At 40.2% G+C, this 118,126-nt stretch overlaps 5 protein-coding genes across 9 annotated transcripts; 2 read left to right on the forward strand and 3 right to left on the reverse strand.

Annotated features, from left to right (window-relative positions):
• Positions 1-21,445: 21,445 nt before the first annotated feature.
• pof1b (POF1B actin binding protein) lies at positions 21,446-56,931 on the reverse strand. Of its 2 annotated transcripts, none has more exons than XM_026181793.1 (13): positions 56,184-56,931; positions 51,479-51,559; positions 37,906-38,174; positions 34,191-34,224; positions 33,404-33,484; positions 32,723-32,815; positions 31,693-31,806; positions 28,813-28,965; positions 28,573-28,692; positions 27,598-27,729; positions 25,688-25,758; positions 24,938-25,052; positions 21,446-23,974 (listed from the first exon to the last, which is right to left on the reverse strand). In XM_026181793.1, exons 1-13 carry the CDS (start codon positions 56,565-56,567, stop codon positions 23,954-23,956), a joined length of 1,668 nt encoding a protein of 555 aa, XP_026037578.1. In that variant the 5' UTR covers positions 56,568-56,931; the 3' UTR covers positions 21,446-23,953. The 2 variants fall into 2 exon arrangements, with proteins under 2 accessions (XP_026037578.1, XP_026037579.1); XM_026181794.1 differs by having other exon boundaries at positions 21,446-23,929; positions 56,184-56,929.
• Positions 56,932-61,577: 4,646 nt separating this feature from the next.
• Positions 61,578-73,993, forward strand: LOC113030702 (putative monooxygenase p33MONOX). Of its 3 annotated transcripts, none has more exons than XM_026182367.1 (9): positions 61,578-61,748; positions 62,937-63,060; positions 63,175-63,241; positions 67,711-67,886; positions 67,960-68,071; positions 68,371-68,498; positions 70,068-70,171; positions 70,287-70,474; positions 71,507-73,993. In XM_026182367.1, the coding sequence occupies exons 3-9, from the start codon at positions 63,217-63,219 to the stop codon at positions 71,713-71,715; spliced, it is 942 nt and encodes a 313-aa protein (XP_026038152.1). In that variant the 5' UTR covers positions 61,578-61,748; positions 62,937-63,060; positions 63,175-63,216; the 3' UTR covers positions 71,716-73,993. The 3 variants fall into 3 exon arrangements, with proteins under 3 accessions (XP_026038152.1, XP_026038150.1, XP_026038151.1); XM_026182365.1 differs by having other exon boundaries at positions 61,579-61,748; positions 71,504-73,993; XM_026182366.1 differs by lacking the exon at positions 61,578-61,748 and adding an exon at positions 62,608-62,691 and having other exon boundaries at positions 71,504-73,993.
• Positions 73,994-74,655: 662 nt separating this feature from the next.
• Positions 74,656-84,287, reverse strand: LOC113031268 (rho GTPase-activating protein 22-like). The gene is made up of 9 exons (XM_026183305.1): positions 84,124-84,287; positions 81,847-81,960; positions 81,292-81,499; positions 81,084-81,216; positions 80,876-80,949; positions 80,639-80,760; positions 78,467-78,701; positions 76,153-77,100; positions 74,656-75,896 (listed from the first exon to the last, which is right to left on the reverse strand). Exons 1-9 carry the CDS (start codon positions 84,173-84,175, stop codon positions 75,656-75,658), a joined length of 2,127 nt encoding a protein of 708 aa, XP_026039090.1. The 5' UTR covers positions 84,176-84,287; the 3' UTR covers positions 74,656-75,655.
• A 4,778-nt stretch (positions 84,288-89,065) lies between these two features.
• On the forward strand, positions 89,066-105,663 carry LOC113031077 (dual specificity protein kinase CLK4-like). Of its 2 annotated transcripts, none has more exons than XM_026182959.1 (14): positions 89,066-89,096; positions 96,623-96,978; positions 100,672-100,765; positions 100,892-100,986; positions 101,572-101,695; positions 102,188-102,254; positions 102,402-102,515; positions 102,705-102,871; positions 103,223-103,317; positions 103,437-103,566; positions 103,645-103,727; positions 103,816-103,895; positions 104,909-104,984; positions 105,071-105,663. In XM_026182959.1, the coding sequence occupies exons 3-14, from the start codon at positions 100,729-100,731 to the stop codon at positions 105,206-105,208; spliced, it is 1,206 nt and encodes a 401-aa protein (XP_026038744.1). In that variant the 5' UTR covers positions 89,066-89,096; positions 96,623-96,978; positions 100,672-100,728; the 3' UTR covers positions 105,209-105,663. The 2 variants fall into 2 exon arrangements, with proteins under 2 accessions (XP_026038744.1, XP_026038745.1); XM_026182960.1 differs by having other exon boundaries at positions 89,092-89,125.
• A 3,906-nt stretch (positions 105,664-109,569) lies between these two features.
• gpr119 (G protein-coupled receptor 119) lies at positions 109,570-114,848 on the reverse strand. The gene is made up of 2 exons (XM_026182708.1): positions 114,410-114,848; positions 109,570-110,502 (listed from the first exon to the last, which is right to left on the reverse strand). Exons 1-2 carry the CDS (start codon positions 114,846-114,848, stop codon positions 109,817-109,819), a joined length of 1,125 nt encoding a protein of 374 aa, XP_026038493.1. The 3' UTR covers positions 109,570-109,816.
• Positions 114,849-118,126: the final 3,278 nt, after the last annotated feature.

Consider the following 118,126-nt stretch of genomic DNA (forward strand, 5'->3'; position numbering starts at 1 on the left):
GAAAATGAGTTGCAAAGAGAAACGATGTGATGCAAGTCAAGGAAGGGAGAAGAGGGTGTGTGTGTCTGTGAGAGACAAACAGACATTGATGGATGGATTAGGAGATGGGAAGATAAAATTAAGTGAGACAAACCAGAGCTGAGACATTAAAAGATCAAGAGAGAAAAAGGAGATAGGGAGGGGGTTTTCTATAGGCTCCCAACCTACCGTATCACTTACAGTGTTACTCAATTATGTCGCAGCACATTGCAGGTCACGGAGTCCACCTTTCATTCCACTAACAATCAGACTGACACAGAAATATCACTCATAATGTGAACCTCAAATATGTATAAAATAGAATCAAATGCCTCTGCAATGTTGCGTGGAGATCAGGGGCAGTACCTGTGGACTGGCAGACCGGGGTGGTGGTCCCCATCTTTAAGAAGGGGGACCGGAGGGTGTGTTCCAACTACAGAATCAGAATCAGAAACTTTATTGTCATTGTCATGAGAACAACGAAATTAAGAATGGTCCCCGATCATTGCATCATCCCTAGCAATATCAAAATATAAATAAAACAATAAAATTCAATAAATAAAATAGATAGAATACTTAAAATACTAATAAGATATAACAGTAAAACATTCACATACATTCCCACACACATGCTTCAGACCGTGCATAGATTAACACAAGAGTGGCGTGATGGACATTTTTTTGTAGTATTCAGATGTGTTATTGCAGTTGGATAACAGCTGTGTTTGAGTCTATTAGTCCTTGCTCTGATTGCCCTGTACCGTCTGCCTGAGGGCAACAGTTCGAACAGGGAGTGGCCAGGATGTGAGGTGTCTTTTATGATGTTTTGGGCCTTTTTAAAAAAGTGGGCGTTGTGTAGAACTTCCAGTGTGGGGAGAGGGCAGCCAGTGATCTTTTGGGCGGTGTTAATGATCCCTTGGAGTGCTTTCCTCTGAGCCCCTGTGCAGCTAGTGTACCAGATGCATATGCAGTAAGTTAGAACACTCTCAATGGTGGCTCTGTAGAAGGACACCAGCAGTCTCTGTGTGATGTTATTCCTCCTGAGAATTCTCAGGAAGTACAGTCTCTGTTGGGCCTTTTTCAGCAGCTCGGAGGTGTTCACACTCCAGGAAAGGTTCTTGACTCCCAGGAAGCGGAAGCTTGCCACCCTTTCTACACAGTCCCCATTTATGAATAGTGGTTGGATCTCTGCCTTTTTCCTTCTGAAGTCTATTATGAGTTCTTTGGTTTTTGAAGTGTTGAGGAGGAGGTTATTGGCCTTACACCATGATGTCAGCTGCTCCACCTCGTCTCTGTACGTAGACTCGTCTCCCTTGGAAATGAGCCCCACCACTGTGGTGTCATCTGCAAATTTCACAAAGATGTTGCTGTGGTGGCGAGGAGTGCAGTCGTGTGTGTAGAGAGAGTAGAGCAGTGGACTGAGCACACAGCCCTGGGGTGAGCCAGTGCTGAGACTCAGGGCTGAGGATGTGTGATGGCCAACTCTGACTCTCTGTCTACGGCCCGAGAGGAAGCTATTGATCCACATGCAGGTGCTGTATGGAAGCCCCAGGTCTTGTAGCTTGGCCACCAGTTTGTGTGGAAGGATGGTGTTAAAAGCTGAGCAGTAATCCACGAAGAGCATCCGCACATAGCTACCATGCTCTTCCAGGTGAGTTAATGCAGCATGGAGTGCTGTGGCTACAGCGTCTTCCGTGGATCGGTTTGCTCTGTAGGCAAACTGGTGTGGATCCAGGCTGCGGGGCAGGGCTGCTGTGATGTGTCTGCGGACCAGCTTCTCAAAGCATTTCATTACCACTGGGGTGAGTGCCACCGGTCTGTAGTCATTCAGGCCGGTGATGTGGGGCTTCTTAGGCAAGGGGACTATGGTGGAGGATTTCAGGCAGAGTGGGACAGTCGCCTGTGCGAGGGATTTGTTGAAAATCCTGGTGAAGATCCCAGCCAGCTGTCCTGCACAATCCCTCAATATTCGACCTGGCACACCATCAGGACCCGCCGCCTTCCTCGGGTTAACAGCCTGCAGCATGCGCCTCACCTCGTGCTCTTCCAGGGTGAGGGTGGTGCTGCTATGGGTGGCGTGTTGCTGCTGTGGCTGCAATACCTCCGGTACCCTGGTCTCAAAGCGGGCAAAGAAGATATTCAGCTCCTCTGCCAGCTCCAGGTCACCGTCCGCAGCTCCGAGATTGATCTTATAGTTGGTTAGGTGCTGGATGCCTTGCCACACCTGCCGGCTGGTATTACTCTACAGGGGGATCACACTCCTCAGCCTCCCTGGGAAAGTCTATGCCAGGGTGCTGGAAAGGAGAGTTCGTCCGCTAGTCGAACCTCGGATACAGGAGGAACAATGCGGTTTTCGTCCTGGTCGCGGAACACTGGACCAGCTCTTTATCGTCTCGAGGATACTTGAGGGTGCATGGGAGTTTGCCCAACCAGTCTACATGTGTTTTGTGGACTTGGAGAAGGCATTCGACCGTGTCCCTCGGGGTGTCCTGTGGGAGGTGTTGCGGGAGTATGGGGTGTCTGGCCCATTGCTACGGGCCATTCGATCCCTATACAACCGTTGCAAGAGCTTGGTTCGCATTGCCGGCAATAAGTCAGACTCGTTCCCGGTGGGTGATGGGCTCCACCAGGGCTGCCCTTTGTCTCCGGTTCTGTTCATAATTTTTATGGACAGGATTTCTAGGCGCAGCCAAGTGGCGGAGGGCTTTCGCTTTGGTGGCCTCAGAATCTCATCTCTGATTTTTGCGGATGATGTGGTTCTGTTGGCTTCATCGGGTGAGGGCCTCCAGCTCGCACTGGAACGGTTCGCAGCCGAGTGTGAAGCAGCGGGAATGAGGATCAGCACCTCCAAATCGGAGGCCATGGTTCTCAGCTGGAAAAGGGTGGAGTGCCCACTCCGGGTCGGGGATGAGTTCCTGCCCCAAGTGGAGGAGTTCAAGTATCTCGGGGTCTTGTTCGCGAGTGATGGGAGAAGGGAGCCGGAGATCGACAGACGGATTGGGGCTGCAGCTGCAGTAATGCAGACGCTGCACCGGTCCGTCGTGGTGAAGAGGGAGCTGAGTGTAAAAGCGAAGCTCTCAATTTACCGGTCGATCTACGTCCCTACCCTCACCTATGGCCACGAGCTGTGGGTAGTGACCGAAAGAACGAGATCGCGGATACAAGCGGCAGAAATGAGCTTCCTCCGAAGGGTGGCTGGCCTCTCCCTTAGAGATAGGGAGAGAAGTTCGGCCATCCGGGAGGGGCTCAGAGTAGCATCGAAAGGAGCCAGCTGAGGTGGTTCGGGCATCTGACAAGGATGCCCCCTGGGCACCTCCTGGGTGAGGTGTTCCAGGCATGTCCCACCGGGAGGAGGCCCCGGGGCAGACCCAGGACACGCTGGAGAGATTATATCTCTCGGCTGGCCTGGGAACGCCCTGGTGTTCCCCCGGATAAGCTGGAGGAGGTGGCTGGGGAGAGGGAGGTCTGGGCCTCTTTGCTTAGGCTGCTGCCTCCGCGACCCAGCCTCGGATAAAGCGGATGAAGATGGATGGATGGATGGATAGAATCAAATGATTTGTCATTATTCTTAATAAGCGTTCAGTAGGCTAGTTTTGCCACCTTGAATGTCCAGTAGAGTCAATCAAAACTTTATTTTAAAATTTCTAGTAATTGCAGTTGTTGGGGATGGAATAAGAAGTTTGTCCCAAGTGATAAATATTAATGAAATAATTTGGCCATGATGGTGGGATGATTGAAATGGAAGTTTTGGTGTGCTTGTCCACTACTTTAATCAAAATCGCAGACTGCATTTAAAAGATAAGTGAAACCATTGTGATGTCAATCGTTGTATGTGCACTGGTATTTTATCCTTTGCCATTTTCTTCTGAAACCCTTTGTGACCAGTGTTGGGGTCGTTTCTCAGAAAAAAGTAATGTATTAAGTTATTGAATTACTCACTGGCGAAAGTAGATTGTAGTACATGTTACTTTTGCATCAAAAAATATTTTCACATAATTACCACCTAACAATTTAAATGTCAGGCTACAGTTCCACACACAATGATTCTAATGAGGACCCACACAATTAGTTTTTATGTATGAACACAAAGCAAAGTTGGCAACCAGCAGAAAGCTTTAGCTGGCTTCAAAGCTACTGACACAATGATTCTTATGTGAGAAACATGAACAGGTAGGTGGACAGGTCATCACTGTCTTTGTTACCTGTTGAAGCTCAGGGTCTGGCTGCTGAGCTGAGCCAGCATTCATTCAGCTTTAGCATCATTCTGTGTTCTTGCCTAGCTTTGCTTTAGCATGTCAGCCATGCAGATGTTTGCAAAGATCACAAGCTGTGTTAGCAGTATAATGTAGTTCTTATTGTCCTGGACACAGTTTGCATTTCACCATTGTGCTCTCGTCACTCTTGAGGAGTGTTGATATGGACATTACATTTATTTTTACTAAATAAAAGTAATGTCCATGGACATTTTCATTTTTTTTAACTTTTAATACTGTCCATATTAGCACACCATAAAAGGTGTACAGTGTTCCCTCGTTTATTGCGGGGGTTACGCTCTAAAAATAAATCCGCGAAGAAGCCAGCTTTATTTTTTACAATTATTATAGATGTTTTAAAGCTGTAAAACCCCTCACTACACACTTTATACACTTTTCTCAGACAGGCATGAACATTTTCACACTTTTCTCTCTTGTTTAAACACCCTCAAAGTTCAAACCTTTGTAGAAAAAAAAGTCCAGTATTATAGAATGAAACCCGCAGGTGCCTTTGACGGTGCAAAACATTTCATCGACATTGTTGTTTGTTGGGGAGAAAACTTACAAACACACATTACAGAATTTCAGAGTCACACTACTAGCAATCAAAGATTTATGTAAATTTCACAAGCTGAATGCATTCTGTACTGTACAGGAGACACAGCACGAGATTGGCTGTTAATCAATCAGGACGCAGAACACAATGCGCTGTTTAAAAAAAAATATGCAAAATTGCACAAAAAAAAATCCCCGAAACAGCAAAGCTGCGAAACGTTATAGCGAGGGACCACTGTAGACCACTATCATTTTACTCCTCAATGTACATGAACATGTACGTACTGAGTTCAGCACAGTTTTGCGTTACAACATTACTTTGGAACACGTTATTTAACACCTGTTATTTGGAGAAGAGCTGGAAGTTATATGAAACAAGGACCTAACCATCATGCATTGGTTTGTGGGTGATCTTAAGCTTCAAGCTCATTTTGATTGTTGCCATTATTGCCATTTTAAAAATGGGAGGTGACAAGCAAAGTCTGAAACGACTCATCACAGGGTTGGCCTGCCCTATAGCATACTCTGCTTTATCATAGATCTTTTTCTAAATAGGGTAACAATTTACAAAATAAACACTATGTTGTAAAAACAATATATATTGTTTTTTCAATAAGACTAGAGATTGAGACCACAAACTAATCCAAAAAGAGTTTACTGTGGTTATAAACAGAGGTGTGGACTCGAGTCACATGACTTGGACTCGAGTCAGACTCGAGTCATTAATTTTATGACTTTAGACTTGACTTGAAAAAATGTTGTAAGACTTGTGACTTGACTTGGACTTTTACACCAATGACTTGGGACTTGAATTGGACTTGAACCGGTTTACTTGAAAAGACTTGATATTTTACCCCAAATATAAAATTTAACATGCATATTATATAGAGATTGAAAATGTGACGTCATTCACGGGTAGAACCGCAAAGGATTCTGGGAACTCGTGGCAAGCGGTACTAGCGCACGCAGGCTTTCAATTAAAATCAGTTATACAGCGATAAAAAGAAACACAAAAATGTCAAGAAGCTGTTGTATTATTAACTGCAATAACCGGTCACATGACAGCCACGGGAAGCCGACGGGTAAAGAGATCGGTTGTTATCGGATTACGTCGTTGAAGAGAAATTGTTCAAACCATGTTTCCGAAGTAACAAAGAGGCGACTGGATTGCAGCCATTCAAAGATCAAATATAACGTCCCAGAACACTCCAGCTCACAGGTTAGTCTGCTCCAAGCATTTACACGAAGGTCAGTGTTTTTTAGTAGTTAATACGTCATTTTCATAACATAATTGGTGATATAGGTTACAAGCAAGTCTGGCGCTGAACAGAAATTGTCGCGCTATGCTCCTTTATTTATTGTGCATAAATAGTGAATTGTCCTGACACAATATTGCGTTTCGCTTCTGTTATTATGGTACATTGACAAAAACATATACTTTTATTCACAGGATAAAACAGGTTTTTTTGTATCACTAATTGCCCAGTATGATTACAGCATACAGTATTGTTGTCACTGCTACATTTCTGTGATGAACCAGAAATTATTTCCACTACTAATTAATTACCGTTGAGCTCAAAGGTCCTATTAATAAACGGTTAAGGAATGTGTATTTATGACGACGATTTGTGAGATTGGTAAACTTATGATACGTACGATGGTCTTTCGTTCTACACGGTGCATTTCAAGGTCCTGCACCCATCCGTCGGTAAACTGTACCTGGACTTGTTGCAGTGACCGGAAGTTACTAAACTTCATGAGTGTATGCACTCACTCCAAGAACCGTATGATTATAAATATGCATATAAATAAAGAAGCTATTTTGTGCAAAGATGTCAACTGTAAGAATGCTGTGCATAAACATTTACTCTGCTCCATGTATGATGATATAGTGACTGCTCTGTATAAAAGTGGCACACTGCTTGATAAACAATATAAGCATAAGAAACCTAACATCAGACCTGGCTGGAAAGAACATGTATCCATGTACCATGATGAAGCTCGCATAGCTTATAAATGTTGGGCCATGGCTGGAAGACCTAAACAAGGCCCAGAATTTGAACAGAAAAAATGTGCCAGATATAAGTACGCTGTTCGCTTTATAACTAAAAATGAGCAAATGCTAAGAGCAGATTCTTTGGCCAGGAAAATGCTGTGTAATAATACGGCAGATTTTTGGAAAGAGGTGAAAGCTCTTAATAACTGTAAACCATCTCTACCATCAACTGTTGAAGGTGTTTCTGGGGCAGATAACATTGCAGCATTATGGAGACAGCATTACAGTGCGTTGTTTAACTGTATAAAAAGTGAACCATATGAGGACAATCTTGACATGAGTAATGATACAATAAGTGTAAGGACACATGAAGTATATGAAGCCATTCATAGGTTGTCTGATAATAAATCCTCTGGTTTGGATCACATCACTGCAGAACATTTAAAACATGCTAGTGTAAGGCTAGCTCCTCTTCTAGCACTCTGTTTCACTGGGTTTATGATTCATGGCATATTACCAGACTCAATGCTGTGTATTTTACTGGTACCAGTTATGAAGGACAAAGCTGCAAAAGTGAGCTGTTTGGATAATTTAGGCCAATTGCACTAGCCAGTATTTTATCTAAGGTGTTAGAAAGAATCTTGTTTGACAGAGTTAGTGTGTTCATCTCTTCTCTGGATAATCAGTTTGGCTTCAAAGCACGGCACTGACATGTGCATATATGCACTCAAGGAAATAGTCAGTTTGTACAGGGCTAAAAATTCATCTGTCCTCATGTCTTTCATTGATGCCTCTAAGGCTTTTGATCGAGTGAACCACAGAAAACTTTTTGATAAAATGAAGAGATGGGGAGTTCCTCAGTACATCGTGAGGATTCTCTCTTACTAGTACGCTCATCAGAACATGCAGGTTAAATGGGGAAGCAGTATTTCTGCCCCCTTTGGTGTCAGCAATGGTGTCAGACAGGGTGGGATTTTGTCTCCAATTTTATTTAATTTGTATGTTGATGATTTGTCCATACAACTGAGAGCCTGTAACACTGGGTGTATATTAGGTAAAGCACTGATAAATCATCTTATGTATGCAGATGACCTGGTTGTTTTTAGTCCAAGCAGTGCTGGGTTACAGGATCTTCTTAATGTCTGTACTGAATATGGTGTGCAATATGACATTGAGTACAATGCTGCTAAAAGTGCTGTTTTGATATGTAGAACCAAGCAGGATAAACAGCTAAATTTCCCTTTGTTTAAACTGGCACAAAAAACTCTTGAAGTTCATAAAAAGGTGAAATACCTCGGTCACTTTATTACTGAGCAAATGAATGATGATGATGACATATACAGACAACGATGTAAGCTCTATGTGCAGGCAAATACTATTGCACGCAAATTCAGCTTTTGTTCACTTCCAGTTAAAGTGGCTTTGTTTAAAGCGTATTGCACACCGCTATATACTGCCCCCTTGTGGTCATCCTACAAACAATGTAGCATGCAGAAGCTGCATGTTGCATATAATGATGCGATGAGAATCCTTTGCAGGATACCTAGAAGTGGTAGTGCCAGCCAGATGTTTGTAGCTGTGGGTGTTTGGACTTTTAAAGCACTTTTAAGGAAGCTAATGTTCAATTTTAGAGAACGACTGGATGGTTCGAGTAACAGTATAATTTTAGCACTCACAGATCCGACAGTGAGTGGTTCCCGTTACTCATCCAGTCTCAGAAAGCACTGGTTAAAGTGTTTGTGTATTTATTGATTTATTTTAAGTAATTGTGTTTTATGTATATTATGGTTTTATGTTTTTACAAATGTTTTAGATACTTATTTATATACATATATATATTTAATGGTGTATACCTTGTGTTGGGGGGGGGGGGGGGGGGGGAGTGTTGTGTGTGTGTGGTTTTTTTTTTTTTTTGTCTTGTTTTTATGGACATGAAGTCTGCCAATTAAGATTGAATTGAATTATAAAGATCCATTAGAGTGTTCATCATATCGTCCTATATCACTCTTAAATGTAGATTTAAAAATACTGTCAAAAACACTTGCTCTCAGGCTAGAGCAACATCTACCATTGTTAATTTCTCCAGATCAGACAGGTTTCGTGAAGGGTAGGCATGGTTCTTTCAACCTGCGCAGGTTTTTGAACATATTACACACCAAGTCAACTACAACCCCTGAAATTGCCTTATTACTCGATGCTGAGAAGGCATTTGACCGGGTGGAGTGGGATTATCTGTTTTATACTCTGCATAAATTTGGATTTGGCCCTAATTTCATTTCATGGATTCAGTTACTTTACTCCTCACCTATGGCACGTGTTAGAACAAATTCGTTATTCTCTTCTTATTTCCCACTTCTCCGTGGTACGAGACAAGGTTGTCCCTTATCCCCTCTTCTTTTTGCATTATCAATTGAACCACTGGCGATTAAACTGCGAGCTGACAGTTGCATTAAGGGCATCTTCAGAGGTGACCAGGAGCACAAAATATCCTTATATGCTGACGACCTCCTGCTGTATATGTCAGAGCCTTTATGCTCTCTTCCCCGTGCTCTCGCCATTTTTGAATGTTTTGGTAATATTTCAGGTTACAAGTTAAATCTGCATAAAAGTGAACTTCTCTGTGTCAACTCTATAGCCAGAAAGATTTCATTTTCAGGTTTTCAATTTAGCGTTAAATCAGGGTATGTGACCTATCTGGGGGTTAAGGTTACCCACTCATACAAAGATCTTTATGAAAGAAACTTTGTCCCGCTGCTTAAAAATACTGAGACAGATCTTCAGAGGTGGAACAATTTACCACTGTCATTAATTGGCCGCGTCAATTCTATCAAAATGAACATACTTCCCAAGTTCCTTTACTTATTTCAATGTATCCCATGCTACTTACCCAATAAGTATTTTATAACACTGAATAAGCATATCTCTGCATTTATTTGGAATGGCAAAAGTCCACGAATTCGTAAAGATTTCATGTAGAGGACTAGGCCAATGGGTGGATTAGCCTTGCCAAACTTTCAGTCTTATTATTGGGCAGCAAATATTCGTAATATGCTGTACTGGATGAGTAATGTTACTACAGAGACTCCAGCTTGGCTCCAAATTGAGTCATCCAATTGTGGCAAAATTTGCCTATCAGCTTTGTTGAGTTCAGCTCTCCCATTAGAACTATACACCTATAAATGTAACCCTTTGTTGTATGACTCGCTCAGAATCTGGGTGCAATGTAGGAAAAGGTTGGGGTTACACTTAATGTCAATTAAAGCACCTATCTGCTCAAACCATATGTTCCCATCCTCCATGATGGACTCTGCCTTTAAAATATGGGAAAGTAATGGCCTTAGAAATATCAAAGACCTTTTTGTAGATGGGATTTTTGCCTCATTCACGCAGCTCCTGAAGCAGTTTAATGTTCCTCGGCAACATTTTTTCCGCTATTTACAAATTCGTCACTTTGTAACGAGTCGATTTCCTTCATTTCCGGAACTACCTGAGGAAACTTCTTTGGATAAAATTATTAATATAAACGTTCATAAGAGAGGGGCGATTAAAGAAATCTATGCTATACTATTAGATCTTCAATCTCCTTCTCTCTTCATCCTTAAAGCACAGTGGGAGAAAGACCTTGGGATGACTATAACAGATGAGCTCTGGCAATCTTTTCTCCAGAGGGTACACTCTTCTTTGATATGTGCCAGGCATGGGCTCCTTCAATTTAAGGTCCTACACCGATTACATATCTCCAAGGAAAAGTTAGCCAAGTTCTATCCCGGAGCTGAGCCTCTGTGTAACAGATGTAAAGCAGAAACAGGTTCGCTCCTTCATACCTTTTGGACATGCCCCAATCTTCATACCTATTGGGTGTCTATATTTAACACTCTGTCAGAGATGTATAACGTTAAATATGAGCCTTCTGCTCTAACGGCTATCTTTGGGGTGATACCTCAAGACATCACTTTGCCAAAATGCTATTCGAATTCTATTGCCTTTGCTTCACTTATCGCAAGGCGCCTTATACTTTTAAGATGGAAGCAGGAAGCTCCTCCCACACATGAACAGTGGCTTGCGGAGCTCATGAGGTTTTTACATTTAGAAAAGATGAGATATACACTGGCAGGTTCAACCACCAAATTTCTTAGGGCATGGCAGCCATTCTTGATGTACATGGAAACATTTAAAATGACCACCTTATCATGACCAGATACCATATCTCTATATCGCTATCATAGCTAACTGTACGCTGAATGTCCCTTATACATTTTATTTTTCTATTTGTTTGTTTGTTTTTTGTTGTTTTGTAGGGGTTTCTTTGGTTTGTTTGTTTGTTTTTTCCTTCTCTATTTCTGTTATCTTTTGGGGTATTGTAAATACTGAACAGCAAACTACTGTATGTTCAATGTTTTGTTGTTAACATGCTGCTGTGACTGAAAATAAAATTTATAAAAATAAAAAAAAGGATTGAATTGAATTGAATTGAAATAAATATGCTAAGATGAGATAGCTGACTTCATCTAACTAGCAAATGTTGTCCAGGCTACGTTGGTGATGCAGTTTTTTTTTAATATGTATGATATTTTTGTCATGCGATTTTAAAGCCGGTCCTACAACCGCATCCAAGAATAACATGCAGCTTATCTCAGAACTGTCGGTGAAAATTATTCTTGGAGCTAGGTTTAATTGAGCTGCATTTTAAAGAGGTGCAATTTCACAATTTGTGTATATTTTCTAAGTTCACTATTTTGTCATGTGTTGAGAAAAACACAGATTTTAAAATTACATGGTCTAATATTTACATTTAGCATAACTGCAACATTATTTTTTCGTTTTTTTTTTTAAAGACTCGAAAGGACTTGAAATTCAAAGTTTCAGACTTGTGACTTGACTCGGACTTTTACACCAGTGACTTGAGACTCGACTCTGACTTGCCTGACATTACTTGAGACTTGACTTGAGACTTGAGGATAAAGACTTGAGACTTACTTGAGACTTGCAAGACAATGACTTGGTCCCACCTCTGGTTATAAATCATAATAGCATTATAGCTCCTTTTCCTATGGACTTCAATACAACCTGACTTCTTGTTATTAATTATTAAGAATTCAGCTTTTTACATCCAGAATTTGAATCTTTTACATTGTTTATGCGAATTTGCTGTAGGAATCTGTAGGTTTGTGTAATATTAAATGGGACAAAAGATTTTGGCTTTTAAACAAAATGCTCTTTGACTGGAAAATTAACTTCTCAGGGGAAGACCAACTGAGCTTTGAACAAGACAAAACTGCCTTCATTTGTCATTCAGAGTACCCAGTCCCCTAATTAAAAATAACTTTAAGCCTTAATACAATTTTAACATGTGTTGTCTTCTTCTTCTTTGGCCTGCTTCCTTTATGGGGATTACAATTGGTCATCTAAGTCCATCTCACCCTATCTCTAGCATCTCCTTCTGTCACACCAGCAGTCTGCATGTTTCCCTTCACTACATCCATTAACCTCCTCTGTGGTCTTCCTCTTTTCCTCCATCTGGCAGCTCCATATCCATCATCCTTTGTCTGATATATCCACTATCCTTCCTCTGCAGGTGTCCAAACCATCACAGCCTTGCCGCTGTAACTTTGACTCCAAACTGCTCAACTGTCCCTCTGATGTATTGATTTCTTATGCTGTTTATCCCCGTCACTTCCAATGAAAATCGTAGTACCTTCAGCTTTTTTGTTGGTACCACCACCTTCAAACCATGCATCACAGCAGGTCTCACTACCATTTTATAAACCTTCCCCAAAGCATATGTCCAAAAATAAAATTACTACCTGTACATCTGTGATGAAGGTGGGAAATTGGCATTATAAACCCAAGTTATTTTTGGAACTAGAAGGCTTTATATTTCAAACATGAAAGTTTCTGTTGGTTAAAACAAAAATATTTAAAGTGGTATTTAACAGGTGACAATTAAGCTTTATGTTCAAGATTTGAAACTGACTTTTCTAGCAGGTTTTCTATGCTTACAGCCTCTTTTGGCTTAATAATGACTTGTAATAAAACTTGTTACACATATTCACAGTGGATGCAAGAATGAGTCACAAATAAGATGCAAATATTTCTTTTATCTCAAAAACAGGAAAACAAAAGATCAGTCTTTCAGGATATTTTTTATAAGGCAATTTAGGAACCATAACTTTACCTAAGTTTATGTTGGGAAGCTGAGAACTGTGTGAGAACACTATGTGGCCTTTTATCCCACCATAAAATGTGAATGGAGAGCTTCAAATGTGGATTGAGAAGCATAATTACATCAAATGGATGAAAGATGAGAGCTGTCAACACTTTCCTGGCAGGGTGGAGAGACAAAGGAAGAGCGTGAGGCAGGGAGAGTGGTGACTGCCATGACTTGGGGAAAACTGAAAATATCCAGGCTGACACACAACCTGGAGATCCACCCAGACTACTCAGTAGTGTTGAATGAGTGAGAAAAATTATTTCATATATATACTATATGACTAGAGTTCCTGAGTGATGTTAACCCTGTAAAAGTAGGAATCTCTTGTTTATTCTGAAAACAGATCAAATATATAAATAAAGCCATGTTAGGTCCGAGCATTTAAAACGAAATTATTAAACTGTAGGAACAGAACAATGGAAATATAATAGCTAAAATTTACAAGGCAGATCAATCTGTGCTTTTCAGTGCAGTGCAGTGTGATTTGCATCATTGTGAGCTACAGCCTTTTCCCCTACTTAAATGCCTGGCTGTGACCCAGTGTGGAAGCAGGGGGTTGGCGATCATGTGTTATTTTACTGTGTACCCACCACACACTTGCACGCACTTCCCGACCCCACAGCCAAGCAGGGGGCTTCAGTAGGTCATTGACCCCAGGCATGATGCCTGGTTAGTCAAAGAGAGGGGTCGATAGGCCTGGTTGTATGAAGTAAAGAGGTCTATATGGATAAACGACAAAAAAAGTGAATATTATGGCTTGTTTGTTTGTTTGTTTGTTTGTTTTTTTAAAATTTGCTTTATTCTTGAATTCTCATATTATTAGTTATATAATTACAATTATTGTTATCATCATATAATTGTTTAACAATTATCTATTTATGATGTGTTCTCAATATTCAGAACAACTTCTTCTATTATTTTTGTGACAATGGCTGCTATCCTATCTGGTAAATAAATCCTTTATTTGAATTGGGTGGGCGAAAACAGATATCTAGTTTAACTAACTAACACTTAAATCATACATGAATCCAAGACCACTGTAATATTCTTGTTTAGAGGCAGTAGATCAAGAATTTCTTCTCTAGCGTTGTTTAATGATACAGTTAAAGCAGGGAAAACAGCAATTGGAGACCAGCATGTCCATAATTTTTGCAATGGCGTGCAGTGAACTTGACTTTCAAAATGATTGCTTTGAAGACGAGGTCTGCAACCACTTGCAGGCAGTTGCTGTCTTGAAAGTGACTTTCTGCATCGAGACGGTGATGAAACGGCAATAAGATAGAGTTGCATGCAATTAGTTTGGGATAACACAGTGATTATCTCTGATAAATAGACAAAAATTGCAAATCTGCTGCCATCTGTTTTCAATTTGTTTGTTGTTTCTGTATGCAGAAACATTAAACAATTCAAGTTCAACTTATATTCAGATTCCAGTCAGAAAGTCAATGATTTAAAACGATTTGAAACAGAAATGTCTTCACAAATGGCCTTGCTTTTATACACAAATACAACCGCATGGCAATTATCCTATTGCAAAAAGATGCATTGCAGACGAGTTGCAGACGAGTTGCACTTATTGTGGTGTAGACTGACTCAGGTTGATTGCAACGTGTTGGCAATATGTATACATTTACAAATTAGAAAGCAGTTATTGGCAAAGCTTAGCCAATCTAAGAGTGATTGACGACAATTATTAAGAATCACAATCCAACCCACTGCCTCCCACTCAATGTCCTCTGCAGTGGCCTTGCAATCAAAAACGGTCCCTCAGAGGTTGAGAGTGCTGCACATGCAACCTCTGCTCAATCAGTTGTTTTTTCGCAATTATTTGCAAATCATCGCAGAACCACAATTTTTTCCTTTTCTAGTTTCGATGAGATTACTGTTCTGTTTTTACTCTTTAATTTATATTTTATATATTTATATTATATTATATTTTATATATATATTTATAATTTATATAATTTAATTTAATAGTTTAATTTATTAAACTATAGTTTAATTAATTCTTACCTATGGTATCGACAAACAGTTGTAAACTGATATATTTCTGATCCAAGAAAAACTGAATTTCCTGTATTGCCCACTTGAGGCCGTCTTTAAAAAAGTGAGGACTTTGCCATAGACATAGATGTTTCATGTTTAATGTTAAATTTATAACACCATGTTACTACAATAGTCTCCTCTAGGCACCTTGTATTGTGAGGTAAACACCTCACCACCGGTTTGGGGAGATGGGAATGAGAAGAGAAAATAGGCTCGCTGTGTGGCACAGACTATCCAAACAGACTGTGCTTCAGTTATGGCGATTAGTTAGTTATTGTATTTGTTTTTGGGTAATGCACCAATATGAAGCTTACTAACGTTAGGTGATAACCTACTACTACTGTCTAAATATAGCATATTTGGACATAAAAATGCAAATCCTCAGGCAAATGGGTGACATTAGGATACCCACATCATCTTTTATTCTGTTTGTGGAACTATGCTCTCATTTCTGGGAACCTAAATATGATCATTCTTTTTGGGCAACCACTTTTGGTGGACCAGTGTCTGCTGATGCCAAAGAACACCTTACTTGTGACTATTAAGGCGCTAATGGATTCTGACACATACAACTATGTCTTATGTGATCAAGCTGGATCAGTGGGCCTCCCCTTGATGATAAGCAAAGAAGTGACTGAAGAAAGGATCTTTTGCTTATATGTCTCCTGGAGGGTGATTGTAGTAAAATGGTTTGACAACAAATGTTTCAACTATCACAGCAATGGAAGTGGAACTGTGCCTCTTTCAACCATCAAACTATGGAATAATAAGGTGCTACACAAAGATTGCCAAGCCATAGCCATTTACATATACTGGCCAATAATCAGCCACTGACCCTTCTGACACGGGTAGTGTACTGAAACCTAGCTGAATCAAAGCTGTTCAAATTCCTGGCTGGTCTGCAAGAGGAACTGTGGCCCACTGAAAAACCACTGCTCTCAAAGGTTTTGCTTAACAGTCAACCAATTTGAAGCGAGTCAACAAAGTTGGTTGACCGTCATACCCCTCTCGACCACAGATGTTGTCTCAGAAGAAACGTTACACCCCAAGACCCTCAGAGTATGTGGTATTTATACTTCGCAGCCAAAAGTACAACTTACAAAAGAGTCCCAAATTACTTTCAAACATTTATCATCCTCCTCCTGTATATTGGCAACTTGCTGATTAATTCACCATTATTTGCCAATATTCATAAGGTACATCCATTCATGCCAATAAAGCATATTGATCTGATTAGAGAGAGATAGAGAGAGGGAGAGAGAGTGAACGAGAAAGGATGACTGGAGTGCGTAATGGGAAAACATTGATTATGGCTGATAACTGGCTCTTTGATGTGGATAATGCAGTCACTCTCTTCCTGTCTCTCCACTGCCTTTACACTCTGAAACCCCCGGGCCTCAGAGGATATTGGGTTTACAGAGAGGGAGGGAGAGAGAGAGAGAGAGAGAGAGAGAGAGAGAGAGAGAGAGAGAGAGAGAGAGAGAGAGAGAGAGAGAGAGAGAGAGAGAGAGAGAGAGAGAGAGAGAGTGTGTTTGTACATGATGCATAAGCTTGAATTTGATAGAGATGTGGCATGAGATTATATTTTCATAGAAAAAAAAATAATTGTGCAAATGCAAGGGGGTGAACAGTGTTTATGTTACGACAAAAGCCAACATTGAGAAAAGAGAAGCAGAAATTGCCTTTTTAGGACTAGTGGAGGTCAGGGAGGATGGATGGGTCAGTACAACGTTGAAACAGGAGTTTTGATTAAATTTTCTGTTAGTCTTAATTTTTACTATCTAATGTTTACATAACTTTAAATCTACTACAAGAAATTCCCTATATACTCATATTACAACCCACATGAGTCATCGACAACATTAAAAGCTACAGTCGGTGACTAACATTTATGATCTTGTAACAAACTGATGTTCTGCTTGGTCCAGGCATCCTGACGCCACTACTCCCACCCTCCCACACCACATGGCTACAGCATTCCCCACCAGTAAGGACCTCCCCCAGTAGGACAATGTGCCCTGACATTGTGAAAAATGCTCAGGAATGACTAAGGTAACCCGATGAAGTGTCCAAGACATTGACCCAGCCTCCGAACTCCCCACATCTCTGGATGTACTAAAACAAGCCTCAAGGCCCACCCTCCAATCCACATTAGGCCAAAGGATCCATTCAGTTCCAAACACCACTGGGGTTTGCAGCACAAGGGAGATTTACATGATATTAGACATGTGGTTTTGATGTTGTGGCAGATCAACATCTATTTAAAATACAACAAAGAACATTTCAGTTTACAACAAACTGACACTGTTGTGATTCATTCTTACCAACCGTCTTTCCTCCAGAATTAATAAACACCTGTTTTCAGCAACATTGTTCCAATGAGGTTTGCAAATCGCTGGTGGAAACTGGAAAATTTACTAGCTCTGAATCAGCTGGATGTTTAAATGGCTAGCTGTTTAAGTTTGCATTGATAAATGAGAATTTACTAAATTCATTTAAATGTATTATAATAAATAATCAACGAGCAGGTGAATGTTTTGCCAAGTCATACTATGAACCAAGTATGAAAACAAGCGTGTGTAACTGTTAACAACAACTCAGTTTTGTAAGAGCTACAGTCTTTGTTTAGCATTAACTTTTATTGTCCTGCTGACATCAGAGAAAGGAAAGGTAAATGCAGTTTCATGCACTTTATGGCCATAAAGTTTAAATTGTATTTAAGCTTATGATTTGCATGAATTCACATTTAAATCCCCTGGTTTATTAACATTATTAATACTAATTATTAATGAATATTTAATACAAAAAACGCTAATTTGTAGCTGATTATTCATTTGTTAGTTGTGTTAGTGCATATAATCAAACCTCTAAACCGGTGACGTTTGTTTTAGCAAAATTAAAGTTTCTGTTCCTCGGTCTTTTCTTCTGTGGTGCAGCACACTGAAAAATTATTTTAAAGAAAATGGAACTTGTTGTGACTGAACCCAGGTTTGGATAACATCTTTGTTTCTCTTTTTCCATATATTTCCTCATATTTAATTCATAATGCCCACACGGAAAGAGCTGCATAATCGAGTCAAGAAATGTGTCAGTGAGCAAAGAGGAAACACGGAGAGCCACATCATGAAACTAGCATGGTTATCAGTCAGAACAAATAATATTCAGCCCATGCTGCAGCGAATAGAATTCCATGCTTGGAGATTAGCTAAGAAAAAGAAAGATAAATAGACAGGATAAAGTGCTTTACAAACAGTAATATTAAAACGGGAAACCAAAGTCTTAAAAAAGTTTCTTTAATCTGCGCAAACAAAATCCTAAATAAATGTCCTGCCCATTAAGTAACATGTTTTCAGAGTCTAAAATCAGATGATAATAATAAACAATTTAGAAAATCCGATTATTTGTAGTCTGATCGCTTTAATCCTGTTTGCATGTAATCTTTTACTTCCCAGTAATGACTGTTCTCTGAGATGGTTTCTGCTTTCTGCGACCATGTGGGCTTTGAGAACACTGACTGAAGTCAAAATGGTTGACTAGCAGCCAAGTGAGCCAAGCCCTACAGAGCTGCCATGACCTCATTCTCTGTCTCTCTGCTCCATCAGCTCCACTCATTGACCCCAAGTGGAGAGAGAGCTGCTCAGGGGAGCTGGCTCCCCCTGCTGACCATTCTTGGACCAGCAGCCTCATGAGACTTGAAGATGAGAGTACTAATACAGTTGTTTTGACATTCTTATACCCTTTAAGGAGGGAAAGGAGCACAAATGTGCTTTTCTATTGTGAAGACAGTAAAAAAAAAGAAACAACTTTAAGGGCTTAAAGTAAAAAGAGCTGCTTTTATCCTTGTCATTGTAGACTTTAAACCAGTTTAAGTGACTTGTATTCTGTTTCTTAACCCAGTATGTGGAGCTTCAGGTTTGGATAATTTGTTACAGGGAGTCTGAATAGATTTTTAAAAAGTCCAGATACATACAAGTGAAAGCCAGCAGTGTGGACAGAGGGAAGTCAGACACCTGTGCTTTCATTTGGGTGAACTGACCCTTTAGTAAGACCATAATCTGATAAATGCTTCGTTCAGGCTGTATCTTAATTTAAGTACAAACACAAGTGCACTTCTTCAAAGATATATTACTCATTTTAATTGCAATCCACCTCAGCTGAAACAGGACTGAGGCAAATTCTCTCGGAATGAAAAAATAAAGAAAACAGTTTGCATATGAAAATATATTTAGACATTTAGATCTTTTTGCATATTAGCTACAACCAATTAATTTAGCTCAACACACAGATGATCCTTTGCTGGAAAAGAAAGGCAGGGTTTAATCAGGATAGCAAGCAAATGAAGGCACCTCGTTTGGCGATCAGAGAGCCGTTACCACAAAGTTTAAAATGATCCGTGTAGCTAACATGGTAAACACATTAAGGCACTTCAGGTTCCACAAAGTCAAAAATCGTTTTACAGGCTTCCTGCAGAAATGCAGCTGAGTGTCCACTGGGCGACTCTTCTGTCTTTAGAGTCAATCAGATGTTTAGTGCAAGGAGTGTTTTTGCAGTGTGGTTGACACTGTGTGAGGCTTTGCGTTTTTTTCAGTAGGCTATAAATCAGAGCTGCAGCCTGTAAAACCAGTTATAGTACCCGAATGTGTTGCACACACTAAAATAGTTAGGAATTCAGTTCAGTGTGAAACTCATTGAGACCACATCACAGCAAAAAAAAAAAATCTGTACATGTTTTTGACACGATAAACTGCAGAAATATACAATCAAGGAGACAGAAAGAGAGGAATATGTAATATGTAATAGTCAGAGACTGTAGTACAGTTTATACGCTGCAAGTCCTGTACACACTAGAGCAGAGGTGGGGAACTCCAGGCCTCAAGAGTTCGAGGCACCTCTGCACTAGAGGGACAGCAAAACAGGTGATCAGTAAAATTACTTAGCAGCAAACCACAAGAGGAGCCGTACTTAATTTGGGTTAGTACTACTTCAGAACTTCTTTAAAGTTTGGACTCAGAAATGGAGATGTTTTCAATTTATAGATAAATTGGTCTGATATATCAATATAATCATTATTAATTTGTGACATTTAATAGAATATACAGGTATGCAGGAGCTCATTTATTCACTGTGGTGTTCCAGTGGGACATATCACTCCCTGTTTTAAGTTCACTTTGTTAAAAGCCTTACTGATCAGTACAAAACCTGCTTTGCATTGCATTTTACCACAACGAAAACTGGTGCGCTCGATACATAAGCACCAAATACAGCTAGGAGCATTTGGGGGTTGATGATTCCCTCAAAATATTGAAAATACACAAACTAAATCTCATCAGTTATTCCTTGCAGTAAAATACTCCAATATGTGTGTGCTGGACTTTCATAGAAGAGCACAAACCAGCTCCAACCAGAACAGAACAGATATGAGAACCTCAGTACCCAAATGAGCAAGAAGTCAAGTATCAGAATTAAGGAAACGTGTGTCTCACAGCTCCTCAGCTTGCCTTCATCATATTCAAGAAATGTTTTATTGAATGGCACCCGTAAAACATGCGTCTCGACTTGTCAAAGCGGTGACTTCAGTTTTCAGCACAGTAGATTGTAAAGTAGAAGTCATATTTGAGACTGGCCAAAGAACAAAGATCAAAGAGAAGAAAATGCTTTTATTTCTACAGCTCTGCATAAAGCCACTTTTCACTGCTGATGGTCAAGACTGCTGTTTTGCTTGTACCACTGAAAGGAAATCAGGGGTGTCCAACTCCAGTCCTGGAGAGCTACTGTCCTGCAGCTTTTAGATGCATCCTTGTTCCGACACACCTGAATCAAATGAATGGCTTGTTACCAGGCCTTTGCCAAACTTGATGGCATGCTGAAGAGATAATCCAATCATTTGATTCAGCTGTGTTGGGGTAAAAAAAAGGAAAAGTAGCTCTCGAGCACTGGAGTTGATTTAAATGCATTTAAATAAAGCTGCCAGTCGAGGCGTCACCATCACTTTTACCTCTCACGTCTTTCTATTCGGGTTGTAGCCAGTTTGTGCTGTTCTTTAAAGGAAGAACTACACATTGTTTTACAAAGATCTTGTAATATTACTTCACTGTTGTCTATATCACTTACAAACAATCATTAACTGTATTTTATACCCCATCATCAGCATCAGTATACTACAATACAAATCAACGACAACATAAGCAGGTTTAGTAGACAATCACGGATTGGTGGTTGTTTTTTAAAAAGAGGATGAAAACAATAACTGGACCTTCTCTATGCTTTCATCATTTTGGGTCAGATTATGTTGAAAATTAACTTTGTATGGAAGTTGTTTTTTTTCATTAGAACTGTCTTACAATAAATTCAAAACAGAAAAACAAATCTAATCCAAAAACTGTTTAATTACTTTAAAATCATACATTTAAAATTCTGAATTTTCTTTTGAGTTCTGCAAATACATTTGCCCTTAATATAATTTATTACCATCCAACCCTGACATTCGGTTATTAGCAGATTTTTTTTTAAGCTTGTGGCGCAGTAACAAATACACAGCCTCAGTTTAAAGTCAGTAGTTTCAGTGTTCTATTTCATGTAAACCACAAGCTGCTGATGAGCCAGTAAAGCAGGCTACAGTGCCTTCAATACCTCTTTAACACCATCTGATACTGGTGCCAGTAATAGTGTTGAGCCAGTTCTGTCTTCAGCACCACAATGCAACAGGTTTTAGGACCGACTATGTAGTGTCAGGGAGTTGAGGTAAGTTCTATTTTAAGAAAATCATGGCAGCCAGAAACTGTGGGCTGTACCTACCAATCATTCTTCACTTTCTTGTGGTAGCCCCTCCCACACCACTGATGTCAGTGATCCCAACTCTCGGCCGGGAAATTTTGTGGTGCCGTTCTGATGCCAGGTTTTTTGGCATGGGCACTGGTCTTTCCTTGGTAGAAACACACGGAACTGGCTATCAACTGGGCACCTGCATCGGTGGAAAAGGGGTATGAGTGCTACCCAGTAGACACAAAGCCTTCTGCTTGTATGTAAGAAGAGTAGAAAAAAGAAGCTGAAACAGAAACAGACTCGGGCATAAAGTTTATATGATATTGTGCTTTAAATCTTCTTGCACCATCTTAACACCCCCCCTTCCCAAAATCATGCTTCAGTTCCAGCTATATTCCCCTCCCACCCTCCCGCCCAATGTGATGCTTCGCACCCGGAGGCATCCAATCAAGCCTGAATTTTCTCACACGAATGTGAGGCATCACACACCCCGAACCCGAGATCGCACATGAAAGCTACATGTGAACCCATTCACCTCTGAGTCATAGAAAACTTACAAATAAAGTAAAATGCACTGAACAAAAAAAACAGTCACTTAGCACTAAACAGAAGTAAACTACCCGTTAAGAACGTTTGTTAAATGATCATGAGAACCGCAGTGCAGAGGGGGATTATTCCACACGCGCACTGGAGAGATCATACACTAAGCACGCCCAGCTTACAAATATACACAAATATTTACATGCAGAGTAGCAGTCATAGAAATGCATCCACTTCCTCGTCCCCTGGGCAAGAATGGCTGTGGTGGCTTTGAGGAGGATTGCATGCTACATGCTACATGGTACCAGTCTTGGCAAAACACACATCGGTGACAACTGGAGGCTGACACTTTGGTACTTAGCATTTGGTTCCACAGCGGTGCATTGTTTTCCTTCGGTTAGCTGCAGACTTCTTGTCTCGTTGATCCAATCTTTTGACATTTAGTGATTTCAAAGGTAATTAAGCAGATTTGACAGTTTCTTTTACAACTTCTCGTGTTTAGACAGAAGCATAGATTTGCAAACCTCTGTCAGGAGAGCTTTTCTAGAAAAGCTTATTCATAGTGTTCACAGTTAAGAATACTGAAGTCACTTTATTAGGTATATCTGTCTAGTGCAGCCAGTTCAAAGAATGAACAAAAACGGACACGTTGTACTATGATGCATGAGGATGCATAGGTAGGCTTAATAAACTGAACAGAGAGCATATAAAGTATATATATTTCAAACAATCTCCTTCCTCTAGAAAGAAAATGGGAAATAAATAAGAATATTACTTCCTTAGAAACAAAACTTAAACTATTTCCATCCAAGAATTTTACAGCATGGGAAGACAAACATCCACGTGGAACCAAATCCAAACTTATCTTGCCCCAGCTGGGTAGAGATGGGACAGATAATCATCAACAGAGCAATATATCACAATACAATCTCCTGTGAATATTCTTGTATATCAGACTAAGCCTGAAAGATTTTAAATTTCAGGTCATAGTGTACAATCTTTCCCATTTCTTCTTTAAATACCAACTTTGTGAGGTATCACAGATGACTGTATTGCAGTATATTGCAGAATCACTTGTTTAGTGATTCCATTGAGTGCTTTGTATTAATGTGCTAAAGTGCAGAGTCAAACCAAATAAGACTGAATGTTAAATTTAGTGAAACCAGCAGAATGAGGTTATAAAGGTGAGAAAAGAGAGGAAGCATCCATCCACGTCGGACAGTTCAACTCTAATCTCAGCGTGTTCCCAGTTGTCGTGACTCTTTTTACCCGTGCCTCAATCCATAACTGGCTGTAGCATCATCTGATCAGATTTGGCCTGTGATTAGTAGATTATTAATTCCCTTTTTATTAGTTACAAGGAAAAAAAATGAACATTTTGATAAAATTGTCACCCCAAACAATTTGGTCAAAGCAAAGATCCCAAATTTAGGGGCAAAGAAGGGGATTTCAACCACCACCATCCCTGGGAGCCCTGAGGGGAGGGGGAGGAGCATGCAGGGGAATAGGGGGTGACATCTGGATCTTCTGGTTGGTCATAGTTCATTCCTGTCGGAGAGAAGCAGTGTGTCTTTAAGGGGTTGTAATGATTTCCTGTTTCAAAATAAAAAAAACAGGTAGAGCTGTTATAATTCAGTTTAAATATGCAAACGCTTCACTTGTTTAATGGAGAAGATGCAAAGAAAACACAGTTTCCACAATTTGAACAGCCTCGGTCTTACGGATTCTCAGAGTCCCGACTATCACATTCCTTCACAGTAGATTACTCCTTTACTGCTTCATTGCAAAATACTTTAATGTTACAATTCATGATCAGAAAAATAAAAACAATCTCAGATATGAGCAGGAGGTTTGACAAGTCGAAAACTGGCACATGCAGACACAGACAGTATAATCAGGGCTTTGCTGTTTAGCTGAAAACTTCAAACAGTGTAGGTCAATAATAAAATAAGATATCTTGCTTTCACAGCACGCAAAAAGTGCAGTTTTTATATTTATTATTTCTGAATAATGAACACTGATTTACTTGAACTCTTTTAAGATTTGACATTATGCATGAAATAAACTCCAAGTTTGAAGTTTGAATTTCCCCTTTTTAACATTCTATTTGTCACTTAAGAGCCGATAATGATGATAGACTTTGTTGCACATGTAATGAAGCTGCTTGACAATCAATTGATATAAAATCTAGCCGTGTGCCCACATGTGGATTGTTTTATTCGTTTATTTTCACCTTTGTCAGTTTTTTTTGTTTGCATCAGGTTGTAAATCTGCAAAATTAACTTAAAGTCCCACAAAAGTCTTTACATTTTGTGCAGTTTGTCAGTTTTTCTGTCAGAATCTCAGTTCAAATCACGTCGAATTATAAACACATACATGTAAATTCAAGAACATATGAACTTTTGGTAATTTCTTTTTCAACAAACCTAATATTTTTTAATGCAGCTGTATGTACAGGTGCACTGCTGTCGCTCATTAAATCAGTGTGGAATGTAGAGCAGCTCAGTGAAAGTGACCTGCTCACTCTCACCCTTCACTCTCGCCTCCTGTTTTTACCTGTTTGATCATCTGTCCACTTCTCTCGATGACGATGGTCTTGTCTTCTTTGACAGGTGAGGTGACCTGGTAATCATCACTGAGCAGACCAAGGATCGGGTACTGGTTCCTGTACCTGCAAACGCACATTTAGTTGTTATTCTCAGATTGTGAGTCACGTGGATGGTTAGAATTTGTCTGTATATACTGCATTCAAGTGATTCAACTGTCACTTATCTTTTTGAAAGTGTAATAGGTGGCAGTTTAAAAAAACAGATCTCCCCAAAACACAATAGATTAAATAATTTTGTTCTATTGTGTTTTTCTCCTTTTTCTCTCTTCGGCCAAACAACACGTTCCATAATCGCATTAATTAAGAAGAGCCACACCGGCAAGCTGTACAAGTACTCCTGTGAAATTTGTGATTAAAAATCAAGAATAAAGGCTATTAAAGGTTTGGTTTTCATGTCATTCCACTTAAGATAAATCCCACTCTTTTACTGTGTGTCCAAATGGGTGTCTTTCAGTGCCACATTTAATGACCTGCCTTATGTAAAAGATACCCACCGTTCAAAGACCTGAGAAGATAACGTCAGGCTTTGACTGTGGTTGCTGGGTTAGTCCTACACGTCACGTTGCTTCAAAGCATTTTCAGCATGAGCTAGCAAGAACTCAGTCAGTAGAATCAGCAGAGTTAAGGGTCACTTAACTTTATATCAAGTTAACTTATGTTATCTTGTCTGGCAGCAATCTGTCATAGTTATTTCGTACCTTTTGGTGATGATGGTCTTAGTGACATTCTTGGAGCTGCTGTTCCTGTCCTGCATCAGCCTTCTGATCTCCTGAGGACCACAAGAAGCCGTCAGTTAAACGGCACATTGTGCTCCACACAGATAGCTCACACTCATTCCAGTCACTTTGCATTCATTTAGGCAATTTTTTAAATGTGTCAGAGTAAAATGGAACTCGAGTACCAACACATGGTATGGAATTTATAGTCTTTTTTACTGTTAACTTCACAGCAAATGAATGTCGAGCAAAACTATTTCCTGCAGTTTGTGCAGTTTTAATTGCGCTGGTATGTGATGTGAGCCACCTGAGGTAATCAAACGCGCCTGAGGTTAAACAACAGATTTTGAATGAAAACAATGGAATTAGAATGAAAAGAACAGAATTAGAATGAGAAGAATCATATTTGAATGAAAACAACGGAATGTGAATGAAAAGAACAGATTTTGAATGAAAACAAAAGAATTAGAATGAAAGCACGGGAATTAAAATGAAAAGAAAATAATTTGAATGAAAAGAACAGTATTTGAATTAAAGCAACGCAATTTGAATGAAAACAAAAGCATTAGAATGAAAACAACGGGAATTTGAATAAAAAGAGTAGAATTAGAATGAGAAGAACAGCATTTGAATGAAAACAACAGATTTTGAATGAAAACAAAAGCATTTGAATGAAAGCACGGGAATTTGAATGAAAACAACGGAATTAAAATGAAAAGAAAAGAATTAGAATGAGAAGAATCGAATTTGAATAAAAACAACAGAATTTGAATGAAAACAAAAAAATAGAATGAAAGCACCGGAATTTGAATGAAAAGAAAAGAATTAGAATGAAAAGAACAGAATTTGAATGAAAGCAACAGATTTTGAAATTAAATTAACTATCATCTTTCAGTCAGAGGAATGTAGTTGGACCTGAAAGGTGCTGGCTTTGTTTTCTTCATTTACAAACTTCATTTTTAGCATTCAGTTTGTTTCTGCATGACTAAAGACAAATCTGTTGATCATCCAAAATGTAGTAAGTCTGATGGTGATAAAGGAAAATTGTGGTTTACTAAAATTGCTTTTGCAGTTTGCACATAATTGAATCCAGACTGGTTTTAACTGGAAACACAGCAGGATCAGTGAACAGAATGAGTCGGACGATCTCACAGGAGCTTCACAAGTTACCCTTTTTTTCGGATGTGAAAAATGGCAGACGGTAAAATCATTACCTTCACTATCAGTTTATATTCTACATATAAAAAGCCTATTTCTACCTAGAAACATCTAATCAGACTGCTTCCGCATATGCAGATCTCAGTATTAAACTTTGTGACTATATTGATATTGAAGCTGATATTGTGTGGAAAAATAACCCCACTTTAGTTAAATTCAAACTGAATGGCTTTGCAGTACCTCAAATGGCCACGTGAGGCTGCTAACTGACTCCATCTCCATTCCCAAATGGCTTTTAGTGTCAAAATACCAAACTTTTACAGCAGCAACAGGCAGGGTCAGAGCCTGTAGAAAAAAGTTATTTCTATAGGTTTTCCCTCTTCTTAACAACTGTGAGAGGGTGGAAATTAGAGGTGGGGCTATTTGAACTCAAAGTTGAACACAGGCAGCTGTACCCACTCATCTTTGTTTTAGTCCATCATTACAAACCTGTTGGTCTGCTTTTCATCACAGCCAGGTCTCCAGATATAATTAATACTTGATCTGTATTTAAGGTTTAACAGATTCTTTATAAAACGAACTGAAAAACAGCTATTTTATATAATATCCAGCTGATTCTATTTAGTCTCTTGATTCTGAGAGCGCCGGTTTGTCTCGACTGATCCTTTTGATAGTCTTCCATCTTTGACTGGCACAAAATTAAACACAGTGTTGATGTGTTGTGTGTTGCAGACCTCCTCTTGTTTGGAGATGGTGGTCTTCTGCTGCTCCAACATGGTGAGAAGCTCTGTGATCTTCAGTTGAAGACTCTTCTCTGAGGACGACCTGTCAGTGGTGACCTCTGTCTGAATCCTTGTTATCTGGGTCTGGAGAGATTAGAGCAAGAGACGGAGAGCAAACCAGGAAAAAAAATGAGTTTAGGTAAGACTACGACTGGGAGCATGTTAGAAGATATATTTTTATGTTTCTGGCCTATAACATGCAACTGAAACTGCCAACAACGTGCAAGCGAAAAACAATGCCTTCCTTAAATACAAGCACCGGGATGCACCGTCATCTAACATTAATCATTATTTCATGGTTTCTGGTACCAGCACTCACTATGGGAAGCAGGCAAACAGGAAGCATTGTGACACTGTGGGCAATGTTGTGCTGTTAAACCTTGGGTCCTGCTATCCATGTGGATGTTATTTTGACACATACTACATACGTAAGCACTGTTGCAGACCACGTACATCCTTTCATGGAAACAATGTTCCCTGATGGCTGTGACCTCTTGCAGCAGGATAATGTGGCCTCCCACAGAGTGAAAATGGTTCAGGAACGGTTTGAGGAGCACAACGACAAGCCTCCAAATTCCCCAGATCTCAATCCAATCGAGCATCTGTGCGATGTGCTGGAAAAACACATCTGATCCGTAGAGGCCCCACCTCGCAACTTACAGGACTTACAAGGCTCTGTTGCTAACATCTTTGTGCCAGATACCACAGCACACCTTCAAGGGTCTAGTGGAGTCCATGCCTCGATGAGTCAGGGCTGTTTTGGCAGCCGAACAGGGACCGATGCAATATTAGGCAGGCAGATCTTTGGCGACAAATCAACTTTTGTGCAGCTTCTGTAGCTCGCCACTTACCTATCTGAAAACCAAACTTCTGTGGTTTCTTTTTTTTTTTTTCATTTTGATGAGAATCTAGTTCTTCCTGTCTTACCCTCAGCCTCTCGATCTCCCGATCTTTCTCTCGAGTCAAGGTGCTGAGCTGCTCATTGTACTGACGGGATAATTCGTCTGTTTTGATCTGAAAGGTGGAGCTGCTACCTTGTCCAGCCAGCTGATAGGAGGGACAGACAAGACAAAAAGACAAAAGATTTCAAAAACACATTTTGCTAAATAACTGCATAACTTTCTTTATTTAAAGAGATGTAGGGGAAAAAAGCATATCCAGCTTTACCTTCTGTCGGAGCATCTTGTTCTCATTCTCCATTGCTTTCATTCTTGCTTCCATCTCTTTCAGCTTGAAGTCACGATTCGAGTCGCTACTTTGTTTGCTCATGATCTGGCTCTCCAGTGAACGGTGGGCGGCCTGGGATTCCTTCACAGACAGCTGCAGAAAGACAACACACATAGACGCTATGTAGACGCCCGAATCCAACACAGTCAGAAACTGCAGTACCTGACTGTGTCAAAGAGTATTATTTGTTAAACTGAAGGTCAAATTCTTGCCTCAACGTCGACCTGCTATTTGTGTATATGCAGTAATCCATACTCTGAGGAATCACTACAAACATCTTGCGTGTCCTCATTCCAAATAAAGAATTGCCTTTTTAGATGAACTGACAAGCAAAAGTAGCAAAGCTACTTACATTTCTCCTTCTCTGATACATGAACCCATGCAGATAGATTCACAGAAGCAGCACACATTTTCAAAGATTAAAAAAAATAGCTGGGTTGTTCAGGTTTTCCTCATTTTGATCCTTAAGTGAAACATCTCCACTATTTGCACAGTAACGCTGGCCAGTGACTGCAATGAAACACTTTCTATGAAGAGTGCAACTGAGTCCTGCCCATGCTTGAAGGCAAAACAGGTCATAGCTCTCTGTTGTCTTTGCAAACATGCCTCCAGAAAACTCTGGATTTCTGGAATTCTGTTTTCATAGTCGGCACGCGTGAAAGAATGGAATCGCCTTTTTTTCTGGCAATTTTCATAGTGTTGTGATAATACGTAAAGTTCGTTTTTTGATTTTTTTACACACAGCCTTCAACTGTAGTAAAATACTTCTCTGTGACTATTAGTGGAAATGACAGCCGTCACTCTTAACAACCGCAATGTATCCTTTAACATTTCTCTCCTTAACACCATAGCTACCCAGGACCTCCTCTGCTCCCTGCTCCCTTCACCTACATGTCCATTGAAGTCCGCTCCAATCACCACTCTCTCCTCAATGAAGACTCTCTTCTAACACTTAGTCCAGAAATCCTCTCTTTCAACTGACTTCCAACCTGTGGGGCACACACTTTAAAACTCAGGAGAGTTTTCTCCAAGCATGACATCCCGGTGCATTTCAGACCCAGCAACACGCTCAGACAAAAACTGGTTCACCCGAAAGACAAAACGCCAAAACACAGACTTAACAATGTGGTGTATGCTGTACAGTGCAGCGAGGAATGCTCAGACCTCTACATTGGAGAGACCAAACAGCCACTTCACAAGCGCATGGCACAACACAGAAGAGCCACCTCCACAGGACAAGACTCAGCAGTCCATCTGCATCTTAAGGACAAAGGACACTCTTTCGAGGATGCCAATGTTCACATTTTGGACAGAGAGGACAGATGGTTTGAAAGAGGAGTGAAAGAAGCCATCTATGTCCACTGTGAGCGACCATCTTTGAACAGAGGCGGGGGTTTACGACACCAACTCTCTGCCATCTATAATCCAGTTTTGAGATCCCTTCCCAGACGCCTTAACGCCCACTCACATCCTGGGCCATCTGACCTCAGGAATTCTTATGATAAGGTGGGGCCAGGTTTCACAATGAACACACCCGAAACTCTGGCTGATTGGGACCCACACCCAATTTCACACCTTGGCTCAGGCGATTAGAGGATCATCAGGGGGTCCTTTTCTCCCTCTGTGGGGGGAAACTCCCACTAGGTTTATATCTGGGACTCTCCACCATTTGACCTTAGAACTGAAGAAGCTTCTCGGATGAGAGGTGAAACGTCTTCAAGCAACTTAAAGAAGTCCAGACGCTTTTCTTTGCAAGCTCCTTGACACACTTTAAACATTCATCATATTTTCTTATTATTTCCAGCATGAAACTCTAGACCCTGTCTGGCGCTCTCTCTACCTCAACACTATTCACATAGTCTTGGTTCAAGATCGCAACTACTCCATTTTTCTTCCTATCTACACCATCGTAGAACAGTTTGAATCCACCTCCCTTCCACCCTTGTCTCCTGAATACACAACATATCTATGTTTCATCTCGCCATCATATCAACCAGCTCTCTCCCTTTACTACTCACAGGCCCTACATTTAGTGTCCCTAATCTCACATTTACACACCTGCCTTTCCTCCTCTGTCTTCACCCAACAGTAGCACATTTTCTCCCATTTCCAGTATCTCATTCTTGATGATCAGCACATTTGATTTAACGCAAACGTTTAACCCTCTCCATTTATGCAGGGAACAGGCACTAGGAGCACACTGGCTTGTGATCCCCCGTCACTGGATGCCAACACTATGGTGGTGAATTTTTAATTTTACATCTGTATATTGGACTCATGGGCACTTTGACTGACAGCTGGCTTTGCAAGCACTTTGGTAAACTACAGTAGCTTGTTCTGGTGTAGAGACCTAAAGATAAAGGCAACAAAAAATTTAATATTTTTTAGCCTTGGGTAACCAAGTTCTACCTGCTAAGCAGAGAGAGGCCACTAAAAGAAACCTCTGACACTGAAAATCTTAATAATTTTGGCTGTTTAAAGTAATTTTGTAGCCTCTCATTGGTCCATTTCATACTGTAGTACCAGCCTCTCCCTCAGCCTGGTTTTGCCTGCAGGTCTCCTCTTCCAAAACCCTGCCATGCTTGCTCATGATTGTCTGATAGTTCGGGTTCTGTCTCTGTATGTAGACACTGACATTAAAAGAAACTGTACTGGAATTAAACTGGCTCTTTTCCCCTCCAGTGTTTTTGTGGTATTATGAAACAAACCAAATACAAGTTACTCATCAAAACGGTGGTTTCTCCAAGCACAATTTGGAGAAACAAATTTTGTTCATGAATATTTGGCACACACACTAACAGACAGACACACGTGGAGTACCTGGAGCTGTCTGTTGTTTTCTCGGACGGTCGCCAGGAGGGAGTCATACTGCCGAGCCTGGTCTGTTTTGAAACTCAGATCTCTCTCCAAAGAGTCCTTCTCACTCTCCAGACGCTGTAATATCAGACAGACATATCACATCTTTAACAGTAATAATCATATACTTCATGATCGCTGACATGCCTTCTTCTTTGCTTCTGGATTCAGATTAGTCATTACGCTGGGCTTGTTGTTGGAATCAGAGAAAACACACATTTGCATTTTTGATTCCTTGTCAGTTTAAAACGTTAATTGTTAATGTGACTCACCACACCTCATTAATAGTTTGATACTATCTTTCTGGTGTCCTGTACGTGCCTGTCTAATTGAAACTATTTAAGTAACTCGCACCCCTGTGAAAAAGCTCATATACGATGCGTGAAGCCTTTGGGCGCATACTGTTCTACCCTGACAGACGCTGCTGTACAGATCTGAATGTTACTTATGTAACCACACCCTCTGTCATGTTCTTCCCTCAGTGCTGATGTTACACTGAAGTCGTTATCAACCAAATAGGTTCAAGTGGACATGGCAGAACCATGAGGTGTTGATGTTACGGTCACATTTACACTCCTGACTTAAACCCATTAATACCGAAATTTGAATGTTTAATATAGAAGCATATTGAATGTACCACTATATTTATTCCCCTACAATATTATAAAGTGTTAGCATTTTTTCTTTGACTTTCTTTCTTAGGAGATGTTTGCTTGTTTGTTGTCATGTACTGGAGTTTTCTCAGTTGCTTAAAGATGATCTGACAGCTTTGATTTATACTCCTGTTTGTGTTTGTTACCACAGTTTTTTATTTTCTTTTGCTGTCGCCGCAGAGTCAAACTAGCGGTTCCAGTTTCTCTCCAAGATTCCAAGAAGACACAAAGCCGATCCACCCTACTTTTTATCCAGATACCAAGCACTGTGCTGCAGAGGACAGTGTCTGAGTTATGGTGACTGAGCTGGGACTTGTCTGAAGTGTTTTTCTCCTTCTTACCCGCAGGTCCTCCGACATGTGCATGAGCTCCTCTCTCAAACTGTTGAAGGTGGACAGCAGCAGACGCATGCTCTTATCTGCAGTGAGACGAGTCTGACACACAAACACAGAGAAGGTAACACCAGAGAGGGGACAGAAAAAACAAAGGTGTGAAGCTCAATGCTTTGCAGTCGTAAATATTATTTAAAAAGCACATATTCTGCTGTTTTAGGCGGCCCAACACAGATGCTACTGGTACAGACAGAATTTCAAACGGTAACTAGTTTGACCTTATTAATGATCTTGTCTGGATATGCTTATGAGGTCCAATACACAGTATTGAGCGCTTTACTAAGGTCTAACAGGATAAACACAGAGCTGAATCCACTGTCAGAGGCCATAAGAAGATCAAGCTAACCTTCACTAGTCCTGTTTCTTTCAAGAACCTTTTAAATAAGAGGAAGGCTGGAATTCAGCCTATAATTAACTAAGACATGTGGTTAGCTAAGACAGCTGGAGGAATCCCAGCTCCCATCTATCCAAGTACTAACCGGGCCTGACGCTGCTTTGCTTCTCAGATAAGACGAGACCAGGCATCGTCAGGTGACAGGCTTGAATTTGTGGGATTATATTCTCATTGATAGCAAAATGTGTTATTAATTAAACTTGTGTATTATTGGAATCTTTCTGTCTGTCACTTACCTGTAGCAGGTAGCGCATTTGTTGCTTGGTCAGTTCAGTAGCTCCTTTTGGAATCAAAGCCTCCACCTCCTCTTTATCCACCTGAAGTTAAAGAATGACAAAAACACTTTTACTTATTCATCACCTGGCACGTTTTTGCACATGTTTTGGGACTGTCCTGTTGTATCCAATTTTTGGGTCTTTGTGAACTCTGTGTTATCTGAGGTACTGGAAGTTTTTTATGTTCCCAATCCTGGTCTTTGTCTCCTTAATGATACCTCTGAAATCTCCTTAAAACAAATACAATGCAAAATGTTGTTCGCTGGATTCACATCCGCAAAGAAGACTATTACGAGGCAATGGTTCAGTCCTGACATTTGTATGGAATCATTCTGGAGACGATGTCTTATCCGTGTTATTGGTTTTGACTCATCCAGAGTTATCTCCTGGAAGAGGCAATAATTGGTTTTAACTTTGTGTTTTTGTGTTTTTTCTTTGCTGTCCCTATGCCTTGTGACTAATGTTTGCTTTGCTACTGCAGTTTACAGTTGTGCTGTATATGTCTGTACCCCCCCCCCAACCCCGTTTTAAATCAATAAAATGTTGATCACAAAAAAAAACACTTTTACTTTAGTTTTTGTTTCCGAGGACTTTAGTCAAAATCTCTCATATTCTGCAGAAAATGTCTGAAATCTGATTAGTTTCAAGGTTGTGACTCATTTTGACCGCAGCTAATGTTGTTGTGTCTCTCTGAGATCTCCTCAGATTCACTTATCAGTTACTTGTGTGATGGAAGATTGTTTCTCACCATGGAATCTTTTCCCAAATCCATCTGGTGTTTCCTGGAACACAAAGCAAGGAAAACAATGAGTAAAACAGCGTGACTGGAAAGAGCTCCAGTAGGCGTGTTTTGTTCTATCTGAACAAAAACCTGTTCATCTCTGATGAAGCATCAACGATTTGGGCTCCTTTTGGTGCACAAACTTATTTTATGGTTGAAAATTTTAATTTAGGACCATACTGAGATTAGGCACCATACTTAAGGTCACATGAAATCTTAGGATCATTTCCTGGTGCTGTGCTTTTCTATGTGTGGATAAGTTCGTGTGTTTTCCTGTGTGCCCAGAGGAGCGCCTGTTGGTGCCACTCTGACTAGCTCCTCTGTCCCATCCATATTCATCAAGGTGTGCGATCTGGCTAATGACAGCTGCAGCATTTTAAAGAGGTTTTCAGCTTTTCATGGAAACATTTCTTGCTTATATGAAAACACCCTGAATCTCATCAGACTTGTCAGCGTGATATTTATTTCAGCCTAATTGCTTAGTCTGGACTGTGAGTCAGCGCACGTACAATAGTGTGGAACAAGTAAGTACATCTGTGCTCGGTGATTTAGAGACATGTAGGTGGTTGGCAGGAAGGTGAAAAGTTATGGCTACCCTCTCACTCACCCACACCTCATGAATCAACTGGGTGTTAACTTATTGGAGCTCCATTTCACTCCCTTTGGCCTTTTTAGCAAACCTGACCTACAGTTCATCCTTTTTTCTTACCTTGGTTTCCTGTACTAACATGCAGAGTGATGTGAAAATTAAGCAGAAACTGATGACGGTGAACATGTGCAAAATCAGCATGGATGATTTAAAATACACGTGCTGTACCAGGTTACGTTTTCAGGTGTACATACTGTGCAGGCACTCCTTATGATTCACAGACAACATGTGTACAGCTATATACACAATTAAAAAAATACAAATCAAAAACTGCAGAATCCACTGTCAGCAATCCCAAAAGCACAAGAAAATTCCAAAACACGTGATCCAGAATGCTATTATCACTCTTGCACAGCTCAAACACAGCACGAAGAATCTTTTGATCAAGTTTTCAATCTGATTTGAAAATGCTTTCCTGTTTCTTTAATGTAAACCATCTCCAACAAAACTCCAACTTGTCACACTCGTGTCCAAAGCACCGAATCTCTCCCAAATGACAGAGCAATCACACAGTTTGCAGGTGACACTGATCACCACAGTTCTGTTGTCTCCCACAGCAGCTGCAAACAGTGCTCACACACTGTATAGATCCAGTGCTGTGGTTCATCTCCATCTTTAGTATATTGATTATAAAATGGGGAGCGACATGCTGGGTGTGTGGATATCTGAATGGGCTTCACCAGAGGTACTGCATGACCTCACCTGGGAATTTGAAGGGGAACTGCGAGGTACTGTAAGGAGATCAGAGACGGGAAACTGCGGGAGTTACGAGCGAGAGAAGCCAACCCGAAACTCGCCTTCAACCTGTTTGAGCATGTTGCACATGAAACTAATCCAAGCTGCCAAACCCAGTGTCTGTCTCCATGACAATCTCACACAGCTTATCTAAATGGTGTACAACAGTCCAATTCAAAACGATGTATGCGTATAACATCTCACCTTTCCGTGGACAAACAGAAAGGTGTGATGTTAAAGAAACATCCAACATAAAATTACACATCATCATTCGTTGTTCTGATCTCTCAAAGTTCACTTGAGGAATGAAAACAATTCTTCCGTTAGATGATTGGTGCTTGACGATGGGGTTGCAGATCGTGCAGGTGTCAGTAAAAGATCTCCCACAGGTTTTTTAGTTTTTCATGTCTGTGTGGACTGGAGTCATCATGGAGGCCCCTCCCCTCATGATAGAAAGGTTTCATCATAACGTGGAGGTGAACAACTCCGTAATGGTTTGAAAGACAACTCTCTCTAATGCAGTGGAGCATGACGCATTGGGTAATTTAACCAAAGCATGACACAGATGTTTCTCAGTTGTGCTAAACTCCAAAATCTGGTAGAAATGGAAGATTTCTTTGCGAAAGGCTATTTGTCTGGTAATAAGGACCGGGGTTTCCTTTTGTCCCCTGGTACTTTACTTATTCCAGAGTAAGATATTTGAAATTTCCTCTTCAAAATAAATCCATACTTCTCAGTTAAAACTTTTCTTTTTTTAAAAGCATATCACACAAAATAAAAGCTTTGTGTTTTGACTAGGTCATGGCCAGCTTTGCATTCTGCACTAAAAGTGTTGCAGAGCATGTCTGAGAACCAGACAATAGATGTCTTCATTTCACATCACTGCTTAAATAGCAGTGCAAGAAGTTGAAACAGGGAGCAAGAACGCTGTGTGAGTTTTTTTCATAAACTCATTCTTTTCAAGTAGTTCTTGCATCTGCTTTATATAAGAATAGAGGTTAAAATGCTAAAATTAAATAAAAATCAAATGTAAGCTTGGATTTAACCTCAAATTATGAAGACTCTTCCCTTAGGCTATTTTATTACAAAACACTGCATATAGTTTAACTGCTATGCAAATGATACCCAGTTATATTCACGCCAAAAATATTCCTAAAATGAGAAACATCCTGTCACATCCTGTGATACTAAGAAACTAGTCCACACATCTGGAACAATTGGAATTCCTTATTATCAGGCTTTTTTTTTTTTAAAAAAAACACAGTCTAGAAGGAGAGACTATAGTAGGCTCCAGAACTGAATTTAAAATCCTTCATCTCACCTACAAAGTCTTGAATAATCAGGCTCCATTATATCTTAAAGGATTAGTACCATATCTTACTATCATACCTGAAATCTGTCTGTGTTTGTTCCTTTTTCCAATGCAGGAACTCCTGCAACACTTAAGGGAAGAGGAAAAATTTTGCTGTGATTTGTTCCTTCACCAACTCTTCCTACACAATCAGAAGTTGAGCAATCCAAATTTGCAACAAAGAACAAGATATGTCAACAGGCTAAAACTACCAAACTTTACTTTGCTATAAAAGGATTGCATCGTTTTCATTTCACAACCACCAGCACGAACAGGCCATTTGCTACTTGTTTATTCAGTGGTTCTTAAAGTTTTAGAATGGGAGGCGGAGCCTCTCCTCTGAAAACAGCTTCAAGTTTGAATTCAGACGACAGACATCTTATCTACTTTTATGATTATACAGTAAAAAAAAAAATATTAAAAAGTATATTGTTTTGTTTTGTTTTTTAAATGAACTGAATGAAGCATATCATTAATGCTGGATCAGATGACCCAGAAACATCCATTAGTTATGGCTCAGGCTGCTGGCGGTCTTCCCATGATGCATTGAAGGTTTCTTCTGTGCTCACGTCATTCACTCCCCATGTGTTTTATTACTGTCTTCTCTCTTATAGTGGCTTTTGTCCCCTCTCCCTATGCTCTCTTTTCTTTTCCTTCACTCCCATCGACTAGTTGAGGCGCAAAGCTGCCGTTCTCTAAGCCGAGTTCTGCCAGAGGTTACTTCCTGTTAAGAGGAAGTACTTCCTCCCTATTGTTGCCAAGTGCTTGTTCATAGGGGATGTATTGATTGTTGAGATTTTCCCTCTAATTTTGTGGGGTGTGTAACTTACAATATAAAGCATCTTGAGGTAGCTGTTTTTGTAAATTAGCACCAAATAGATAAAGTAATTTTAATCTTGTGTGTACACTGATGTAGATGTGAACTTAAATGCCTAAAGTTTACTTACTGTCCACGGATCTTGGACACATGCTCAGAGATGTAGGAGTGGATGTCGCAGTTCTTCCTGTAGACATCAGCCAGCAGCTCGCCGAAGTAACGTGTGTCCAGCTTTGTTGGCTCTGGTATCTCCTTCAACTCAGTCCTCACCTCCCTCCTTGAGATCTTCTCTATCACTGGAGGTGGTTTCGACTGTATGACATTAACAATCTCCACCTCCTCCACTTCTACAGCATCCCCCTCCTCCTCTTCCTCCTCCTCTTCTACCTCCAATTCAACCTAGAAGTACCAGGACAGAAACAGATCCATAAGCACTGTGTTTTATCCGAATGACATGATTAAGTCCTTTTTCAGTCTTTTTTCATGGTTAGTTAGCCAAAGGCTCTCGGAAACAGACACTGAATCGTATTCAAGAGAAAGCAGACATTTCTGCAAATCTGGACAGCACACATCAAATCAATCAATGAGTAAATAACGTTCAGATCACAAGTAAAGTAAATAAGTCTGTTAGGTAACCTGTTGGTTCTTGCTCCAGAAAGGTATTTTAAACATTTTCAAAGAAAATCACCAGAAGTGATTTAACACAAATGTAAAGACAGCAGGAAATAAGCCACACAAAGCAATTCAGGACGAGTCAGTATGATGACATGAATCTGTCATCTTTTGTCTGTTTCTCAGCCGATAACTGTAAGGAATGCAATTTTGTGCTTTAAGTAAATTTTCTTCTCAGCTACATGCTGAACACCTGCCAACAGGGATCACGCTTGAAAAGAAAAGAAATCCTTAGCAGACCGAATCACAGCTGCACTAAACGACATCTTAAACCTTTTTAAAGGTTAAATAAACACATTAAAAATTGCAGCTTATTAAACTGCTGCTTCAAAGACCCCACTATTCTTGAGAGGACTTTCTAGGAAGGGTTAAAAGCCAACTACCAGGAGGCTGCACTCTTTTATTTACATAAGGATTACTTAAATATGTGGGGAGACAAGGCTTGGCTGGCAGTTTGCATTCCAGTTCATGTCTGAAGCTGATGGGGTTAAGGTCAAGACTGTGCAGGACACTTAAATACTTCTGCAGAATTGTCTTTATGGCTTTATGCGAAGAAGAACCATTGTGTTGAAATGCTGAAGGGGCTTCCCTGACCTGCTGGCCTTCACCATGCTGCACTTCCAAACTACACTCAATCAAAGCCAAACACATCTGTCAGCTGCAGCTATGTGCATGTAACAGCAGAGAATTGCAAAATGCTGGCTGTTAAAAAGCACTTATTCACAACTCAACCCTCCAGACCTTCAGTGACATCTTACAACAAGACAATCTCATCTCTGAATCTTTTGAGCTGAGGGAAAGTCCCAAGTAGTGGCTATAATTATTTACAGAGGAACAGAGAGACAGAGAGTGACTGAGAGGAAAAAAACACTAAATGGTTTTTCAGGCATGTTTGTGTTTTGCCCATAATTCGAGACATTAATATTTCATTCAAGTTTACACACGAGGAGAAAAAAACTAAGATGAACCAAATGAGTCGATACTGTCATATTAAATCTTTAAACATGTTATTGCTCAAGAGCTATTATGTACATGGACAACCAGTCATTAACATAATAACTGCACTTTGATTTTATATCTAATTTCACTTTCTGTCCACTACAGGAGAGATATGTTTCACTAATACAATATTTGGCAGGCATTTTCACAGGGATACAGATTTTACAGGAATAGTCAAGCTGTAGTTTTTTAACTTTTTCACAATTTTAAAATTCCATCCATCCATCCATCTTCATCCGCTTTATCCGAGGCCGGGTCGCGGGGGCAGCAGCCCAAGCAGAGAAGCCCAGACCTCCCTCTCCCCAGCCACCTCCTCCAGCTTATCCGGGGGAATACCAAGGTGTTCCCAGGCCAGCCGAGAGATATAATCTCTCCAGCGTGTCCTGGGTCTGCCCCGGGGCCTCCTCCCGGGGGACATGCCTGGAACACCTCACCCAGGAGGTGCCCAGGAGGCATCCTTGTCAGATACCCGAACCACCTCAGCTGGCTCCTTTCGATGTGGAGGAGCAGCGGCTCTACTCTGAGCCCCTCCCGGATGGCCGAACTTCTCACCCTATCTCTAAGGGAGAGGCCAGCCACCCTTCGGAGGAAGCTCATTTCTGCCTCTTGTATCCGCGATCTCGTTCTTTCGGTCACTACCAACAGCTCGTGGCCATAGGTGAGGGTAGGGACGTAGATCGACCGGTAAATTGAGAGCTTCGCTTTTACACTCAGCTCCCTCTTCGCCACAACGGAAGAGGGTGAATTTTAAAATTGCTTAGTAAAAAGTAACGTACAGCTGGGGCTCTTTGTTTACAGTTTCAAAGAGCAAACAGGGAGGTGATGTTCCCGTTATTTAAGTTTTGACTTAAAAAATACGAAAACTTAAAACTGTGACGAGTTTTACGTTTTAAAGTTTTAACTTTTTTTCATGCATTAAAATGTAAAACTAAAACTAGACTGAACTGTCTGACATGTTTTTAATGTTATAAATCACTAGTTGCACCCTTTCCACCACTGCTTAAAGGCTCAGTATTAACAATTAAATTAATAACACCTTATAAATAACAGTAATAAAACTAATAAAGACTCATCAACAGGCACATACTGTTCAGTTTTTTTCTTTTTTTTTTACAGTTCACAGGTATAATTCATCCTGACTTTTATGTGAAAAAAGAACCCTACACAGGTTTTTACTGTCAGTGTGATCATGTTATTGCCTGACTCTGAGCACAGTATGTACTAGCAGGTTTTTTTAAGGCCTACCTGTGACTTGGGTGCACAGAAGTTGCAATGAGTGTGATGTCATGGTTTTGCAATGTACATCTGTGAGAATGCCAGCATCAACATAAAGAGTCTGGCACCACAGCTAAAACAATTCCTATTCCTGCTTATGCATTCTGTTAGTACAGAACGAGTACTTTTTACTTTTGGTACTTTAAAGTACATTCCACTACTAACGCTCCAGTTCTTACTTAAAAAGTATTTTTACGTGTTGAATTCTACTTATGGCACTTTTAAACTCAGGTATTTAAACACAGCAGTTTGGCCTATTTGACGACCAACACTGGTCCTAACACTGAAAATCATGGCATTAAAGCTGCAAAAACAGCTACTTTATTATGTTCTAGGACTTTTTTAAAGATTTCTCTGCATTTATTTATTTAAAAGCACCTGCGTGAATGATCTTTCCGGAATGGTAAACTCAGAAATTTCTTTTTAAAACTAAATACGTTGGACTAAACAAAGATAAGGATAAGATAAGATATTTCTTCCTACACATCCAAACCGTGGCTGAGCAAAGTGGTTCAGCCAGATTCCACACAAGCTCGAGGGAAGATCACAAGCTGGAATTTCCCACCAAGTGAAGTTCAAAGCATTGTGCCATTGGAGAGTCAGCAGGTCCTGCACAGAGCACTACAGGTGCAGCTTCTTTCACCACTGTCAGAGAGGTGTTTATTCACTAATACTGTGTTGCACAGTGCTAAAGAGAAAGGTGTTTTAAAATGTTTTGCTCATAAAAGAGACATACACAAGACTACAAACAAAAGAACTCTGCAGGATTTTTCTATAATTCATGCAAAAAATAGTTTTTTCCCTCCACACGATTAAACACTGCACACATACACAAAGACATTACTGCAAGGTTGTGTCAACAGATTACATCATAATTTACAGCTTTTACTGATGAACTAGTATTTCAGCATATACGGTACATAAACACTACCAGTGGGAACCTTGGTTGTAATGCGGCAGGTTTCCTTTATGCATGGCTCATATAATAAACTGCTGTGTAAGTCCTATCAGGAAACAGTGGCACAGGAGGTGGGTGTTACTATTGTTAAAATAAGGGTCAAGGAAATTCCAGAGAAGGGAAGAAAAACACATGTAGTGAAACTGTTTAAATGCCTGAAAGACAGCAACAAGCTCAGGTAACTTCTCACAAGCTCTGGGAAGCCAGAAATGCAAGACAATCGCTTACCTGTGTGAGACAAGCCTGACTAAACCAAAAAAACTGCTGAAGTTTCAAAACTTTAATCCCTCAACAGAAAGAAAGGCTTATCTCAATGTTATCTTTAATTTTTGCAAAGTGAAAATATAAACATCCCTCTAATCCTGAAAAAACCCACAGTAAGTTTCATGCGCATGATCTGTGTTACGTACTAAGTTAAGTCTCCCACCTGTTAGTATATTTTATTTGTACCTATTTTATTTTATTATTTTATTTACTTGTATTTATTTGGTTTCTGTGAAGCACTTTGGCCTACATCTGGTTTTTAAATGTGCTATATAAATAAAATTGTATTGTATTATGAGATGTGAGGCACAACAGACAATGAAAGCAGCACAAAAGCATGATAAACAGTAAGTAAAATGCACGTTTTTATATAATAAATCACACAAAGAGCGATTTTGTTTATTAAAACAGGTCCAGCTCTCACGGAGGAAGAAAAAACAAGCGACTCAGATGACGCACAACTCTGGTATTCGACAGGCTGTAAATCCTATCTAGACACTGTGAAACCTCGAGGTTGGTTAATGATCCCACACAGAGCTCAAAGGTCACAGCAGTGCCAAAGACTGGCACTACTTTCTCCTGTTTCTAATTCTTAAACAGTAAGAGAAAAATGGGAAACAAAAGGAATGAGGCGGCTACACAAAAACTATAACAGCGTGGAGGTGGGAGTGTCTGCAGAGAAAAGGAGTGTAGAAATGACTGACGGGCAGATCACTCTGGACACAAACACGACTCTAAAACAAGCCGCTTGCTATCAGCAGACATGCTGGTAATGGCGTGTAATCTATATAATATTATTAGTTTTCACAGGTTAGTGTCAAAAGTGTAAATATCCTCCTTTTTTTAATAAACTATATTCCACAGCTACACTCACCAGTCCCATTTAAAGTGACTTAAATGAGTTGATCTGTGATCTCTTTTGTCTGTAAACATGCACCTACAGCTTGGTAGCAATGTGGGTAGTTCCAATGAATAAAATCTCTCACAATGCACGACAGACAACTGGTATGAATGTCACAGTGGATCCACACACTAATTCAACAGTCTTTTAAAGCCACTTCCCACATGTCTTAGATTAAAAAAACCAAAAAAACAAACGGATATCAAAAAGATATAAAACTGCAACAAAATCTTCAAATTGCATACATTTATATATCAGGTCAATAAGTTTAAGGCTCTTTGAGCAAAAATCCAGTTTTTTGCTCAAAGAGCCTGAAATTAAACTTGACCCCTGAGCTCAATGCTCAGTGTTTGTTACAATGTTCACTTTTTTTGTGCTATTTTAAAGCCTAAAAATGTGTTAGCTACTCAAAAATAATACCAGTCAGTATGTCACTACAGGTTAATGCAAATAATCATTAGTTACAGCCTTTCAGCAGTATGAGGGTAATCGCGTTTCATGTTTACCATCTCAAATGGTTGAGGTGCTCCAGGTTGATTTTCTTCTTCTTAACTGGAGATAAGATTGTTTTTACCTGTGATAAGAAATCAGGTATTTTAAGTAAACGTGGTTAAAAAAAAAGTTGAAAAGGCAGCAGCTTCCTGTTTTGAATGCAAACAAAACTTTTTCAGCCTTCAGTAGCTGACTGTCACGGGCTATGAATGGAGCTTCCACAAAGAGCAGTAACTCAATACATCATCACCTCACTTCTTCACCATGGCAGGCCTTCTGGTCAATGTGTGTGTGCGTCCGTGTGTGTGTGTGTGTGCAGGTCAGTGCATGAGCCACACAGGCTCTCAGAAGCCTGAGTGACTGAGAAACACTAGAGATTGTTACTGGAGAGAGAAGAGTCACGTTACCACACAAGCCTCTTTGTGTGAGTCTCTGTGAGTGCCTTTGTGTGTGCATACTGAAGAAAAAATCCTTATCATGCATGACTCAGTCTGTCTTTTTAAGACTTTTTAAATTATTTAATAAATTTTAATAATTTTAAATTATTATGAGTTATTGAGCCAGGAAGTCAGAAGCCGCATTAAAATGTGGAACTGAGGTGAAGGTGGGTTGCAAAGCTGCTTGCACATAGCCATCTACTGTTGGCGGACTGAAACAGCCTAAACTGAACTTCCTATTGAGACTCATATATAAGTTTCTGCTGAGCAATCGGCCATCATGTGAACGGCAGAGACACCTGCTGATCTGTCGACATCTTGGCAAGCCTGAACAAACATTAAATTAAATTTTTAAAGACATCAGACGTGTAAAATCCTTCATTCACAAAAGTGAGACAAGAGACATTTTAATCTTATTAAAAATAAACATTAAAATGGGATATTATTACAATAGAGTTTAATGCTGTTTTAAGCCAGACCTTTAGTTCACAGTTTTGTCCACAGTTTTCCCTCAGTAGGAAATAAATAACTCCTACACTGGAAGCCACCGAGTAAAACTAAAACAGGAACTCAACAGGATGCATTGAACAGGTGGGATATTTGTTAGCTGGCAACACTGCATGTGTTGGGTTTCCAATTATAGTGCAGGGGCTTCTGTGATTATGACTATTAAGTTTGACCTTTAACAGGTACAGACTGTGTTACCTTAATGATTAGATGCTTGGATGAACCACAGTTTTGTAGCTCAGCAACAGCACTGACATGTAGTGCATGCTCGTGAAGATGGATTCAGTCACTGAAAACAAAAAAGGCCAGCCAAACCACAGTTTGTCTTGAAGGCAAGACGGATTCACATGTGATAGTGATATCCTACAAGAATCCAGCTACACCAGAAAGTATTATTTACACAACGTGTACATCAAATAATGACTATAATTACAAAAACATCTCTGGGCTTTTGGATATGAAGAGGGCAAAAGCTGGGGCTCACTCTGAACAGATCACCAGTCTGTATTTCTCTCATTTATGTGCCTTCAATAAATTGTGAGAAAAAAAGACAACAAGCATGAATGAGATCAACATAGCTGTGCCGGCTTTTTGAACTACAATTGATAAATGACTTTTAATCTGCTAATTTAATGGCAGTTCAACTTTCACAACCCCAAACCAAAACAAAATGTATAAACCATTAGCTTCAAAGAAAAAATAAAACATGACACTGACAACGAAAAAATTTGAAAACTTGAACTTGACTATGAAGTCAACTCAACTGAAAACCTCACTGAAGCCAAAGTGATTGCAGCATAAGGTTATAACTCTGTGTCTGTGGGTGTTTATCAGCAGAGAAGACTGAGGAGCAGATGGTATACTCATGATAAAAAACATGATGCATTTCAGCTCTTTGAAACTTGCTGATGTTTGAAAGGAGTTGACACTGCAGAAAATATGACAGGAAACTCACGTCAGACAGGCTGGATCTGTGTGGATCACCTGTTTGATCAGCTGTTGATCTTTTTAACAAGATAAAAAAGTGGACAGTGATAATTCCTAAGAGATTCCTTAAATTTAAACATTTAAAACATGATATCATCATTCTTGCTTCACCTCAATGTGACTCCCTTCTTCACCATCCTATAATTAGGCTTGAAAACCTCACATACCACACAGCTGTGAGAAAAACCCTCTAAGGAAGCATCGGCGCATAAACCTTCAGAAACCTTCAGCTCAAACACAGCTAATCACATTCACAGAAGATAGTCGCAAAGACTGCATCCTCCACACCAAACATGTCTGTCAACAACCATCCTGCTTAATTACCCATGAACCTGTAGTTTTTCATTTGGCAGAGAATTTTTGTCAGAGCACGAAATACTTCAGGGAATCCTTGAAATCTGATTCTTTACACGGCATCAGAGATGTAGAAGTTTCCATCCATTGTAAAAGACAGAAAAAATGCTGAATGTTGCTTCCACATCAGATATCTTCCTAAGAGAAACTATAAAGCCACACATTAATGCGTTGACCTTTACTATGTGAGAATTTACTATGTGCTTGCTGAATCATAAGTCATTAAATCAGACAGATCTCCTCTTCGGGGTCGTCTCTGTGCACCTCTGCACCCGTTCTAGCCCTGCTGCTATTTTTAAATCACTCCATGCAAGCACATGAAAAATTCACAGGAAGGCAAATCCACAGCCAAATGTTGTCCCTGAGGACTCCACAGTACCGTTCCTTATTAACGGTCTGGTCCTGTGGGACACATGTAAAAACCCTCCTCGTCCTTCTACTGACACATAAAGGTTGAGACAGTTTGACAAATATGTTAAATTTGAGGTTCAAAGTTAAAACAATTACGACATTCCTTCCCAACATTCATCCAAGTCAGAACAGGAGTTCCTTGGAGCTAATCTGCCCTAAGATGACCTTTGAGATGGAGTCTCCAAACCTTAAGATCCCTCCCCTGTTATTCTAAGCTCATATCTGTTTATTTTGGACAACTGTTTTTCTTCTTCATTTTTTCTTTATTTTGTTAAAAAACTGATTGCAACATCTTCTGTCATAAGCATTAATTCATGAAGAAAAAATCAGAGTAATTATGAAAACATTCTTTAGCTGCACCCCTGTTCTCGTTCGTCAGAGAACCGTGTTATGCTCTAAAACTTGCTCCGTGCAGGTAATCCAAGTGCTTTCGCACAAAAGTGGGAAAACATGAACCTGGCAGGGTGAATGAACAGGCCAAAACTACTGCCACACAGACAAAAGCCCTTCTGTTTAATAAAAATGAATCCTATCCTCAAGCAACAAGATTTCGCTTCACATAAAGCAAGAAACACATGTGCAGACATGCTTTTTACTATACCTTGCAAAAGCTGGGGCCTTCATGTAACACATGAATCTGCTACCATGTGAAATTTGCGTTTCATTGCACCAGATGTCACAGTCAAACCCGCTCCCAGGTCATAAATATGCTAATATATAGAATTTTAACTTCAGCCTGTACAGACCTGCAACTGTAAACTTTCATTTGCATGCAAAGCAGTGGAGCGGTGTAGAGTGTCCTACGGTCACTGCACGCTGATTGGCTCTGTGACAGCAGCATTTTAGGTAGTGATGCATTTTAGAGAAGCGTCCCTTGCGTGTCTGTGGAAGTCTGTTTATGTTGTGTGTGTGTGTGTGTGTGAGAGAGAATAGGTTAAATGTTTTTTTTCACTGTGGGTAACATTTTCAAAACTGGTCCGGCAACTTTTTTCTCCTTTGATCTTCCCGTGTTTATCGCTAGAATTTAAGCCGAGACTTGGCTGGTGACAAACATGATGTAGGTCACAGCGGTAATGGTTACCTGGTCAGTGCAAAGGAAGCGCTATATTCATTTTCTTCTCTGTAGGCGCCTGATACAAGTCAGATCTACAAAACAGAGTTTGATCTTGAGAAGATTCAGTTATGCCACACCTTCCATTCAGGGTTAACTGATACTCTTTGTTAATCAGTCGCGTCGTGTTGCTTTTGGAAACATTTTATCTGCTGCTGTCACACACTGTACAGCCTATGAAACATGACTTCATTCAAACCAAAACAAAAATGTGAACAGCCTCCAAAAAGAGTAGCTGGGACTCTCTATCAGTTCATTTAGAACTGAAGAAGCCTTTTGGATGAGAGGTGAAACACACAAGTCCAGTTCTCTTCATTTCAAGCGCTCAACGATTACCTGGATGATGTAGAACCTACACAGATGTGAGGCAGTTACCTCACATCTGTTAGAATCTAACAGATGTGAGGTAACCGCCTGTGCATCTAACAGTCAGATCATAGTATTTAAATGTATATATGTTACCTTACCCTAAAGTAAAAGCCCTTTACAGCTCTTTGTATCGTGCTTTAAGTGTGCATATTTCTATTGTATAGATGGGCATTTTAACAAGATTGATGTGCCTTTGGAGTCAGCCTGCAGAACTGCAGTTTCTAGCAGGTATGCATTGGCTTCACTTTTCAGGCCTGGAGGTTGCAGCTCATGGGTGAATTTCCCTTTACGCTTCAGATTCTACCTCTTATCCACACTGTGCAGCCTCATTGCGCTATGGCTGATGATGAATATGGAAAAAGGTGAGAGGTAAATGACCAGTCTGCCAATTAGCATCTGCATTTGCATCTAATAACCAATCCCCACCACTCTCAAGTGCTCAGGGAATGTCTTTCAGTCCTCAGATAACAAAGGTCAAAAGGCCTCCGTGACATTCAACAGCACTCCAGCCGTCTCTGCACACTACAAGAATCCATCATGTTTTGGGTTTTGTTTTCTGAACTTGTTCCCCTCCCACGGAGATGGACAATTTTAGCCCTCCAATCTTTCCGGCCTCACCGGTGGGTCCGTGTTCATTACAAACACGCTGTGTGTTGAGAAATGTTTTAGTCAAATTTCCAAGAATGTGTCACACAGTAAGAGTGGCGTTTGTGCTCAAAGTGGCTTCAAATGACTTCAAAAAATGTTAAAAATGAAAACCATCATTAAAGTCAGGAGCAGACTGACAGACATTTCTTTTTCTGAGAAAAAAAAAAGTCAGGTCAACCACAATTTGCTTCATGTCACTTTATCCTCACTAAAAATGAAATCATCAAGAAAGAATTCTTCAAGCAGGTCAAGAAAAGCTGATTAGTAATAAGTTGTCACTGACGAGCTGACGGGAAAGAACGCTGCGAGCAAGTTGGAGCGAAAGCAGATTAGAGGCAGGGGTAACTCCAGGACACTCTGCAGATGGTTGATGTACGAGCAAAGACTGTGATTACGAAGTTTTACCTTTTCATATCAAACCATTTTATTCTAAGATTAAGTGAAAAGAAATGAAGAAAAAGACAAAAATACCAAAGAAGACATAGAAAAAGATGAAAAAGTCATAAAAGCAAAGAAAGAACACAGGAAGTGAATGAGTTTGACCAGACGGGCTTCACCGATGCTGATAAAAAGTGGCTTGTGATATTTTCATCAGACTATCAAAACATGCAAATGACAATGCTGTAAGCTTATAAGGCAATGTAGCTACCTATAATCAGGCTGGTACAATATTTGTTGAATTGCAAAGTTTTACAGCATTGGAATAGTTAACTAGGGTTTCATTTACACAAGCCATTTCTTTTTTATCAAGTGGTCAAAAGCAGCTTTACCTTCACAATAAACAAGTCAAAGGTCATAAAAGTGGAAATATGTCAGTGATAAAGTATTACATAACTGTGGACTGGCTGATTAATTTGTTAGTGGACTTAACAGACTTAACAGTGTGTTTAGCTACACAGGATTTTCTTCGGCTGTGCCAAGAAAAAATGCCACACCAGCTCGATAAATCAAAGATCCTCCCTCCTGTAACAACAGCCATATACATGACACTGCAGGTTCAAATCAAAAGAATGCATCCACCTACAGCAAAGGCCTCTGGGAAGTGGCCAGACACACCTCAATTTTCACACCCACCCAGCATGGTTTGTCAATGTTGTGACCGTTTCTGGTCCTGTGATTACGAACAAAGTGCTGTGGTAACAGTGTGACTGTAAAGCAGGGCGTTGCTGCCTGCACAGAAAGCATGCATGTGCAATGAGTTGCCCCTGGCTGAATTCATTTTAAAACAAAACCAGATAAAAAACAGAAAACACTTGCTATGCTACTGTACTTTGATGAACTAGTGTTCCCATGTTGAGACTGATGGGTGTGTCCCTGCCTAACTGACAGACGAACTCCACACCCCTTCTGCATTTTTCCGTCTTTTTCAATTTTCATGTTGAAGAAACAGCTTTGACTTCAAAGTGTCTGTAACTACAGACAGAAACCAACAATTGTTGTATCAAAAATATTGGACTATGATCAGATTTTTCTGTGTTCAGATTATCAAATTCATAATTTGATTCATAACAAGTTGAAGTCTTGTCTTTTGGGTTTAAATTTTGATTATTTTTTTGTTGCATCAGTGCTGATGCTCAGGTACAAGCAAACAGTCTTTCGGTGATTAGACATCAATGTGCAGCATGTTTCTAACCACACAACTAATGTACATGTTTAAATATTCGCTGAAATGCGGCAGAAACAAAAGATAGATTTAAACGTTTTAACTGTCCAGTCACTCTCTGCCTCACAACTTCACATTTATGTTGAATTACTGTTGATTTAATTTGTATATAACTGTAATGCAGTCCATCCTTTGCGTTTACATGTCAAACACAGTTTGGGGGTTTCCTTGCTCTTGAATGCTTGCAGCATGAACCTGTTGAACTAGACTGTGGTGTGGTGCAAAACCTCTTCTCTCTAAGTTTTTCTTTTTAATCTTGAAATGACACTGTCAGACAATGGACCCACCTCTGACTTGTTATAACAAGCTACAGTCTCATTTGCCTAATGATGTGTTCATCACTGACATGAAATGTCTGTTGGTGGAGTTTCGACCTGTATTCCTATTGCTGCTGACTTTTTTCAAATATTATTCTTATCATTATTTGCACTTTTCGTTCATCTTAACACCATGAAACAAACTAAATATACTTTAAATAGATTTGAAGCTTGTGCTCTTGTAGCTTTAAAATCAGTGATGAGTAGGGATGGGTATCGAAAACTGGTTCTTGTTGAGAACCGGTTCCCACTGTTCCAATTCCTTGGAATTGTTTGCCATTTTTGCAAACGATTCCCTTATTGATTCCAGTCGCCCCGAATGACGTCACCACGTTGCGGAGCGTCATTTACCTGGCAGGAAACATGTCGCTAAGCGGCTCAAAGGCTCAAAAGTTTGGTTATACTTTACGAGAACGGATGACAACAGGGCAACTTGCAATACTTGCAAAGTAGATATTTCATTTAAGGGAGGAAACACTACGAATATGCAAAAGTATTTGTTCACAAAACACATGATGACCTTAAATGAATGTCATGTTTTTAATTCGCTCCAGACTCGTGAAATCCAACCCAGCAGCAGCGGTAACGTTTGCACGTCCTCTCCTGTTAATGCGGCAGGTAAATAATCAACTAACAGTGCATATTATGTTAGTGCGATCTGCCTTATTACAAAACCTGCCATTACTGTGCATTTGGGTGACTATGATGAGAGAGACAGACAGAGTCTGGCTGGCTCAGATGCTGGCAGTTCTCGCTGCAGTCTACCGGTAGCGTCTCCTTTCAGGCCAGGACAGACGAATGTCACCGAGCAGTGTCTAAGTTTGTGGTCAAAGGTTGCCACAGCAGATGCCCTCGATTTTCGGTAAGTGAATGTGTTTAATTGTAGGCAGGGACATTACTGGATATTCTTGTGTAATTGCTACAGAATAATTTATGTTATACTTTGTTATTGCTACAGAAGAATATTTATTTTATTATTTTACATTTACAATTTTTTTCCTGGGGACCCTGTGACACCCATTGAAGAGCCGTAGGCTGTGGATCTCTTAAGATCTCACTGCTGGGTTTGTAAGGCCATGTTACCTCTAAATTTCTATCTTGTTCAAAGAGAAGATATAAAACAAAGTTCTAAGCTAATCGACCTGTGTGTTCTCCTTTTTAAAAAAAGAATCGATAAAGAATCGAATCGTTAAACAGAATCGAAAATGGAATCGGAATCGTGAAAAACCCATCCCTGGTGATGAGCTAATGCTTAGGCAGTACAGAGACTTCTGCTTTATAGAGCATTTTGTACCCAGTAAGGAGGCTTTTGTGACTGGGTGAATGTGAGGTCCTTACCTCCTCCTCAACACTTGTCGCAGGGCTCTTGATAGGACTGGTTGAATGGCTGAACACAGATGAAGACTTCCTGCTGGTGCTCTGAAACAGTTGGCAAAAGAGGGAGAGAAGAAAGAAGAGACTGTCAGACATAAAGAGAACTACAAGAGACCTCAGTCCTTGGGACACCCATAAAACCCATTGAACCCCATCAAAATAATCATCATTTATCTTATACTGGGCTTTGAGAAGCCCTGTTTGAAACAAGCTGCACCACTCTGTGATGCAATATGAATCCACTAGTAGAAAAAACTGAATCTGAAACTGAGCCATCAGAGCAGTCAGAAGCTGAGGCCCGTTAGTAACATGAATCTTGCTCTGCTAGACCCAAACATGGCCTCACTGTCCTACAACACTCAACCCCATTTTACTTATTCGTTTCCCAGGTTCTTCCTTGTACTCTTCAAATAAATAATTACATGGTATACAAACTCTATGTCCAACATACAGTGTGTTTAAATAAATCTGAATTTGTGATTTTGTATCATGACCTTCAGGATATCCAGTTCAGAGCACTAATAAATAACAGTGCAAAATAAATGGAGCTCATTGGGAAGTTAAGTGCAACTTGGAAAAATTAGAAAGCTTATTATTTCCCATTTGAGGGCGTCTACCCAGCAACAACATGCCAGAAATTTGAATACAGCTGCTTTAGCCTTCTATGCTTTAGAAATATTAAAAAAGGGCTTCCTGACATTGTGAGAATTGTTGACACTTGTTTTTTTTTTTCACTCTGAAGGCATTAACAAAACCAAAAATTGAATCCGAGCCAGTAAAAATCAAAATACATTCCAATGAGGCAAACAAGCTGTGAATTAGACAAAAAGCGGTCCATGGGTCATGAGGTTTGCAGCTAAGACACAGTAGAAATCTGAAATGCTCAACTATTTTTCCCCATGAATCTATTGATAATAAAAGTATACACGGATGCACACGCCAATTAAAAGTTTTGCAATGCTTTAAAAATCAGAAAACAAATCGGTACACCAATACACCAGCGCCAGATGTTGTATTTTAAATGAAACATGCTTTACCCATGAGAATCCCTACTTTGTGGCTCTTATTTTTTCCTTTCTTGCCCACTGAGGCATTGAATTGTGATATGTTGTGTGCAATTCTCCAGGATGCTCTTGTAAGTTACTCGAATTCCCATTCCTAATCAGTCAGTCCTATTAAAGTGAGACGTCTGGACAACGAACTGTTTCAAAAATGATGTTTAACCCTTTATCTACCATGGGCCTGCTAGCAAGCCCATTTTACAAGTCCTCTTTAAATGACTGCAACTTCATTACCGTTTCCAACAGAGATAAAATTAAACAGTTTAAGAAAGAAGGCTGTATGGGAATAATCAGTGTATAATGACAGCGCAAGACATTCAGAAGGTATTGTTGTCTGAACACAGACAGAACGAATCCCCTCTGCCTAGATTTACTATGTCTGCTTCTATTCCCTTACTTTCCTGAATGATGAGATTTTAATCTTTTTACAATTTTATAGCCAAGATAAAAAAATAGGTATTTGAGGCCTTTATGAATCTTGGTCAATAAAGGGTTAACAAACACCTTTGATGATTACTTGAACTATAAACAATGCAAACGAGTGCCAAGAGTAACATAAAAATGATAAACGGTCAAATACAGCATGTAGTACTACTACATTACTATACTACATGCACAGCCTCCAGTCATTAAGAGCTAACTATAGAGCATGGCAGCTTTTTCTAAAGTGAAAGTCCTGTAAGTTACTGGCACAACAAATCAGCTTCAGCTCCTTCAATAATTAAAAAAACGAAAGACGAAGTTAAACACTCGATCACCAGAGTCTACTTGAGCAGATGTAGATCCCATCAGGTGGAACAATAAATGAGTCTTCAAAAGTCAGGGCGTGCCGCCTCAGCAGTCAGACGGGGTGTGGCAGCACTTCTTTATCACACACGGTGTGAGCACTTAGCTTTCAATGCAGTGGCTTAAGCAGCAGAATGAGCCTGAAATTGTAAGTAGCCAAAGTAAAAAAAGACGTAGAGGAAGTTTTTCAATTCTGCTGCACTTGACGCTAGATATATGAAATAAAATCATCATTAAAGAGGCAGATAAAAATGTAGAAAGCTGATATAATTCAAATGTTTTCAGCCTGCAGCAGAAACCTTGTGTAAACCATTGCAGGCACAGAGGCCAACATATTCAGGAAGCAATTACTGGAGCAGGGAAATGTTCGCTGGCAAGACTTTGGGAATTGGAGGACCACACCGGTGTCTCGTAAATCAACAAATGATCAAGGAAGATTAAGATTCAGAGAAATCGGAGCTCAGGCTGAGTGTACTCAGGTGGCAAAACTCAAGAGACCTAGAGCACACTTGGTAGTGATCATGAGGACGTACTGCTAATGATGCCATATCGTATTTTGCCAGCGACCGAGCTCTAGGCTGTTTGTTTTACTGGCAATGGGCCGAGCTGGCAAAAGTTCCTTAATCCTTGAATAAATGTGGGGAGATAATGCAAGACATTTAAAGCACTTTATTCTTACCTCTACTATAGTAGCTTTGTATACTTCACCATTAAAGTTATTCATCAGTTAGCCCGTGGCTTCTTCTAATTGGCTTCACCTTACAAACTGATGATTTTAACTACAAGTGGATGGTGCTGCTGTTCTCACAGCCAGAGTCATGTGCCTGAGATGACTATTTTCCTTTCTAACTGACCTCATAAAGAGCTAAGAGCAGAAAAAAGTGCCTTTACCTGAGCATTAATAGGAGCCTGAAGCCTGAACATCTGGGTCATACATTATCTGCCTTTTCAGCACAGCAATAATTTACTGGGTAATCAGTTAAGGAAACTAAATACTGTAATCAGAGTATCTAAATCTAAAGAAAAGACCCCCACCTCAACTACTAACAGTTATTCAACAAGTCTACTAGCCCCCTTCTAGAAGATGTTTTGCAGACACGGTACGACGACCTCCATGTGTAGCTTCAATGTGAGCGATTGGTTGTGCTCTCTGTGTTTGTATATAATTAACAGAAGTTCTTGCTGTAATACAAGTAAGTATTTATGTACTCATGCATTTCTTTAAAGACATAAAATAATGTTAAAGAATTTTCAACTAAATGATTTCTGGCTTTATTCTGGATATTTACTTTACTCTGCATATTGTTTTTAATCTAATGAAGCGATACACATGACATATTTTCACTCTGCTAAACCCCACTTAAAAAAAATAGCATATGCAGTAGTGATGTGTCGGTCGCGAACGAAACGGCCCTTAGAGCCGGCTCTTTTTAGTGAGCCAAGCCGAAAGAGCCAGAATTCCCATCACTAATATGCAGTATAATGGATTGCATTTATATAGCGCTTTTCAGGGCCCTCGAGGCGCTTTACAATTCCACTATTCATTCACTCACACACTGGTGGAGGCAAGCTACAGTTGTAGCCACAGCTGCCCTGGGGCAGACTGACAGAGGCTGCCATATCGCCCCATCGACCCCTCTGGCCATCACCAGTAGGTGATAGGTGACCGAGACTGTCCGAGCCGGGGCTCGAACCCGCAACCTTCCGGTTACAAGACAAACTGCCAACTCTTTGAGCCACGATCGTCCGTATTAAATGGGAAAGGCTCAATTTTATATTTACATAGTAAAAATATAAATTCCTCCTTCATGCCAGCAAATCAGAAAAAGTGTCTTCAACTGCACAAACATCACCTCAGCCTTGAGAAAATTTACAGCACAGTGAGAGAAATGAGAAGCTGATGCCATATTAGGAACATGCTTACATGGCTAATGCTTTCCTGATGGCTGACCCATACTATCTGCACACAGCAGCCTCCCTGCTCTGATAGCTGACTGCAACTTAAACCAATCACCCATCTAAAGATGCTTAACAGCCATGTGTGAGCAGAAACTGATTTATACCAACACAAGATCTAGTAGATTGCATCAAAACCACCAAATCTGTACTGATACTCATATTTAGCATTTTATGCTTGTGTTTTTATCTCTAATGGGTAAAACGCTTAGTTTTAGTGAGTGAAATCAGTCAGTACGTAGCCCACTGTACTGTGTTAAATAAATTATTTTGGGGGAAATGCAAACATATAACAGTATAACAGTATGAAAAATGTCTAGTTTATTTATATCTAATGTAAATAACAGAAGATAACCGAATGTGCTTTAGAGACACATTTACATTCCAGGCGTCCAAAGAAAATACATTTCAAAATACATGAAAAGTTGAAAGGTGTGTTTTGTTGTGTTAACCAATAATGAGTTATTTAGTGATCATTAAAATGTCAGATGATTAATTTCAAACACACATGGAAAACAAACACAAGTAATATAAAAGCAGTGGTGGAAAAAAGTAATTTTTATATTAAAAAGAAATCCCTGAAAGTGCTGCCTGAAGATATCTGATTTCTAATGAAGCTTCTGCAAGGATCTCATGTTTTGGAAACTCTCTGTGGTGTTTTGCATCACACCAACAAAGAAGAGTTTAATGTGGGTGATTATTGTGGGTATTGCAAATAACATATCTTAAGAAATCTTCATTCTTAGTTGCTGTCAGTAAACCATATTCCTTTTTTGGTTTGACTCCCAGTATTTCTTAGACTTTTGAACTGACTAAATAATAAGAGTTGTGGGGGGAATACTGATTGAATGCGCGCATGACCTCACCTCTGTCATGCTGAGATCCTGGTACATGTAGTCGTTTTGGTTGCTGATGCTCAGCTGTTGCATATTCTGCAGGTACATCGGGGACACCACCTGCTGCATCACAGGCTGCTGCATCATAGGCTGCTGCATCAGGACGAAGGACTGCTGCTGCTGCTGCTGCTGCACAGGGACCAGGTACCGCAACGTCCCATAGCTTGCGCCGTTTACCGCGTACGGCACCGCGGACACCTGAGACACCTGAGACATCGGTGTCACCGACGACACGGAGCTCCCGGAGAACACAGGGCTGGGGGAGACAAGCCTTGTAACCATCGGCTCCGGAGAGGCCTGTAGATTCCTGAAGCTGGTCGTCGTCGTGATCGTTTTCTTGTTCATCTGAGACATCTTGATGGATCGGCCCAGAACGTCACAAAACCGACGGAGCGACAGCTGAAGTGGGGAAAACGCACAGCGGGATAAAACAGAGCAGGTCTGTCAGCGCTGGCTGGGCGGAGGAGTCGATCCACCCGAGTTTAACTTCCACCTCTGCCGAGCAAAGTCTGGTCAGAAACGTACTGCTTGGAAAGGAAAACCAAACTCTTGAGGGAGGCGGGCGCTCTACTCCTCTGTATGCAAATCCTGGTGTGCGCGCCACAAAGTGGGAGGGCGCAGGGCGAAAACGCTGCTCACGACCTACAAAGTTCAAACTGACTGCGCTTCGTCTCAATGGCCACATAGTTTGTAACCTGTAATAAACGAGTTACCACCACGCCCTGATCTTGGCTGTGCGGGGAATGTGTGCTGCATGCTCCTCCAACACCGCCAAACACTTTACCTGTACACCTGTGCTAAATGCTGAAGAGGTGTTCTCCCTTCATTAATGTGTTGTATGTCAGGTTGGACTTTATATAGGCTGTACCTGAAGAAAATGCAGGTAGCCAGTGAAGTTAGACATTAAAATGATGCAAGTCAGCCGCTAGGCGGAGACAAACACTCACTTATGTTACAGACAAACACTGAACAACTAAAACAATTACACATAATGTAAGTTCAAATGTAAGCACAGGTTTTAGTAAATCAGTGAGTATATATAAACTCATGACAATAAGATGTTGCTTAGTTTTTGTTTATGTGAAATTGGTTGCATAAAATGTTCAGCATGGCTGTAAAATTATATTTGACCAAAGGCAGAGTGTAGAAGTGTTTGCAGTATTATTAGTTTTGTAACAATTTTTTACTCATTAGCTGTGTTTTTATTAACATTTACATCAGGGGTCACCAACACGGTGCCCGCGGGCACCAGGTCGCCCGCAAGGACCACATGAGTCGCCCGCGGGCCTGTTCTAAAAATAGCTCACCATAACAACTTACCAGTAAGCTGCATCTATTTTTATTTTTTCTTGCTATTTTTTTTATCACAATTGCATTGGCATTAATTTGTTAGAGATAATATATATTAAAAAAAAGTTTATTATTAAATATTAGATCATGATCTAATATTTAGTGCTAGCTGGTCTCCACGGAAACAGTTGCCGTGAAGACCAGCAAAGGCAAAGGTGAGGAGATGAGGAAAACATGGCGGAAAAAAGGAAGAAAACATATAATTTTCACAGTGAATGGGAGGAAGAGTTCTTTTTTACCTCTGTGAAAGATTCATGCGTGTGTCTCATTTGCGGGGCAACTGTGGCAACGGCAAAGCGGCACAACGTGTAGAGACATTTCCGAACGTGTCACACAAGCTACCATGCTAACTACCCAAAGGGCAGCACACTGCGAGCGGAAAAGGCCCGCGAATTAAAGGCAGGTTTGAGCAAACAGCAGTCTTTTTTCACGAGACCGGTGAAAAACTCTCAAAAAGCAACCGAAGCCTCATTTAGAGCTACACATTTCATGATTAAGAAAAAGAAGTCATTTTTAGACGGGGAGTATTTCAAAGAAGCAATGATGATAATTGCAAAAACTGTGCTTAAAGACGAGAAATATGGAAACGATGTAATCTCCACTCTCTCTGATGTCCAGCTGGGGGCAACTACAATTGTTAGAAGAGTGTCGGCTATGTCCGGGAACTTGGCCGATCAGTTGGATCAGGATCTGGCAAAGTGCAGTTGGTTTAGCATCCAGTGTGACGAGTCCGTCGACAGCAGCAGTACAGCACAGCTGATGGTCTTTATCCGGATGGTATTTGATGGTTTCTCCACAAAAGAAGAACTTCTGACACTACTGCCGCTAAAGACAACAACGAAGGGAGTTGACATCTATAACGCGGTGAAGGAGTTTTTCGCGAAGAAAAAGGTACCGTTGGAAAAGCTGGTATCAGTGACTACCGACGGGGCTCCTGCTATGATCGGCCGACATACGGGATTCATCGCTCACTGTAAAGGTGACACAGAGTTCCCAAACTTCATGCATTACCACTGCATCATTCACCAGCAGGCGTTATGCGCAAAGGTGATCGGCTTCGAGCACGTCATGACTCCCGTCGTGAAGATCATAAACAGCATCCGCTCCAGAGCTAAACAGCACAGAACATTCAAGGTGCTATTGGAGGAGCTGTCAGCTGAATATGGTGACCTGCTACTACATACGGAAATCCGATGGCTCAGCAGGGGACGGATTTTGCTTCGTTTTTTGTCACTTTTGGGTGAAATCAAGGAGTTCATGCAATCCAAAGGGGAAGACACATCTCTGCTGGAGGACACTGAGTGGACACTTGACCTTGTGTTTTTAACAGACATTACTGGGAAACTGAACCATTTGAACTGTGAGCTGCAAGGCAAAGGTAAGACTGTTGCTGACATGATAAGTGCTTTAAATGGATTTAAAGCCCAGATGAACATTTTCTCTGTGCATTTACAGAGAAAAAAGGTGCTGCACTTTCCCTCTGTGCAGATGGTGCTGAAAGACAATGCTTCTGCATCTGAGACTTTTGACAAAGTTGCAGAAAAGTACACTCAAGTCATAAACCGACTTGGTCAAGAGTTTGAGAACAGGTTTTGTGACCTTGATCAGCTTGAGCCATGTGTCTCATTTGTTTCCAATCCTTTCATGAATGTGGACACAACATGCATTGCTGAGCAACTAAGTTCAATGTTCAGCTTGGATGCTGGACAGGTGGAAATCGAAATTGTAACATTGCAAAATGACGTCCACCTCAAAGCCTATCTGGGTGCACCAAACTTTTGGTGCCTTGTTGACACAGAAAAGTACAGTGGTGTGTGCACAGCAGCTATGAAGGTTGCCAGCCTGTTTGGTTCAACCTATCTTTGTGAATCAGCCTTTTCTGACATGAACTTCATCAAGAACAAACACAGAACACGCCTCTCCGATGCACATCTGCAAGACTCACTCAGAGTTGCAGTGTCAAGTTATACCCCAGATTACAACACACTGGTGAACAGCATGCAATGCCAGGTTTCCCACTAACAGACAAAGAAAGCCATATTAGATGTTCTCAGTGGCAACATTACAGTGTCATGTCAAAGTTGAATTTAATTATTGAAAAACAAATGTGTTTGTTAAGTGTAACATGTGACAATTTGCTTTAAAATGCTGCCAATTTGGTGAAAAGTTCTGTAAAATTTGAAAGTTGATTTTTTGTATGTTACATACATACAAAAATAATGTATATAACAGTGCACGATTTGTTAAAATTTGTTAGTGGTAAGTGAAAATGTTGTAGAAGTGATCACTTCAAAATGTAAATACTTGCAGAGATATATAGAAATAAAGCGTTGCATATTGATATTTATGTTTCCTACCTTGTTTCCTAATTGCATTCTTTATAATTATGGTGAAAAATAATTAACATAATTAGTGTCCGTACATAGATGAATATCATTAATTATTAATGATAACACATAATTAAGTTAAACTGAGGAAATTTGTTATTTGAGAAGTGTGTGTCAAACTGGTAGCCCTTCACATTAATCGGTACCCAAGAAGTAGCTCTCACTTTCAAAAAGGTTGGTGACCCCTGATTTACATAATCACATATTTGAAAAGTGTAACTTTACTTTCTTTTTAAATTTATACAAAAGGAGACTTGATAAAATAAAAATAATAATAACTCTGCAAATTAATCTTTGTAGCATTATTTTTCTTGCCTTTACTCAAAATAACAGATATTTCTTTGCTTCTAGCATTTAAATGCTGGTTAAACAATTTAATAATATAACTCTTTAATAAGATGCATTATCTTGAACCATGCTGTTGCACTCTTTCCTGTAATACTGGGTTGCCACAGCTGATCATCAGGTTATCCCGCCCTATCCCTAGCATCCTCCTGTGCCACACCAACCTTCTGCGTGTCCTCCTTCAGCATCCTACATCCAGTGTTTCCTCTGTTCCACCTCTGCACATGTCCAAACCAGCTCAGGCTTGCCTCTCTATCTTTTGTCACCAAACTGCTCTACCTGGGCTGTCCCTCTGATGTATCCACCTTCCCCCTTCAGGTTACTTCCAATGAAAATTCTAACATCTTTACCGCTGCAACCTCCAGCTCGACTTCCTGTCTTCTTCAAAGTGTAAAAACCATTTCCAAACCATCCATCATAGCAATTCTCACTACCATGTTGTAAACCTTTCTTTTCACTGTTGCTGCTGTCTGTCACAAATCATCACTCTCCACACACTCTCTTCTTCACTTCCTCTCCTCTTGTCTCCTTTCTGTTTAACAATACTATTTATTTCATAATGTTTGCCCTTATTTTATTTTTGTTTTTGCTGGCTTACTGAATTAAGACAGTAGCCAATCATCTCCACTTTGGTCTGGTCACACAAGTCTTGTGGTTTGCTCACATGTAACTTTGGAAACCTAAGTTGTGCTGCCATGTTGTTGTTGTTGTTTTTGTTGTAGTTTGAGAGAAAGAAGAGGATTTCTCCTTGAAACCTTCCCAAACAAACCATACTTGTTTAGTATTTTTCTAATTCCCCTCTCATTAACATTTAGCATGCTAACTGAAACCTGTAGAGTCTGAGATGTAGCTTTTGGACTTTTTTTTTTTTTTTTTTGGTGTAATATATCCTGTAAGTTATATTTACTGTGCAACTTCAAGATATTTATTTGAATAAATGTTGTTATTATTATTATTATTATTATTATTATTATTATTATTATTATTGTTGTTGTTGTTGTTGTTGTTGTTGTATGTATAAATTCCCTTTATGGGAGAGGTGGGCAGGCAACACTTTTCTGAGATAATTATTATTATTAGGATTTTTATTGCATATTTAATCTCCAAAATATAAGAGGTTATTTTAATAAAACATAACAAAGAAAAAAAAAGATTTTTGAAGTAGAAATTGTTTTTATTTGTAGTTACCGGTACTGTTACAGGTACTGCGTTACACCCAATGACTGTGACAGTGTCCTCTCAAGTACGGAAAGGCACACGTGTGATGGCCAATTCTCGCGATGAGATGAGAATGCGCGAGAACAAGCAAAGGGAACCGTCAAGGAAGCGGCTGTTATTTATCGAACCCAATAATGGCTGCTACCCAACAAGTCTGTTGTTCTCTTCGCGCGCTGGTCGACATTGGAGGGTCATCCATATTTCAATCGTCACTTTGAAGCCGTCATTACCTCCGGTAAGAAAAGGCAAACAAAGCAATGCTAACTTTGCTGATAAAACCGTTTTAAAATACCGTCAGTCGTCAGCTGTTTTGTGTCTTTTTGTCCAGCTCAGACTGGTTCCGCTATCTCGTTCCGCCAGACTCCACTCAGAAAATAAATAACTGAACTATGCGGCAGGTTTTGGTTTGTTTTGTAAACGTGAAAAACTCAGTGCTAGGCTTTTTGTGAATATGTAACAACCACTCTCAAATTCGGGAAGGTTTAAAACGTGCCAAACTGCACCAGTTTTAGTGAAGCTGTGCTAAATTGTTATAGACCTATCTATTCTCTTTGACCTGCACATTATCGGCGTGCAGGAATCTCATGGCATGCTATTGGCTCATTAGCTTCTGAATTTAAAATCATGATAATATGTTATCCCAAAAGCAATTGTACAGGCATGGGGCGGTTACCTTTATAACATTAGACTATAAAATACGAATTTCCTCAGTGGAGTTCTGCGTGTGCAGGGGCAGTGGCCTTTATTACGGCTAACCCTGTGACGATTTCTCCATATATCTGCTTTAAGCTTCTTTTAATTCACCCTGTGATTGAAATTCTTAGACAGATAAATTTCTGCATGATAGTTTGAGAAATTGTCCCGGAAGAGGTCGCAGTTTGTTTATTTCCAAGATCACCAGTCAGTCACCTCTGCATCCTCCCAGCCGTCGTGTTTACAGTGTTGGAGGGTATGGCGTGCATGTTTTTGTTCCATGTGGTAGGAAATATGTGTTTAAGGAAACCTTCAGCGTGTGCCTGATTGAAATCTAAGCTTTTATTTTGAAGTGGTCATTACCGGTGTTGCATGCACCTTGCTGCTGCAGCAGGGATTATGTAATGCAGCCTGTCTGCAATCATCCTCTGGAATAATCCTGCAGGCAAGCGGTGGCTATGTCAGTGTTACAGAACAGGATAATGGTCTGTGCTCATTCATTTCACTATCTTTCTCGGTAGCACTAGATGTTTCTCTTTCACTTTGAGATTATAGTTGGTTTTGCGCTCTTTCATGCCTTAAAATACATTTTTTACAACATTACAGTTTCATAAAGTATTGTTGTCGTATTCGACGAAGGATGTTCAACCTCTCAATTTAGTGTAACAAGGGTTTGCCTTCAAACTGAAATTTCTCACAGCTGACCTTTTGAACTCTGGTGTCTCTGTAGTTGCTCTGCTGGCCTTGCTGCTCTCCCACAATGCATTGCCAGAGGCGTTTCTGTGTGTCTCACCAACCATCATAACAAAACCCACCAAACCACCTAGTTTACACCAGTGCAGCAAAACGGGAAGGTAGGAGCCTGTCAACCACTGTTCTACTCTTTGTTTATGAGTTGCTGTTTTAATCAGAGGGGGGTAAATATTTATGGAAAAAACACATGTTGAATCTCCTTTCTTCTTTTTTAGGTCCTATTCTGGTCTAACTTGTTCCTCATCTTTACTCCAACCATGTCTGGTTCTGGAGATTTACCAGGTGAGTAATTCCTATGACAGGAGTATTCAAATTTCAGTCAGGACTAGTTTTCCATTGTTAGATTTGGGCCATTCTGTTCATGTATGCAGAAAGAATAGTGCGCTTGCAGCTATGTAGAAGCATCTGAATAAGGCTTTTATTTCGTTGTATTGTTGCCTGTTTGGGAAGAGTGTAAGCCTTGTTTTAATACTTCTAGCTACAAGTATATTTCCTCTAGATGTGTAACATGCAGGCAATCATGAAGTTGCTGTTTTGATAAGAGGACACCTGCAGTTGTTGGCTACATGAATCATTTTTTTCCTGCTTGAAAGGTGGTTGAACAAGCTTTGTCCAAGCAACATGAATGAAGCCATTTGTCAGTTAGACAAAGTTAAAAGTTAGACTCTTTTTTTTTTTTTTTTTGGACTTACCCTTAGCCTTACATTTAGGTTTACGGTTTAGTTCTCATGGTGCCAGTATGACATACTGGATTTCCCCATGTTTGTGTTGTTCCTGCAACTGGATGATTAATATTGTTCCAGGATCAGCGCTACATATCATACCAGCCACATAGTTGAGATGTCATAACCTTAAAAACGTTAAAACTAGTGTCGCAAGTGGTAATTGTGGGTGTGTAATGCAATATTTTGTGTCCACAGATGACACAACCCTTTTATTTATTTATTTTTTTAACATGTTACCGATGATTATCTTCGAGGCTTTTTACCAAAAGGAAAACTTGAAAAAGCTTTCTAACACATGGTTGATGTTTGTGGGGTGGGGGGCGTTCTTCTGAAGTTTTGCCTTCAGAAGTCAGGTGAGCTGATATAAAGAGAAGCAGTGTAAGGAGCAGGCTGCGGTGGATGAATGGACCCTTTTTAACACGGGAGACTGTCATTTGGGTCCGGGTCAAAACAAAAAGTCAGTGCTGGCTTAATATTTTTAGACTTTATATATTTTAAATTATGCTTTTAAATTTAATTTTCAGTTGTTGCTTAAGTGCAAAAGTGTCAGGTGGATTTACAGTGGGGCAAAAAAGTATTTAGTCAGCCACCGATTTTGCAAGTTCCCCCACCTAAAATGATGACAGAGGTCAGTAATTTGCACCAGAGGTACACTTCAACTGTGAGAGACAGAATGTGAAAAAAAAATCCATGAATCCACATGGTAGGATTTGTAAAGAATTTATTCATAAATCAGGGTGGAAAATAAGTATTTGGTCAATAACAAAAATACAACTCAATACTTTGTAACATAACCTTTGTTGGCAATAACAGAGGTCAAACGTTTACTATAGGTCTTTACCAGGTTTGCACACACAGTAGCTGGTATTTTGGCCCATTCCTCCATGCAGATCTTCTCGAGAGCAGTGATGTTTTGGGGCTGTCGCCGAGCAACACGGACTTTCAACTCCCGCCACAGATTTTCTATGGGGTTGAGGTCTGGAGACTGGCTAGGCCACTCCAGGACTTTCAAATGCTTCTTACGGAGCCACTCCTTTGTTGCCCGGGCGGTGTGTTTTGGATCATTGTCATGTTGGAAGACCCAGCCTCGTTTCATCTTCAAAGTTCTCACTGATGGAAGGAGGTTTTGGCTCAAAATCTCACGATACATGGCCCCATTCATTCTGTCCTTAACACGGATCAGTCGTCCTGTCCCCTTGGCAGAAAAACAGCCCCATAGCATGATGTTTCCACCCCCATGCTTCACAGTAGGTATGGTGTTCTTGGGATGCAACTCAGTATTCTTCTTCCTCCAAACACGACGAGTTGAGTTTATACCAAAAAGTTCTACTTTGGTTTCATCTGACCACATGACATTCTCCCAATCCTCTGCTGTATCATCCATGTGCTCTCTGGCAAACTTCAGACGGGCCTGGACATGCACTGGCTTCAGCAGCGGAACACGTCTGGCACTGCGGGATTTGATTCCCTGCCGTTGTAGTGTGTTACTGATGGTGACCTTTGTTACTTTGGTCCCAGCTCTCTGCAGGTCATTCACCAGGTCCCCCCGTGTGGTTCTGGGATCTTTGCTCACCGTTCTCATGATCATTTTGACCCCACGGGATGAGATCTTGCGTGGAGCCCCAGATCGAGGGAGATTATCAGTGGTCTTGTATGTCTTCCATTTTCTGATGATTGCTCCCACAGTTGATGTTTTCACACCAAGCTGCTTGCCTATTGTAGATTCACTCTTCCCAGTCTGGTGCAGGTCTACAATACTTTTCCTGGTGTCCTTCGAAAGCTCTTTGGTCTTGGCCATGGCGGAGTTTGGAGTCTGACTGTTTGAGGCTGTGGACAGGTGTCTTTTATACAGATGATGAGTTCAAACAGGTGCCATTCATACAGGTAACGAGTGGGGGACAGAAAAGCTTCTTACAGAAGACGTTACAGGTCTGTGAGAGCCAGAGATTTTCCTTGTTTGAGGTGACCAAATACTTATTTTCCACCCTGATTTGCGAATAAATTCTTTACAAATCCTACCATGTGAATTCATGGATTTTTTTTTTTTCACATTCTGTCTCTCACAGTTGAAGTGTACCTCTGGTGCAAATTACTGACCTCTGTCATCATTTTAAGTGGGGGAACTTGCACAATCGGTGGCTGACTAAATACTTTTTTGCCCCACTGTAATTCAACAAGGTCAGGTTTAAGAGAGGACATGGATTTGAGTTTATACCTTTTTTACCTTTTCTTTGCAAACATTAACTATGTTTACGAAAGTGTTTTGTTTTTGTTTGTTTTTTTCGTTTTTTTTAAGGTGTGAAAATTGCTGCGGGTAATGACGGGCTTTCTGACGTCATTGCTCCTGAAAGTTACATTTTAACAACCCGTTCGTAACTTTCTCCTCTTTATACAGTTTTTGAGCTTTGTTTCATTATTTTATTTTTTGCATATGTTCAAGTTTTCCTCCCAATGCAAATTGTTGGCATGTGACTGTTGCCAGTCATGGTTTCTTAGTTGTGGTTAAGAGATCAGGAGTTGTTTTTGTTTTTCTACAGAGTTTAGTTTAAAGCATGATATTTTTTATAAATGAGTCATGCAGAATAAATGAAACTTGGGGAGAAATGTGGCATATTTTAAGCTTCGATTTGTAGCAGCAAACCATACTTCACAGATGCTTAATTGAATAAAATGAAGTTGAATATCTAATCAGCACGCTTGTCTTTGCAGCATATTGCTGAGAAAAATTGCATAATTTTGGCATCTCTCATCCTTACAGGGAGAGAATTAAAAAATGATCAAATAATTTGCCTTTGTTTCACTTCCATGTTTTCCACTTCATTGTCCATATGAAGGCACTCACAGTGGCTTCACGCCCACCCTACAGTTTGGGAGTCAATGCCCTGCACACAGAGTGGTGCATTGAGCAGTTGCTCTCCAGATATCTCTGGTAACAGAACAGCTTACAGCAGCTCATCCAAACAACCATTCTCAGCCCCCCTCGGCAACCACATTCTCTATCTGAAGCTGATAAGCTAAATGATTGTCGAAGTAGGCAAAGAACAGACACATATACAAATATACTGAGATACTGATTTATTAGTAAATTGATGTAATAGACTGTAACTTCTGTAGGTCCAAAATAGTTTCCCCACTCATTTCACATCACTGGGATGAAGTGAATAGGGTAACTGCCAGGATGCTGTATGATTAATTCTCAGTTGCATGTTAATGTGCAAAAAGTTCAGCATTTTCCTGTTCACATATAAAAGGATTGCACACATTGTTTTGTCTTCCCCACCAAACGCAGCTGAGCAGATTTCAAGTTAACACATTTATAGTGAGTCCCACGCTGAATCACACACGTTCATCAACTATTAATATCTGTATGTACTATGGTTTATTATTGTTCCTGACACGAACATTAACAAAACAGATGCTTATCACAACATTTGCCTGAAACTGGAACTTCCAGCAGTAGCAGATATTTCTCAACAGTCAATCAATATGATGTAAACATTAGAAAACCTATAAATACGCACTGTTCTAAGGTTTATATACCAAACATGTTTTTTGGGTTTGTTTTTTGTTTGGTTTTTTTTTTGGGGGGGGGGGGATTGGGAGAATTGGGTCAGGGTGTATCCACAGGTGTCTTTTCTCACACAGCAGGATTTTCTGCCTTAGCAATATTTATAGTATTTTAAATAATCCATGTGTTTTAGGCATGGTGGAGAGGGCAGAAGGCAGGGTACATGATAGATAATTAGCTGTGGCGTTTCCACAACTGCACAGTCTAACACGACGTGTTCTGAGCAGGTAAAAGGTCAGCTTATGTCTGAACTGACCATGTAGGGGACATGCATTGTCATGAACCTGTAGGTAAGCTTCAGGGCTACAGTCTGACACAATATGAAGATTGAACCACAATCTCAAGCAGTGAATGTGGGAAATCCTGCTAAAACGCATCTCAGAATGATTTTGGAGACTGCACTAGACGAGGGAGAGCTGGTGTTTAGTCCCCATTGGGATTATTTTTTGTGTTTGCAGCCATCGAGGGATCTGGGATGGGTGGGATGAAGCTTCCTGTCGGAATGACCCGGCGTGCCATCAGCTATGACGATAATCTGGAGGCCCCCATGTCCACACCGCCTCATGACATCAGTATCAACAACCTGTGGAAACGACCAATCATACCCGAAAGGAAGTTCACACACCTGGCTGAGGTGACACACGCTGCTTTACTATTAAACTGCCCATATTTTCAGTGCGTGGGTGCTGATGATGTTTTCTCACCAGGAGGATGAGAGTGATGCGAGTCAGTCTGCAGCGCAGGACACTGGAGCCTCTAGACCACAAGCTGTGGTGAAAACCAAGGCTTCTTCCATCATCATGAATTCTCTCATCAACAGTATGTTACTCCTGTTAATGATGATATTCTGTATTAAGGGTGCATTTATCTGAGTGAGTGTTCTTGACAAGTTTGATCAAATACTATAGCAGAAATAATTTTACATCATGGACTGGACGAAGTGGTACAGACAATGTAATTTAATTAAATACTTTAGGATTAATTTGGAAGAAGAAAATGTGCAAACTTACAGAAAAAGTTCTGGTACAAAGTAGCTTGTTTACTCATTGTTTGAATTTATAATAATTGTGCATGAAAATGCATTCACATTAGAATCAAACTGCTTTTCTCTGTTTCAGAGCAAACTCAGGATAGCGTATATAAGTTTGAGCAGACGGCAGGGCTCTCTGACACCGGCTACACACCCCACAAAGGCCTCACTGCTGAGGAAACGAGACATCACCATCGCGTGCCCGAAACAATCCAGGTCAGACACACGTGTATTCCGTGTGCACCCAAAATGCAGCTGATTATTTTTCATGGTTGCTAAATCAGCCTTGAATTGAATTTTTACTTTATGCCACCAACCTGGTTGATGGCTAACGAGATTGCTCGCATAACTGTTTCCACCAATTAAATGTGCAATGTGGAACAGAATCCATAAATTCCCACTGAGAAAAGACCAGTGCCAGTCATCAGCAAATATGCATTAAACCAAAAAAAAATCATTTATGGCCGTATCCAATGCTCCATTCGTGATCATCAGAAGTAAGCTGCTGCACCTGTTGTTACTGGTTTTAGGCTGTATCATTTAATTCTTGTTTGGCTCACCAGTTCTACTGTTTTAGTGGGAGTTTATTATCAAAGGGCTCCAGCTGTTTTTAGAATGATATTACAATAGACTGCACATAGATGATACCCAGCAGGGAACCGAAAACTAACAAAGGAAGCCAATGCGCATGCACACGTGCAGGAGACCATAATATTTGGAAGAAAATAACAATAAAACTTCTATTTAATTTTTTTTATATAATGCCACATTAAAACAACAGTCACCTCAAGGTGCTTTATATTGTTACAATAACAGAGAGGACAACCTCAACAATCAGACAACCCACTATGAGCAAGCAGTTGGCAACAGTGGGAAGGAAAAACTCCCTTTTAACAGGAAAAAAACTCCTGCAGAACCAAGCTCGGAGAGTGGCAGCAATCTGCCACGACCAGTTGGGAATGATGGGAGGAAGACGGGACAAAAGTGACACTGTAGGAGTGAAGTGGAAATTAATAATCACTAATCATTAAATGCAGAGAGGTGTATAAACACTTAGTGAGTGAAAGAGGCGAGTGAAGTGCATCATGGGAAACCTCTTTCAGCCTAGACCTATTGCAGCGTCACTAAGACAGGATTCAGGGTCACTGGATCCAGCCCCAACTATATGCTTTAACAAAAGCCTTATCTTAAAAGTAGAGAAGGTGTTTGTTTCCCAAATTAAACTGGGAGCCGTTTCCTCAGAATAGAAGGCCTAATAGCTGAAGGCTCTGCCTCCCATTCTACTTTTAAACACTGTAGAGAAGTGCTCTGTTGGAGTGATGCTGTACTACAAGGTCTTTAAGATAAGATGGGGAAGGATTATTCAAGTACTTATATGTGAGGAGGAGGATTTTAAATATTGATTCTGGATTTAGCAAGGATCCAATGATGACCTGACGTTGCCTTTGGAGGAACTGCTGTTTCAAACACTTCCTCTTTCTCTTCAATTTCCCGTGCTTCAGGGTGTTCTGCCTTAGTTGCTTGTTATTACAAATCCTTAAAAAGCCTAACCAGGGTCATAGTCTGCAAATTAGCTGTGGCTAGAAGTCCTACATATACTGTGTCGGTTGCATTTTTGTTTAAATGCAGTGTTATTTATGTGTTGTCCCTGGTATAAAAATAAATACAATACAAATAAAAGCATTTGCCCTGCAAGCAGCATGTTTGTTTCAAAGTGAGTAAAGTAACTGTTACATTTTCACAGAGGTCAAAGGTTTACAGTGTGTTTTGTTATTTCTATTGTAGAAACTCCAGATCCAGAGCATGGAGGCCAAGGAAGAGCGCCAGAGCTCCTCCGCCCACTCCACTCCATCCAACACACCACACAGCTCCCCTAAATCACAGCGCAGGTACAACCACACACTTACACTCAGTGTCCTCAGGTTATCAGCCTGCCCATCTAAACCCAACAATGTGATAAATGCTAAAAACCTAACCGTGTTTACACTTTGTGTGTTTGTGAAGAGGCTGGTTCGGCAGTTCGAGTTCAGAGCTCAGTATTGCCTCCTCCTCCAACAGCAGTTTGGACATGGCTGGAGTAGACGTCGGGGGAGGAGGAGGAGGAGGTGTAGTGGAACGATGGGGTGTCTTCGGACCGCGACCACCTGTCCATAAGTCGACCTCTGACCTGGGATCAGACTCCACAACTGCAGGTAACAGCACAGCCTCAGTTTGAAGCCTGTGGAAATGACTTGACTGTTTGCTTGTCTTGTGTAAACAAAACTCGAAAAAGGTTCTCCTCAGAATTCCCATGAGACGTGTTCAATTCAATAAACAAAATAAAGAGTACAAACATGAAGCGCTGCGGTAAGAAACTAAAATAACCCCTCACTATGGAAGAACAAAGGCCCATATGACCAGTTCAGTCCAGGAGTGGGGTTAATGGGTGATTGAATGAACTTCAGACTGACAGTAAACACTGAACAACATTCAGGGCTGACAACCCTGAGAGACTGATCAGTCATTGACTTTTAACAATGGCGAGCTGAGATTTCTTCATCGCATTGATATAAAACTACAGCTCACCGATGACTTTTGAGAAACTGCGTTTAGGTCTTTACATGTGGGATGTTCAGTTTGAATCAGAGACTTTTAAAATCTTCTTCCCAGGATGACTTTCGGTAGGTAACCCGAGAAAAGTAATGTTTGCAGGGACCTGAGTGAATGAGATTTTTTACAGCTTAAAGAATTTTTTTTCTTTCAAAAGACGTTTCTTTCAGAATTTCACAACTTTTATAGAGTTTGTTAAAAAAAACAAAAAAACAGACAGCTGCTTTATATTTATAGTGTGGTGGGAGAATCAGATTCTTTATTATTATTATTATTACTACTATTGTTATTTTTTGTTTTTTTTGGGGGGGGGGGGGTAAGAGATTAAATTAGGCTGAGGGGGTTTTCTTGAAGATGGAGAAGTAGTTTTGGGTGTGTTTGTTTTATTTTGGGGGTTTTGGTGGTGTGGGTTGTGTGTCTGTGTTATAATGGGAATTATTTATTTTTATTAATTGGCTCTGACAATGAATTCAAAGAGATAATAATTTAAAAAGAAACCGTTATTTATGGACACATGTTGTAAAATGTTTAAAATGTATTGATTTTTATTTTTTAATTTTTAAAATATTGTCACTTTATATCAACCACCTTCTGAGCCTCTTGCAAGTTGTATTATCATCTTTTTTTCCCAGCAGGCTTTGCTCTGCAGGCGTACCGTGGCGCTCAGAAGCCGACCCCGATGGAGGTGATGAAGACGCAGGCTCGACTGGCCGACAGCGCTTCCATTCAGAAGGTGTCTCCACCAACAATGGAGATTCCCACGGTGGAGGGTCGGCGGCATGGAACCCGAACACACAAGCTCAAACCGAGAGATATGAACATCCTGACGCCCTCCGGCTTCTGAGAACGCAAGCTGCCTGACGCACAGACACCACAGGTCCCATGAAATGATGACGTCCTCGTGCTTAGTTCAGTGTATTCCAGTTCTCCTTGTTTTCTTTTTTTAAGTCCAAATCTTTTCAAATGTTACCGTATTTAGGTTATTAACGAGGTCCGGTTACTCTTCCAAATATAAATCCAACAGATTTTGCACTGCCTAAACAGTCCTGTATAAATTTCTGTCGTTAAGCCATAATTTAACCCACCAAGTACCTGCCTTGGATCTGCAAGTGCAACACTATTTGCCACACAGGAGTTTGATGGAGAACGTTGTAAACAAACCTCCACTTAGTCTAATTTAGGTGGCAGGGTGGCTGAGCTGTAAGCTAAGCACCCAAACTGACGGTCAAACATCACAATTTACAGACAGACCTCCTAATCACGTTTGACCTTTAATTACTGTAATAATCTGGTTTTTGGTCAGTTAATCCAAGCTTGTGGTTTTGCCTCAAAATAAAAGTGAACCAGTAAATCTGACTAACTGACTGATTATCATCTGACCTGCCAGAGAAGAACTCTTGCAATCATGTTTCAATTTAGATCCCCCCCCCCCCCCCCATCCCCCCCCACCCCCCGTTATCCAAAGGCTTAAACGTCTCTGACCTGAAATTATGCTGGTAATGACTTTTCCCATTCCTCCATAGATTTGGGGGTGAGCAGCTTTATGTAAATATTTTTGAAATATCAACTGTGGAACTTAAACTATTTCATGGGACCTTTTAAAAGCAGCTCTAACCACTTAAGATAACCACTGTGCTGTCCACCATCTTTCCCATTTAAAAACAAACATGGTATATACATTTGAAAAACAAAAAAGAAAACCGTGATGCATATTCAGTGTTTCTTGGATGTAAAATCAAACGCATTGACCAACCAGGTCAGCATGAATCACCCCACAATGAAGTGAGGAGCTTATGTTGGTGAAGCTGAAGCTGAAACTGAAGATGGTTGCGATCCAAGTTTATAAGTATCATATACTAACGCACTTTATCCTCATCATAACTTCTAACTCAACCCCAGACCCTCTACTGTCACGCAGCCCTCCAGGGTAACGATGCTAAAGCTTCCTCTGATATGTTCTGCCTGTCACTAAAATATTTTTCTTCCATTTTGGGATGAATAAATAATAAATTTCTCGGGTGCAGTTCAGTATCAGACAAAATAAACAGACAACGATTCTCTAATTATATTGTAACAAGTTTTGTCTCAGGAAAATTGTCAGGCTCCTCAAACGTTCCAGTTATTTCTTTTGCAGAAAATGGTTTTTGTTTTGTTTTGTGGGATATTTAATGTATAGATTGAAGTTTGCTTGTTTTTTTTCCACTTCCTCTTTTGCAAAAGATTTTATTCCCTTTTTGGGTATGAGAAAAAACTATCTTAGTAAATTTAGGAAGAAAAGCTAAACGATGGGAAGAATTCCTGTTTGTAGTTAGTGCTTATTAGCTGATGTGTGCCCAGTGAGCATCCTGCAGAAACCTTCACCGATGCTCTTTCTGCTTTTGGCAGTTTTTTTTGTTGGGGGGGGTGTTCTCCCCAGTTGCAACAGTGTGCAAACAAATGTTCTTCATCTCTAAAAGGCCTTAATATACAAGGAAGTAAATGTAATGCAAGGTTTTATTTTACTTCTCTTAGTGGTCCTACAATGCTAGCTTACTGGTAATTATCGATGTTATATGCAAAGTCTCTGCAGGATGATGCATGCTATGCTTCTTAGAAAATACTGGGCGCTGTAGTTCCACCGCTAAATGAAAAGGTAGATCCTGGTTGGAGTTACTGATGATGCACTCTTGTTATGAAGTGGAAACGGTCCCTTTGTTGGGAATAGATTTGGCGTGTTTTGTAACACAGCAGTGGACGATTTCATGAAGTGGAAAGTTCAAAGTCCATGTCATCTGCCACCTGTAACTCTGCTGTGGTGTTTAGTCACATGTTGTTTCCTTTTGGTCCTGTGTGAACAACCCTGGACACAAAAGCAAACGCCACACTGTTGTTAGATGTGTAACTATTTTTTTGTTTTTTTGCTGTTATTTTTATGTTCACAAGTGCTTTGTGTTTAAAGTGTGACCCTTTGAATCTTCCTCCAGACCGAAGCATCAGAACCGAACCTCCTCTGTATGTACGTGTGACTCTGTAGTAGTGACTGAAGTAATGTTTGTTTGGTTTTTTGTTTTGTTTTTTACCAATTAATGGTTCAAAGAAGTTTTCCTGAATTTCCTGAATAAATGTTAAACTCTCATCAGCCACACAGGAGTCAAGTGTTCATTGTGTGTGTTTAAAATCTGTTTCGTCAAACATTTTAAACGGACCCTCCTGCCAGAACAGTTACATTTATCTGTTCATTTTATATCTAAAATAAAAACAGTTATATACGCACAGTGACATCACTTAATAGTTGTTTATCTCCCACATTCTGCTTTATCGTGCTTTTAAGCTCTAAATGTTACCATAATTTCTAAAATGAACATTTTGCAGACTTTAAACTCCTGATTGAGACGATACACTCAACAGCAGTGTTTATTGCAATTATAGATCCATTTACAGTTATAGTGGTCTCCTGTTTTATAACTATGAATTTAATTTAGCTTAATTTTTATAGATCCAGAAACAACTACGGTCTTTTATATACAGCTGTTGTTGGTGCTTTTTGTTAGCTGGTGGATGTTAGGATGCCAACTTGTAACCCATCTAAGGTTTGGGTTTAGGTTCAGTTAACATCCACTCTGTTTCAGTTGACATCTTTAAAGTTCTGAAGAAGTGCTACATCTTCCTTTTATAGAAAGTCTGTGGCTGACTGACGGGCAACAAAGAAAAAAAAATCAAGTTTTTATTTTAACAAGTTTTTTTTTGTTTTTTTTATTGTTATTTGGAAATGCATCATCATGCAGTCTTCAAGTTATTTGGCACACTACACTGTAGAAAGAAAAACATTTCCCCTCTGCTTCTGTTGCAGTGCATCTCGAGCCTCAGAGATTTCCTGCAGCGTGTGTCAGTCTAGTTCCCTAAAAAACAGAAGTCATGTTTAACCACATCCAGTCCGTACATGACGTAAAACAGTCTGTCAGCCAGTGTTGGTCCACCTGACTCAGAGATCTTTACAAAGTAACCCAGACTGCTCTGATGATTTGACCTGTGAAACAAATGTTATTTCAAACCAGTCTTTCCATTTAGGACAACAAAGTTGATACCGGCTCACTTTGATGAAAGACATTTTGGGGAAAGGTTTTTTAATTTTGTAGGATGAAAAATATGAAAGTGCATGTGAGCTTGTTCAAAAAGATCTATGTGGTTTATGGATGCATGCCAACAACAACCTAGAGATGATCACTGAAAAACCACTTTAGCTTCTCTTTATGGTTACTGTTTACTCAGCAGGAAACGCTGGGAAAGTCAAATCAATATCAAAATTTTAGATTATGCGTCCCACATTGTTCCACACAAACAGTCTTTGTCCTACATTTGTTTGTTGGGATCTGGTCACCTGAGTTCTGTCTTTCTGAATATCCTGACATATTCCTCATATGTCAGGTCATAATCCACGTCAGGAAGCTCGTGTTAGAATATCTCTGAGGTGTATCTGTGACTCTGCAGCAGCCTGAAAATCCAAGAAGAAAGTCGAGTAACTGGGCAGCGATAGATCGAGCAGTCCACCTAAGCATAGTTTTAGAGAAGACCAGCATTAGTGTTCCCTCTACTACATGGACACAAAAAGTGAACAAAGCTGGAATTCTCTGACATGTGGTCATAACACATCGTAATCCAAGCATCTCAGATGTGTGGGTCATCTGTGACGTTTTCAACTTGGAGAAGGTCGACGTCCATGCTGAGAGCGTCTTTCTCCCCCTCCTCCTTTCACACTGTTTAGTGCCCTCCATTGCAGGCTTATCCAGATCTGTCAATACACATCTTCAGATACTCCCTCCTACTCTCCCTTTTTTGTCTTCTTCACTTCTCCTGATATCTCCATACATCTGGAAAAACAGCTCCATGTCTCTCTGCAGTTTGGTGTTTCGGCGGTCGGCGTCTGCTTTGGCTCGCTCCATCTTGCGAATCTTGATTTCAGCAACACTTTGGCTGCGCTTCTGCTGCTCCAGGCTGGCCCGCAGGACTGCAACCTGCCTCTCAAGGACGTCATTGCAGCGCTCCAACCTGCAGAGACACCATAAAACATGGTGAAGGCTTTAAGCAAACACTGGTGGCACGCCACACATTATATAGGATCATTTATGCTGATTCTGTTACAAGGGAGTTTTTCCTTGCCACTGTCGACGAGTGCTTTCTCATAGGTGGTTGTCTGATTGTTGTGATTTCCATTATTGTTGGCTCTTCATCTTAAAGTGCTTTCAGGCAACATGATTTGGCACTATATAGATAAACTGAATTGAATACACTGAAGGTGTCTCACCTCTGTATCCTGGTCTGGTACTCAGACTTCTGCTGGGCCATCCTTTGCCGCAGCTCATCCAGGAGTGAGTGGGTGTCCCTGGGTTGTAGATGATCTTCAGCCCCCTGGAGATCAGGAGAACCTGAGGGAAGGAAGACATCTGAGCTGCCTGTACTAAGAGGGCTGCCACTGCGTACTGAACCCGAGGCTGGAGAGTTTGGGTGGTGGGTGTGGTCGTCATGGTCGTTATCACTGTTTTCATCATCATCATCCTCGTTGCTATCTTCATGATCGTCTTTGTCACTGTTTTCCTTCTCTGCTTCCTGATTTGAAGGCAACCCTCCATTTCTGACTGGACTAACTACACCGACATCATCACTGCTTTCATCCAATGGTAAAACCTCGCAGGAAGACCATGAAGAGGAATCCCTCGTGCGCTCCACTTCTTCAAGCTCTACCTCATCTTCACCAGTTCCAATGTGGCCTCCGGAAGAGTTCATTTTCAAATGTCCATCAGTGACATCCATCATTGGTGGGTGTAGAGACACTTTGCTCAGATTGTCATAGGCGGAAGGGGTGCTCTCCTCCTGACCCTCACTGCTGCCCCCACTGGCTGTTTCTGGCACTGCACCCTCTTCCTCAGCACCAGCAGAGCTCCAGAAAGCAGAGCTGGCCTCTCCTGGGCCTGGCCAAACTTTGGTCCAGCCCATGAGCTCTGGTCTGGGCTTAGAATTTTCTGGCACCTGGAAGCTGGTTTCAGAGGCTTGAACATTTCCACTGGGTGCTATTTGGTGAGTGTTATGTTGGTGACAGTCGACGTTATGTCTGTCAGAGTGGTGCTGAGTGGGCTGACTGGAGGAGGGTGTGGGGTAGAAACAGTTCCCCGGGTGGGAGGAGGTGTAGCGATGTCCGAGATTCCTTTTCGGACCGGAAGACAAGTCTGATTTGGCAGCAGCTGAGAAGGCACAGCTAGACAACAACAACAACAAAAAGTTAGAATTTGAAGTTGAGGCACATTCTTGCAGCTGAAATCATTTTTCTTGCAAACTTTAAAAGTTTTAATGACATCAAGTGACAATGAAAGAATGCAAGTAAAGATGTGAAGGAAGAACAGGTTGTTGGGATAGACACAAAGACTGGGGATGATTATCTGGGATCCATCTCTTGCACAGGAAGCACATGAGCAAGGCTTAGATAGAAGAGTCTGGAGGAAAACAGAAGAGGACAGGTACCTATGGCAAGCAGGTGAGGTGTGGGTGAAGCCACATATTCTCATTCCCAAGACATCACAAGTTGATGCTTGGTTAGAAACCCGGTCTCGTCATATTTTAATTGTATTTAATTTTATTTATTTAGCACCAAATCACAACAACAGCCACCTCAAGATGCTTTATATTGTAAGCTAGAGACCCTACAATAATAATCAAGGTATACCCAAATATCATCATTTTCTGAGGCACTGATTTTAATAAGGAACAACAAAACTACAGAATTCCACAAAAAAGAACCAGAAGCCAAATTGTTGAGCCCTCTTTACACCTATTTATTGCACTTTAAGTTGCTCCTACTTTGGTTTGGCTAGGTTTAGGCTGAAATACCCAGCGCGTCACAATCTGAGGCCAGTGGCTACTGACAAAGTTGACATGTTGACAGTGAGCATGAGTTGGCCATGATCTCTATTGTTTACAGCTGTGCACAAACCTGTCTCTTGTTTGTTTGTTGTTGTCTCATTCCAGACCTTTTAGATTTGGATCTGGAGATTCGTGTCCTCTCTTAGCTGCCATTTGTTGTCTGACAGTCACAGCCCTGCCTTTCTCTATTTTACCTCTTTGGGTCTGTGTGAGCTCCGCCCTTCTCTCCATCCTCCTGTATCTTCTGTATCTGAAATGTGTCCTCATATTTTTCTTTGCTAAGTGAATTGTGTCTTGCTCCTTTCTCCCTCTGAGCTTTGTCCTATCTCTTCCTCCTCCCTGTAAATTGTGTTTTCTCCTCTCACTCGGCCAGTGGTGTCATCTGTTTTCCATTCGTGGGAAGTGTCAGTCCTTCGCCCTCTGTGTAAATGTTGTCCTTGAGTAATGCCTTGTGTGTGTATGAGTGTGTGTGTGTGTCTTTCCTCTTCCCTGGCCTTTGTTTTTGTGGTGTAGCTTCTCCCTAGATGTCTTCTGTCATTAAAATTTGTGTCTATCGACATATTACTAATCCTTACATTAGGACCTATTTGTGAGTACTGACTTGGTACCCAGAGCACCCAGAGACAGTGTAAGTTTTGAGTTGTGAGGTTTCCACATTGCGATTGTTAGCTGATGGTGAAGTTGTTAGAGCAGGTCAGTTTTACCTGGAGCTCTCTGCGTCTGCAGCAGGCTGTCCCGTCTCCCTGAAACGCTCCGCTATGAGAGGCAAAGACAGCTGGCGAGGGCAGGGAAACGGGTGGAGATGAGGCTGCTTCAGAGCGCTTGGAGATCCATGTGAACTTCTAGTTGGGCGGGCATAGATGGGTGGAGAAATTTTTGCAAACAGAGACTCGTGTTCTGTGATCAGCTCTAACATTAACACCTGGACCAGCGCTGCACCTAGAGCACAGACAGATATTCTCATTAGACCTCGCTGCTTGTGTTCACAACCTTAGAAAATTCACTGCAGTCAGACCAATCAGATGATGACCACTATTATATCAGGCTAGTCGGGTGTGTATGCTGCTCACTGTGTTCTAATATTAACTTAAGAAAGAAGCACTGGCTGCAGCACATGGAGCATAATAGCATCACAGCTAAGCAAACAGGGAGTCATGCAGCTGACTAATTTGTGAATTACACTTCTAAACGATGACATCATCATTTAAACCTTGGCATACCGTACATATTAAGATTAATGTTAAGATTCTTTATTTGTGATTGTAGAAAGATTCAACAACATTTATTTTGGTGACTATCAACCAACGGCAAGTGAATCAGAATCAGAATACTTTATTGATCCCTGGGGGAAATTATTTTTTGTTACAGTGCAGATAAAAGTGGCTTAAAAACTCACATACACACAAAAATACTAGTAATTAAAAGAGCTATCAAAAGTATCGATCAAAATAGCTATGTATCAATGAGAGGAATACATAAAAATACACACAATACAATATATATAGATATTTATAAAGATATTTATTAAAGCTACTCCACAGTGTATATTCTGGCTTTTTGGTGTTTTGAAAGTGACTTGTCAGCAGTGTTGGTCAAGTTACTTGAAAAAAGTAATCAGTAACTAATTACTGATTACTTCCCCAAAAAAGTAATCCCATTACTTTACTGATTACTTATTTTCAAAAGTAATTAATTACTTAGTTACTTTTTAAAAACACGATTTACAACCTGAAGAGGTGATAAAGCGATAGATCTTTCGGCTCAATTCTACTTTTTCTGCATAATCCATCATACAAAATGTAATCAAATGGAAAAGTCTCCTTTTTTAAAACTTGTTTTATTAGTTTTAATCTTTTAACTTTATGCATCAAGCAAAAATTTAATTATATGCAACATTCTCTGACTGGAAGAAATTTGTTTAATATGTAAATCTATTTTCTGCCCAATCCAGCACATAAAATAAAATATTTTTTTGTGTTTACACTCACTCTTTCAAATAGATGCAAGTAAAACACAGCAGAAAATAAATAAAATCAAAGACTCAGTGGTCCTGTTGCTCTATTTTCACCTGTAAACCAGGAGTGGGGTAGGCGGAGGTTTACCCTGGTGCAGGTGTGCCGCAGCGGTCAGTGGACGAATCCGCGAGTTTCTCTGTGCATTTCCCATTATGTCGTTGCGCACTCGGTGCTTGCTTGGAAGTTTAGGGGGTTTTTCGCTGTAAAAAGAAGTTTTCTTCCCACGCACAACGGACACTAATGTTTTTGTCACTTTATATGGAATCAAACTTAAAGTAAGGTCAGTACTCCCACGCTTTAAACGCTGCACTGATATATTATCCATTGTTGATCGGCACACAGCTGTTGTCACGAACGTCGCACTTGCTTACGTCACTGTCATGAGACATTCTTGCAAAAAAAAAAATCACGGTTTTAGTAACGCAGTAATGCAGCGTTCCTACGGGAAAGTAGCGGTAATCTAATTACCGTTTTTGCAATAGTAATCCCTTACTTTACTCATTACTTGAAAAAAGTAACGCGTTACTGCCCATCTCTGCTTGTCAGTCACAAAGAAGACACACCCTAAAGCTTACCCTGCTTTATCATCCATTTAACTCTAAATATGGGACCATAACTTTTAAAAATGAGCTTCATGCTGTACTAAAGAATATCTGAAATAAGTGACTAGTGAGAAACTCATCTTCAGGTCAATCATCAAGGTCATACCCATGACATGAGTAGTAGAGTCACCCCCTTGTGGCCAATAAAAATCATGACGGTTTATGGCATTTCTGCATTTACTCTCTTTTCAGACTTGGAGGCTGTGTCTGCCTTTAAAATAAAATCTACAGATGGCACAAGTGTTCATGTCCTGTTTACCTCCCACGATGCTTTGTGGGTCTTCAGCTTTGGCTCGGAGGATGTTTGGTCCAAACACGGTGGCCAAATTCTGGACACTCATCTTGTTGGTGCAGGAGTAACTGTGGACCTCAGTCAGAAACCTGCACAAACACACACACATTTCCAGTACCCATGACAAGACTAATCAAAAAAACACTCATTCGGTTTGACTATTATTCTTACTTTACTATTATTATTATTAAGGGGTGGTCTTACTGGCAGATAAAGTTGAGCAGGTTGAAGTTTGCAACTGGTAACTCATGAAGAAGAATTCTTAACTCCCTCAAACCCTAAAAGAAAAAGGAGAGCAATGCATCAAGGTGACATGTTAAACCACCGAAGGCTAAAATAAGAGTGCAGATTTCCAGAGGGGCGAAGCTGCTTTTAATCAAACAAACTGCTTGATGGTGCAGTGTGCAGTTACCAGTGTGCGGTCACTTGACAGCTTTTGGCCACAGAGCAGGAAGTCCTGGTAGTGGCTGTAAGGAACCAGCGGTTCAGGCAGCTGTCTGAGGTAGAGCTTCAACAGTGATGCCACCGTGTGGACGTCTGTGTTACTGCAGATAAAACGTTTTATCTTAAGAGAGCAGATCAGAAGAAAAGCAAAGGGAACATTCAGAGAGGAACTTTACCTATCGAAGGATGGCCTCTCTCCTGAATCGAAAGCCTCCTGCAGCTCTTTGACTAAACTGGCCCGTCCAGGCTGGCGAAACAAGCCCACTTCATGCAGACCTCGCTCTCGAATGAAGGTCACGCATTGCTCCACCACCAGAGGAACCAAACGCACCCCATAACGCCGCTCATACAGCACCGTTTCCTCCAGGCGCTGACCAAAGACCCCTGCAAGAGGGAAAGATTTACTGAGTGCTCTCTCTGAAGAGTCTTCAAATCATAAACAATAATAAGACTTTACAGTGTTAGGTAAGACTTGTAGGTGACCTTGCACATCACATAGCTCTAGTCGCATAGAGTCAATTTGACAACATGAGCAAGAGGAGGCAGGGATGCATGCATGAACTGTATCTGGGATGCTTACAGCGCCAAAGTGTTGTGTTTGTATAACAACACATCTCAATCCTTAATCTCAGATACCCTTCATATATATCGAGCAAAACCAAATGAAAGCAGGATATTTTTAAGCTGTGTACCAGTGAAGAATGAGAAATAAAGCCAATGAATATATGTACCCGTGAAAGGGATCCAGACACCCTTGTTAAGGCTCTTCAGCCACTCGTCACCCTGACCGGCGCTGTTGGATAAAAAGAAATAGGAGCCTGGGCTGGCCAACACATCTCTGTTACCTACAAACACACAAATGGGGAGATGTTAAGGAGCTTACTCAGGTCAAGTCTGGACTTGTTATAATAAATCCAGATATTATTACCTATCCTCATAGTACTTTTATAAAACATCAGATCATAATTTAAAAAAACAACTTTATTGCACTTCTCTTATGCTGTTTAATGATTATCACTTGTAAAAGCAGAATAATGGTGTGATATTGGGTTGATGTCATTTTATTTGAAAGTGTTCTGTTTTATTCTGTTATCGTTCGCCCCTCCTCATTAGTTTCAGCTGGGTTTAGGCTGTCACACCTGCGCCCAGTTAGTCATTGGTCTCCTCAGTGTATTTACCCACGGATGTCTTTTCCTCGGATGGCAGATCATCTTGTATTCACTGTAGTAAAGTAATTCAGGTCTTCCTGGATTCCCCACTTTTTTTATTTCCTTGTGTGTGACTGCTGGACGGTTCTATTGATGCTCCTTGATTGTTTGCCACATAGATTGATCTCCTGTTTATGCCTCATGTTGCCTCAAATGACAGACTTTGTCATACTAACATTAGACCTCTCCACACTTGATGAGTAAAACCTTTAAAGTCTGATTTGGCTTGGACACAAAAAACCTAGTTGCTTCTATGTGCTCTTTACTAAACCTTCATTGCTTTATTCACAGTTGACAATAATCCTCATATATTTTATACAGGGCCTTGGAGCAGCCTCACTGTGCATCGACTTCCTGAATCAAACTGTTTTATCTCTTTTCCTTCTCTTCCCTTTAAGCTTTCTTATGATTGGCTGCCCATCATGAACACACACTGGAGCAGCAGGAGGGCGGAGCTTCTGTGGTAGAGTGTGGGGTTGCAGCAGCCTGTCTTACTGGATTACGATTATTCTTTGTGGCACAGATTCAATAAGGTGCTGGAAACATTCCTCTGAGGTTTTGGTCCATGTTGATGTGATAAAATTCATGCAGCTGATGCCATGATGAGCTCAAATGTGCTCTACTGGATTGAGATTTGGTGACTGTGGAGGACATTTGAGTACAGTGAGCTTTGTGACACGTGTGTTATCCTGCTAGAAGCATCAGCCATTAGAAGATGGGTACACTGTGGTCATAAAGGAATGGGCTTAAGCAGCAACAATACTCAGCTAGGCTGTGGCAGTTAAGTGATGCTCAGTTGGTCCTAAGGGACCCAAAGTGTGCAAAGAAAATATCAGGATGGATCCATGCTTTCATGTGACTTACATCACAGTCTGATGCTACAATTCCAAAGGTCACAGCAGAAATCAAAGCTGCTGAATTTGGTCAGTCCCTGCAAACTGTAGCTCCAGGTGTCTGTTCTTAGCTGAGCTTAACTTCAAAGTTTGGTTGTAATGAATTGTTATTTGACTTACTGTCGTCTTCTTATCACCTTGAAACAGTCATTTCCCTCTGATTTCTGCATCAACAAGGCATTTTCACCCAAAGAACTGCTCACTGGATAGTTTGTCTTTTTTTAGGCAGTTCCCTTTAAACCCTACAGACAGGCTTGTGCAGAAAAATCCCAGAAGATCAGCAGTTTCTGAAATACTCAGACCAGCCTGTCTGGCATTGACATCCATGCCAAGTTCCAAGTTGCTTCCACATTTTGAACTTCAGCAGGCTATCTCAACCACGTCTACAGACAAAAGCAGACTAGATCTTCTTTTAGTAATTTAATTTATAGTTATAATGATGAACACAATTTTGTTTTGAGGAAATTCTATATTTTCTATTGTGGCATTGTTGTATTTTTAGAATAGTAATCCTGTGTAAGCTGGACTTCAGCAAAGCAGCACTGTTGTATCTATATATATACCGCAGTGTCACATCCATTCAAATATGCATTAACCTTCTGATATAACCAGCATCAGGACACAGAGACATCTCCCCACTTTAATCACTGACTCTTGACGCTTTCCTCTCTCCTCTCATCCTTTCATCCTTTCATGCTCCACTGTCTGTACTCCTCAAAGTCACATGAAACACACAGACACATATGTCTGAAGCACACTAAAACACACACACACACACACACAGTCACCTGAATCTGAAGACCCTGACTCAGCATTTAACAAGTGTCACTCAAGGGCAACACACACTAACTCACACAGCTGGAGTTTGGGAGAGATTAGCGATGGTGTGTGTGTTGGTGTGTCTTACCTTTGTGGCCCGTACTGTCATGCTTCCAGGACTTGAAGCAGCTGAGTCCCATGCTGCAGCACTCCTGCGAAGCGCAAACTTCACACGGCAATGAGGAATTTTTTTTGAAGACTAGTAACTGAATGTGAGCATTTCGGAGAGTGCAGTTGCATAAAAATGAAAAAACAAACATACAAAACAAGATTCTTCTAATTTTGCTGTCGTTGCACTTACGCTTCCTCCTCCTATCAGCACCCAGTTTCATCTAGCAGGATTTCAGTCTGGTTTTGAACATCTTGGTAGCTCAAAAGGAGTTGGAAAAACCTTTATGGGGGGTATTTCTGGATGGACGTGGACCATGACATACACAATCTTGGAAATGTCCTTGGGTGAAGGTAAACTTTAGATTCTTGGTGGATAATACTGCTTAAAGAGAAGTTCTGGTAGAAATATTTTTAATATGAAATTCCAGATCCCAGCAGGAAGCTTTCTTGGGAAGTTTCAGAGAATTTCTTTCTTTCTTGTGTCTTCTTGTTTTCCTCTTCTATTACTACCCAGTTTTAGTTAGTAGAGTAGTTTTGAACTTCTTGGCACACCATAAAGAGCTCATACTTGTTCAAAAAAAACTTCAGAAATAGACATTGTTGGTGGACAAAGACCACAAAACACATGTTGTTGTATAGACTTTGGTCTTTTTTTAGTGAAAACTCTTGCAGAGATGCATTTGATGAAGAATTGACCTCAATTTCTTGATGAATACTGTATCAAATGTACATAAAAAAGTGATCCTGATAGTGACAGAAGCTTAATACTATATGTCATTTGAATTGTTTTTTACAAAGAGCTTCCTTCTTAAATGTAAAGACAATCACACATTTCTTGAAAAGAAGTCCAAGTGGATATCAAACCTTAAATACAGGATCCAAATGATTCAGTTCCTCTTGAAGATGATTTCTTGGTGGATATTGTAACGTCAAATGCCTTAAAAGGAAGTTTAAACCAAAGCACGAGATCCAGAGGGATATTAAACTCCTGGAAACCTCAACTTGGCCTTGATTGACAAAAATTTCGACAAAGAATCTTGTAAAGCTGCTGTTCCTATCTGTAAACAGACATGTGTCTGAAGGAGAGGTTTCTCGTAGATGAGGGGTGTGAGATTTTAACTTCAAATGGAATGATATCTCATGGTTACAGAGCCTCTTTCGGTACAAGATTTCAGCTTTGGGATTTGCTGGACAAACACATTATGGGAGGTTCCTGGAGGGAGTCTGTTTTTCTTTAAAGTTGTCATGTTAAATTAGATTTCTAGTGGATACTACTGGACATTAAGCAAAGGGAAGTTCCAGTATACTGCACTCTTTCCCACCTCTGCAAGCAGACAGCTCATCTCTCATGCTCTTCTTAAAATAGTTTTCCCTTCTTCCTTTGAAAATCTTCATTGGGCTTGAGCACCTTGTGTTGATTTTAGGTTGTGGCTACCTAAACAAAAAACAATCACAATTTTTGGCAACATTTTTTCAGCCATCTCTGCTCTGTGAACACAAATGAAAAGATGCATAGCAAGCACAACCTTCCAAATGTTCCAAGTTGCTTGTTAATGAAGCTTCTTCAAATAGCTGTTTTCTCCCTGCAGAACTTCTGGGGTAATGTCAGCCATTACCCCAGCAGATTTCTCTATATCCAGAGCCCAAGACGTCCAGTCTTCATTTTTCCTTTTCCTCAGACACCCATGAACTCATCACTACCTCCAGGAGTGAAACGTCTCACTTTACTTCCTGTATCTCACGATGACTATCAACGGATCAGTATGATTTCCACCCGTCTCTCCCTTTGCATTTCTTTTTAATTGTATATTTTCTTTCAGAAGTTAAAAAGTAAAACCATCTATCCCCCTCCCCATTTTCAGTCCCTCCTACCAGAGAATCAAACTACTCCATCTTCTATTTGGAAAGACACAATCTTAATACTTATTCCTGCATCCTTCCTCGTCTCCCTCTTCACGTCCTTTGCTTTATCTGCTCGTTATCTTGCAGTCTCGCTCCAGTTACAGTCTACACATCTTAATGTCCACGTCATTGCCAGCCCTTTCCTTCTTCTTCCTCCTCTCCATCCCTTTCTATCTGTATCTCTCGTTGTCCCTCCCTTTGTCCCCATCCAGCTTGTCCTTCTGTCTCATTCCCACTATCCCTCTCTCTCTCTCTCTCTCTCTCTCTCTGTCTCTTAATTTCCCAGCAGTCTGTATGCCCCCACTTGGCCCCCTCCCCATTTACCTCATCAATAACCATAGTCTCTGCGTGTGCGTGAAGGCTGTGCATTAGGAAAATTGGTTCACTGCGACGCAGTGCTGTTTTACCAAAGTAATCACAGCTGATGGTGAGAGAGAGAGAGACAGAGAAATGGAGAGAGAGAGATGATCTGGCTCAAATTCTGCTGCTGCTGAAGTATGGCCTGCTGCAGAGAGCGCGCACACACACACACACACACACACACACACACACACACACACTGGTACCATGATTCAAGCAGACATTAAAGTAAGAGAGGCTGTCCGGTCCAGTCAACTTTTGAACTCCATTAAAGTATGAGGAGCCTCTCTCGCAATACAGTCCAATTCAATAAGCTTCATTGGCCTGATGTAGGATATAATGTACAGTGTACTCCTGGAGCCTTTTTCAATACAAGGAATCAAATAAACAGTTGTCTGCCTAAAGGTTAATACATCAAAAGAATGTGGACATGTGAACTTTACAGTCAAGCTTGACCCCACGAGAACAAAAACAAAAAAGGAGTGGTCAATTTTGAAGGGGGCTGAACAGCCACAGGTATAAAGGGGCCCTCTTGTGGTCATATGAATGACCGAATGTAAACCATCCAACATTTGGACAGATCTAATGTTACACAGAATCTGTATGAGAGTGTCTCAGCTGTAGGGCCAGGGGCTCCTGTTGAAATGATGCTGTAGTGATGTGTAGGTGGACCAGTTTATTTTATTTTATTATTTTATTCATAATTTTCAGGCAAACTTTGACCTGTTTTAACATTTGACAGCACTAAAAATACCTTAAGTGTCATTCTTTTATCCTGAAATTTGATGATTTTTCCTAAAAGTATCCAAAATGTGAATAAAATCTTTACTTTCCCCTGGGGCTGTTCCAGGCCTAAGTTCAGATGGATTTTAGATCCACTAATGTGCTGCCATTTCAGTGAGTGTGGGAAACAGATGTGCAAGTCCCACACATGCAAGGTTTCCGAACACCGCATTAAATGTACAGACTAGTTTGCAAAAAGCAAACTAATATTGATAATTCTAGATTGTACTTACGAGGACTGTCTTTATAATACAGCAGTGAAGACAGTGTCTAATGATTGTGGTGGTTATATAATAAAACAGAACAGTTCCAGAAAGTTCTTCCCTTTTCGCTTTTAAAAAACTACTTTAAAGTCATTATGGCAGTTAGTTTTTCATGTTTTAGGTAAAATGATGTGTGAAAATACACATTTATCACTGAAAATAAGAGTTGTAAATCCTAAAAAACACGCTCTCGATGCTCTTGGAAACATTAATTAGACTTTAACAATTGTTTACTGATGTCAGACGAGCTATTTTTACATTCTAAATCAATCTATGATTCAAAATGACTTATTATGATTGGCCTGGGTCACAACTCACCTGAACTAGATTCATGAACAAATATGAACAGTATACAAAGGTTAATGGCATTATAAAATTGATCTGTAAATGGTTCTAGATGCAGTCTAGTAAGATTTATGTCCCCAACCTAAAAGCAACCATAATGTTAACATGTTCAGATGCTGCCAGATAACGCAGTCGAGCACTACCTGTTTGAAAGTCAAACAATCTCCAACAGCCATCACGCCTAAAGCTTTTTAGCCCTGTTGAATCACTTCCTCACTTTTTCTGAGACAACAAGCAGCCTTAAGTAAGAAAAATAAAAAAACACAATAACAAACACAAAATTCCCAGTTTGCGACACACAGTTGTATCCGTGTCTGTCTGCTCGTGCCGTACTGTAACTCTGCTGGTTTGTGTGACTGATTGACTATATTCTAATCACAGCTGAGAGCTTTCACATCTGTCTGTCAATACATCTGGCAGTGAAAAGGACACTCTTCATTAGAAAGTGGTGTGTGTGTGTGTGTGTGTGTGTGTGTGTGTGTGTGTGTGTGTGTGTGTGTGTGTGTGTGTGTGTGTGTGTGTGTGAGAGTGAGAGAGAGAGAGTGTGTCTGTGCTCTGCACTAAATTAAATGTGTCACGTCCTCACTATGACTGCATGTCTGTAATGAATCACATGCGTGGAAATATTGCTAACCAGGAGCTCGTTGTCTTCTTTTTCTGAAAAAAAAGAAAAAAAGAATTGATCTCCTTAGTCCAGCAACCTCTAATCACACACACATATCAATCACATAAACTGTCCAGTGGGTTGATACCAGAGGTGTGGACTCGAGTCACATGACTTGGACTCGAGTCAGACTCGAGTCATTAATTTTATGACTTTAGACTTGACTTGAAAAAATGTTCTAAGACTTGTGACTTGACTTGGACTTTTACACCAATGACTTGGGACTTGAATTGGACTTGAACCGGTTTACTTGAAAAGACTTGATATTTTACCCCAAATATAAAATTTAACATGCATATTATATAGAGATTGAAAATGTGACGTCATTCACGGGTAGAACCGCAAAGGATTCTGGGAACTCGTGGCAAGCGGTACTAACGCACGCAGGCTTTCAATTGAAATCAGTCACACAGCGATAAAAAGAAACACAAAAATGTCAAGAAGCTGTTGTATTATTAACTGCAATAGCCGGTCGCATGACAGCCACGGGAAGCCGACGGGTAAAGAGATCGGTTGGTCGTTGAAGAGAAATTGTTCGAGCCATGTTTCCAAAGTAACAAAGACGCGACGGATGGCCTGGATTGCAGCCATTCAAAGATCAAATATAACGTCCCAGAACACTCCAGCTCACAGGTTAGTCTGCTCCAAGCATTTACACGAAGGTCAGTGTTTTTTAGTAGTTAATACGTCATTTTCATAACATAATTGGTGATATAGGTTACAAGCAAGTCTGGCACTGAACAGAAATTGTCGCGCTATGCTCCTTTATTTATTGTGCATAAATAGTGAATTGTCCTGACACAATATTGCGTTTCGCTTCTGTTATTATGGTACATTGACAAAAACATATACTTTTATTCACAGGATAAAACAGGTTTTTTGTATCACTAATTGCCCAGTACGATTACAGCATACAATATTATTGTCACTGCTACATTTCTGTGATGCTACCAGAAATTATTTCCACTACTAATTAATTACCGTTGAGCTCAAAGGTCCTATTAATAAACGGTTAACGAATGTGTATTTATGACGACGATTTGTGAGACTGGTAAACTTATGATACGTACGATGGTCTTTCGTTCTACACGGTGCATTTCAAGGTCCTGTACCCATCCGTCGGTAAACTGTACCTGAGCTTGTTGCAGTGACCTGAAGTTACTAAACTTCATGAGTGTATGCACTCACTCCAAGAACCGTATAATTATAAATATGCATATAAATATGCTAGGATGAGATAGCTGACTTCATCTAACTAGCAAATGTTTTCCAGGCTACGTTGGTGATTCAGTTTTTTTTAATGTGTATGATATTTTTGTCATGCGATTTTAAAGTCGGTCCTACAAGCGCATCCAAGAATAACATGCAGCTTATCTCAGAACTGTCGGTGAAAATTATTCTTGGAGCTAAGTTTAATTGAGCTGCATTTTATAGAGGTGCAATTTCACAATTTGTGTATATTTTCTAAGTTCACTATTTTGTCATGTGTTGAGAAAAACACAGATTAAAAAATTACATGGTCTAATATTTACATTTAGCATAACTGCAACATTATTTTTTCGTTTTTTTTTTTTTAAAGACTCGAAAGGACTTGAAATTCAAAGTTTCAGACTTGTGACTTGACTCGGACTTTTACACCAGTGACTTGAGACTCGACTCTGACTTGCCTGACATTACTTGAGACTTGACTTGAGACTTGAGGATAAAGACTTGAGACTTACTTGAGACTTGCAAAACAATGACTTGGTCCCACCTCTGGTTGATACTATAAAGAACAATACAATATAGCACACAGACTATTTATATACTGGTTCCGTTGTTAAATTGTAAATGAAAACTGTTCATGTTATTCAGGAAATATGTTAAATTATCTACTGAGGACTTTATGTTTTAAAGAATTGAATTGACATTTCAGAACTTGTTGTTCTGTAAAGGATATTCCTAAAAAAAACTTCAATAAAGTTTAAAGCCTGATTATTGGCTAAAAAGAGAAGAATATACAATGAAAAAGTCCAAATTTTAAGATAAAATAGGATTTTGGAACTCAAACTAAGTTCTAAATATAAAAGAAATGTCAGATTCAGGTGACTAAAATATCAGGTTAAAAATGTCTGCACACCTGAATGAACGACAAGTCTTTAGGATGAAGGAAAAAACAGAAACTGATAAATTATACACTGTAATAAAGAGTTCAGTAGAAAAATTTTTATTTTGTTTTTTTGTGGCAGTTGACAGACTTTTCCATAAATGATAAAACGGAAAATTCTGTAGATTTACAGTATACTCTCTGTACTATTTATGGACATTTCCTTCAGCTAAAACAAACAGAAAACTAAATTTTCTGTATCACTAACTGATATTTTCCTTTAATAGAAAAATTGAAAGTTCTGTTTATATACCATTCTCAGGCACTTCTTTTCACTGTAACTCATTAAATGTACTTCTTTATATCCTATATTTCTATACAATTACAACCTAATACACCACTTGCGCAAAATTTTGTAAATTAAAACCTTTTACATTAATCTGTGCTTAGTACACAATAACATTGGTACAATTAATGTTAACTATTCTTCACTCTCCTCAACTCAAAAACTATACTAAAATATAATGACAGCACCCAACTTGTCATTAAATGACTCACAAACTTTCAAATTTGAGCATTTTTATTTCCTTGAAATCAGTTTGCCCAAATGTAAACGTGTTTATATACATTCATTCAAGTGGCTCCAAAGTGTTTTATTCAAACAGAACACCTGACAAACAAAAAATGTAATATTTAACGATATGTTTACATTTAATAATATCCAGAGTACCTTTAAGTTAGAATCACTGCCTTGTGGTTATTTTGCCTCAGCCAAACAGTTATGGTGTGGTTTTCATCCATGTCTGTCCACTCATGATACAGTATACACATGTAGTCAGTTATAGCCACTCACTTTTGATTACTGAATTGCATTTACTTCATCAACAAAGTGAATTTTTGTGAACATTTGTCCTGGATCAACTCTGTGGGGTCTTTACCTTACAATATAACAAACTTTGAGTCAAGATTTGTTGACTGTTGACGCCACACCAGAGTCTATTTAAAGAAGTTTAAAGTTTACAGTGGAACACCTATATCAATGATCGGATTTTCAAACACTATCTTTAACAAAGAGAGAGTAAATGATCAGGAAACAAATACAGATTAAAACACAATGGGAAATAAAACATCTAAGAGTAATCCTGAAAATGTCAAGAGTGAAGTCACAGCAAATGATATGAGGCTATTCCTAGACGAATTGCAGTGTTACACAGGAGCAGTGGCAGCAGTTTCTATCAGGTCACGCAGATTAAGCCACCACAGAAACGATTTGTAATTTTGTTGAGAACATCATCAATGTGCTCGCAGTCGGCAGGTGTAGAACTGACGTTTTGCCAGGACATCCCCTTCACTAAGAGAAAAAAAAAGTGGTCCCAAAAGAGACAGAGACAGCCCCAGAACTTGACTCTAGGTGCAAGAAAAAATGCAAAAAACTATATGCATGCTTGTGCATGTTCTGCATGCAGACTCCGAACACAGATGAAAGACAGTGAGGGGCAAAGTACAATAATAAGCGCTTGTCCGGATGAAGACAAACTGTAAACAGCGGCTAAGTGAAAAAAGATCATCTGTGTCCACAAATCCTCAGCAGTGACAACACTTAAACAGCATAGTTCAAAATCCTCAATGCACACCTTTTTTTGTTTTTTGTTTGTTTTCAAATTGTCTTAGCTGTTTAACTTTAAGTAGAGGAAAAAGTACATATTTGCACAACCACTAAATGTTAGAGAAGCCTCTGAAAACGAGGTCACAGTTACTTCCCAAGCAAAAACCTCTGCTTATGTGCACAGACCCTAAACTGCAACAAATAAGACCATAATAAGACAAGTGATTACAAAGTGACACCAGAGGGTAGAGGAAGAGCAAGCACAAAGTGACACGTTGTGTGTGCACACTTTCTCTTGGTACGACTTCATATGCCAGTGTGAGAAAGTCCTGAATGCAGCCTGCATCTTAGTCCATCAAGTTCCATCTGAGCTTTAAATAAAATACACAAATAAGCTTTTTCTTAGATTTTCTGAGTTGTTCAGTTCATACAGGAACTTATTCAGAGGAAAAAAAGAGAAACAAAAAGACATTTTAAAAAGTTGTTTTTTGTTGCTGTTGTTTATGTTTAAGCTAAAAAATGAATAAAAATACAAAGGATTATAATACACGTAGAGTTGCATACAAATAACATGCTGTTGCAACATAAGCAGTTTATAAATAAATTAAGATACATACCTTGAAAAACTAAACAACCACAACATTAAACTCACCTTGTATTTGTAGAGAAGGTGATCAGGCTTTTTCTTCATTTCCTGAGACCAGCTCGATCATCACCAGATTTTCTTGGCCATTTCTCTGACCTGGAAAACCAAAGTGTGTGTTCACAGACTAAATAAGGAACATTTTTCCACTGCAGGTTTTAGAGTGGTTCAATTAGTGATAGGTGTTGATCCACTTCTCAAATAATCTCTAAGGACTTGAATTTTTAAGAAAGACACATATATCTCTGCATATATTAGCCTAAAAGCTTGATACAGACATTACAGTTTATAATATGACAGCATCCCCCACAAGGCATATAACACCCCTGCACACCAGCACTGTGCTTATATTATACTTCAATCAAGATATAGTTATTATTTATTTATTTAGTTATAATTATTATTATTTAATCATATTAGCACAATCACATTAGCACAAGTACAAAAATATTCAACATACTTGAAATGCTGCTCAGCGTTACATAAATTACATTTTCAACAAATCTTGGAGTAAAGATACAGTTACAAGGAAAATGTGTCTATTTGCAAATATTAATTAAACATTTCTATGTGCTACAGAATGGACATAATGATAAATGTGCTGAGGTGAAAATAAACTTTCAATAATATTACCACTCTAGTCTGTTAATCGCCAAATTAATATGCTGGTCAGCTAGCTAAAAGCCTTTACTTTAGCAGCCCAAATAAGAGGCTAACATTAGCTTTTGTTAGCGTCAACCAGGAAGGTCTGAGGCTTAAACTAGGGTTAGTATAAGTTTTCCTGAAACCATTTAAAGTTTAAAGTAGAGGCAACCATAAAGCATATGTATTATTATAGTATTTGTTAGAGTCCTAAAATAATTTCTTCCTCTCTATACATTAGTAGAACCATGAAGTTTTCACTTTTCCTAGTTATCTACATAGACCCCGAGATACTTGAACTCCTCCACTTGGGGCAGGAACTCATCCCCGACCCGGAGTGGGCACTCCACCCTTTTCCGGCTGAGAACCATGGCCTCAGATTTGGAGGTGCTAATCCTCATTCCCGCTGCTTCACACTCAGCTGCAAACCGTTCCAGTGCGAGCTGGAGGCCCTCACCCGATGAAGCCAACAGAACCACATCATCCGTGAAAAGCAGAGACGAGATTCTGAGGCCACCGAAGTGAAAGCCCTCCGCCACTTGGCTGCGCCTAGAAATCCTGTCCATAAAAATTATGAACAGAATCGGTGACAAAGGGCAGCCCTGGCGGAGCCCATCACCCACCGGGAACGAGTCAGACTTATTGCCGGTGTCGTGGCAAACTAGGTATCCCCGACAGAATTTGTTTCCCCTTGCGTCGTGAGCATACGCTGGACTGTCCAAATCACGGACAAACAGTATCCCACATTGTTGATTTTTATTTTACAAACACTTCTCATAATGACTAACTACTCCTGACATTTTTGAGAAGTTAGCTCTTTATACAACGAAGTTATAGTGCGATACAAATAATATCAGGCTGATCCTGCCACAATTTGTTCCCCCTGTGTAAATCACGGACAAACAGTATCTCACATTGCTGATTTTTCATTCACAAACACTTCTTATTATGACGCATTACTCCTGAAACTTTAGAGGATTTAGCTCTTTTTAGAGTAAAGTTACAGGAGAATAAAAATAGTTATTAGCCAAAATGTTTATGGTTTATTAAAATAATCCCATCTGATACCCCCTGGGGAATAAATATATAATTTTCTGTTGTAACCCTCTAACTGAATGGTAATGTAATGATACTAATTTTTCACTTTTTCACAAAATGAAAACATCAGTACTTCCTGCGTGCTCCCAGCACAGGGGAAACAAATTCTGTCGGGGATACCTACTTTGGCACGACAAAAGTCTCCGTTTCCCCTTCTGTCTGTCTGTGGGCGTGGCTCCTTCAGCTCGTTTTAGGCTCTGAACTGCACACCTGTCCCCATTCGAGTACTCATCAGCTGCAGTGTATATATACAGCAATCCTGTCATTCACTGATTACTCTGTCACACAATGCAGTTAAAAGTCAAGGCCAATAGTTTTAGCGTTTGTTCTCAAGTTCAGTTTACTCGAGCTACTAACGCAGCTTTCCAGTGCCTCAGATTTTCCATGTGTGCCAAGTAAAACCTCTTATTCCATGTCAAGAAGCCTTCCTTTCCTCTCTCCATCTGTTCCTCGAATGACTTCTGACGCTCACTTTTTCCATGAGATCGTTTTCAATAAGCTCTTTAGGTGAGCCTCCGGTCATGTTCTTGTCTCAGAATTTGAAGAATGCCAGTTGTTAAAGGTGCGGATATCTTTACTTTGAATGTTTTTGAAAAGAAATCTAAGTAGTGGTGGGCGTGAAACAGTATCAAAGTGATGCAACAGTGCGCTTTCATGTCCTCTTACCCAATTAAATACGTTTTTTATCAGGTTTCATTAAATCTTATCTTATCTTAAACTGTGAATCAAATAAACAAGACTGATTTAAATATATTTCGGACTACAATATTTATGTATACATTGTGTTAAATGTAAATAAAGCTGCTTTTAAGTGAAACTGGATGTGTACAAGTAGCTGCAGCTTTTTTTGACGTTTTTAAAGGAATTTCAACATTTCTATCACAGGAGGTAATAAAATGGAGCTCATCTGGACAAATCCAGCATTGACATCATTGCACAAACCCTGAACATTTGCAGCTAATTGAAAAGACCGCATTTAGACCATATTTAGAGGAGTATTTGTGTTGTTCTAAAATTTAGTTGTAAAACTTAAGATATTTTAACAGCCAAACATAAATTTTAACTACTAATGTTTAAGCATCAGTTGGTTTTTCCTTCATTTGATTATGTACGCTGTTAATTTCTTTTTGACCCAGGATGATCAACACTACAGGATTTATTTAAATTAGCGCATTTATGAACAGTCATCTGTGAAGCAGTGAAAAAAGGTGATCCTTCTATGATCCCTCTGAATCAACTATGGGCCTAGAAATGAACTCTGAGCAACACCATATGCAAGAACTGTGACGGGGTTTGGGTTTTTAAAAGGTTGAGAGGTTTAAATCAGACCAGAGATTCTAAGATTCAGAGATGACTGAATATCACACTCACACTTTAGTGCAGAGCTATGTAGGCTGTAAACTAAATTCAATCTGATACAGCAGAACAAACCTGTTAGCAACTAATTTAGCAGTAAGATTGACAATATAATAACATTAGTTCTAGACTTTCTGGGAACTCTAAGTAGGTCTTTGTATTAAACCAGTGGTATTATTCCACATTTTGATTTTGGATGCATGTCATCCCCTTTAGTCCTTCATCTATGATAATTTGTCAAATGAACCAAAAACAAACTCTTTACTCATAAAGCATCCCAAGAAGAATGAATAACCAGTTTTCATGTTTCTGGGTTTGTCAGCACATACCAACAAAAGTTAAGTGTTCAAGAGAAAACTTTAACCTCACGAAGTAGTAGTTATCAAACATAACTCTGGTTCTATGCTTACATTTCAACATGTTTTGTTGTTATTTGCTGTATTTAGACTTTATTATTATTATTATTTGTTATGTTATATTAGCTTTGCAACATTTAATTTAAAGATCGGAAAATAAAAGATACTGCTCTAAAACAGTATCAGTGAGTAATAGCTTACGTTTTGTGGATCCAAGCCTTAATGTGGCACTGTGCTTACATGGAACCACAGTTATGTATGATTTGCTGGTGGATCGTGTGCCCCATGTCATTCATAGAGTACATCACCTAATGTCCTGCATCATCCTGTATCCACAGTTTCAGACACAGTACACTATGTTTTCTCCTGAAGGATGAAAGAGGAGCCTTTACGGGGTGAGGCCAAGGGTCGAGGCAGGAGCAGCCCCCGTGTCCTTTTTCATTACAGCTGGCAGAGGATTTTACTGCCTTGAAGTACACCGGAATGTCCATGGCTTGGTTTCCTGAAGGACATAATATTTTATTGCACCACGGACGCCATTTTTCCCATTCCTTCTTTGGCAGCTATGCCATGTGGCAACAAGTGGTTGTGTTGCTTTGGTGGGGCGTGGAATAGTGGCCCAAGGAAGCTAAAGAAGAGGACGATAAGTTGCTTGAACAGACCTGCAAGAGCCCAAAAAGCAGATAGAAGAGAAGCAGAAGACTCCACAGTTTCAATTCCAAATACAGGTAAGCAGATAGATTGCTATCACTAAACACTGCAAAATCTGTTGTAACCAGTTAACTGTTTTGCAAATTGTTACAAATGTTGCTTTTTAAAGTAGTTTATTATTGACTTCAAACAATAATGTATGGTTCTTATTATATGATATATATTATTATATTTTATTTCGATTTGATTTTTTTTCTTAAATTGTTACTTTTATAGCTAAATGAGTTTGTACAGTCGAGGAATTTTTCTTATTGCTTCAGTGACAAACATCCAATGGGGGCGTGGGGTGAAAAAAAAAAGCAAAAAAATTTTAAAATACCAACTTTTAAAATATAAAAATAATCTATAAAAGATTTTCTGTTTATAAACTGATGGAGATATGCAGTAGGCTGCAATGCAAGTAAAAAATATGAACCGTGCACCAAATGTTTAAAATGAAAATTATAAGAACTATGTCCACTACTGTGAAAAGGATAAATGCACAGAAAAAAAAAAACATCAATATAACTTACAGAGTTGGATGCAGTGGTTTTATTTTTAACTTGGAATAAGTGAAGCAGTACATTGGTACTTAGCACCCAGATAAGATGTGGTTCTTCACAGTTACACTGGAATTTGAACTTGTTTACATGTAGTTATTCCTGAACTCTGCTGAAGTAACTCGGCATGAGTTGCAGTTAATAATAATCCTTTTGTATCTTATACTGGGCATTGGAATGGTTTATCCTTTTACCCCCTTTAAGATAAGCCAGCTTCATTCTGATTGGATGCTCTTTGTAAACAACAGATTTGAAGGGGGTGGGTTTCCTGTGCTTACAGAGCCAATAATGATAATAATAATAATGATAATGATAATAATAATCAGTCTGGAAGGAGCATTTAGAGCCAATGTAAGTCTGAGCTTTTTTCATTATTTGAAGCTTAGTTCACATTTAATATAAACATCCAGCATTTTAGCAATACTCTATATGACGCACAATAATAAGCTAACCAGCCAACCAGAATTTTTATTTATTTTTTTCATAGCCATGGTGTTGTGACATTTCACTTTGCTGCTTTATTTAACCTGTGGTGTGAAAAGACAGAATCTCATTCTGTCCTGCAGTATTCTTAGTGTGTCGCATGCATGGACTGTACACAGCAGCAGTGTGTTAGCAGACACAGTGCTGATTGTTGGAGCTCTGTGGTCTGGACAGCTTTCAGAGCACAGTTAGAGCTGTTGTTAGATTTCATCTAAGTGTATTTTCAGCTGTATCAGATGACCTGTTAAACTACAACTGAACTGAACTAAATAATCCCCTCCAATTAAAGCAGTCACTCACCTATCTCAACCATCCAGATTGAAATTTATCCTATTACGTAATATAGAAAAAGGGTACAAAGGAATAGAACTTAAAGGAACACAGTAAAAGTCAACTTTAGCAACTTTGGCTGTTTCAGCAGTTGTCCAGAGAGCATTTTATGGTAATTTTCAAATGACAAAGACTCTTGAGGTTATGAAATTGTTATTAGAAGTAAAGAAGAAAGCAGGCTGATGTCACAAAGCAGCCCTCTGCAGAGATCTTAAATCTTCAGACTGCTGACTGCCTCCTGATTTATATCCAGTCAACAGCTGTTTCTTTTAATCATTCCTGAAGGAAGTAGCTTCCCTTTTACTTACAGTAACAAGGTACCATAACTCTGACCTGATTTTAATCCAAACAGCATTTCCTTTCCCCAGTTTGTATTTGCACAAGAACACTTCAAGATAATAACTCAAAAACAAAAAAGCTTTTAAAAAATATTTTGCCATTGTGTTTTGTTAGGAAGTTATTGTGTTTCAAGAAGTGTTATTTGCACCTCATAACCCAACGGTGTTGTCAGGCTGAGGCCTCCATGGTTGACCTCCTAACATCAGTCAGGTGTTAACCATATTCGGTCAGGGTTAAGTTATTGTCCAAATTTTTTAACATCAAAATGTGCGCAATATAATTTGAAATCCTTTCCTAGCTTGTAAAAATGTGGCATATGGCTAAAACAAGACCCACACTGTCAGCACATCCGATCAGGAACACCTTGTACTTTGTTCTAGATTTAAAATTTAGGCAGTGAATTTTGTTTGGAGCAGTAAGAGAAGATCTTCTAAGAAGAAGATTTTGTTTTTCATGTCCAAAAATAGAGTTAAATTAGTTTTGTTAGAGAAAATAAGCAATTGGGTAATAATAAAATCACTGCCTAGCCAAAAATAATCAATCCCTATACAGATGACTACAGGCACAAATGACTGGCATTGCCTTTATGTAAACCAGCATGTTTTAAATAGATCATGTCTTGGTGGCTGCACTTTTACTGGGCCCTATCCTTCAGCTGTATTGGTTTCTTATTCTGCCTATCAGTAATTAGGAGTGGCGTACTCTGTGCTCCTGGCAGTGGCTGGTGAGTGAGTGTTGGATATTCTTAAGTGAGTGACAACGGTCCTACATGTTGTCAGTGAGAGTGAGCCATCCTTACTGCTGATTTACAGTCGATCAGAGACAGCCGACCCAGACGGGCACAGAGAGACAGATCTATGTCTCAGGAGGGAGGAAGAGAACCCTGCAAAGGAACACCTAAAAGCCCCTCAAGAGCAAAACTCCTCAACGTCTCATATGCGAAACCAAAATGCAGTTATTTCATGACGCAGTTCAAAAACACACTGCAGTAGTTTTGACTATTAGAAGTTTCACTTATTCTGAGTGACTGAATAAGCTTGGGGCTTCTACTACTCTTAGTTGACTAAGAAACTGCATATTTTGACAAGCATGAAGGATTTGTCTTTCAGTTTATATGTTTAAACAGCTGGTCACAATCTCCCATGGACCATTATGCTATCATGCTACCTACACATCCCTAACTTCACCTTCTGCACAGAACATCCTAATATAGGGTTTTCTAAAAGGTCAGTGATAAAGAACCAAAACCCTTGAGACTGTGTGCTATACCTCATGTTCTTAAAGTTAAGAATATGAGGTATAGCACGGAGAGCAACTATATTATTCCAAAAAACAGAGAAGAGTTTCTCCACTTCACTCTTAAGAGTGAAATTTCTCATTCAGGTGCAGCAACAGTAAATTATAATGCTCCTGACTATTTTTAGAAGCACTTTATGTTTACCAGCACAGAAAAGCATGTTGTCTGTGTTATATTCTACTCATGGAAAGCATTTTTAATGTTGTTCGCTACTTTGGTGATATAAATGTTAATCTATATTCACGAACAAAGTAGTCTATTCAAAGTACCAGAGATTTTTGGTTTTTTAATAAAAGCTACATCACTCAAGTTTCCACTGCTGCCGTTAACCATTTTACATAAATAAAAACAGTTCATAAAATCATGAATATAGATATGCATAAATAACATATATATTACATGAGTGCAAGATTACATTCCCACTGCCTCGTGGGAATTTGTACTGGCCTCATGTAAGAGTAAAAGATCCTAAGCTTAAAATGCTGATAATGTGCCAGTAAAGAATTTCTATATTTGTATCGATAATGTTTGTACCGGTTTGTTTGGCACCTGTCATTCCTAAATTCTAGTACGATAACGCTGCCTCACACGTGTGTGTAAAGTTTAATGCTAAAGTGTGCGATTCACTCCTTAGTCTGTGAAGCTAAATGCGAAATGTCCTTTTTGCTTTTTAAAGCTTTCACAAAGCCTTTTTTGAAAATAAGTTCTCCTTACATTTGCAGACACTACCAGAGTGTGGAGAAGAGGCCTGAGTCAGGTAGAGTGTTGATAACACTGCAATGGGCAGAAAGGATGACAACTCCGAGTACTGGAGAGGTAACGCTATTTCCTCTTAGGTTTTGGCCTTTAATAATATCTGTTACTGTGATCCTCATACAGGTTAATTATTGTCTGTGTTTCCTGGAACTGTTTTGAAGTCTTTCTCTCTCTGTCCTTTGGTAGATGGCGATGACTCCAAACCTGATCTACAAACGGATACAAAGACTGGAAGTTTCAACCAGTGCATCCACCGCACCACCTCAGAAACTCATAACTTGGTTGGATAATCTTCTTTCTGCTCAGTCCCCCTAAGTTTGCCTGAGGCTTTTTTTCCTTATTGTTAAGTACATTAACATTAGTTAATTAATTACATTATATACAGTGCATTACATTATATTATTTGTTGCTAATTCAGATGAAAAATAACAGGTGTGAATGAGTAACCCATCAAAACTAGGAGCATCATCTAATATAGCAACAGCAGGGTCTTGTGTAATATGATTACCCCAAATAATCCACTGTGATTCAGTCGATGAAATAGGATCTGTATATAAAATATATTTTTGTAGTTGAACTTTCGTCTTATTTTGAATGGGAACACATCCCAGAACATCGGCAATTAAATTGCTGTTTGGAAAACTTTAGCTTGCTAGACATTTCTTATATAATCTAATGGCTTCTCAACACTTCTATGATTTTATCTTAATATATAAAAAAGGACAGAACTGAGTTTTTTATGATTTCAAACTATCCCATTATTGGAATTAAATTCTATGAAAAAATGGACATTTTTCAAATTGACACTCTGTTTTTCTCTTTTGCTTCTTATCCATATATCTGACTGAAACACAACCAACGCTCAGGCTGATGACAACGCTGGCAGCGCCAATGATGATGAAGTGGAGGAGGGTCAGAGGGGAAAGAGCTGTGAGGATGATGAAGAGGGCCACCTGGCCTATCACATCGGCCTCGTGATGAAAGAAAGATGTACTTATCACATTCCCCCCCCCCCCCCCCCCCCCCCTTTCCCCTTATGCTTTTTTTCTTCTAAAAGGGCAACTGACACCAGAATAGCAACTCTAGAAATAGTTTCCTGTTACCGTGATCACCTGACTACTTTCACTAGTACAGAGGAACTGGCTTATTATTTAATTCAATTCCTCTTTTGTACAATAAATGTACTCTCAGGCACTTAGTCCAGGATGCTAAACCTTTCACTTTTTAATTTGCTGGAATGCATTACTGAAAATTAACCAAATGGTTTGTGATTAAACTTGAACTGAACCTTATGCCATAATTTGGAAGCATCACACAATCGTCTGGCTGTGGAAGAAGAATGAAAGGAAAGCGACTAGTTGACTTTTCAAATGTGTTTGTGACAAGTCAGAAGCTGCAGGAAGTGTGTTTTAGAGTGTTTTAAAAGTGCTCTGCTCTGGACTGCACTGGTGATCCAAATAAATATCTGTCTGTCCTTTCCAGATGAAGTTGTCTCTGCACTTGGAGAAGGAGCATTTGGAAAAGTAGTGAAGTGTATAGACAGAGAGAAGTAAGCACGCATGCTGAAAAATCCTTGGAATTGATGGGTATTTCTAGTGCTTCGAGATTATATGTTTTTTTTGTTTTCAACATTCAGAGGTCCATATCAGCTTTAAACCTCATATACACCTCTGCATGTCGTGTGTCTGTTCAACAGAGATGAGCACGTAGCTGTGAAGATAGTGAGGAACATTGAGTGTTTCTGTGAAGTAGCGAGGTCTGAGATCGCTGTGCTGGAGGAAATCAACCGCCTGGATGATGATAACAGATTGTAAGTGTAGCTTACATGAAATCCAGGGGGTTACATTTTTCCTTGACAGCATTCAGTTAAATCTTTATTCTTCTTGTTTAACTGATGGGCTGCAGGAAAGAATAGCTGTGTTATTGCTGTTTGCATTCATTTCTCATTCTAATCTCCAGCGATTGCGTTATTAAAGTGATTTATCGTGTCTTCTGACAGCGCCTGCGTGAGGCTGCTGGACTGGTTCGAGCATGAAGGCCACGTCTGCATCGTGTTCGAGCTGCTCGGCCTCAGTATCTTTGAGTTTCTCCGACAGAATGAGTTCCTGCCGTTCAGCGTGGAGCAGATTAGACGCATGGCCTTCCAGATCTTCAAAGCTGTGTGCTGTGAGTCGGGTGTTTACTTCTGTGAGACTGGGCGTTGTAGGTGACTGTTTACGTTGGCAATCTTGGGACTGAAACATCTCTTAGTTTCTAAAGACTTTTTTATTGTTTGTGGGTTTTTACATCATTTTAGGAGAGAAATCAAAACTAATGTAGTGTAACAAAGCGTAACCCTGTTAGCTTGTCTGCCACTATTTTGATCAACAGTAGCTGACAAACAGGCAAAATTACTGATTCATTTAAAAAAAAGGGTTTTTTTGCCTTCTACAGGGACAGTCGAACACTGTGTTGCTCAGTTTAAAAAATTGTTGATTTCATGCACAATTGTATTGTGTATTTTTGTGTGTTTTGCAGTTCTGCACCGTAACAAACTGACCCACACAGACCTGAAGCCAGAGAACATCCTGTTTGTGCGCTCTGACTATGACCTGGAGTATAATGAGGACTTGGTAAGAGTGCAATATCACGTCATGGTTTTATTTTAAGGTTTGCTATGTGATGAAGGATGTTTACTAGAGAGTGTGTGTGTGTGTTCCTGTTTGTGTGTATGCGTCCATTTTTATGTCAGGAGTGTAAGGAGAAGAGGCTGAGGAGTCTTGATGTGAAGGTTGTGGACTTTGGCAATGCCACATTTGACCACGAACCCCATGAATCCCTGGTTTCAACGCGTTACTACCGAGCTCCAGAAGTCATACTTGGTACACAAACAACTGACACATGCACACACACTCCTACATGAACACTCAGAGAATTAAGCTCAGTTATCTACATTTCAGGTCTGGGCTGGAACCAGTCATGTGACGTTTGGAGTCTGGGCTGTGTCATGATGGAGTTTTACCTAGGACGCGCACTCTTCCTGGTACACACACAGACACACACACGTGCACGCACACAGACACACACACGTGCACGCACACACAGTAGTATAACTGCTGGTTTTGTTTCAGACCCATGACAGTAAAGAACATCTGGCCATGATGGAGAAAGTCCTCGGACCGGTCCCTCCACATCTGCTCAAACAGACCAGGTAGCTACACAAATAGCTACACACACACACACACACACACACACACACACACACACACACACACACACACACACACACACACACACACACACACACACACACACGTGAATCAATTGTTCTTGTATTTTGATGTCAAAGACAAATGAAATCAAGAAGCTGGAGGACTGTGGTTGTTGAAAAGTCATACTTACAACTTACAAGAGAAAACACAGAACTAATAATAGGAGAGCGAATAAAGAAGAGCAACAAATGATAACTAAGGACATTTGAGAACATGGCATGAAACCATGACTAGACAAAAGGGCTCATAGAGCAGTCTAATTATGCATTGCCCCTACAAAGATCCTTCCCAAAGGGTTTTCTGCACCATTCTCAGGGTCTCATAGGTTGTTTGTACCCATGGAGGCTGCATAAAAGCATCCCTAATTGAGTCCCAGTTAAGTGCAGGAGTGCCTTAACTGGCACTCCTGCACTCAGCCTGCACTGCATACTGAAAGAGCACTTCATTACATACACCTGAACACTGAGGTGAATACTCTGAATGTAACTTTTCATATAGCACAAAGTTCAGCTGAATTTCCCCATAGTCTGCAAATGAATGCATATTTGCACCCACAGATGCAGATGATGACAGAGACACTTTCAGTGAAATCCAAAAGAAATCATATTAAACATGGCAGAAATGCTGCATTTCATTTGTGCAAACAGACACTGTGCATGTGCCAATAAACAACTCTTATATGCAGCATTTTTCTAAAGAACTGTCCAAGGAACTGTGCACAAAGAACAAAAAATATATAAAATAACACTTTGATTAAAAAGATTGTGCATCTGCAGGAAAATGAAATTTAGCAGCAAGGGTCTCCAAATGGTGATATAGAGCTTATCCATGATCTCTTTTGTGAATATGCTCTCCTCAGCTCCAGGTGTAATTTGAAGTAGTGTGTTGTGTGTGTTGACAGAGTGTTTTTGTCTGCAACTGAATATAAACACTGTGCATGTAATCTGTGTAGGAAGAAGCATTATGTGCACAGCGAGTGTCTGAACTGGGACGATGAATACATCAGGAAACACTGTCGACCTCTCAAGGTACCCGGCACTCACATCAACCAGTCAGCTTCAGCTGTGAGCTGGGACTGGTAGCTGTAGGAAATCTGATTATTTCTGTCTCTCAGCTGTACATGCAGACGCAGAACGAGGAGGAGAGGCAGTTGTTCGATCTGCTCAGCTGCATGTTGGAATATGATGTGTCCAGACGGATCACCCTGGAGGAGGCACTGTGGCACCCGTTCTTCAGCCCACTGAGGACGTAGAGGCAGCAGCAGTGCAGCTAGCTAATGCATGCATACACACACACGCACATACACACACATGCACACATGTTTTCATATCTTAGTGAGGACCAGTGTCACGTCAGTGGGAGGATCCGGGGGTTTCTCTGTGAATTTCACGTTCCCGTGGCAGCGTGCTCGGTGCTTGCTCAGATTTGAAGTTCAAGTTTTTGCTGTGGAAAGTAGCTTTCTTCCCACACAGACTGTACAGCAGACGCTAATGTTTTTGTCACTTTTTACGGAATAAAACTTAAAGTAATGTAAGTACGTCCATGCTTTAAATGCTGCATGGTCAAACTCTCTCCTGCACTCCATATTATCCATTGTTGATCTACACACGTCTGTTGCTGCCACGGATGTCGCTCGTAAATCATTGTCATGTGACACTCTAACAAACAAAATCACGACAGTTTAGTAATGCAGTAATGCAGCGCGCTTACGGGAAAGTAACAGTAATCTCATTACTTTTTTGCAATAGTAATCCCTTACTTTACCCGTTACTTTAAAAAAGTAATCGGATTACTTTGGAGGACTTTAGAGGTCCTCACTCTCATTGGCATAATGCTTTCCCTAGCCTTACCATCAAAAATGAATACCATACTATAACCCGTAGCCTAAACCTAACCATGACCTAATAGTAACCCTGACACTTTAACCACACTTTGAGCCTCAAAAATACCTTCAAACCTGTGTGAACAGGCATTTTGTCTCCATAAGTGACTGTTCGTCCTCACAAGTACAGTGGCATGCCAATTTTCTGTCCTCACAAAGATCTTTTAACATGTACACACACACACACACACACACACACACACACACACACAAACATACAAAGAGGCACTAAACATCTACCTCAGGCTCTAACTAAAGAGTGCAGATTATTTGATTGCTTGGTTTTTAATTCTGAATTGAATTTTCAGCTGTATTTATAGATTCAAAGAGCATTCCTGTTTGAAATAATCCCACCATGATGTTATAATCCACACAGTATTTAATTCCATGTTTTTGATTTATTTTTTTTGTCAGTTGTTTGTAATAAAGATTTCAGATTTGATGTGTCCGAAATTTATTCTGTCCCTGATTGCTGATCCCATTCAGGGTTGCAGGAATGGGCGGAGAATATCTGTGTAAATCCCGGAGAGGTCCCCAGTATAGAATTGCTGTTTTATATGATTAATTAATATTCTTTTTGTAAAAGTACTTTCTGCTCATGTGAAATCATGTTAATGTCTAAAGAAAAAAACAACACAAAATGTTGTTTTTTCAGAGTTTTTCAGATGCAAACTTGCATACTAGTGTGTATACACACTGAAAGGATTGCATTTTTTTGCAGCAACTTCATCCTCAAAAGACAAAAAATAAAGTCATCGAGCTATATTAATATAAATAATATAATAATAATATAGAAAGAGTATTTTTACTCAGTTGTATATAGAATTTGTATTCTATTTTTATCCTATTGTATATTCTATTCTATTTTATTCTACTGTATATAGTATTTTATTTTATTCCATTCTATTCTGTACAGTTGTGTACAGTATATTATTTGTATTGTATTCTAATTTTTGCTATATAACTTTTGCACTGTCCACTTTCTGCTGTGTCAAAACAAATTTCCCACGTGTGGGACTAATAAAGGTTATCTTATCTTATCTTATAAGTTGGTCATAATGTCTAAACAAAAAAAGGAAGAATGTGGAGATTCCTATTTCATCAAGAAGTTCATGTTTGGGTGTGTAAGTACGTAACACGATAAATTCGCATTTGAAAAACACACTCGGTATGTAAAGAACAAAAACTTAAAAAAGTGGGAATTTTATGTGTTTTGAACAGAAGGAGGGTGAACTAAAGTTTGTGGTAGTTGAGATTTGGGCCTTAGAGCTACTAAAAAAGGACGTTGACAGAGTCTCTCAGAGTCAGCCACCAATGACCATTTTTAACATTCACTGTAACTATAATGAGTGATGTCTACGGCAAAAGTAATCTGAGTGACCATGCTGGCACAGAGCAGCATGATGTAATGACAAATATTTGTTCCGATTTTTAGCTGAGCTTATTATGCTTAATGTAGATGCTGCAGCCTATCAGTCTAAAGTAAATGTCAGCTATCTAAGCTCATGCTGAAATCTCTGACATTTGCTGGTGTAACTGCCTTGTTGATACAGACTGCTGACATGTAAAGTGGACGGTAATTTCAAGATTTAAGTAGACGAGGAAGTCTCCATGACTGAACAGTTATCCAGGTATGAAATGTTACATGTGCAATAGCTGCTACTCCGAAAAACAGCCGGCTCATCGGCTATCTGAGAGTCATCAGCTGAAATTACATGGATGTAATAAAAGAGGATGAAAACAAAATGTGTCCGAGAGAATTGATAACGTTATCAGTTCCGCCTGTTTCCAGACATGCAGCTGCATGTTGTTTATGATCCGTATGACTTCAGTTTACTTTTCACCAAAGAGACGCTGCATATCTAAAGCCATAGGCTGTAATTTTAAATGCAAGATAAGGTTGTCAATTTTGTTTTTTCCTGTGATAAATCTGGAAATTTCCATCTTTATCCAGTTGAAGATTTTGTCAGTAAAATTATCAAAATGATGGTTAAAAGGATTTTATAGCAACTAAGAGTATTTAGGTCCTAAAAAGATGAGAATTCTTCAGACTCTTGTGAATGTTGCCAGTTTAATAATCACTTAAGAGCTAACTGCACTACTTGTGTAATAACAGTGGCAGCACTTCAGCTCATTAACTGACTGTGTGGTCACTGTAACTGAAGACTGCTACATGTTCTGGTTGTAAATGGACCTGTTCTTATATAGCGCTTTTGTGCTGTACATTCAACTTGTACATTCACCCAAGAACTTTTTTCTACGCTGTTTCTAAGTGCTTCCTATCTAACATTCACACATATTCATACTCCGATGGATGCATCGGAGAGCAACGTGTGGTTAGTATCTTGCCCGAGACATACAGACTGGGATCGATCACCTGAGCCCCACTACACAACACTGTTGTGTTATCCCAAGTTCTGTAGTGAAGTTTTGATGTAAAAAGCTAATGTCCTTTTGGTACAGCTGCTTTGTGTGAAAGGTAAAGTGTAAACACTGTATCACTGGTCGACCTCTTGACCTTGGTTGTATCACAGGGCCAACTAACAGAGACATACAACCATTCATAATCACATTTACATCAAGGGCCAGTTGATGGAAGGAAGCCTGAGTACACCACAAGAACCCACACCGATATAGGGAGAACAGGACCTTCTTGCTGTGAGGTGGTAGTGCTAGCTACTGCACACATGTCCCTCCTGCCAGGACCTACCTGTGGGACAACTGTTTGTGTAATACTAAGGTCTGCTCTGTAGTTTTCTGTGCTGCAGTTTCATCCATCCACCTTCTTTTGCCCATCCAATTCAAGAAGCTTATTAAGGCACAGGAAAGCATGCAAACTCGAAACAGAAGGGCCCCAGCTACATGGTGGATTTGAACCCAGGACCTAACCAGACCACTGTGATGTGCTCCAGAGTTTGTGAGTGAAATTCCAGTATTTTATCAGCATTTTGACAAATTATCAGTTAGTCTGATAACTTAGCACTCCACCCCGTCATCTAAATATGAACACTTCTGGCTAAAGAAACTGACATGGATGTTGGCAGAAATTATCAAAGTAAAAACATGGCTCCACAAACCACGGTGTGACATCAAAGTCATTTATAGAGAGCCAGGAGATTCCAGAGACTTCTATACTGACTTTCTAACAGGCTTCTCATCCCACGTCCTTGTGGGATTTCTCCAGGCTGTACACAGACAATGTCCTCTGTGAGTCTCTGTGGAATATCAGGCTTGCAGTAAGTGGGCATAAAGGGCGTAAATATTCGGTAATTATAGTCATTCTAATCTTGGGACTGGTCTGAACCCCTCCAGACTTATCAGGAGTGCACGTCAAAGTCTGTGAACTGAAGCACTGAACTTCCTGCCCCCTGCTATCACTGACCTCTGACCCCTCGTTTCACATGGAGCAACGGAATAAATATCCAAGTTATACATAAATGTTGTTGTGCTCACATTTCTCCCTCCTACAGTCATTCAGCACAGGGAGTACCAAAGAGAAGTACTGGCCTCACTCCTAAATATTTCAGGAATTACCCTGGTTTTTCATAATTTATCATAACTAATAAATATATGGTTAAAACCGATGACATAATAAACCTGATTTCCCCTTTACTGTCAGATGATATTTGTGATTTTTTTCCCTGCCAAAATATTATACAGATTAAGCAGATCAAATATGCATCAGAACTATAGCATAATTCAAATAATTAAATTAGACAAACAAAGAAAGCAAAAGTTTTGACTTGAACTTTATTAGCTCCGTGGCCTGTTCGTAGTCAGGCTTGAAGGAATTGGGTGAAATCACATTGAAGCCTGAGGTGCAAATATGGTACTTAAAAAAAGCATCATATTTAGTGATAATAATAATAATAATAATAATGTACTTCAGGGGTTACAAAGCCTATTAATCAATGCTTTATCCCTCAGAGAATCATTCACATGTGTTTTTGTAGCATATCTCGAGTTTCCCAGTTTATTTCACAGACTTGTTGTGGCCGTTTGTGGTCCTGCATGAGCTTCATCATTGGTGATTGGTTGCAAGAGTGCAGGGTTTAGTGTGTCTCTTCTAGAAGCAGAGGCTTGAGTCTGCACATTTGGTTGTGGGTCGCCTCTCTCTGTGACAGTTGCTCTGGCTGCCAATGAGCTGCCTGTAATGCAGGAAAACATGGCTACCAACTGCAGCCGCACTTCCCTTTGCCAAATGGCATACACTATAGGGTTGATTAGTGAGTTGGAGAGTCCCAGCAGCCATATATGATTCTCAATCACAGCTTTGAGAGCACAGCTTTTACAAAGAATGTGCACTATGGACACCACAAAGAAGGGGCACCAGAGGACTAAGAAGCAGCCCACGAGCACCGCCACCGTCCTCAGGGCCTTGACGTGACTCCAGTAACTGATCCTCAGATATGAATGGTGAGGCTGATGCTGGCTATGTTGCCTGTGGTGGTCACCGTTCCAGGAGCTTGCTTGCCTGACACGGCAGATCTGCTTCTGGTGGTTGCTGGCGATCTTCAGGATATCCAGGTAGATGTAGATGAAGATGGCGAGCACTGGGAAAAAGACGACGCTGAGGAAAATGACGATGGCCACATTGTGAATCACAGAGAAGAAGGCACAGAAGCCATCATAGCTTGATTCCACCTGCAGCTGCCGCACCATAACTGAGGACAAGAGGACATGAGGTGTTTTTTTAATATATTCTTTATATATTGATATGCTCAGATTACAAATCAAACAATGCAAAAACTTCATACATTTTAGAAATAACAAGGTGACTGTAATAACTCATTTCCTTTCTTTTTATAGTATTGCAGCGTATCTTGACCCTGGAGACAACACTACACTGGCTCCAAGAAAATAGTGACTGTTTTGAAGGGAAAAATATATGTGCAGTACAATGAGTCTGCACTTTTTCTATGAAAAAGTATCCTCTATAAAAATACTTCAACCCTGCATTGCCTACATTTGTTGAGTCTTTTTTTTTCTCCCTTTAACAGCACATAATTGCATTTCTTGGTGCATTACCTCCAAACGTAGGCCGGCTGAATGTAATGCAATAGAATGTAAAAGCCTTTGGCAGGGTTTTGCATCACATTAACTTTGTGTATTTGCATCAGGTTGATTGATCTGGCCAGTACAAACCCTTACATGCAGGTCCGCACCAGCCAGGGCCTTAATTAGGCATTCATCTAATTGGTATTCCTTAAGCTATCTGTTCAAAACAACACTAGCAGTGTTAAAAGATGGGTAGAAAAACAGTATTTAAGGGCTCATACTAAAAAATTAGGTACTTAGCACCGCACCAGGAGTACAAACAACCAGGTCACAAGCCAGTGTAATCCCAGTGCCGATCCCATGCCAGGGTAAATGTGGAGGGTTGTGTCAGGAAGAGCATCGGGCTGTTACACCCCGGCCTAGGCAACCGGGGTGCAACGTAGAAAAACAAAGATAAAGAAAATAAAACCACGAAGGCCCTCCACCAAAATCCCAAAACGAAGGTGTCTCAAACGAAAATATTAACAAACCCATTCACAACTATTTACAACAGACTATTTATTTACACCAAAACACCAAACTATTTACAACACGGGGGAGATCGCGACCATGACATACTGAAACACAAGGCTTAAATACATAGAAGGAGCAATCAGGGAATGGACCACAGGAGGGAAACACAGCTGGGGCAAATTAGACCTGACGAGACAGGGAAAATGTAAACTGAACACACTAAGATAACACAGACTTTCAAAGTAAAGCAGGAAATACATAACAGTCACGCAAAAACAAAACACTGACACACCGAAACGTAACATTTCCCCCTACCCAAAAATCAAACATGTAACCCCAAGTGAAATGTTTGATCAAAACCGGATGAAGGCTGGTGGAGGCTGGAGCGGTCCCACGGACCCTCCAGCGAAGACGGATGAAGGCTGGAGCGGTGCCTCGGACCCTCCAGCGAAGACAAACGAAGACTGAAGCGGTGCCTCGGACCCTCCAGCGAAGACGGACGAAGCTGATGAAGGCTGGAGCGGTCCCACCGACCCTCCAGCAGACGACGAAGGCTGGAGCGGTCCCACGGACCCTCCAGCGAAGACAAACGAAGACTGAAGCGGTGCCTCGGACCCTCCAGCGAAGACGGACGAAGACTGAAGCGGTGCCTCGGACCCTCCAGCGAAGACAAACGAAGACTGAAGCGGTGCCTCGGACCCTCCAGCGAAGACGGACGAAGCTGATGAAGGCTGGAGCGGTCCCACCGACCCTCCAGCAGACGACGAAGGCTGGAGCGGTCCCACGGACCCTCCAGCGAAGGCGGATGAAGGCTGGAGCGGTCCCTCGGACTCTCCAGCGAAGGCAGATGAAGGCTGGAGCGGTCCCACGGACCCTCCAGCGAAGGCGGATGAAGTGTGGAGCGGTCCCACGGACTCTCCAGCGAAGGCAGATGAAGGCTGGAGCGGTCCCACGGACCCTCCAGCGAACGACGAAGGCTGGAGCGGTCCCACGGACTCTCCAGCGAAGGCAGATGAAGGCTGGAGCGGTCCCACGGACCCTCCAGCGAACGACGAAGGCTGGAGCGGTCCCACGGACCATCCAGCGAAGGCGGATGAGCAGCCCACCAGCTGCACACACGGACACGCAGCCCACCAGCTGCAGAAGGCTGGAGCGGTCCCTCGGATCCTCCAGCGAAGACAAACGAAGGCTGGAGCGGTCCCTCGGATCCTCCAGCGAAGGCAGATGAAGGCTGGAGCGGTCCCACGGACCCTCCAGCGAAGGCGGATGAAGTGTGGAGCGGTCCCACGGACCCTCCAGCGAAGACGGATGAAGGCTGGACCGGCCCTCGGACCCTCCAGCGAAGACAGACGGCTGAAGCGGTCCCTCCCTCGGACCCTCCAGCGACGGCGGACGGCCGAAGCGGACCCCGGGCCCTCCAGCGAAGACAGACGGAGGCCGAAGCGGCCCTCGGACCCTCCAGCGATTGGACGAGCCCCCATATGTTACACCCCGGCCTAGGCAACCGGGGTGCAACGTAGAAAAACAAAGATAAAGAAAATAAAACCACGAAGGCCCTCCACCAAAATCCCAAAACGAAGGTGTCTCAAACGAAAATATTAACAAACCCATTCACAACTATTTACAACAGACTATTTATTTACACCAAAACACCAAACTATTTACAACACAGGGGAGATCGCGACCATGACATACTGAAACACAAGGCTTAAATACATAGAAGGAGCAATCAGGGAATGGACCACAGGAGGGAAACACAGCTGGGGCAAATTAGAACTGACGAGACAGGGAAAATGTAAACTGAACACACTAAGATAACACAGACTTTCAAAGTAAAGCAGGAAATACATAACAGTCACGCAAAAACAAAACACTGACACACCGAAACGTAACAGGGCATAAGATCTTGGTCAAATCAAGCATGCAAATCATTCAGAATGAGATTTCCACAAATCGGTCAGGACTTGGATTAATAACTGCCTGTTGTGTGTGCAGGAGACCAGGTGAATTAGAAGCAAAGAGAGTGGTGGAAAAAAGAAAGTAAAAGGCTTAAATGAGTTGAGACTTGACCTCAAGGAAGGAAAAAAATGGCTTCCATTGATTCTCTGGAGAGATTCATCAAGCTGCAAAGGACGTGTAACAGGTTAGTGTGGTTAAGAATAGAGATAAACTTGCTAACAAGTAAAGAGAGTGTGTTGAGAAAATAGAAGGCTCGTTTCTGATGAATGAAAGAGTGGATGATGGATGGAGGAGTTAATGAATCAGGAAGTGCGAAGGACTGCTAAGGAGAAATTCTGGGAAGAGAAGGTGGTAAGGAAAGGTCAGTGGTGCAGGAGGAAAGGAGGAGGAGGCTTCAGAGGAGGCTCATGGATGTAGTGATGGAGGACATTCAGAGAGATGATCCACTGTGGCGACCATAAAGGCCCCAAGAAGAAGAAGACACGAGGAGAACATGCAGAAACAAAAGCTTGGACTGAGAGTTTCATATTAAGCAGTGACATCAGTTTTTGTTGCTTTTGCAGTTTAGATGAATGGAACACTTGCAAGAGGCCACTTATTAGATTTGCCATTGGAGAGGAATGAAACAATGGAGTTACATGATCTGTCTCACTGGACTGCAGCTGTTCAAATTTTTACCGTGCATGCTTGTAGGCCTCTCATTACGGGAGTAAAACACCCTGAATACTCATATGATAGAAACGTATCGGTCAAAAGGAAGCCACACTCAAAAGTGTACACAGGCAATCTCAATGTGATCTGCAACATCCTGAAAAAGCCTTCCTCGAGGACTCTCGAGGTGAATACAAAGTAAATTTGTGATTTGTGTTTCTCATCCGTAAAGTCCAGTGGTATATAATTTGAACTTACAGTTTTGGAGCAGTGACTAAATCTGGGCCTTTTCTTTTCCAGGTAGAAATTTCAAAGAGGAGCATTTGAACTCTTAGGTCAAATCCAGAGTCTAAACCTTGTATAGCCCCTTCTTACATATGCCTTTAGATTACATAAAAGCACAGTCCTCTGCATATTTCAACACACTGATTGATCATTTCTGTTTCTCACCTGGCATGAATCCCATGGTGAGTGAAATGATCCACAGAACCAGCAAGGCTCCAGCTGCCGTCCCCTTCCCAGACAGCAGCGAGTATCGCAGGGGTATCTTGATGGCAGCATAGCGGTCCAGTGAGATGAGAAACATGGACATGATGGATGCTATGCAGGGTGATATCACAAATGCCATTCGCAGCAGGCAGCGGGTCTTGTCCTGGCCAGTGGAAGGCGTAGTGTTTGAGGGACGATCAGCAAGACTGACATTCCTGCTGAGGTCTTCTGTGGCCAGGCCAGTGATGGCTACGCCAACCAGACTGTCAGCGAGTGCCAAGTTGAGGACAAAGCACCAGCTCTGGCTACACTTCTTGAGGAGTAGCTTAAGTAAAGCAGCTGCCACGAGCAGGTTTGTGGAGATGATGAGGGAAGAGGCGACGCTGAGCATCATACCCATCACCCAAGGGGAGTGGTCAAAGGAGGTCACTGTGGGTTGGTTGGAGCCTATGTTGTCAGGAGTCATCCTAAAAGGCGCTAAGACGTATGCTTGTCCGGTTAAATTCACAAAGCCAGTGTATAGCTGCAATGGGCCAATATTGTTGTGATCACAATCAGAGATTTAACTCTTACAGTCATTGTACGTCAAAACACAAAACGTGAATCTAGCAAAAAAAAAAAAAATTCGCAAAGATCCTTAAAAACAAGTTTTGAACTTTTTTTAGGCTGTTTAACGTACCAAATGAAACATCAGATATCACAGTACTCAGTCCAGTGGCTAAAAATGTGACTAAACTGAAGAAGCGTGCGTTCAATCACCGCAAGCAGAAGAATCTTCTCAACAATTCCCCATTAAATGAATCTAGCTTGCAGTAAAGAACTTTAAGAGAGTTAGCTTGTTCTGAAAAGCATCCATTGGATCTCGGCAAACTCGGCTGTATCCTTAAAATCCTTTCAACTAATGGAAGGAGGACAGAAATGCAACAATATCAGCAGGTCTCTCTTATCCCCTCCCCTCTCACACACAGTCTGCAGACACACACACACACCATCGTAGAGAGCACATATATCCCCTTCACTGCTCATCCGCTGCTGCTGTTGCCTCTTTGTGGTTGAACCTTGTCCCAGCTTTCCCCTCTTCTCTCATTCTCTCTCTTCCATGCCGGAAGATTCCTACTTTCATAATCACTTTATTGTATTTATCATCTTTAATCGAGAGGGTTGTTTTTTTTAACTAGGGCAGGTTAGCACTAAAGCTTCCTTTTAGGGAAGACATAAATCATTTACAGTGGGTGAGTAACTAATAATAGTAAACCACCAAATAAGATTTAGCTTTTTAGTTCGACTGTGAGAAACATGTAAGAAGAGGCTGTGTAATACAGTCTTTTAACTCAACTTTAAACTATATATATCACTATTTATAGCAAAAAACAACTAAAGGAAAAACACACATCCTAGTAACTGTGCTTTCCCACCTTATCGCTACTTGTGAAGCACATTTGTCAAAGCTAAGCTAAGGTTTAAAACTTCTGTACTTCTGTAAATTTGTTGGCTCGGGTATTAGTACTATTGCTCACTATTACTTGTGGTTATTGGAGGAGTGGAGCCAGACTTGGTGCCAACCTAAATAACTAATACAATGGAATTAAATTAAATGCTCAATCACTTGCCAAAAGCAGAGAGTTTCTAAGACTTGGTTTCATACAGATGTTCTCTGCCTATGACTTCCAAACATGAACAAGAGGAACACACATTACTGGTTGTTGCACATATTTTTGGCACTGCCCTCTGGTGACAGCAAACAGCTACATTTTGTAGCACACTGGAGTTACATCAAATAACTATTATTTTGCTACAGCGCTTTTTCAGAAACAAAATCTTAAAGTATGGAAACTTTTCATGGGTGGAAAAGAAAACATTTATTGGGGCATCTACCAGACAAATTTTGGGCTTAACATCTGTAAATCAGTGTAGATAATTTTGACAATATTGAGGGAAAAATGAGGTGCAAAAAACAAAAACAAGGTTGGGGTTTTTTTTGGCAGAGGAAACGAGCTTCCACCTAAAACAGACCCTTAAAAGTTCCCATAAATTTGAACAATTTAACTGTAACTATAGATATCATAGGTATGTAAAAATGCTAATATTCCTAACATATTTATAATGAAACTTTCTACCACATAAAATGGTAAATATCTTTCCTATTTTAATAAATGAATGTGTTGTTTTGCTGAGCACCTGGGGTGTTTTTCCCTTTTGGTGATAGTGTTACAGAGAGTAAAAGGATGCACATGTGGAAATTAACTGTGAGCAACATTAATAAAACAAAACAAACCACATAAAGTAGATATTTACTTTTCAGTTAAAATGTAAGCAAAACAATGGTTTGGATTATGTTGATTCATCCAGTTTGCTCCTCCATAAAAAAGCCAGCAGCATACATTATATTACATTTCAGAGTACTGTGATAGCATATTATCACCACATGTATCCAAGCAAATTTTGCCCTGTGGACTGCAGGTTTATTGTTTGAGTGTCCAGCAGTGCAATAACACGGGGACGTGTGACAGCGGAGCTGAAAAGAGACACATTTTCAGACTTTTGTGTTAAGAATTAAGCTGTTGTTTTTTTCTGTTGATCATTACCTGTGACGCGGTAACATTAAAAGCAGAAGCAGCTAATGTGCAGTGCTGAATGGGCTTAGTTGAACTCCAACCCTGCTGGCTAGCATCCTATTTTGGCTCCAGAGTCCCCAGGAGAGACATCTGGCTTGATGGGACAATTTTCCACTAGGATTCACACACAAATAGATCAGACTAATGATGCTTTCTCTCTGCACACACTTCAAACAGTACCTGGCATCACACCAGCTTCTAAAACCTGCAAATGGCAGCTATATCCAGCTGAAGAAAAATATCACTATAATGCGATCAAATCTTATCAAAATATGGTAATGATTAGCTTCATAGTCTGTTTACCTGTTACCCATGCTTAATGTGTAACAGGCTTCATGTTTTTAATAAAGTACTGCCAAAAAGGCACATTTCCTTAATGATTATTATTATTTTTAAATATATTAACGTTAGATTTTATATATTTCAGCTGTGTTTAATCAAAGTTATTGCTGCATGTTTATTGAGGGTGCAGAATCATATTTTTGAGTGTAGAAGTGTAGAAGTTATCACTTTTAAGTTTGCAGCTGAGTTCAGTGTGACTCACATATATATACATATATATATAAAAGTCTACATTTTCAGATGTGCTGATGAGAGTTTTCATTAAATAATGCTTCATTTTTCACAATGCAGTGATTTTGAAAGCAGGCACTGTACGCATTAAAAGTTCTGGAGACGAGAGGTGTAAGTGACTCAGCTGCAGACTTGCAGTTAGCGTCAGAATTTGCAGGAGCTTTTAGATATATAGAAAGACTGGATAGAAAGGTTCAGTGTACAATGATATGTCCAAATCACATTCATTAGTCATTTTGTTTATTGAAAATTTATTAGTGCAACTTAAATGTTAAGTTAGGCAAATTTATTTTCACATTCATTCAGTCCAATCTCCTCCTTATGGGGTGATCTTATGGTACTTTTGTTCCCAAGATTCAAAGAGTCATAGATTTATACATATAAACAAATAATGTTTAATGAAAAACAAGTCACAGTGTCATGATGATAAACTAGCACAGCCTGTTCCATGATACGTTCAGGTTTTACTTCTTCTTCTTCTCTCCTATCT

This window comes from Astatotilapia calliptera, chromosome 10, assembly GCF_900246225.1.
Source record: "Astatotilapia calliptera chromosome 10, fAstCal1.2, whole genome shotgun sequence".
In the NCBI taxonomy this organism is placed as follows: domain Eukaryota; kingdom Metazoa; phylum Chordata; class Actinopteri; order Cichliformes; family Cichlidae; genus Astatotilapia; species Astatotilapia calliptera.

What these genes read in the sequence shown, in the direction of transcription:
- gpr119 (XM_026182708.1), bottom strand. Translation starts at nt 114,848, where the DNA reads ATGGGTATGATGCTCAGCGTCGCCTCTTCCCTCATCATCTCCACAAAC. An exon ending in CACCATGGGATTCATGCCAG is followed by an intron (nt 110,503 to 114,409) that starts GTGAGAAACAGA and finishes TCTTGTCCTCAG; the next exon opens with TTATGGTGCGGCAGCTGCAG.
- LOC113030702 (XM_026182365.1), top strand. Translation starts at nt 63,217, where the DNA reads ATGTCTGGTTCTGGAGATTTACCAG. An exon ending in CATGAATTCTCTCATCAACA is followed by an intron (nt 68,072 to 68,370) that starts GTATGTTACTCC and finishes TCTCTGTTTCAG; the next exon opens with AGCAAACTCAGGATAGCGTA. An exon ending in ATCAGACTCCACAACTGCAG is followed by an intron (nt 70,475 to 71,503) that starts GTAACAGCACAG and finishes TTTTTTTCCCAG; the next exon opens with CAGGCTTTGCTCTGCAGGCG.
- LOC113031268 (XM_026183305.1), bottom strand. Translation starts at nt 84,175, where the DNA reads ATGGGACTCAGCTGCTTCAAGTCCTGGAAGCATGACAGTACGGGCCAC. An exon ending in TGTCTGGATCCCTTTCACGG is followed by an intron (nt 81,500 to 81,846) that starts GTACATATATTC and finishes TCCCTCTTGCAG; the next exon opens with GGGTCTTTGGTCAGCGCCTG. An exon ending in CCCACAAAGCATCGTGGGAG is followed by an intron (nt 78,702 to 80,638) that starts GTAAACAGGACA and finishes TCTGTGCTCTAG; the next exon opens with GTGCAGCGCTGGTCCAGGTG.
- pof1b (XM_026181793.1), bottom strand. Translation starts at nt 56,567, where the DNA reads ATGTCTCAGATGAACAAGAAAACGATCACGACGACGACCAGCTTCAGG. An exon ending in CGACAAGTGTTGAGGAGGAG is followed by an intron (nt 38,175 to 51,478) that starts GTAAGGACCTCA and finishes TGGTACTTCTAG; the next exon opens with GTTGAATTGGAGGTAGAAGA. An exon ending in AAGACCATCATCACCAAAAG is followed by an intron (nt 25,053 to 25,687) that starts GTACGAAATAAC and finishes GTGCGTTTGCAG; the next exon opens with GTACAGGAACCAGTACCCGA.
- LOC113031077 (XM_026182959.1), top strand. Translation starts at nt 100,729, where the DNA reads ATGGGCAGAAAGGATGACAACTCCGAGTACTGGAGAG. An exon ending in AAGTGTATAGACAGAGAGAA is followed by an intron (nt 102,255 to 102,401) that starts GTAAGCACGCAT and finishes TCTGTTCAACAG; the next exon opens with AGATGAGCACGTAGCTGTGA. An exon ending in AACACTGTCGACCTCTCAAG is followed by an intron (nt 104,985 to 105,070) that starts GTACCCGGCACT and finishes TCTGTCTCTCAG; the next exon opens with CTGTACATGCAGACGCAGAA.